Below are 129,452 nucleotides of genomic sequence, written 5' to 3'. Positions count from 1 at the left end.
ATTTACTATAGAAAAACACTGTTTCGTAGTTTTTACTTGCTGAAGTTACTTCTGAATATCAAAGTTTATCTCAAAGTGAGGCAATTTCCTATTTCGTTTCAGAATGGAGGGCTATTTCATGTTTGACTTCAAATGTACAGGTATTGACAAAACTCCCTGCGCATGGTTCTGTTCAATGATTAATGGAATTGATCCCTTCATAGGTGGATTTTAGCCACTTGCAGGCAGCAAAACAAGCTTTATTATCACAATAAGACATGTTATCACCTCACCATTTGTGTGAATGTGACTCTAATAAGCTGCTTTCAGACCTGCACAAAATGAATGTCCAGTGAATGTCTGGAGATTCTCCGGAGGGGCTGTATGTGTGAACGCAGATATTCGAGAAAGAGCCACTGGACTTTCTCTGGACAATTTGCAGTCTTCACATTGATAGACCAGGGCCCAAGGCTACATTCAATGTGGTTGATGGGGTTAGGTGGATTGAATAATATTATTTCTGACTTTGAGTTGTTGAGTTGTACATAGTTTTGTGCCATCCAACAGTTGACATCATTTAGACAGCTAGGCTTTCAGGGTCATCAGATCTCAGCGGAAGGTATATCTGTGTGTCATCTGCATAGCAGTGGAAGGAGACATTGTGGCGTCGGATGAATTGGCCAAGAGAAAGCATATGAATGGAAAATAAAATTGGACCTAAAATCTTACCTTGTGGTACACCACAGGTAACATGAGTTTTGGAGGATGTGTATTTACCTGTGGTGAGCGAGAAGGCTCTTTCTCAAAGTTGGGAATTAAACCAACTAAGTGCAGTGTCCTTGATGCCAACCCAGATTCTAAGATGATCAATTAGAATGGTATGATCCACTGTATCAAAGGCTGCGCTTGGGTCTAGAAAGATTAAATTTGCGCTTTCAATTTTTCTTTGTCAGCTGCTATAAGGAGGTCATTGGTTATTTTGAAGAGGGCAGTTTCTGTGCTGTGCAATGCTCAAGAACATGATTGAAATTTCTCAAAGATGTTATTATGACACATAAAAGCTAAAAGTTGGGTTGAAACCACTTTTTCTAAAACTTTTGATAAAAATGGTCTAAATCTGATAGAATCTATTACCTTAAACAACCTTCTGGGATTAGATTGATTTGTTAAAATCAATTGGAAAAGAAGGATGTTTTGCTTCTTTAACTGCCTTTTGGTAAGTTAAAAAGAAGAAAGGGTTTACATCACACATTGAGAATACTTTTGAAAGGAAAGATCCTTGGATGCTTTTAGAAAGATATGACTTTTTTTGTAGTCCAGGTAAATAATTTACTTTTACCTTGAACCCAACATTCCAGTGTCATGTTCAACGACACAGGCCTACAGGAGGAGCCAGGGATCAAGCCACCAACAATACAACTAAAAGCTGGACCACTCTATCCAGCTCAGTGGCAGTGAATCTTTTTGTGCTACAGTGAGAGTGGATAGAGAGAGAAGCTGTGCCAAGCAGTTGAAGCTATAATACAGCATTAAGTGAAGCATTGTATTTCATTTCACAGTGAGGGTAGAAAGAGGCTACTGCTCTTTAAATCCCATCACTGCTGAAGCCAAAACCTGGTGTTTAACCACTGACGTTTTATAGCTCTCAAAAACAAGACAGATGAAACTGCACCGTACTGTAGTTGCACCAGAAAATATTATGTAATATCTTGTATTTAGGCCAGTGAAATGAAATGCCATCACAGGCTGCAACTTGTAAACATGGCAAGATATTTAAATGAACACCAACGTCTGGGAAAGCCTTGGGATCCCTGAGGAGGAGCTGGAAAACATTTCTATGGATGGATGTTTTTAACCAAGACATTTTACTTTTCAAAAGGCTTATTTCATGTCGTTACCTATCTTAGATAAATGAAACAAATATTTGTTAAGTAACTCAATGAGCAAACATGTTCCTCAAGGATAAATATTCAGGAAAGAACTAATTGTACGCGCTAGTAATGCATTCTTCATCACAGCATCAAAAACAGCACACACGATCACATTACCATATCGAGTGGGTCTGAACTCAAAAGATATAGATATGTTCTTTTCAGCCGACTGGGCACTTCTCCCTCTCCATTCATTCTTAACTACAGCGCTTGAAGTCCAGTTTTACTCTTTAATGAACTCAGATGCCGACGAGGAAGAGGAGGAGTAGGGGTTGGGCTGGCGCTCTTCCTCCAGGCATTATCACACATCTTTTACATTTCACTGCCGCTTTTTAACAGAGCATAAATCTGAGCCCGAGGCGGTGCAGGAGTGTCACATCCAGGTGAAAATGGAGGCTGTGGCATGTTTCATTCTCTCTGCAGTCTGCGTCGCTGTCCTCAAAAGACACCGTTTTTTCCGGTGCTGGTTCCATCTGTGCTGCGGCCTCCGTGCATGTGTGGTCTCCGAACGCTTCGGTGTCACTCTCAACACCGTAGAGTGCGAAAAATTAAAATGGGGGGATTACACAAGTGAGTTGCTGTTCACGATGTGAAAACTGCTGCTGGTTGTTGCATTGTTGAGCCCAAACTGCAGCACTGCAATCGCCTTCTGTTACACCGACCTTCATGAATGTCATTTTCCCCCCCTCAACCATTTCCTTGAGAGGCTTATGGTGGAAGCTTTGATGTGAGGTGGAGGATACTGTGTCACTTGGCTGAGTGTGCTCTGTAGCAGCTTTAGAATAATACCACAAGGTAGCATTGTAATAATCACCACACCTCCCCTCCTGTGCTTCACACCTGAGGGCAGCGGTGAAATGAAGACCATCTGGCATCCAGGAGCTTTTCTGGCTGAACATTTTTGTAAAGGTTTCTGCAGAAGTATTGGTAGGAGAGTGTGTGGGGGGGGGGTGTTGATAAATATGTTATACATAAAACATGAAGGCAATGTTCCTGCCTACTGTGCGGGTTGAAAAGGCGGTACATCAATTCCAGGACTCTATACTCATTTGTCAATTTAAAGGTGCTGCTGCTTATACCCTCACATTTGCACTGCCGCTGCGAGGAGCTGTATAAAGTGTGTGAACATTTTTCAGTCCTCAGACACAAAAAAACATATTGTCAAGCACCAGCAGAATTTACAGCTCGATTATGTGACTGTAATTTGATGCAGGTCAGTTGTTGTTTACTTGCACCTGCCAATAAGTCTTTGTAATGTGCGGGAGCTTTGTTGTAGAAGCATAATACTGATAAAACTTTATATTCACTTACTTTCAAGGAAATCTATGTACCTGCAGTCTTGATCACTTTAGATTTAAAGGACTTGAGAAGTAGATTACAACCGTATAAACACACAAACTCTATAATATAACACAAACCCTCTGTGTTACTGCTGCCTGATTAAGGATGCAAATGAATGGAAAATCAACAGCTCATGTGTGGCTCCATCTATCCATTATATACACCGCTTTTTCCTCTTTTACACCAAAATTAATGTCCCACAGAAAAAATGCAATGTCAGCATCCAGACTGAAGAAAGAAGAGGTAATTATCGCAGTCATCAAGGTGACTTAAGTTGCCGATTGGAGCTGTAGCCGATAAAACCCTGTGTCTACTGCAGAGTCATTCGTTGCAGACAAAAACCTGATATTAGTGGGGGGTTTTAACCATTGGAAATGGGGCTTTATACTTTGAGGGTCACAGGGGATGTGAAACCAATCCCAGCCGACACTGGGCGAAAGGCAGAGCACACACTGGAGAGGTCACCAACATATCACAGGGCCAACATACAGAGACAACCTTTCACACTCACATTCCCACCTATGGAGTCTACAATTTCACCTAACCCCGATCTGAAAGACACGGGGAGAACATGTAAACTCCACACAAAGAGACCCTGGCCAACCCAATGCATATGAACTGTCAATAAAAAAAGTTTTTTAGGCCACAGTTTGTATTGGTGGTAAAGTCTTTTCTATTTACCACAGCCAACTTGCAGCAGGATGCACCAGGACTTCAGGCAGTGACCAAAGTAAATCACAAACACAAAGACACTAGAGAACTGAACAGTGTGTGTGTCAGCTTTAGTGAGCAACTGACGATCATCCTGCAATGCAACTTCCACATGTAGAAAGAAATATAGAAATATATCAGTGTCTCACAATGGCTGGTTCATAGAAAGGTGGCACACACCTGTGGAAAGGAGCAAAACAAGGGAAGGGGGGAAAACCCTGGGGGGCACAGAGGAGCTGGGACAAAAACGTCACAGCAAAGTGATAACAAGCATATTTACTTGACTTCAGATATCATTGCCACAGAAATTCAATTACACTCTGTCAAAACAAAAAAACGCATTATAAACTCCACAGACCTGTTTTCACTATAAAATTGTTGCTCTTAGCCTTTAACAGATACAACCACAGCTCACCTCGACTACAGCCATTAGCAACCACTCACCACATTCTTCAACACATACAGCCTGTTGTACTTTTCTAAAACCTGCCCACACATACACTCAAATAACAGGCTTGGGGCCTTGAGCATCTCAGAGCAGCTCTAGCCACTCACTAGAAAAACAAATACACAACAATAAGCCAAGTTGCAGAATTTAGTGAATGGAAGACAAAGGGAAGCACTGCAGAGGGATGTGGTGCACGCCTACTATACGCTTCCGCCGAGTGGGTGAGTGAGAAGGTTTGAGAGTATTCAAAAAAGAAGAAAACATGAAGCACAAAGGATTTCATTATGCTGTACAGTATTTGTGTTCCAGTGGTTTCAGTGAATCTGAGAACTAGAATTCACAGACAACATCGAGGTCAGGGAGTGCTCGTTCATGGGTTTCCAAACATTTTGGTTTGTGACCTTAAAATTAATCAATGTCAATTCATGACCATAATATGTATGAGAGGTGAGAAGTTCAGAAACTGCTCCATTAACAAACTGTTTCACTGAGTTGAAGACATAAACTCTTCAGTACTTCTATAAACAGCCATGCTAGCAGTTTTGTGAGGTTGTATTTAGGTACAGCAGTGATTTGAGCTAAGTGCTAATGCCAGCATGCTACTGTCACGACCTTAGTTTAGTGTATTATCATGCTAACATTTGCTAATTACCACGACACACTTGGATGGATACATTAACATTTTGAAATTACAATGGTGCTAAATAGAAAATTAAGCAGACGCCAAAATGGCAGCAATTCATCCTGAAAACAATATGAATGTCTAAAACAATTTTATGGCAAAGCATTTTACTCAATGACATTTTACCCAACAAATCATTGTCAGTATATGTCGACCTAGCCTGCGTATAGGTGATGAAAGGACATACGTTTGTCAAACAATAGTGAAATGTGAAAACTAACCACATCAAATGTAAACAATGTAACAAACACATGAACCTGGGTTTGGACCCTGCACTGGACTTTAAGGGGTTAACTTGTATGCATTTGTTTGTTTGTTTTGTTTCTGGGTCGTCATGTTTTCACTCACTGAGCATCAACACTACATTATATCACAGTACATGAGGTATTTTTGTGCGCTCATGTGTGTCATACCTGCTTTGCGTGCACATTTGGCCTTTGGCTGCTGCTGGACCGGACACAGCAGAAGAGTCCCAGCTGAAGCACTGAACCACCTATTTTACAGAAGCTGTGTGTGTGTGTGTGTGTGTGTGTGTGTGTGTGTGTGTGTGTGTGTGTGTGTGTGTGTGTGTGTGTGTGTGTGTGTGTGTGCGTGTGTGTGTGTGTGCGCGCTCTGTGCACGTGTGCTTGTGCACATGAGAGAGATGACATGCAAGCACAATCTTAGATTCTCACTGCAGCCGTGAAAAAGGCTGCGTGAGTAATCGTTGCTGCTCAGCTCGTCTCAGACTCCCTCCGGGTGACGCGAGCTCAGAGGTGGCACATGCACTTCAACAACAGTGCAGACACATTCAGGCAACGACGACATTCTTCACACCACAAGCATGAATGTACACAAACACAAAGAGACACGAGAAGAGGCATCAGTCTCTGATGGTGTCGTGAGCTGCTCATTTGTGCTCTGTGATATCTGTGTTGTGCGATTGGGAAATTACTCGAGACACATCAGAAAACAAGACAGTATCAAATGAGATATGAAAGACATTTTATGTACAAGTAAGGAATATGATGCAATCAAATATGGTGGCAGTAAACAACTGACTCACTGTGGGTTGTGATAAACAGTAGATTGCAACTGGATTTGAACTGACTTTTTAAACTTTTCTATAATGTGATGACTTGAAGTGAAGTGTTCCAGGCAGAGGCAGGCTGAGTAACTGGTGTGTGTGTGTGTGTGTGTGTGTGTGTGTGTGTGTGTGTGTGTGTGTGTGTGTGTGTGTGTGTGTGTGTGTGTGTGTGTGTGTGTGTGTAGGCTGAATGGACCAACAACAGCAAGCTTGGACAAAGGTTGGTGACTCACCAACACTCAGACAAAGCAGGGGGGGGAAATAAAGTGATATAGAGAAGGCATGGGACTGGATTAGTGGTGGAGAGGAGAGGAGAGGAGAGGAGAGGAGGGGATGTTTGGAGGGATGGATGGATGGATGTCTGCAGGGAGGCCAAAGACCCTAAGGGATAGAAGAAATGTGTGAGTAAATACTAGAAGGAGGCGGAGGAGGCAAAGAGGAGACGTCTGCTTCTCCCTGAAGACTCCTCTATGGGGAGTGAAGGACGGATGAAGAAGTAAATAAATAAGAGATGGAGAGAGACCAAAGGGGGGGGGCTAAGCAGCACCCAAGGGGACTTTGAGGAAAGCAGCAAGGAGGAAGAGAGGAGACAGCTTGGGAGGAACTCTGGAGACTAAAGGCATATACACACACATACACACACATAGATACACACATGCACACTCTCTCTCCCGGTTGTTTCTCTATTTACTCGAGCAAATATGGCCTCCTGCCCGAAAGCACTTGTGTGTGTGAGAGTGTATTTTATTTACCTTTTTAGGACCTTGTTGAGACCAAAGTCCTCATGAAAACAAAAGCCTGGTCCTGATGAGACAAACCCTGTGAGGTCCTGGTTAAGGGTGTGAATAGGTTACAGGTTCACAATGAATAGAAGTCAGTGCAATATCTTAACAAGGATAGCTGTGCACAATATTTTTCAGGGGGCAATATTATTCTACTGTGACAGTCCAGAAAACCTCCACTTGCCCCATACGATTACATTGTACTGCCTTTGTATCACTCAGGATCGGTAGGGAGGGATGTCCAAAAGTGTCCTCACAAAGATATAAATTCAAGTATCTGTGTGTATGTGTTACAGTGATGATAACAGTGTTTTTTTATTCAAACAGAAATCAGGGACTGCAGAGGCTACGGGCCTTGAGCTTCTGACGGCTTGCATTATGTCAGGCTCCTTTCCAAATGATTGCAGCCAGAAGTAGAAAAGTATACCGCTTAACTGTTTCCGTTGGGAATAACCAGATGATTAAACAGACTGACTTCCTTTTCCTTCTGTGGTGTGAGGTCTGAACACCCTCTGAAAAGCCCCCTGTGGATTTTTTTCTTTTTAACCTCTGGTGAGTGGATTTCTGTGGCAGTCGTGCAAACCAACAGTTAGTGGTTATGGTAAAGATGAAGAACAAGAAAAAAAAAAATCAGAAGCCAAAAATTGAATAAAACACTACAAAACCAGTTTTACGAATGTTTTATGAAGTGTTTAATGAATTCAACATGATTGTAGGTATATGGTAGAAATACAGCACTCTCAACTCCTGTAAAAGGCTTCTTAACAAATGTGTTTCTTATAACATTAAATAACATTAAACAGAGTTGGAGGGAGACAGGTCAAGGCCTCAGAGGAGGACCAAGTCTTCACTGGTAGAGGTTCACGGCTAAGATGTTGATTGAAGTATGTTCTCACAACTCTGTGAATGGCAGAGATGTATTTTTATGTTGTTGCACCTCATTAAAAACCTGTAACCATGTGGCACCAGTACCCAACTTAAAATGTCAGTTTCTAATAGTTTTTTAAAAATAGTGAAAGATAATTTAATAATAAATTAAAGTGCACATTAAAACCCTTGTAAATGACAGTATGTTTCATTGAAGCAGGTTACACCCAAGTTACAGGACTACACACGGTAAAGTAAAGTGAGTTAAGTACTTAATCCCCACACCCAGAGGTGTAATCATGAATATTATATAGGTACAGTACAATAATCAGTTTAAAGACATAGGATGTGGATTCAGAAAACTACTGTGAACAATATATTTTTATTCTATTTTCATCTTTTCTGTTTCTATTTTTGTGTCCTACACAGTGTCCAGCCCTCATGGGTTTACAAGACACAACAAGTAATGTTGCAGTTGTCAAACCAACATTACATTTTAATTCATTACAAAATGAATGATTATTAGACGTCAGTCTTAAACAAATAAAACTAAAAAATATTATATTTTACGTATAAATAATTTGCCTTTTCTCCTAAACTTGGCAAATAAAACCTGCCACGATAAATGTTCCATTCCTGAAGCACAGCTAAAAAATGTCTTAATCAATGAGTTAGAAGTCATCAACAACAACAAAAAGAAATAAAGGACATTTTACTGAAAAGAAAATCACATGTGTCCTTGAAGACAGGATAGTAAAACGAGAAGTGAATCTCTGGAGTGAATTAAACCTGCTGGTCACTGGGGCTAAAGTGTTCCTGAGAGCAGCTGTGTACATAGGGATCTTTTCATATATTTGAATTATCCTTCACATCCATCCATCCATCCATCATCTATACCGCTTATCACTTTACGGGTCGCGGGAGGCTGGAGCCAATCCCAGCTGACATTGGGCGAGAGGCGGGGTACAGGCTGGGCAGGTCACCAGCGTATCACAAGGTCAACAAGCAGAGACAAACAACCATCACACTCACATTCACACCTATGGTCAGTGTCTGCATGTCGTAGACAGTGGGTGGAAGTCAAGCTAATGCCACACAGTAAAACCCTGCCTGGGATTCGCACCACAGGCGACAGCGCTAACCACTGCACCACTTTGCCGCCCTGCAATTACAAAAGGTTCTATATTCTTTATGAGACAATAAATGTCTTTTTTTTTGTATATCGATATATCAACAAAAAGTGTTTCTTTATAGGCGAGAAACATTTTGCTCCTAATCTCTTGAATATCACAAACTAACACAGCAACTTGTTTGCATTGATTACAATAAGAAACTACACTCTCAAGCTGCATACATCACAATAGCTCTTATCATTTACATGACTTGAGCACTGTGTACGAAGCTGTGCAAATGAGGCTGTTGGGAAAGAAAATGCAGGAGTCGGTTTTTAAACGGTGTGAGCACAAATTTCCCAAACTCAAGTCAGCAATAAATAATACTCCATGCAGTATATTTGCCTAACCCAGTTTCTCCTCCTTTAGATTTTCTGTCCATCACGTCACAGCTTCAGACCAGCCTGAAGGGATAGAAAATAAAAATGCCCAACCCTTCAAGGATGAAATTTGACCTGCCCACACTTTGCCAACATGCACACACACACAGACAAAAAACGGTGAAATAAAATCGACTGTGAGCTCTGTTTCTGGGTCAATGTCTGTCCTATTACAGTGAGAGGTTGCACTTAACATCCCATAGGCGTTGGTATTGAGGGTCAGTGCTGCCCAAAACAGAATGTGGAACATCTCCCTGCATACATCGCTGCGTCACATGAATAATCCCGGCAGCTCCCTGCCAATGTCAGGGACACACGGGGCATATAAACACCCACAGCAACTGCTGGGAGAGGAACCAAGAGATGCACGAGGACACACTTGTGACAGATCTCTGGTGAAACACAGACATACAATTAGACTGTTGAATTTTTCAGTGAGTCTGTGGAGCAGACGGTGGGACGCTGAGCTGAGCTCGACAGATCCAGAGTCATGCAGGCAGCTTCAATAAAACGATAAATAATTGATTGTTGCCTGGCAATAAGAAAGTAGCAGCAAATATATTTAAGTGTGCAGCATCTCTCTAAGGTTGGGGTTAAGGTTTTGCTTTTAGGCTGTCCACCATGAATGGAAGTCAATGCATAGTCCAAATAAGGACAGCTCTCTCTGTGTGTGTGTCTGTGTGTGTGTGTGTGCGCGCGCTGCTAACAGTATGACTCTGACTGCAGCAGCATATGAATTCATTAATTAAGTCAAGGCTTCAGGACTAAACCAAACCCTCTGGATGTGAGTATATTCCCTTGGTAGGTTCTCTAATTAAATCACAGCAATTATTTCATAAAGTTAAATTAATGTTTAATTTTAAAGGGGTGCATGTATGTAAGAGAAAAAGTGAGGAAAAGTACTGGAGTGTGGGAGCTATAAAGTGTGTTCTCACACAGAAAAGAGAGAATATTACCAGTGAAGGGCAGTTCAGTTGTGCATGATGGCAACATAAATGAGATACAAGAGCGCACGAACGTGGCCATAACTCAAGGATGATACACAACAGCTGAGATCATACATCAAATAAAAGCTTTTAGTCTCCAACGAGCTGAGGCAGCAAATAAAAGATGCAAGTGAAATTCAGTCATGGATTTGTGCCTCAATAAAGCTGAGGCTGGCAGAAATGCGGCTGCACCCGAGGAAGAGGAAGACACATAGTGAGCTGTAGAAACATGAAGACAGTGGAAGCAACAGAATAAACAGCCATAGTACAGAGAACATTGAATTACACTTAATTATACAATGTCACTTTCATGTCAAAAACTATTTGTCCACTGCTGCAACGGACCGACAGCTCCAGGTCATAATCATCCTTGTGTCTCTCTCTCATACACTCATACACTCATACACACACACACACACACACACACACACACACACACACACACACACACACACACACACACACACACACACACACACACACACACACACACACACACACACACACACACAAAACATGCCAGAGCCACAGCTGGGGCATTTATTTTTATTAAAAATGGCTCTGATTATTGCACAGCATAACATCGCTGAGCAAATATGACTCTTTATCTGCACAGGAAACTGGATTATGCTGCCTCATGTGGACACGTCCCGTCAACAATGCACAGCTGGGTATTTATGAGCTACATGAAATCAAGGAGGATGTGAAATCAGAGGATAGACAAAGATTCCTTGGATCCAACGAGCACAATTATGAGAGGGGAGGATGGCATGGTGATTATACACACAGAGTGATAAGCACCATGAAAAACGAACAGAAGGCTTCTGAGGTTTAGGGGAGGAAAACACCAATCATATATATATACAGTATATGATTGGTGTTTTCCTCCCCACATTCTTGTTATACAAGAGTTAAAGTAAGTCACAATGTTTCCTTTCTAATATGAGTTTGAAAAAACTTTGTTTTCCTGCACAAAGAATGAGGTCAAAGTTATTAACTTCCAACTTCTCTGCCTCCTGCTTTAACAACACGGGTCACCTTCTGGTGATCCAATCAGATCTAAACATACCACGTCCACATATTCAGTTTTATTCACAAATATTGTGTCTACAGAGGATAAAGACACTTTATCTGTCATTTCAAATAAGTTCTTCAAATTAAAGGCAAAAATACATTAATGAGGGGGTGGGGTCAGTGGCACTGGCCCGAGCTAAAATCTGATTGGCCCCTTAAAGTGTCCCTGTCCTGTCAGTTGTAAAAATAGTCACTTAATGACAAATATTAAAGAAGTTCTCATTTTCTAAGCCTTTTTGAAGACCACAATGTTCTTGAACAAGGAAATGATGTGGCTTTGCTCAAAGCTATAGAGATAACAGAAAACTAGGAATGAATCAAGAATTATGCATGATGTTGCACATATAATTGGCCCCTCTGTGTAAATTGTGGCCCCTTTATGGCCCCTGGTGTGGAAAAATCCTAGATCCACCATTTTGTCCATACCTTGATGGGATGAACTCTATTGGCAGACATCATTTGTTTGTGTCTTACAAAACACTGTAAAACCAGACGTCTGTTTTATTATGTGTCATAATCAGATTAGGTACAAAAACGTGGTTAGGTTTGGCCCTAAAATAACTTAACCTGCTTTCTTATTTGGTTCCGATTCGGGAATCGATGGGGGATTCCAGATTTTGCTGAAGGACACCTTCACAAGGACATATGGACATGCTGAGCACATGAGCACAAGAGGAGTCATGTTGTTCATTTGGGTGCGAGCATGAGTTCCCACATTCATCTCTTGTTTTCCGGCCTGTGTGCTACTGGGGCAGCTAATGAGCAAAGTGAAGCCCAGCCAAGAGCTCAATCTGCTGCCCACAACATCACGGCAGAGCAAGTCTGGGCACAAAGCCAGGACTCAGACAGTGGCTGTCTGTGTAGGTGGGCTTTCTGTTAAACCCTTTAAGACCAAGTATGTGAATAGACACAGGAAACATTTGGGGCCTGGTCGAAAGCACGTGGGGAAAGTCCATGTAGGGCGTGTCCAAATCCACAATGGCTATTTTGACAGCAAGATTAAAGCTAACTGAGCCAGTAGCATGGTTTGGATTGGTTGTACTTTGTTTTCTAATTAATGATGAGTGTGTTTTGGGTGTAACATTCAATTAACCAATCAGAGTGCCATCTGCCATTCTCTTTAAACGCCTGATGTGCTTGCACCCTTGTGTAATTGCCAGTTAGTTAGAATGCTTCACTACAGAGAAAAACATTTAACTCTGCACACAAGCATGCACATGCATATTATCTTGATAATGCACAGTTAAAATGATTGCACCATTGACTTCAGATCATGACTGTATATAAAGATGGACGACATGACAGCTCTCCAAAAGTGAAGCTAAAACATTGCAGCTGCCCCCTGGTAGCTGGCTGAAACATAAATCCTGACAATGGGTCATTGACCAAACCAGCAATCCAGATGGTTTCTCTCATTTAATATAGTTCTTATCACACTGGTGTATGTCTAATGGTTCACATTCCCAATAGAGTTGGTTTTAATTAATTATCTCTTATTTTCTGGGACATTTCTGGGCAAGAACCTTTGGGCAGTGGGTGTGGTGACCCTCAACCAATGACAACACGCCGGGTCTGAGGGTGGGACATAAAAACTTTGCAACCAGCTTAAATCTGTGTCAGTCTCTATCCTCTGCTATCTGTCTGTGATATTGGCATTGACTCTGTTTGTCTAATGAAGGGGGTACAAGCACACACATTCACACACGCATACGCCACAGTGAACAGGAAGAAGCACTTCTTGTCGGGTTGTGTGGAAATGTTGGCATGCGTTTCAGTGCTCTAGAAAGTACCTGCAGAGAATCTACAGTAAATATTGTTGTGTTTCTTTGATTCATCTCTTTGTTCTGCTGCTTCTCTTAATTCTCTCAGGCTCCCTCGACCACCTCTCGTCTCTCGCTCTCTGAGCTTTGAACGGTGTGTTAAGAAACAGCAGCGTGACAAATCCTGCCCAGTGAAGTGTGTGTGTTTGGAGTGTCCTGAGACAATCTGTTTTTAACGCAGATAAAACTGATTATCTTTTAGTTCATCTTTGGATTTAGATGTTGGCACCCTTTCAGTGTGTGTGTGTGTGTGTGTGTCACTGTGTGTCCTCTGACAGAGTCATTGGTTCAGGTCTATAGATTCAATGAATGATGCACTCTTACAACATCTGCCTTTCCACAGTGAAATTAAGTTCAACCGCGCCAGTAAAACTAACTGCAGGAAATGTAAAAGTTGAACTAAGGGAATATATGGATGAATTTTAGCCAAATATTATAATCTCCTCCTGGAGGCAATCCTTAGATACATCTACACGGCTTTACCCACAGTGTACAAAGAAGAAGTTTTTTCAAGGAGAGAGGGTATATTTACTCAGCAGCTCAGGAGCTTTTTTGCTCCCATCTAGTCAGACTGTAATGACAGAAGTGTCTGTAGCTGTCACCCACAGAGACACGCCGGCCTTGATTAATCCACCACTTCTCTCCCCTGTTCTCCTGATCCAATCTCAAGTCCAGTCTGTCTTTTTTCCCTTCAATCCTAACAAATGGAGTGTCCAATCTGCAGAGACAGAGAGGGAGAGAGGCTGGGGAACTCGCAGATACAAAAACAGAAACTAAACAATGTCAGGGTCGGCTATTGATGAATCCCTGAAGGCAGCTGGCAAAGCTATGACTGCAGAGAGATGGGGGGAATGAGTGATATCAGGAGGAAGAGAGAGAAAAAAGTAAACTCACTTCACTGTGTAAAGCTGATCGGCTCTAAAAGCGAGCGTGGCTGAGGAACAGGGTGGAAAATGTGATCACAGTTTCAATTTGAAGCTGTCAGGAGTAAATAAGGAGTATGTGGCGGCGAGGCAGAGGGCAGGATTACTGAGCCCCGCTCCGCTGCAGCTAATTTCCACCTTTACTGGAGGAAAACCCAGAGTGAAAGACTTTAAACTGCTTAATGCCAGCAAGAGGAAGGATAAGCCACCAAAAATATATACGTTCGGGACGTGAAACTCCGCCATGAAAACTGGTGGGCTGTACATGGATTATTATGAGGAGAATCCTGCATCTTCTTCCAGCTTGTGCATCTGTGTTTCCTCTTTCAGAGAATCAGCCGCAGATGTGATGTGATGTCACCCTGCGCAACTTCTCAGCCAAGACAAAAATAACTTGAGCCTGGATGAAAAATATGCTGCCTGTGGAATGTGTCAGCAGGGATTATGGGAGCTTGGTCATAGTGATATTGAGCAGTAAGTTAGCAAAGGGAGGGGGGAGAGAAAAAAAGGGGAAGTTTGGGTATGAGAGGCTGTATTTTTGTCACAAAATGTTCCTATTAGCATTTTGTGGTCTCATATTTAAATGGGTGTGGTCGAGCGTGACACGTAAATGCACACACAAAATCGGATGTAGAGCTCACATGCAGCTGGAGGCAACAAAAGCTTCTAGACCGTCCTCTGAGCTTTCTATCACTTCCATTTAGGCCTGTGGAGAAAAGCACCATATGTCAAAATAAAACATAACAGAAAGGGAGGGTCGCTCAATAGAGTGTATACCTCCGCCAGGGCCCAACAGTCCCCTGATGAAACCACATTTAAATTCACTAGATCCTAATTTGTATTTTTAAATGCACCAAATCGCGCACAATCATAAAAATCCGTCCTAAACAATGGCGTGATTTTTGTAACCAAAAAAAATCATAACCAAAATATCCCTTTTGAAGGCACACATGAGATTGGTTCTTTCCCCTTTGAAGGCACACATGAGATTGGTTCTTTCTGTTACCGACTATAGTTTCACTTCTCTATATGGTGATGAATGGGCAAACATGGGAACCACATTAAAAAAGATCAGAATCTTTGAACTTTTGATTCAAAAGTTGAATATTCGCCAATATCTTTTGCTGATCTCTTTAAAATGTGACCCTTTAGATAATTTTTTGATTTTTTCATCAAGATCCATGAATTATTATTATTATATGAATCTGGTCATATTTGCTTAACATATACAATGGCAAGAAATACTTTCTTTTTCCTGTTTATTAGTAAGCATGTTTTTAAAGTAGATCCAACTTCAGAACGATATTCCTGCCAGAGCAAAACATTCTGTCTGAGCTCCTGGTTAAAGTTAGGGTTAGGCATACATTTGACATGGTGAGGGTTAGGGTTAAGGTTTTAGTTAGACTGTCCACAATGAATTGAATTCAATGCAAAGTCCTAACAAGGCTAGCTGAAACCTGTGTGTGTGTTGTCTATATTTTCTGTGGCATCAGATCAGTGAGTTCACACAATAGCCTCCCACATCATATGCAGATCCCAGCAGAGCAGAGGATAGTGGGTGGATTAGAAAGCTCTCTGGTTATGTGTCTCTTTACTGTGGTTTCCAGCCCATTTTAGCAGCTCACACAAGAGGAATCCAAAATTGCAGCGGATGATACAAGTGAATGTGCCACGTTAGATACAATAAAAACCAATTAGATGGACACAAAAGGACACATCTCCCATGCTCGGGCTTTGCCAAAGTGGGAAAAGAAATGTTATCAGTGAGAGTACATTTCAGAAATTGGATTTTTAAAATTTACTTTGAGGGATCATGTTCTTCCATTGGCCTCTGCTATTTTACTCCTGGCTCACACAATGTAATCCTGCATCTCATATATATATATATGACATGTACATGTACTTACATGGCATTACTTATATGCAGCATGTCTTATGCAGCAGGATAAATATTCCTATGCATATCGTTGGAGTTCGAGAGGCTTCTCATTTGCATGACGTTACAGCACCGATATTCAACCGCAGGGTGAGAATCTGTGATTGGCTGTTTTTTTTTTTCTTGCTGACCACTGCTCGGTTTTTTGCTTTAAGCTTGTTAGTGCTCAGGCCAGGAGAGCCGATTAGGATGGGTGGCCAGCTGAGTTAAGCCGAGCGTCTATAATGCTCACAGTTCACATAAACATGGCTACAAATGTCAGGAAGTGAGAGGGGGAGGTAGAGGGTGCTCAGGGAGAGGAGCGAGGGATTACAGAGTGGAAAAGAGATGGGAGGAGATCCACGCCTGTAAACAAAAAGTAAAGCAATCACCACAGGTAAAATGGAAACAGGGAGGCTGCAACAAACTAAACTCAGCGTGGTGAGTCACCTGGAGCCGCTCTGGTATCAGATTATTTCCAGCTACTATCAACGACACTACACAAAAGACTGCTGATATCCCCTGATACATTTCAGAGAGATGGGAGAAAAGAAACAAACGTGTTCCCATTGTCCTCCCACTCACTCACTCACTCTGTCACCCCATTGTTCTCATCTCTCGCTTATTTTTAGACGAGTCGAATGGCCTCTGCTTTGTTGCCTCCAGGAGGTGCTCCGTGCCCCGACAGCTCCTCAGTCCTGCTCCCCTGCCTCTGGCTACTCTCTCCGTGCTGTTTCTGTTATGTAAGGAGGCTGGAGCCAAGCAGCTCATCCACAGTTGCCAGGTTCTCTTCCTGCTGCTAATGCTGAAAAGCTGCTCTGACGCAACTCTCCATCACTCTCTCTCTCTGTGGGACGGTATTTTAAAGCACACACTTGCTACCTTACAGGTCTCTGCTCACCCTGCATGCTTTCCTCTTTTGTCCGTTTCTCATTTCCATCACAAAATATTCAAATTCAAATAATAAACACTTAGGCAAGACTGCCACCCTTTTCTAAAGCTCCATCAGTGTGGGTGCACACAGCCAATGAAGGGGCCAAATGGGCTATTGCCCTTCATGGCCTTCCACAGTCAAATCAATCACATCACTGAAAAACCTTTTGAAAGATCTGTGGTATAAACTCATTGTGGCCAATAACCAAAAGCTAGACACCCAAGGATTCTCTACAGAAATATGTCGGTGAAATCAGCACATCTCACCTCAGGTCTTTTGAGTTGTCCCAACCTAGAAGCACTGTGAGGTGTTAACCCCCCCTGTTTAATTTCCTGCTCACTCACCAATCACACGTGTCATCTACACCAGCAGGAGCCCGAGGAGTTACATTAATATGGTGCTTAAAATTGATAGCAAACGAACACACACACACACACCTTTCTGTCCACATATCACCATCTATTCTTTCAAGAAAAAAAATTGTCCTGTGTCACTGTTTGCAGCTTCAAGGGAAATGAATTTATGAAACAAGTTGAGTCACTGACTCGCACAACAAACTACGTAGCATATGCCTTTTGTATGTGTGTGTGTGTGAGTGTGTGTTTGCGTGCTCATTTTGTTACCTCTATAGGACTTTTTCGAGCACAAACACTGACCTTGTCATGACCAGTATACCTCATGGGGACCAAAGGCTGGTCTGAATGAGACAAATCATCATCTCTTAGGTCCTATTAAGGTTAGTGGTAACATGTGAATTGTGGTTAGCTTAAGGTAAGAGATAGGCATGAATTCGTCATGGTTGAAGTAGCTTCACCTCCAGCTTTCTGCCTTACCATGTCCACTTTTTGGAATTTTGTTTTTGAACCCTGTTCAAAAAATGTTAATTTTGAAAACATGCCACAAACTGGGAAGGGGGCTGAGAGGCGAGGGAGCGAGGCTGAATGTGAGAGTGACAGTATCACTGTTGAGACATTTTCAGGCCATAAAAAATTCAACGTGACACAGAATTGCAAGGCACCTCTGCCTCAGAGGGCTTTTCTGAAGTGGAGGACTTTTCCCCTCCAAAATCCGCTACAGAGGGCTACAGTGTGGTGGATTGACCCCAGGTCAGTTATTTCCAAAGCCGGCGCCGAGGATATGCAAGTGGGAGAGAGGGATGGGGCAGAAAGGTAATGAAATGTTGGTTAGAAAGTTAATGACAGCGAATGTTTGAATAAATTGTAAAGCTATGTAATTACCATAACACAAAATGTTGAATAATCCAGATAACGTTCTTTACCCAGGTGTGTGCGGGCAATGCAGTCGCCTGTCTACCTTGTAGGGAGCTGGCAAAGGTAACACCACACTAGAGGAATAAGATCAAACTATAGTTTGTATATAAACACCATTTCCCCAGTCAGACAATTAATCCATCCACATTTGATCAGAGGGCATTAACTTTAATAATCATCGCAAACATTCCCAAACTCCACGTTAGTGTTGGCCTTACAAGATCCAAGACTGATTGAAGCATTAAGTGACGTTTTGAGTCACGTTCAATCCATGAAATGGCACAATTTTTATAAATGTGGTAGAAAATGTGATGTTCAAACCACCATTAATTGTTTCATTATGACAAAGTCGTATGGTTTAGTTTCAATCAATCAATCAAATTGTATTTGTAAAGCCCATATTCACAAATCACAATTTGTCTCATAGGGCTTTAACGAGTTGTGACAATCCTCTGCTCTTAACCCTCAACAAGAGGGAGGAAAAACTACTATACGAATACTATACAGCTCAAAAATACATTTAAGTGTGCAGCATCTCCTTAATGTTAGGGTGTGTGTGTGTGTGTGTGTGTGTGTGTGTGTGTGTGTGTGTGTGTGTGTGTGTGTGTGTTTGTGTGAACAAGAAGTGCAGTAATTCGGTTTGAAAAGAAGACAAATATCATTAGTGCCAGTGGGCACATCAAACACGCAGTTTTCAGGATTTGACTCTCTCACTGTGTGTGTGTGTGCGTGCGTGCGCCTTGGCGAGGTCTCCCTGTGACTAAGAGGAAGCTTAACATTCACTCTGCATATTATCTCCACTGTCCCTCAGCTGTTCTGGCACATTCTCAAAAAGTGCAGGACGACACGGAGCTTCAGGGAAAAATATAATGACAAACAAAACAACAGCAGACAGCGAACCACAGGGAACTACATCCCAAAACAACCCTGACATCGAGGAGACACGCAGCTCAAAAAAATGTGTAATTTCTGCAGGATGCATCTAACCACAAAAAAAGAAATGCTGTTCTTATAAACAAGGAAATCTGAGGCTCCAGCTAAATCCTCTGCGGTGGATGTTGAGCCTCCCCCAGCAGAAGTCTTTACCATCACAGCCGGTCCCCGCTTTTATTCATCCGTGTTATATTCCACAAACAGCATCATCAGTACTAACTCCACTCATATAACAAAAATGTTTGACCACAACAACAAGAACATGAGTTAATTGGGCAGATGGTCATTGGAGCACATTATTCTCTTTGCTGCCTCTTTTCAGTGGAAACAGGGAAGTGGGGGATTTGGGAGAATCGCTGGATGGTCGTGGCCTAAAAACGCTCCGGTGTGATGAGGAGTAAAATATGTAAGTAAGTGTGACCTTTAAAAACGATGCTGTAATATCAAAATAAAAAGGCCAGTCTCCACACGATACTATCAGTCATACTAACGGATGTTTCTGTTGAAATGCAGAGGCATGAGACGTGGTTACATGTTGTCTTTCACACCTGGGATAGAGGCATGTTTTCCAGCTGGTAAACACAGCGGAGCGTTTGGCAGCTAAAGAGCCAGATGTTTCCCTGAGGAGCTGGCACGGACCAAACACAAGGTTAGAAGAGTGATGAGGAACACTGCTCCACATCAATGAGGAGGTTGCTCAGTAAATGCTGCATGTGTAAATAAGCAGCTGTTTGCCTTATCAGCTAAAAGGTGAAAAAGATTGTGTTTACAGCTGTTTTTTTACTCGGGTTAGTTTTAAAATGAGTGTTTTCCCATTCGACTTTTAGTTAGAATTAATAATAATGATTTATTAAATGCAGATATTGATCTTTTAATAATTTCCTTCTTACAGTCTAATGTGACCAGCGTTCTCACATTAAGATATTTTACCAATGTGAGAGACTAAAACCACTGCTGCTCCACTGAAGGCACCACCGAGCCTAAAGGCAGATGTGTGCTCGCACTTCAGATTTAAAAATCATGAAGACTGTGAACAGCTGCAGGGAAGCAAACCCGTGTGTAACATGGAGCCAAAATACTATGTAAATACCACAAATCTCTGAAACCAGGCAACAAGACATCACTCACAAAACAATCCACAATAGAGAGAATTTGTGGTGAGGTTACCATCCGATTCTTCCTGTGCACAAAGAATAAGTCACAATTGCAAGGATAAGGATGCCACATTTAAAATCTAAAGTTGTTGTATAATACACTGAAGATCTGTATATGAGGCAACTTATATTGGATTTGTTAATGCTCATGTTGTTTGTTTAATGTTTTATCTATTCAGGTTTATTAACTAGAGTGTGTCATCTCTGCACCAAACCCTCTGCACTAAAGAAATCACTTGTGAAAACTTGAATTAGTATTTTTATTTTATTATTTTTATTATTGTTTTGGGGTCAAGTCTTATTTTAAAATTGAATACTTTAATAATAAATCCACTATAAATGGTTCCTTGGACAATTTACAGCATTTGTCAAATCAATCAAATTTTATTTAATAAAAAATAAACTTGACTTGTGACCCGATTAATCAAAATCATTTCAATTTGAGAAAACAGTGGTGATACCCAGCCCCATAGTTCCTACTGTAGTAGAAGTGTCAATAAAAGTCCTCACAGTAAGTGACAGGGTTCACACTCAAAACCTAATACTGGCTTCTTTAAGGTTAACTATAGGCTGAGGTTAGCAAGCATGATAAGTACAGATGACTTAGATGAGGATAGAGTTTCTAATGCTGGCAGCCATGATGAGCGCTCGTCAGGTTCTCTTAATGCTGAGGAAGCTTTACTGGACCACGTTTTATGCCATCCCATAATTCCCCCGCAGCAGCAACATTTAAAGTGATCCACATCAATAGCATCTGCGTCGCATGAGTCTATTGTAAGTGCAATCGGATTTTCTTTGCACTACAGCTGTCTTTTGAATTCTTTGACTTCATAATGTTTTCTGTCAACATCAAAAAAAAAAGTTGAAAGGACATGTTTTGACTTTTCGAGTCTCATACCTTCTCTGCTTAAGAAGATTCTAGTTGCATCAGCGCACCTCCAGTCTTAGCACCAAACCAACACGTCCAAGCCTGTGGGGGTGGGGATTGAACAAAATACTATTATCAGCAAAAGTCCTGGTCACACAGTGGAAAAGACGACCCTCAGAGTTTTAAAATAATATTTCAAATTGACAGTCTCCTACCTTAGTTACTGTAAAAACCAAACAGTGATTTTGCTACTTTAGTACTCACAGCCCCACACAAGTGTTTCCAATCATTCTGGACTGATTGAATCTGTGTCCGATGTGAGTTCAGATATTATAAAGAGTCACACTAAGACATGACAGTTAATCTGTACAATACCAGGACCAAGAAACTAGCCTAATGGTTCACTTTGTAGGATTTAGTGGCATCTAGTGGTGAGGGTGCATATCGCCTCACACTCTGCTTCCAAGCATGTAGATGAACCTACGGTGGCTTTAAGGTCAAATAAAAATAAAAATACAAAAGTCTTACTCTCAAGACAGCGTTTGTCCATTCTGGGCTACTGTAGAAAGATATAAAGGGCTGATTCTTAGCTAATGAAAACACAATGATTTTTAGTTTGAGGTGATTATACACTAATGAAAACATGATGAGGACAATCATATTACATTTCTGCTGGTTTATCTCCTTCATCCTACACAATCGACCTTTCATTAAATAGAATGCAGAAATTTTAAATGTCAACATCTATCCCTGTGCTTTCTTCTGCTTTGCTGACAAATGTCTGTAAATAAAAATTCGCAGGTGTGTGAGGAGAAATGTCAACCGAGCTCAGTCTGCCACACACACACTGTCCTGAGAAGAGACAACACCAGTGACAACACTGTGCAGTAGCCGTAAAATTGAACAAATGTCTAACATTTTAAATGTGCACATTCTGCGATCATTACTACGTGTTTGTTGTTGGATTATTCTCTCACTTATTGTCGCCTTCTTTTTACAGTCAAATGTGTGTTCATTCTTTTTTTTTTTACAATTTGACTGCATAATTAAATTTAAAATATTTGTTAACATTCCCAATAAGAACTTTTAGTTTGATACTTTGACAACTAACTTTAAATGTATATCTAGTCTAAAATACACTGCAGAAGCAGTATATATACTTAGTAAACTGTATCTACAGCTAAAATATAGCTGTAACCAGATTTTACTGTTTGCATTTATTAAAGCATTTATTTTATAATTTTTTACCAGTAAAAATGTTTCCCATAAAAACATGTTTTTTATGATGACAAATATGTTGTAACTGAGAAAAACAGTTGTATTTATACATTGCCTCCACTCATGGCTGCTTACAATAGGAAACAGTTGTTAAAAAAATAGATTAATAAACACGTGTCTGCTTAAAACTAAACTAACTAACTGTCAACTATTTACTATGTGTTTATATAGTACTCCTGAGAAAGTATGTATGTGTGTATTTTTACACTGTAGTAATACAACATAAGCTGTTGTGCCAGTAAGTCTGTCAGAAGGTATTAAGAGTTTAAACCTGTCAACCAAATATTTGTTCCTCAAAGTATCACTGCACACAGCTTGTAATTTAATGCAGCGTGTTCTAAATGCAGCACATTTGAATGGCAGCTAATAGCCACTAATTTTAATAAACCCACAAATCCTGCTGTTTGTTTTTAACGCGGTAGTGTCATGAATCAAGCTATAAGTGACTGTTGAAGAGTCTGTGTGCAGTATATGTGAACAGGTGGGGGCTGAGATGGCAGCGTCAGAGGAAGCAGACGCCTTCACTTGAGGAATAAGTCCCTCTTGCTCGTTTCTTGGAAAAAATAAAAACCCCATCTGTACACGGTCGACTGGCACCACGGTGCTGAGTTCACTGAGGGTCACACTGTGGACCATGGATGCACTGTGACAACTGTGAGGGCCCACTCACTTCACTGACCCAAACATAAAGTGAAATGTTGTTTTTTTGACCAGATCCTTTCAGAGCAGCAGTTTAATGTCAAACCAACAATTTCTGCTGTGAACAAAAACAATATCTCAATACAAACGGTTTACAGAACAGATTCGCCCACAATCTCTTCTCTTCTCTTCTCAGCAAACTGAGCAGTTGAAGTGATAATTCGGATTAAAACCTGCTGGGGAATTGAAATCTAGAAGTGAGGAGCATGTACGCAGACACGACCTCTGCTGCAGCTCAAGATAACACGAGGTGGAACGTCTCAGTGTTTTTATTCCACTGCTGTAGCTACTGTCAGTACAGTTTTGATGTGCTGATACTGGGATTTTATTTCAAGCTACAAGATTTAAACTCTCAGACTTTGACACTTTTTCTCACTCAAATTTTAAGTGCATGATATTGCACTACATCATATATTTAGACCGTTGAACCACCTGTCGCAGTGCATTAATATTGGTACTTATATTTCCATTTTAATAATAACATTTTTATGTTATTGACTTCACAACTTTTTCACCTCAGTCTATAGCAACTCCATTTGTGAAACGATTAATTTCATATAAATCACAAAGATATAGTCAATAAACAATTATTCCCATTGTTATTCACTGTTATATAATCAGTCATGTGCTAAAAAATACATCACGGAAATAATTTATTGAGATTTTGTTAAAACTGTAGAAATGAAATCCTCTATTTTACTAAAAAAGCTCCTCCTCTCTGAAGTGATAGGTTCAACACAAATATTAAATATTAAGAACTATACATTGGCAGCAATTGGCAGATGTTCTCACCTAAAGCAGCATATAGTTCTGCAAAGTATTCATGATTAAGATCAAGTGAACATGAGTCTTGGCTTTATATGAGCTAACTGGACTAATTAACTTCGTATAGGTCTGTATTACTAATTTCTATTCATTTTTCTATGTTGTTCATATTTAAGTTCTCAATGACACAGCAAGTGTCAGAACGATCTTCCAAACCTCCACTAGAGGGCAACAATGAGCTAAAAGTTTAAATAGTGGCATCAGTTTACAAACAAACGTTTTGCTAAAAAACTTTAGATTTAGAACACCAATTATCTCGATAATAAAATAAAAGTGTTTCCCTCTCCTGATTCTTACAGCAACAATCATGCCTCTGAACACTGAGTAAACAACGTTTTGGTGTCACCCACACATTTGACATTTGACCTGTCAAACTATCACAATAAGACGAACCTGCTGTTAACAAGACGAGACAGAAAACCTCCAGCAGGTGTAAATGAATTGAACTAATATGTCAAAAAGAGAGAGAGAGAAACCACATTTAAATTCATTAGGGATATATATTCAATATGTAAGCTTGTATCCAACCGAACATGACAAATAGATAATAGTCTTCAAAACAGGCTTTGTTTCATTTAATCCGGATTATTCTGACCCCGCCTGTCAAAACTAGTCTCACATTGGTCTTTGTGTTTTGAAAAATGCAGAAAATAAATTAGAATGACGCTCGGTAAAGTTTATACCTCCACCGTTATGACATTTTAATTCACCAAATCCATATTTCTATTTGGATCTGCAGGAAATTTCACACACTCATATATACCAGTCCCCTAAACATGTGTGATTTTGATATCAAGATGCATGAATTATTCTCGGAGAATTGAATGAAAATGTGTAAAAAAGTAAATAAAATTGTCCTTTTGTCCGGATGAGCACCAAATTTAATGGATTTGTCCCTTGCCTATGTCTCATTCTTCCACCAAGCCTTTTGGAAATCTGTTCTGTTGAGTTTGTGTAATCTTGCTTACATACAAAAACATATGGCCAGAAACTCCAATTAGGATAGTGATAAGATTTACAATCTGATATCCTGACCTGAAATAACACATGCTCAGCACTCTCACTGTCTCTCTCTCTGTCTGAATGTTGTATCTCTCGGCTCTTAGGCCTCAGAATATCCTAAATGTGTGAACTGCTGACCAGCCTCGGCAGGGGCTGACCTGCACGCGGTTTATTGGTCGTCTCAGCTGTGAGTCGGAGGTGTTGCTGACCTGCGGCCGGACAAGGACAAACTCAATCACAGAGAGCGGCAAATCCTTTACATCCTGCTGGATGGATCAAGGAGCACAGCGAGATGTAAAATACACTCATCCAGGTGAGGAGCTGAGGTGACGCTGGCCTGCGGCTCAGGGAGGAACTATGAAGATGTGATACCTCAGGACATCATGCAAACTATCTGAGGAGGATATACACCAAGATTAAGGAAATGAAAAACGTTTCTGTTAAGTTTCTAAAGCTTGATGTATGTTGAAGCAGTGCCCCGAGGAAGCAGCTGCTCATCCACCAACAGTTGGTCCTCTTTTCACTCAAGAGGGCTGAGATCAACACTGATTACACAAAATCTGTCTTCCTTTTAGTTTCTCTTTCCTGTGAACGTTTTTCACACCTCTTTTTCTGCTCTACTTCTCTGAAGATGATAGATGCTCTTGAAATCTGTGGGGACAGCTGGTCATTAGACCGGGGGTAAAAGTGAAAATGCAGCTGCATGGCTCTGTGGTGAGAGGCTGCAGCAGAGGGGCGGAGAAGAAGGTAACGGCAGAGAGGTGAGAGGAGGCAGGGGAGTGGGTTGGAGCACTTTTGTCGGCTGACATTGGAGAGTCACATTGTAATGCAGCAGATAATAGCCTGCAGGTCGGACTGTGGTGCCTGGGGAGCAGCCGGCACCTGCTGCCATTCATTCAAGGTGACAATAAGACGATGTCACCAAGTCCTATAGTTGTGGCTCTGCAGAGAGTTGAGCCTCTGGCAGGAAGTCTCTGTGTGTGTGTGTGTGTGTGTGTGTGCGTGGTGTTACAATCTGTTCTGCATCAGCACTAAACCTGCTCCTGTGAATTAGGTAAAAAAAACTATAAAAAACTGGCATTTACCTCCACCAAGGCCTAACAGTCCCCTTTATGAAACCACATTTAAATTCACTACGTTCAGATTTGTATTTGGATCTGCACCAAATTGCACAATATCAGTACTTAATATCAGTCACTGTTTTATCTGAGTTTTAATATTATACTATTATACTATATACTATTAATAGAAATGTTTCATATATTTGAATGAACATGTGTGCTGCTGTGGAAACAAAAAGACAAAAACAGTCTGTCTTTTCAAAATTGTGAAATGTCTCGACTTTGTAGGTGTGTTTTGATGATCAATATTAAGATTCATGAATTATTCCCAAGAAACAAAGGAAAATGGTGAAAATCGTATATATACAATATATTATATATTACAATGTTAAAGAAAACGTTCCTGGATCTGCACCATAATGTAATGAGTAATTCCGTTTCGTGGTAATCTGTGCTGTAGTTTTTGAGTAACCGTGCTTACATACAAACAAACAAATGGAAAGGGGGAAAAACATAACCTCCTATATATAAAACCACCTGTTGGCTGCAACACAACCACCCTGCATCTTCACTGATCAGCTCAACAAACCACTCTGCATGCAGCTCACCACTACACCCACAGCATGAGGCAGGCTGCTTTTGTTCTACATCACGCCTGGGACTGTTCATGAAATTTATAAACCCATTCCAGACACTGCGTTTTCACCTTTCAGCTGAAAGTCAAAGACAGAGCTCCTGGTTTAAAAGCAGTCTCCAGCTGCTTCCCAACACCAGAGATAGAGGTCGATGCTCTCTATCGCCGCCTCCATTGAGAAATCTACCCTTTAAATCATCAGACAGCCACGAGAACCCCAGAGACCACCAAGTTCTGTTCTGTATCCAGCTCTCACTGCTGCTGCCCCTTCCACAAACACACACACACACACACACAGAAACCATCAAGCATTAAATTCATAGCAGTGTGCTCCGCTGGTTCAGTGAGGTGTCAGCTGGACCTGCACCCAAACATCAGGTGAAAAACATCTGAGAGGGAAAGAAAAAAGGAAGTCACAAAGTTCAGTCGAACTTCCTTCAGTGTTTTCAGGAATTAATTGAAGGCAGCGGGATGTTGGTGCAAAGAACTGAAACACTTCCCATTTACTGTAGAATGGATTTTGAAGTAAACATTGTCATTATCACTGCATCAAACATACAGAATGGACAAATGAACAGACTATAAAACAAAATGAAATAACGCTCACAAGTTCAAGTGTATGTTGAAAACATGAGGTGTTGGATTTGCCTGTTTAGGCTCAGGTTGAGATGTTTTATATAAATTAAATATATGTTTTTATTCCATAGAGATAAATAAAAAGCCAATTACTCCAGGCTGAGTTCTCCTTACAAAAGCTGCCTTTAAACATCTTGACTAACATCCATTAACTGCATATATCTTTATATACTGTCCGAGACTGGGAAATGCTGATGGATGTAGGCCAGCAGCTTATTGTCTCATCACAAATCACCACCACAGAGCAGACCTGGTCCTCTGGTGCAACATCCTGCGTGTAATCTACTTCGTAGCACTGACAGTAGCCTGGGACGATGCTGATGAAGTGAAAGAGGAATGGGCTGCAGTGATGGAGAAAGACCAACAAGACTGGAGAGCAATAGACAATTGGAACATTTACCATCAGGTTGCTCATGCTTCTCATCTACTGTGTGGGAGAGTGGGTGCTGGTTGTGAAACAGGGACGAGTGCAGGTTCACTTATATTCAAGAGGATGACTGGGCTCTTCACTATCCTGCCACCTACTTTCAAACAGCTCTGGCTGGGCAGTGAACAGAGAAGTCAGTGAGTGCAGATGCAACTCATGGACATTAAACAAAAGCAGCAGTTTCACACCAATGTAACCCGAGCTCTGTGAAAATCATTTCCTGCTCGGATGAGGTGAAGGTCACATGATTAAAGTCAAAAATAGCTCCAGTTTATCCACGGTCACACTACATCCCCATTATATATGAAGAGTTTCATGTATATACACACACACACACACACACATCAGGGATATTAAAAACTTAGTGGCAAAAAAAAAAAAAAGTGATGCACATGTTTAAATTTGTACAGTGCCCTTGAGTGTCATGACAGGCTTCATAAATAAAATGAATTATGCATTAACATTTTTTCAAAACATGCTCATGAAACAATTTTGTACCCTTTTGATTAAATTGAGGTTTTAATTATTCAGCTTTGCCAGTTCGGAGACTTTTGATAAGAAACTCTTAAAGTCATTAACACTAATGTAGTTGTAATCAGGTTATGGATTATTAGGACACAAGCTTTGTCTAGAGCTCAGCACTTCAAGTATTGATCAAGTGCCCTGGATACTTCAGCTTTTTATTCATATTAGCAAATCTGCACCATTAAATCTTATGCTGCTTAATAAGGGGCTTCGTCATCTTTACTCTAAAGCATCCTTTTATTTATTTTCTACTCCTGGAAGTAAACCAGCCAATCACAGTAAGTATAAAAGTGGTGATCACCAAATAAAGCCTGAACCCTGCTACTTTTATACGCCTAGTTTAAAACTACTGAACATAGCAGCCACATTTAGAGAAACTTGAAGTAAAGTACCACGAGCATTTTAACACATTTCCCCTTCTGAACAAACACGTTGTTACTGCCATCTAGTGGGAGAACACAGCAATGTCATGGACAAATTTTTATTGTTATTAATAAATGTACAAAAACGATGAAAACAGTAAACATGATGCATTAAACAGGAGGACAAGCGACTGGAGTGGATGGATCAATATCCTGTAAACACAAAATCGTGTTAGTGCACAATCTGATCACTGTCAGATTAATATTTCAAACATAACCTTACCACGTTCACGTCTTCAATGACAACGCCTTTCCCCGAAATCTCAATGTCGCTTTCTGTATTGTTGTGTGAGCAGTACTCTTCACTCTCCGTCTCAACAGTGCTAGGCTGAGAAATGGTCGGTGTCAATACACGTTTGAAGAACAGACAATTTACTTTATACAACCCTAGTGCACAATGGTCAGAACCTGAAGGTGTTGAGTTCAACACAAGCCATTAATGACACTAAAACATTTTAGTTCTTGCAATACTTCAAGGCACTGTAGTCTCCATTACTTCAGATAAGGATAATTTTCTTTGCGTTCTTTAAACATGTCCAAATTTCAGTCCACAGCAGGTTAAGGACACAGCCATGTGTGAATGCAGGCGGATGTCACACTGCAGATTCGTTTTATTCGCCTCCTAACACACAAATTTGAAGTCAACTTATTAATTTGCGTGACCTTGCCCTTAAAGTAGGAGATGTTTTGGGCTATTGCACCAACCTCATAGTCTGGATCCTCCTCTGGGTCTTCGTCACTGGCGAGCTCCTGATTTAGCGCCTCCACCCAGGTCGGATGCTCTTCTTCCTCATCCTCGTCCAACTCATCCTGCTTTCTCTTGCTGCCCTTTCCACAAGGTTTAGTAGGAGAGACTCTGATTTCTGTTGGGAGAAAAAGATTTTGAAATGCTAGTCCCCACATGCTCGTGTATAGAAACATCTTTCATGACCATCTACAGGTTCAAGTGCAACTTAAGACTTTGACAGCAAAAGAAATCTGAAGTTGAGGTTTCCAAACCTCACTTCTTGAAGTTTGTTAGATAAGGAATAGATTACAATACTTTGAAAGATGTGGGACACGGGAGGACAGAACATGTTAAATTTGGTGCAGATCCAGAAACGTTTTCCCACTTTCTTTAACAATCTTAGTTTACCAGGCAATAAGTCACGTATATTGATTGAAAAATATGCATATTTAGGAGACTAATCTACAAGTGTGAAAGTTAGTGCAGAAATAAAGATGAGAAAAACTGACATTGGGAGCATTTTTTAATCTTACATAAGGATCAGGCGTAGACTAGAGGAAAACCACTTCTCAGAAGCTAAAGCAAAGAATAGTCTAAATCTAATTAATCTTCAATTGATATGAGGAGAAACAGGCAAGACAAAGAGCATTTGAGTTATGTTCCTCAAAGGACTTCCATTCTAGTTGAGTTTTTACAATCAAGTTGTCTAGTAAAAAGGAAATAAACTGAAAAGGACTTTCCAAGCTGGGATGAGGGTAACCTCATACATTTGTAATACCTTTAACTTTTAATCTGAGACACAGACGAACGGCTTCCAAGTTAAATCGAACCATGGCACTGATCACATTTCAAAAACGTTTGTATACCACGTTTCAGCAGGACTCAGGGCGAGAGGTGGCCATGACCTACAGCCCCCTGCTGCAGAGTGTGACCTAAACAACCTCACCTGGAGAGAGGGAGCGACCGATGCTGCTGGACACCGGGTAGCCCAGGGCGCCCTGCACCCAGCGGGGCAGGATGGACAGCAGCAGCCGGGTGACCCGGTGCAGGCGCTTGCGGCCGGCGAGGCTCTGGCGCGCAGGACTGGGGACCTCGGAGCTGACGACGGCCACTTCCTGTGGCTGCCGGAAGCCCAGGACCCACCAAACCCCGCGGTACGCACGCATCTGTAAACCAGAGCTAAAAGTTAGGTTTTGTTTAAATGTGACAAACAAGAATGTGTCATGGTAACATTAGCTATCGGACGTACCATGACGCCAAAGGGCCAGAAGAGGCCGCGCAGAATGGAGCGGAGCGCACCGTCTCTGCGCACGACTCTGTCCTGCAGGTGAGGAGAGGACACCGGTCACGACACAGACACACACACACTCCATGGTGACTTCAGATGACCGGAGCGCCTTGGACACATTGAACCCATGTTTACCTCAGAGTGTTGGGCCTGGGCCTGGGCCTGCTCCTGCTCCACGGTGTCTCTCTGGACTTCACTCGTCATCCTGCTGCGGGTCTGAAGCCTGGTGGCGCTGCCGAGTTGCACCGAGGACCAGATGGAGGATTGCACTGAGCGAAGCCTGAGGGGGAGGGTCATGTACCCCGAGGTCACTGCTGGGGAGCCAATCGGTGTGAGCACATACACCTGGTTCAATCGGCAAGGACCAATGAGCGACTCCCATCAATTAACCGGGAACTGGCCGAGGAGGGTGATCACGTGACCAGTGTGGGCTCAGTGTGCGTCAGTGCTTAATTGTTACGAATGAAATGTGTTGTATTCATGTGTTTAGATTGTTGACACATTCACGAGAAATATGTTGCATAATAACGAAGAGCAAAGAAAATGGATCAGGTGTGAATCAAAATAGGCCTGAGTGGTTGTTCAGACGAGGGGAATGTTCAAATGCCGTTTACCATGGTAATGATACACTTTAATTATAAAGCACAATTCAACACAAAGTGCTTTAAATAAAAGCAACAAAATCAAATTTTGACAAAACAAAATCTGAAAATAAAATGGAATATAAACGGCAGGTGAAGCCCTATCAGGCTTAAACTTTGGCAGTATTACATTACATTACAGTATGAGAAAAAACAAAACAACCATGAGGTAAAAAAAAAAAACGGAAGCGAAATGAAAATGCTCAATAGTTGCGTTCATACTGCACATAAAAAAACAGCCTGAAACTATTTAACAATGAGAAGTCACACGATTAGTTCCCTAAAATGAGTTTCCATGTTATGGTTTGTCTTAAAATATCCTCTGTCTGCATGGAGAGGTGCCAGAGGCTGTGAGAGGCAGGGAGCTGCTGCTGCTGCTGCTGCTCTGTCTGCTCTTTAGCATGAGAAGAGGTTTAATAATGAGGCCCAGTCTTTATGCTGCAGTACTTGACAAGCTCCCTAGAAGGAAACCTCTTCCGGCTCTGGCCTTCGTCACATTTACGTATCTGTTGATGTATTTGTTGGAGGACAAGATGTGGGAAGAAAAGAGATGTATAAAAGCTGCCGTTCATCAACCCTCTTCCTTATCTACTCTCCAAACCTGTGTGTAAAGACAGCGGAAGACTAGTCAGACATGGATAAGGACACAGTCACTCGGACGTTCAGCATTGGAGCTATCAGTGGAAACAAATCTTTGGATGATCTGTCCACAGAACGCAGGCACAGCTGCGCAGGGATCCGTGCACTCCTGTGGGCTACCAGCAGTGCAAAGTCCTTCGGTTGTTCCCTGGGATCAGACTCTCAGACGAGCCGGGAGAACATTTTTCCAAATATCCTCACACCTGGCAGCATCCCGCAGTTCACTATACCGAGTCTGTCTGTGCAGAGCAACTTGAGATCTGTGAACAAGGAGGAAGAGGGCGAGTCAGGAGAAGGTTTGGGAAGTTCTGGGACAGAGCAGGAGACATGTGAATCTGTCTCTGCCTCCTCCTCTGGCCTCTCATCAACCATGTCTTCTTCAGGTTCCAGTTCAGCTCTGTCAGTACGCAAAGCTGAGCGCAGCATCTCAGACCCTTTCATGCAGAGAAGGTCTCTCCTCCTCAGGGAGGGCTCCTATCCATTGCCCGAGGCCCAGCACTGCCTGGACCCGGCCAGCAGACCCGCCCTCTCATTGCCACACCTGGCCAAGGTCACCACACCGTACGGCTTCATCACCTTGAGCCAGAGCCCTCAGATGGCGAACGAGGAGGCGCTTCTGTGCCAAGCTGGGCTACGCCGCTTAACCAGGGATGAGGAGGCTGCAGGATGTGTGGGGAAAGCTCCAGAGAAAAAGAAAGTGGACATGAAAGTCAACTCCTCTCACATTTCTGGAGCTAAAAAGAGACTTTCCAAAGACTCAACTGACTCAAGGACAAAAGGACAATCAGTAAACGCAGAGATCAAATCTTCTCCTGCCTCTTCCACCAACACAACAGCTTCTGCAGCCAGACACCCGGACGGCAAACTGAAACGCCGCTTCTACAACGTGATAAAGAAACACTTCACCACCTGCCATTGAAAACATATGGGACTGCAGAAGTGTTTTAGCAGAACTCAACTTGGTTTACATTATGCATCTACTTCTCTATAAAAATGCACTGGTTGACATTTAAATGTCCCTATGACTTTGCTGTAAAGACACATGCAAAATGTATCAGTTGTGACATCAAAAAATAAAACAACATAAACAGACTGCCACATTGTGTGTTTATGACGTTTGAGTCTATCATATTTTATTCCACACTTCCCTTTTCTTTTCAGACCAACAAACTCCTGTGTTGAGGATCATGGAGAGTGAGTTCCTTACATCAGCCATGTGTTGAAGGTTAATGAATTCCTCCTCCGCTTTCATCAAACTAAAATGTCAGCCCCTCTCAGGGAGGCCTATTTACGCTTCCTGTTGAATGTGTTTATAGTTTCTGCAGCATGAATTGTTTTGGTGCGTCCTCCACACAGAGAACCCAAGTCGTCCTCCTTGCTCCTTAGTTAGCATATGAAGCGGGTTCAGTGGAGAGGCCCTTAATGATGGTTGCCTAATTTATATTTGTAGCCTGTGTGCCCTGAGCTCTCCCACGCACTGAAATTTAGTGAGTAAATATCATTATGACTCAGAGCGCTCCGACTCTAAGTGGAGGACGAGGCAAATGCAAGAATGAGCCCCTGCACACAAGAATAGATTAAGGCGATCTAAATGTATAATATCCCTCCATGTTGTTTGTTTATGTGCATGACGTCACTGGTTTTACATGAACACTTCAAGGCGCATAAGGCTTTCAGCTTTTCATTAAGTTCACTCACAGTGCAGCAGCGTCCTTCAAGAAAAAAGCCTGATCACTCGACAATGATTTATCCCAGATTTGAGCTGCATCATGTTATACTGTTGCATTTACCCACTGATATGAATGGGGTGGACAAAATAGTAGAAACACTTGTCAGTGTAACACAAGCAAATTCAACAGCACCACAAATTACACCCAAAGTGACGATACAGTTTAGTCAATGACACTCGATAACAGTTTCAACATAAAACAAAGATTGAATGATGCCCTTGTTTCTGTGATCCTGGTTTTTCAGTCACCACCCGAAGTTAATGATCATAGTTGAGGGTCCTAAGTTTCACTTTACTTTTTCTTGTGGTCATCTTTTTATCATTTTCGTCTCCTTTACCATAGAAAAAGAAAAGCCGAAGACATTTAAAACTAAAGTCACCACAATGAAAAAACCATGTGCACAATTTTAACATCCAACACTCACCCTCGGTTTTCACATTCTTTCACGATTTCATCATAGTTTTCAATGAGATGGTGACTGATGGTGTAAATGTAACACATACCTGATCATTAAAGGAAAAGAGACAATGGCCCTTTAACACAGGGGACGAGTGAGTCACTGTGGGGGGGGAGCACTTCACCAGCAAACAGCACGACAGCACAAATAATAACAACGATCACATATTAGAATATCATATCATACGTGTTTGTGTGTCACAAACATGACAGATTCAGGATTTTCCAGAATTGATCAGCAGTTCATTCTTTTGTAGCTTATCTACACTGTTGGTCTACATCACTGCGAGCTACCCACTCAATGAAATCACGACTGTTTGCTGTCCTGGCTGCTAAATGGTGGAACGAGCTCCCCATCGACATCAGGACAGCAGAAAGTCTACACACCGTCCGCCGCAAACTAAAAACACATTTCTTCTGATTATACCTTGAAAAACAATTTTTTTTAAATGAAAATAATTTTAAAAAGTAGCGATTTATATGGCACTTACCTATAGCACTTTGTAGTTTGGCTCTCCTGAAGAAAATTGTACTTTCTTGATTCTTGTTGTTCTGGGTTTGTACCCTCATGGTTGAATGCACTTATTGTAAGTCGCTTTGGATAAAAGCATCAGCTAAATGAAATGTAATGTAAATGGCACTGATTAGTTTATTGATGATAAATATTAATATCCCTCCCTATTGTTAGGCCCACTTATACTAACATGACCCCTTGTATAACCTTTTGTAACACAACAGCCAATGGCAGCTTCAGGTGGTTTGCTGTAGCTCAATAGCCGTGAAACACATGATCAGAATCTTGTACAAACCCTTTATGATTCATGATCCTGGAGTTCCTCTGAACTGGCCTCTAATGATGCAACCATGAGACAGAGGTCTGGAGTTCTGTAGGATGTTCTTAGTCATGTAAGGTTGTATACAACCAAACATGAGTCACAGCTACTTGCTTTCATAACAGCATTTGTTTCATAAAATCCTAATTATCCTGACCATGTGCAAATTCAGGAAGAGAACATCAACCAGAATGGCACTTCCTACATTTAAATTCACTATATTCCAAATGTTTTTTGGGATCTGCACCATATTGCACACACTACACACAAATATCATTCCCCTAAACATGTCACCTTTTATTTAATCAAGACCCATGAATTATTCGGTTCGGTTCTTCATAAATCGTACTTATAAACAAACAAGAAAATGTTATAAAAAAGATGTTATTAGAAATTTTATTCTAGTCCTAAACTAGACTAGTAAACGTCAGGTTTAGTCAGGATATTGTTTTGAAACCTCTTCAAATGGTTTAAGGGAAGCACAATTACCTCAACCAAGGAGGTGATATTTTTACCCCTGTCTGCAAGATTGCACACAAACTACTGGAAGGATTTCCTCAATACGTGGTGGAGGGTTGTGGTATAGTTCTGAGAAAAACTTAAAACTTTCGGTGTGGATCCGGATGAGGGGGCGGATGCAGGATTCTTTTTCACTTTCTTTAACATTGTGAGAGAGGAAGTTTTTCAACGTATCCTAGAGAATCCTTTGTGGGCTGATGAAAAGAAATCAGACATATTTAAGGAACTGATGAGTATGTGAAACTTGGTGCAGCTAGAAAAGGGGCTTTTGGGCTGCGGCGGAGATATGTGCTCTACTAAGTTACACCTTTGTTTTCCAGGGTCAAGATCGACTAAATGAATCTCTGCTGGAAAGCACAACAGTGTGACCCATTGCCTTATTTCAAATTTGACCCAGGGAGACCACAGATGCCATAAATTTGAATAAAACACCAACAATTCAATGAAGGTAGTGGTCGTTCATTTTATTTACAAAGAGTTTATGGAACAATCCATGATATTTTTATGGCAAACCTTATTTCTGATGGTAAATAATTTGGAAACATTTGTTCAAATTTGACAGCTAAGAACTATTCTTTGCATGTTTATATAGGTCATGCTATATTTACTATATTTCACTCAAGGAAGTTATTTGTCCAAAACATCTTAGTTGAGCAATACCGTAGATATGGACAAAATAAAACTCAACCTCTGTGTTTTTCTGCTTGAATGTTTCACCTTTCCACTACAGTCAGTGAAAGCTAAAGCTACTGGGTTGAAGCAGTGAGCCCCGGAGAAGCTGCTGCAAATGTAAAGGCTCAAACTGCATCATCAAGGATAGAGAAGTTCATCTTGAGGTTTCCCAGGGCGAAAAGCACATCGACAGCGACAGAGAGAGAGAGAGAGAGAGAGAGAGGGTTAAAAGATTGCAACATGAAGTGTCTCTGCTGCTCTGCCCTGTTCTGTCAAGTTGAGGTTAGCTACACACAAGTTTTGCCCTGAGAACAGACACTTCAGTTTTCCGGTGCCAACCTCAAGCTCAGACCCCAAAAAAAAGATTAGAGCCAAATAAAATTAGCAGAGCAGCAGAGCAGACTTGTTTAAATAAGTTGAGTTAAAAACATGCAACGACACGGAGGGAGAGGGAGTAACCGAGATAGACAGGAAGTCTGAGTGAGAAGTGAGTTAGCCACCTGTGAGCTTCACATGAACAGTGCTCAGTGACAGAGGACGTGGAGGTTGAAGCTGTTGTAACTCTGTAGGGTCCAGATGGCGTATAGTTCAGGGGGCAGAGCGGAGGAGCTGCCACCAGCTCTGCCGGTCAAACAGCACAGGTAGGACCAATATTGTGTTTGCATTGGCTTTACATTGTGGTTAATCCTGATCACATATTCCTATTTAAAATGTCTGGGATACAGGTTGATTTCAGCTCATTTGATGAAGTGGATGCACCACACACAGAACATTCTTTGTTATTCTTGATGCAGATACAAAGTTTTTGACATGCGAACAGTTGCATTCTGCTTATGCAAAGGGTTTATATTCATGATAGAAGTTTAAAGTTTTTTTTTTTTATTCTGTGCTGTTCCTTCCACAGGAGTCGTAGTCGCTCCAGCGCGGACTCTTTCCTCCTCAGCCCCGTGGGACTCCAGCATCAGAACTACGCCTACGACGACGTCTTCTCTGAGCCCACGGATTGTCATGCAGATCAGTGCCCCATACACCAGCGCTACGGTACGATACAGTGGAGTTTAAGTGCGCAAAAATAATCATATGTAGTAAATGCAACTGTAAAACCTAATCAGGTAGGGTCAGATAACTTAGTGCATCCCCTGCTGTTGTTTGGTTCTCAAGGTCTGGGAAGAATCTACTTATACAACCAAGGGTGATGGGAACAGAATGCGTGTCGCCCTTGTGTGTGGTTTCGCCCTCTCAGTTCATCATACAGGCTGCATGTGAGAACTGAAAGAGAGGAAGTACCCATCTGGAAACTCTGACTTTCAATAAAATGCATGTGATACTGAGAGGTTGCCATGATTTGCACCGTATATGTGTAACTCCACTGTCTATGCAGACCCTTGTTTATAATGATAGTTTAAAAACTTAATCCCTTATTTAAAGAAGGTTGCAAAAATACATGGGAATAAAACAACACAGAACAAAACAAGAATAAGAAATATAACATTAAGGAAAGGAAAATATTTAAAACAAAAAACATCCGTCAATAAAAGGCGTTCCTACAAGTGCTGACAAGTCTAATCTCTAACTCCAGCGGTGTCGGTGTCCTAATGTCAAAAGCCTGGTCACCTTGAATTAGCAGCCTTGACTTACTATCAAGTCTTGGTTGGAAGATCTCAGATTATGAATTGGAGCATCAGGAGTTAGTAGCTCCATAATGTAACCGAGGGCCAGACTGGGCTGAGCATTAAAAGTTATTTTAAAAATGTTAAAATCAATCCAACGTTGAACTGTCAGCCAATGAAGAGAGGGGAGAATTGGCGTGATCCACTCGGTGTTGAAATGCGAGCAGCAGAATTCTGCAAGAGCTGAAGCCGAGACACTGATGATTGACTGGTACCTGTAAACATCAGGTGTGAATAAGCAACATTGTGTTGGTTAACAGACCTCTGCAAAAGCCGACATGTAGTGTATGAAAAAATAACAGCAGTTAAGTAAATCATTCAAACTTATACATATATCACACACACGAACAGTAATAAAGGAAAATTCATTTTCATCTTATGAAATATATTGACTGATAAATCTTCTCTGCAGATAAACCAGGTAGGATGAACACAAAGTTTTCTACCTTCACTCTGCACCATAGGCTGTTTATAGAAAGCCCTGCACACAAACAATGACAATGACAATAACAAACAGTGACTGAACTGTTTGTCCAAACAGGCAGGTTTAGAACGGGCACTGCACTAGTTCTCCAAATACTGTGTCCGAAATGCCATCTCTGTTGCTCACTGTTCACGTCTGAAATCTCTCTCTCTCTCTTCTCAGATCCCTTTCGACACGAGGAGAGATTTTTCTCAGACGTCAACCCCCCGCCTGTTCCAAGGAAGAAGTTAAATCGCACCCTCTCCCTCCCTGGAACCAACGCGACCCCGCTGTGTCCCTGGTCTCCCTTGTCTCCCCTGCAAAGACACCCTCAAAACTTTGACAACCCCTTGTACATGCTGGCTCCCGCACCTCACCACTACTTCCATCAGGAGATAGAAGAGGTCACTAAAGTCAGAAGGAGCGTGGTTCCTTTGCTCTCCTTCTCCCAGCTGTCCTTTGACACCCCGGACGAACATCTGCCAAACCTCTTCAGCAGCCTGGACGACCAGAGGGTTGTTTCTCAGGGGATCCTGCATCGCCATCTACTCTTTCTGAGAAGCATGGCGCAGAGTGTAGAGGCCGGGATCCTGCAGCGAGGAGAGGCCGCAGAGAAGGACGCCAGCTCATACCAGCCTCAGGATTTCCTGCTTACTGAGGACAGCCGGCCAAAGCAGATAGGAGAGTGTGTTTACTACAGACTGCACAGCCCCAGGTTCCCAGGGAGGGTGCTCGGTTTAAAGGTATCAGCTATTTGTTTCACTTTCATATACTCTGCAAAATTTCTTTTTCTGTGTTGAGTTTTTGCACGTACTCTGAAATTATGTCTTGCAGTTATGATAGTCTTGGATTTGTATAAGTGGTTTGCATGTTGCTCACAGCAACCTGATCTTTATCACCACTGGCAAATGACTTGCGGTGCTAGAACACTTCCTCTAACTGTCATCAATAGTCTCAACTGCAACAGCTCATATCTCTTTTCTATATCACACACTAAATATTTATGCAGTGCAAGAATTTCCTGGTTATAACTTTGGTTTCATGAGTTTTCTCTCCTTCTCCGCAGGTGCACAAACACGCACATGAAGCACCCACCCAACACCAACTGTCACATGTCAACGTGCAGAGTGTGGTCGCTCATTTCACACCCAGCAGCATCCTGAAGAACGACTCCAGCACCTTACAACCTCAAGATCCCTCCACTCCTTCTATATCAGAATTCACTGCTGCTGAAACACCAGGTGGAGGCAGCACTGAGTATTCCACAGATCCCTTAATGACTAATGTGAGCTCAGTTCAGTCTTTCCTGCAGAGAGGACACGCAGTGAGCGTTGAGAGGGACCTGCCACACGTCACTCTGGAGGACTTCGTCCAGGAGACCCGCTGCCTGCAGAGCGCAGAGAGTTTGCTTTATGACAGACAGGTGTGTGTCCTGTTGCTGCAGATAATAACAGGTGCACAGCATCTCTACAACATCGGGGCCATGGCAGCAGAGCTCAGACCCCAGGAGATCTTTCTGGTGTGGCCCTGCGGGGCGAGGGACGAGAGAGAAAACAAGCTTGATGATTCTTCTGAAGCGAAGAGAAGTTTGAAGACCAGCAGGTTGAAAGAAGAGAGGGAGTGGGAAACCCCGGAGAAAAAGGGCAAGATCCAGATGTTATGGAGGAGACAAGGTTCCCCTCGTGTGGTGTTAAACCCGCAGTCTGGGTCTCACCCCCTTTCCTCCATAAACTCACAGATTGGTGCCCTGTTGCAGTTCTGCTTGTCCTCACAAGAGAGCTCAGCATCAAGCCTTTCCACGTCCTCATACAGACGGGCTCTTCTTCACCTGTCCTCTCTGCTCCAGAATGGGAGCAGCGGGCCTCAGATAGCCGACATGGTGGCCCTGCTTCAGGTGCTCCTCTGGGGGCCCCATGTCGCACTCCTCAATCCCAGCGGCCCCACCACAGCAGCAACTGTACACAACTGGCTGACGATCAAACGGGCGCTGCTGGTGATGAAGCTGGCGGAGAGAGGGCTGATCCAGGATCAGTCCGCGCAGGACTGGGAGGAGTGCATGTGTCTGCAGTACCTGTCATTCACAGACCCTGAGACAGTTGTGAGTGTGACCAGTCAGCTGGGGCTTACTTTGACAATGGACTGACATGTACAGGCAGTCCATGTTGAAATGAGATGGTTCCTTGAATCTCTCCTGGGTATTATTATTATTATTATTATTATAATAGAGTTAAAGGAAAAGCCAATTCCTTCCATGCTCCTTTCAGTATCGATCTTCATGTGAAAAGTGTTTCACTTTGAATGTTTACCTCCACCAAGGAGGTTATGTTTTCATTCTGTTTGTTTTTCTGTCTGTCAGCAAGATTTCTCAAGAAGTAAATGGGCGTGATCAAGAGATAGGGTATTAGCTTCAATGGAGGTATGAACACCCCTTTTTTAGCTTGGGCTGTAATATGAATAATTAAATACCCTGAAGAAGTATTTTCTTTCTCTGCTTTCAGTCAGTTCAGTTTCGGTTATTTCACAAGATAATTGTGCATTTCTCTTTTTTGTATGTGCTGTTTGCACAGACTGGAAATTAAGGACTCTTGAAAAATAAAACCTTAAGATGATTTAATTTTGATTGTGACTGTTAAACACTGCCAGAGGATATATACATGTACAGGCATTTTTAAATCAAAGCTTAACACGTACTTCTGTGATACTGCATTCCCTGATTTGACCTAACTCTAGTGTCATGTTTACACATTTAGTGATTTGATACTTTTATTTCCTGTTTTTATACTTTTACTTGTGTTTTTCATTTGTGGAGCACTTTCTCTTGAGAAGTGCTTTACCAATATAGAGATTGTATTGTCCCAAACCCCTCAAAAGAATTGTTATGGCAGTTTTATAAATAATACTTAAGGGCTTTGATAAACTTGCCTTTTGAAAGTCTTGCTATACGGTTCTTTTGTTTGTCCACACTTTTGTTCCATAACTCAATAAGATGATTACAGCAATGTGACATTTTAGAACCTTAGTAAGCTTCAAAAGAGAAGATCGTCACACAAACTACCAGCATCGGAAAATCCTTTACCAACAGCAGAATGGATCAGTTGTTAAATATGATGATTGGTGAAAGGCGTTAACCCTTCTTCCTTTAGATGTGGTCGAACACGGTGTGATGTTGTCATTTCAAAACACAGAGCTCTCACATGTTTCACGTCTGCATGACCTCACGGGACCACAGATGCCACTGTCTACGTGAGCACTTTTATTTAGTACAGTTACAACATGCAGATTCCTATCAAGTGAAGTAAAATCACAAATGAAAATCATGCACACATTTAAAAAAAAATCAATACAAACTGGAGAATCAACTGATACTTACTATGAAGACATATCTACTTACATGAGTAAGATGAATTTATCATAAATATTACACTGTGAAGACAATCAGGGTTTATTCTGAGGAGGGGGGTGGGGTGCTGAAGGGGAATGAGAACTACACATCACAAAGGGTCATACAGTGGTGAGGACACAATGCCCTGATATTATGTGGGCGCTTGCTTTACATTCCTGGTATATTAACATCTTACCCTAGTGCAAAATCATTGAAACACAGCACGTGGGAGGTATAGGTCAAACGAACACAAAAGGAGCAGGAAACCTCAACCATACTGAACTTGAATAATATTTTCATCTCCCAAAAAATGATAGATTTGTGGGTATGGACCAAAAGAAGTACAACAAACGTTTGTAACTGCTCAGCGTTTTCTAGTCATCATCGGAGGAGTCTCGTTCGATGCTGTAAGCCATGAAGAAAGCGTCAGGGCGGGGGGGGACGAGGGGATGACCCGGTCTCACAATCTCAAAGCCCAGGAAACTGAATGTACGTAGGAGGGAGGCTGAGGAGGGACCAGACGGAAACACGTGTAAATCTCTAAGATGATGTGATTCCATTTAAATACATAAAACATGTGTGGTGACTCATTTATAATTTAATCAGATATTCCTGTCAAAACTATATTAGTATGTTTCTTAAATAGTGAGAATAATGAGTAAACGCAGACCAAATAAAAGTCGTACCTCTATCATCACGGCTCTTGTGAAAGCAGATGAAGACGTAATCAACCTGCAGCTGCTCTTCTGCAAATTCCAGCAGGAGGGCGAAACTGTGAAAAGTCAGAGCAAACAAAAGTGTTAATATTTTATAGATAAAATCTATTCAAGAAAATAAATATTCACGATGGTCAAAGTACATTTCTATGAACAATGTCTGAGACTTCATAACAGAGAATCTTTTTTACCTTTTATTTTCACATCAATCAGACACAAAGAAAAAGATAGATTGTCCTTTTGACCGTAAAAATTTAATGTTTTGCTGACTGACCTGTCTTTGCTGCCCTCGGGCAAAGCTCCAGGGGGGATTTCAACGTAAAGGTTCCCTCCTTTCAGCGCCGCCCTCCAGACACAGAGCTTCCCTTCCGAGCGACGTGGCTCGAAGAGCAAGAAGCGCACTCTGCCGTTGGCAGGGGGGGGCTCTTCCAGAACCAGTAACCGAGCATCCTAAAGGAGAGCGGAGGGAAAAGTGCGTTCAATTATGATAAGAATGTGATGTTGTGCCTTTAATTTCACACAGGTTATTTGACAGTAAATACAACTGTGAAAAAATGACTGAACATGTAAAGTGTGTCAGTATAAAAAAGCAGGTGTAACAAGTTCATCACCACTGACAGTTTGTGCCCTGAAATAGAAAACGAGCTCTAGCTCAGGGGCACAAAACACAACGGCTGGTTTTGCAGTAAACACACTCAGCACACTACGTTTCTCCATCCAAAGATCCTGACCTCATCTGCAATATCCTGATTATTATCACACATGTTTTATTTAGCAACAAATTATTTGTGTAGCCTTTGAGATACATTCAAATATTACAAAAACAAAGCCACAGCATCTTAACAAAACAATGACATCGTGAGGTTCACTGAGGGTAAAGAGAGACACGATTCCAAAGAGCTGAATTGCAAACAACCACCTTTGTGTTTGCATCTCTGCTGCTAGATAGACTTGTCTAACTGCCCTGTAAGCACGAGGCAGGCCCACCCTCCCTACCCCAAAATATAAACATCCTGTGTGCAAGAAGAGACATCAACATGAGGTTAAACTTACGGAATAGAATAGCTTAGCTGAAAGATTGCGATCCCGCTGGTCATTCCCTCGCCCACCTGGGATCTTCAGGGGTGGGAGAGGGGCATCAGGAGCACCACAGAGGCCCTGGACACGGGTTACTGCAACAGTGAGAGCACCTCCTGGGACTGGAGATACTGGGGGGAGAAACAAATGCAGATGGAGCCATTTAAAGAGGAATATTCACTGGAGGTTCTACTTACAAACCCAAACTAAACTCTAAATATGAACATCAGGCTTGGAACAAATTCAGTGTTGAATGATTCAACTAAGACATGGTAAAACATTTGCTAAACCTGGGTGAGTTTTTCAACACATAATAGAAAGCTGGGGGCATAGTTCAATCAGTAACTGTCCCTGAGTCGGACACAGATATTTATATGAGTTTATTGATAAGGAACATTTGACCTCTGCACATTTAATTAACAAGCATGATGCAAGAATGGTTGTGCTACCACAGCAGTGAAGGATTCTCTTCCACATCATCCTTGTCACGTTCCCTGATTCATTGTTCATATAGAAGAGTCACACATCACTTCTTAAGATGAACAGAGCTGTGTGCCTCGGTTTCTCAGATCAATATTTTAATCCAGTCACGTGATTCTGAGGGGAAGACGACCAGATTAACAGGCTCTGTTTGTCTAGCCTACTTTCATCCAACACTAACCGCATTGCTCCAGTTTACAACAGACAGGGACAAACACCATTTCACCCAGAGAGATCAGCTATTAATCCAAATGCTCGACAGAATTGTCTTAGCTTGCCTGTGCAGTCCGTGTGTGTAGCTGCATTTGCAGTGTCGAGAGGGGGCCTATTTTCAGAGTCCTGGTCTGGAACAAACCCATTAGCTGCTGCAGCTGCACTGTTGCAGCAACGCAAGAATGCTCTCACACACACAGATGCTCCCTTACGCAAATGCCACTGTTGTGCTATATGTGGAGCAGATGTGTGAAACCCAAATGAGAACTGTGGTCAATGGCTCAGTCTAACCAAGTCAATCTGTGGTATCTAACCTACTACCTGATCATGCAAACTAATGGAGATTGCGCACACAGCTTCTGCCTAAATCCCATTATCAGATCATGTAAAACAGCCAGTTAGCATCTGAACACAAAACCTCCAATGCCTCTTTTTTTCCTAACATGTAAACTAAAGCACAGGGGGTTCAAATCGATTTGCACCATTCAGCAACCTTTGAAATCCTCATGTTCACTGCAGGCGGCAACACACACACTCGCAGCCCCTGTCGCTCTGGTAAAGACAGCTGCTCTGGTCACATGAGGAACGATTCTCTGGAGCCTCTGCTTGCGTAAGAGCACCGTTGCCATGCATTAATATCACAAAAAGGAACGCTCATCTCTAGGAGGTTGTCGTGTAAGTATTGTTACAGGGAAGTGTCGGTGTGTCAGACGGACGACACGCTGCTGTACCAGCCTCACGTCAAAATATATAACAGGATCAGTAGCTGCGAGCCACTGGGTTAAAAAAGGCACCTGCCTGTGTCGAAGAAAAGCTACTGGTGAAAGAGAGAACTACATATTTTATAATCTTCAACGACCTGGATCACTGGATTATTACATAACAGCTTCGATGCTGTTCACATAAATGCTAAAAGTCGCGAGGGAAACAGGGAAAAAAAAGGCTGGGAGTAATAGATAATGTATTATTTGAGTGATTGTGTAGAATAAGGAGTAGATTCTGAGTGTGTTTATATGTCATCTCTGGACTCAAGCATCCCCATTATACCACCCCCTCCTTCGCAGTGCAGTGGAAATTTCCTATGAGTCTTTCACAGTGATATAGAACCAGAAGAAGCCTCGGGCAAAATCCTGTCATGACACGACCAAGGTGCAAAAACACACCTTGATCCATCGCTCACTTGTTTCAATCCGTCAGACACATTTCCAGGATTCAAACTCCAGTCAATTGGCAAACACAGTAGGAAGTGAACGAGTACAACACGTCCCCGGTGCACTGGCTGACTTATAACCCAACAATAGTTAACACAACACTGGGTCTGAATAAAGCCCACAGCAGAGGTTGTGTTATGATGATGGTTGATGACTGATCCGTTCAAAAACAAAGGTTCCATGTGATCTCTAACGGGAGGTTACTGGATGTCTCGCTGTTTGTTCACCTCTGAATCAAAATGGGGAAAAAACAAGCGATGAAACCCCTATTGGTCAATTCAGCCATTATTCCACTAGGTTCGTCAGCTACAGGCACATTTTACATAACCCTTATATAAATATATTGACTGGCCCGTGTATTCTTACAAGATCACAGTAAAGGTCAAAGTAGAAAACGTGATCACACTCTGGATGTAATATTTCCACTTCAACCCCTGATATATGTAAACACTTGTTATACTGGTAATGTAGCGTTAGCTGGAACAATTAGCAATTCATCTAGGTTGACATTAGCGTGAAAGCAAAGCAAACACACGATAAATAACTCGTTTAAACACAGAGTTACTCAGTCTTAATACGCGTTGTGCTATTAAAAATGACATGGACTAGATTAAATGTCGTTATCGTTAACTATCTCGACAGTTTGACGTTAGCTGACCAGCAAACTCCTCTGGGTTTTACTACTACATTTCTGCGGCGTTAGCATTAGCTTCGCTAGCTAGAGCTGGATATCAGCAGCAGCGCTAACTATGAGTTTGTCTACTTGCTGGATACCAGTTTTCACTAAATGCTGTACAGACGAGATAAAGCTCACTCGTGTATGGTCCTTTTGGAAAACCTGTGTCCAAAAGCTAGTGAACACAAGAATCTGACCATGTGGTTTAAAACACAAACTGGGGGGAAATAGCTCTGTTATGTAAACAAAAAAATATGGGGCACAGAGATCGCCGCTCCAGGAAATACACCGCATCTCTAAACTAGGCCGCGGTTTTTAAACTTAGCTTAGCTTAGCTAGCGCCCAATCCACACCGACAGCGACATCACATACCTCTCGCTTTCAGTTTTATTACTGGACTGCTCGATGACAGGCATCTCGGTTAAGTTTCTCTCTTTTTCTCTAACAAAACAATGACTATTCAAAATCGTCTGAAGGTTAGATTTAACCATCCGGCCAGCGTCCGCACCAGCTGCTCGCTCTGCCCTCTCCTCGTCTCCTACTGCGGGCGAGCGGGTCCGCAGGCTGCGGTATTCGTCATGGGAGGGACGCGTCCGTCCTGACGCGCTGCTGTCACAGGAGCCGCAGCGTCACGAGCCAGCACAGGTACAAAGGACTGAGACGGATATCGACACGGTGTACTTTTGTGCACCTTTTAGAAAACTGTGCGTGTGATAGAGATCCAAGAGATCTTTACATGCACATGCCTAAAGCACACGAATAAGACTATAACGTATTTATACACAATATATATATATATATACACACATGCAAATAACAGTAAAACAGTAAAAGCTTGGACAGAAAAATACACTGAAATTAGGATCAAAAATATAAAAACTGCACTACCCCTCTTATTATTACTGATGTAAGCAGCTGTTCTAGCTGCTGGACGTGGTGCTTCTCATCATATTTTATCACCACTTTTATCAGATAGTCATAATATTTTGTCTGCAAATCATTGTAAATTAGTAACTTGAGCTTCAAGGACAGTCATTCTATTCTAAAATCTGGTGCAGTACCTGGAAGATACCTGAAATATGTGTGTATGTACTGTACTTGGTTACTTTCCACCACAAGTACAACTAGAAGGGGACTCAGTAGAGCACGTACCTCCACTAATGCCCAACACTCCCCTCATGAAAGCACATTTAAATTCACTGGATCTGGATCTTCATTTAGATGTGCACCACACGCACTCATAAATGTCAGTCCCCTCAACATGCCAGATTTTCCCATCAAGATCCATAAAATATTACCAAGGAAATCATAAACTCCTTGCCGGAGGTAAATATACTCTACTAAGTTACTTTCCACCATAAAAAAAAAAACACAACAAGCGAATATGAAAAATATCTGTGAGTTAAAATGCAGTCTTTACCTTCAACTGCTAACAAGTGTAAATACTTTCTTTTACTTTCTAACCGGGCAAGTTTAATAGTAAATTAGTCACAGGTTTAATTTCCTCCTGGCATCTGATATTTCTTGGCGTCAGATACTGTACTAAGACTTCAGTATCAACAGAATCAGCACAAACTACCAATGTCATTTTCCTTTTTTCAACAACCCTCATCTGTGCCTGTCAATCAAGGAGCGAGGGAACATGGTGCAGGGTGTGTATAACACTGACTCCGGTGCCTGCAGCTCAGAAATCACCATCAACACGACCGGGACTTCATTTCAGGAGTGAGACACAACTGAACGGTCCAATCAGGTACGTTTGTTTCTCACTCTGTAGATGTTTATAAATAATTAAACCCTCAAATGTTGTTTGCCTCGTTCAACTGGCTGCAGGTGCCTATTTTAAGCTGCCATATGCGAGTCAATGACACAGAGTACAGCTAGAAAGACTGTGCACGTTGCATTGCAAGTGCATGAACAAAAAAAGCTGTGATTTTGAATTATCCCTAAGCAGTTCTCCCTCTTCATTTACAGTTTTATTTTGGATGCAATTTCTAAACCTTAACCTAAAGGAGTGAGTTGGATCATTTGAAAACATCACAAGTAAGAAATGAGTCCACTTCAAACAACAAACTGAACTTTACAGCAACTCGTGTGCACGGATCTGACTTGTTTGGGTTTTTTATAAAGTGTCTTATGAGCGGATTCTGTCCATCGAAAATCTGAGCGATGTTCCAAATCCATGGAAGGGACTCACTATGAACCGTTGCTTGGTGTTGGCCCTGGTCGTACTGCTGGTGACCTCAGGGGTGAGTGAAGTGCACGGTGAGTACTGTTATCAACAACATACTGCATGCATGGTAATCAATGTACTGCATTGCCTTCCTTTCCTTAAGTGTTTTATTTGAGCATTTTCAATTCCATACGTTTAGACTGATAGCTTCTGTGTATCCTAAATTCATTCTCTTCCATTTGGTCCTCAGTGTCTTCTGTTTTGTTTTGGGTTGTAGATGCTTTGGACTCTTTTGTTGAGGACACAGGGATTAGGTCTTTCATTGAAAGTCTGCAGGATGGTTCAATAACTCAGGTACTGTCCACTGTTATTATCCACGATCTCTCAAAGTCACACTTGTTCTGTTCAGACTCATAGCAATCATTGGATTGAGGTGTTTGAGGAGCTTTATTTTACTCATCCAGAGCAGTAAACACAGAATATGCCCTCATTTGTGTTTCTATAAGCAGTTTGAAGATAATATATATATATATATATATATATATTAAATAATAGTATTAGTAGAATTCTGAAATATGAAATAATTTGGCTCATCAGCTCAGTAGATATGTATGTAGCAAAAAGCAAAAATGGTTTAAAAACTATTCACTCACTAATGCTAATGTCCATATTAACTTATGTGATTTTTTTTATTGGTATAAACAAAGAACAGCCAGTACTTTACTGCCAATTTGAACTTTTAAATGCTTGAATGAATACTTTTACTCGGCTGATAAAAGTGCAGGCCGATTGTACCATGTGAGCATCAGGCTGAACAGTGTGAAACATGAAATACTGTCTTTACCTGAGCAGAGCTGCCAGTGCGCTGTATGATGATTGTATGATGACTTTAACAGCGTATTCCCGGTGACTCTTTCTATGGAAATGAAAGTTGGCCTGTGGAGCAGTTACAGGATGTGTCTGTGTTCAGTTAAATGTCTGACGGATTTCACAAATTAAACCTGAAAAGTCGAGTAGGACAAACCACATAATCATTCACACTTAGCGCGGATTTCCCATTAAGTACAACAACACTACGGCATAAAAGTTAAACCTGTAAAATCGGACCCTTGTAGGCACAACATAATAAATAAGTGGATTTATAAAGACATTTTATGTGGTTGTATATTACATCACATGTCATTTAGCTGATGCTTTTATCCAAAGCGACTTCCTATTAGTGCATTCAACCTCTATGAGGGGCCATTCGGGGTTTAGCATCTTGCCCAAGGACACTTCACTATTTGCTTGGATTCGAGCTGCCAACCTTCTGGTTGGAGCCACAGCCATCTACCCCTCAGCCACAGCAGCCCCCTTATATGTGTGTTATCTGCTGCTGTCTTCCTCCAGATCAACATATGGGACAGTGTCATGTGGTGGTGGGGATCAGAAGAAGTGGGAGTGATAAGAAGAAGAAAGAAGCCGATCGGCAACAAAGCGATCCTGAAACCCAAAACGAAAGAATAAAGGATGTAGAGCTGCTGAAAGAAGAGAACACAGTCTTGTACTTTGAATTTAATAATAAAAAACTATTACATTTAAATATCTTTGTATGTTAGAGAATAAAAGATTTTATTCAGAAATATTTATCATGTTAAATCAATATTTCAAAACCCTTTTTGAATAATATTGGACATATTTTCAAAGATGATGGCAATCTTAATTAAAAAACTAAATGTGCATTTTAATTTGATAAAAAAAAAAGTATTTTTATTATCCAGAGAACATCTCAGATAGATGTACAAACAGTGATGATAATACTGATACTTGAATTATAACATCAAATATCTGTTAACATGTATATTTTTGTTTTCAATACATTTGTGAATGAGTGGAACATTTTGTTGTGTGCATTTACTCCAACCTATGAAAAAGACCTCCCCGAATAAATATGTGTGTATTAATACTGTGCGCATGACAAAACACTTGCTTCATCTAACAAGCTACAGTGACGATGAAACAAGTGAAATCTCTCTGGTGTCTTGAACACAGCTTCAGCGGCATCCACACTCCCTCGCCACGACATCTGGTTTAACGGAGAGATAAGTACCGTGTTCATTCAAGTCCACCACCTCCAGGGCCTCGTAGGCCACGGGCACGCAGCACGGGGCGCGCTCGTCCACGTTCCCGCTCTCGATGTGGGAGTTGAGCAGGACGGCGTGGTTGTTGGTGTTTAACATGGGGAACGCGCACGAGCCTCGGCAGTTGTTGATGACGGCCGTGTTGGGCCCCACAAGATGCTTTTCGAGGGAGACGGTGAGACTCCTCAGGCCGCAGACGTTGCCCCTCGCCGGGTTAGTGGAGCCGGCTCTGGTGGTCCGCAGTCCTATCTGCAGCTCGTAGGAACGGGCCACCGTCTGCAGGGCCTTCAGGAGAAGAAAGGCGCGGTACTGGTTCTCTCCTGGTACATGCAGAGGAGAAAACTGTCAAATGAGTGCGTCTAACAGGATTGGGAGGAGAGGCCTGACTGGAAGTTGGGGAAACACTGCTAAAGACAATAAGACACTACATCACCTGCTCCTGGTTCTGTCTTTGGTAAAGCACTGAGTTCTTTGAGCCTCCCCAGCCTCTCTTTGGCCCTGCTACCCACCTCCTTTCCCCCTATCACCTCCATTATCTGCATCCCAAACTGCTCCACCCTCTGCCTGAGCTCCTCCAACAGAGAAGGAGACAGAGCCAACTGTCCATGATGCACCTGAAGCATGGAGCCCCATCGAGAGAAGGAGAAGACGGTGGTGGACGAGGAGTTGATCAGCCCCGCCAGCAGGGTCTCACTGGAGGACAAGCCCAGCGACAGGTAGGGCATGGACTGTAGCGAGTCCAGCTGGAGCTGAGGGGACTCAGGGTGGTTCTGAGGCAGGACCTCACACAGGAAGCGCCTCAGCTCACACAGGAAGGAGAAGGTCTGTGACGAGGACGGGGTCGATCCTGAAACACGACTACATCGAAGCAAACAAAAACAAAAGTTCATGAGGCACCGCTCTGACGTCACTGTGGTTAAAAACTTTGGCAGGGAACACGAAAGCTAAAACAACCTTGTCTCAGTTCCCCCAGAGAAAAGCAGAAGTGGAGTTACGTTGATACTACTTCCTGATTTCTCACCAATGAGGATGTCTTTCAGGTTCTGCTCTGCAAGAGTGAGTGAGTAAATGTGAGCAGAGTTCACGTGAAATGAGAAAACTAAAAAACACAAGAAACTGGCATCTTACTCAGATCAGGGGATTTGGCCTCGACGGAAATCCTCCATTTCTGACCAGAGCTGGCGTCTGATGCGTTTCCTGTCAACAGGGTGTACTGTGTTTCTGCTGAAATGCAAACAGACTGGAAACCAAAACAGAAACATTTGGGGTTGGAAATGTTTGCAAGCGCTGCTCATCAACAACACCATCTGCAATATTCTGCACTGCAGAATTACTACTACACCTAAAACCATCAACACAGAACAGAGTGTGTACTTTGTGCAATATTCCCAGCAGACCTTTTCTTACCTGCGTGTGAGGCTGCAAAGACGGACTAGAGAAAGTCACTTCCAGGTCTTCACCTTTAGGCGGACTTTGAAACGCCAGGAGCAGCACGTGGCTCAGCCTGAGCAGAGGCGACTGAGGGAGGTCAAAGGTCAACTCCAGGGCTCCTCTGTCATCTTCCTCAGTCACGAGCACTGATGGAGAAAACAATGCATGACCTGAGATTTTAAAAAACAACAACAACATTTCAACTAAAATGACGACCTCTCACCTCCAGTTGGATGCAAAACCTCCAATCCTCTTCTCTGGTTTCTGCTCGTTTCCTGGGCGAGCTCCAGTAAGACTGATCCCGACGGACTGTCAGGTACTGCGCAGACTCCAAACAGAGTAAAACTGCTGCTTGCGAGTTCACCGTCGTCCCCCACACTTTCACGCAGCGCTGCGAATGTGTCATCCACATAGCACGGTGCATGGTGAGGGGTGGGATCAGAAACTGTGGAGGCCAATGAGGTTTGGGGGAAAAAGAACAATTTACATGAGACACTGAAAAAAAGCTTCAAAAGACAAGAATATGAACTCCTTGCAAACAGCTTCATTGATAAGCTTGCAGCACCATAAGATGAGCTGTAAATGCATTTCACAAACAACGCATGAATAAAGTCACAGTTTGAGCTGCGTGGGTTCTGACCTGTCAGTGCCGCACAGGTCCAGCAGAGCACCAGGGCTCCGCAGCAGAAGACGTTCACCACTGGCATTCTTCACTGTCTGTTGGTGTGTCCGTGCTGTCAGTCCTTTTTTCAACTCTTTCTTCTGAATGGGTCCAGCTCCGGAGGATGGGAGGTGTGCACTCCCCCCTTTTTTTTTTCACAAACTGGGGAACACGCCGGCCAAAATAGGAACATCGTGTGTCCTTGGTGATTTTAGACATGTGGGTTGTGTTTGAGATGGGGTTTTTTTTCACCTTCAGGAAGCAGGTTAAGCTCTTACACACTTCATTTTGTTTAATGAGGAGGAGGAGGAGGTGTGTGAGGACACACATCAAGGAGGGTTTGCAGATTATAGAAATTACTTCCTGTACCTTTCTGATGAGCCGTGAAACAGCCCCCCCAGGCTTGAAAAGGAGGAGTATGAAATTAATGCTTTATCGGTGCAGAGCAAATATTCTCAGACACAGGTGAGTTTTCAGTGCTGTGAACTGAGCAGTGATCCTGAGGTGAGAGCAAAAACAAAACATAACCTAATGTATTTACATTGCATTTCAAATACAGTTTGAAAAGACCCTTGGATCAATGTCTCCTGTTTTAGGAAATACATTTTGGGAAATACACATTATATACACGTTATTCACTTTATTGTCAAGATTACTGATACTTATATCATTTACTTTACAGCTACTGCTTGCTCTATACCGGCCTATCCATCCATCGGTTAGTTTGGTAAAGTAGTTTCATATTTAATGGACAGATATAAGAGTGGTATTAATATTCTCATCTATGCCTCAGTAAGAGAGGAAAGAAGCTCCCTGTTCCTTTGGTAGAAAATCTCCCAGTCAGTCACCAGTGATATGACAGTTGAACCAATGTATTTCTCATGGTGTGTGTGTGTGTGTGTGAGTGTGTTTCGATGTCACTGTTGACTTGTTATTGGTCGTCTGACGGTGGTTTTATAAAACAATCGGATCCTTCTTGTCGGAGAGGAACTAGAGTGAAGTCAAAGAAAACGTGAGCTGATGATAGAGCCGCGTGTAACAGTATCACTCCGAGCAGGACACGGTGGTGGTGTACAACGGCATCTGTTGTTTTTGCAGACGGAGAGGAATGGAGGAATGGACACATGTGATGCGATAGGTTTTCAAAGAGCCGGTACTCCCATCAGCGGTCTCACAGCTGCAGCCTTGTTTTGCAGTCTTTCAAGGTCTCGGGGCTGATTTGTGGTCACGTATCTCAAGAGATAAAGTCAAGGTTCAGTGTTGCTCGTTACAAATCTTCGGCGAGGAATGACAAGAATCAGTCATTAATCTCTCATGTTTTCAACGGATCGTTTCTCTGCAGCTATAACCCATCATCATGAGGACATCTACACTGTGGGACAGTGTACATGTCCTCATGATGAACATGCTTTTGAATACCTGCTTTGATTCCCACAGCTCGACCGATTATAACGGCTGATGTGAGCCATTCACAGACATACCGATATTAGTGATGTTTGCCATGAACACTTATTTTACGGACTAAACGAAGCATTTATCTTTATAATATTTTTTTTACTCCCTTATACAAGTTTCTGTATCCACCCCCCCAAAAAATCCACAAGGGTCGGACTCGGAGAACGAAGAAGTCATGCACACACGGTGCTGGGCTATCTGGACCCCATCTGTCTCTCCACTGCTGCGTCCAGGTGAGAAGTTTCACTCTCCAGACTCTTTGGGAGGTTTTCTCTGAGACATTACAGACGTGTTGTCATAAAAAAAACAAGTACAGTGTTCTGTGACTTGTGGTGCTGGGAGGTATTTGTGGGTATTTGTGAAGGAGAAATGCAGCAGAACTACACCAGAAACTAATCAAGATGTTTATTACCTTTGTATGTTCCAGATCAGCAGGCGTATGCAAAATTAGTTTTAAACTTTAAACATTTTCAGTCTTTTCAAAAGTTTCCCTTGATTTCTCAGAGAATTATTCATGGATCTTAATTAACAAAAAAAAAGGCAATTTAAAGAACTGATTTTAATGTTTCATGAGTTATGTGCCATTTGGTGCAGATCCAAATAAAAATCAGGATCAAGTGAATTTAAATGTGGTTTTACAAAGCAACTGTTGGGCCTTGGTGGAGGTATATGCTGAGTGTCTGAGTTCCAATTAAGTTTGATGTCGATAATCAAAACACACCAGCGACGAAGAGACATTACATTGTTTTTGTCTATTTGTCTTTGGTCTATTGCCATTGTTTAACGCTATTGTGATGCTATTACTGCTAAGTGAACGCATCATACATGAGGGAAAACGGAATCACATAAATAAAAGCCACAGCACAACTAAATGAATTCAAATATTATAAGAAACATTTTTATTAATAATCATAAAACGCAGAAAAAAACCCATTAATTCCATTTGTTTCATTATAACATCTTAGGATAAAAGCACCAACACCGAACAGTAACAAGTTTTCAATGAAAACCCGGGGCCTTTTGGGAAATAGGTTTGCCGTTATTGCACCTCAAACCTGCCCTGGCTTCACCAATCAGAGATCACAATACACAGACTGCGGTTCACGCTCGGCTCTTTTAACATCAGTTCAACCCAACAGAGGACGGTGAACCTCCTTGTTTAGAGACATATCAGACAGAGGCTTTTGTGAGATGAGGAAGAGGCTGAAAGTCGTGGCCGTGTCACAGCTTCTCCAGATCAGAACGACTTGTGTAAAGCTAATTAAAGCTGCGTTTCCCCGGAGAGGCTGCATGTATGCGACAGTGAGAATAGATCTGAGGAGACCTGACTAAATTGTTACCTTGACATGCACTTAATGAGGAGCTTGTCCTGGTCCTGAGTTTGGGGGGGGGGAATACTGAGGGACTTCATCGCGGCACGAGATGGTGTGGTGCGATTAAGTCGTGGCGTGCAGTAGTTTAAATCTTTTGCATCGTTACAAGCATCCTGGGAAGTTCCTGAGTTTCAGACCTTTGGCAGGATTTAGAGTAAACGGCCTCGACTCTACAGCTCTCACAGGTTATCGAGAATTCATGTACCAGGATGGAGATGAAGCTGGAGAACTGCATCGAAGCTTTAAGGTCCAATCATGCTCATGCACCAAAGGACTTTGATCACAGCACCTCACCCCTTTCAGTGATTATACAAGAGGCGGGTTCAAATCTGTGTAAAATAAGTGTTCCCATGAACTATTCTCACCGTCACACACATCACAAACCCCCCCTCCATGTGAGAGAAACTTCTCTAGGTTAGACTGTATTATCCAGAAACCCGCCAGGCGAGCTCGTGTTGACTATCGTTACCCATGAAACCCTGCAGCACAACAGGGGAAGAGCAATGTTTTCGTATGAATAGCTGCAATTTCCTTGTTTTAAGTGAAGGAGAGCACCGTGCTGTCTGTCCAACAAGTAGTATTAAAAACTGACAGGAATCTGAAGACACAGTTAGAAGCAGAACATGTAATTGTAATCGTATCAAACATCAAGAATAAGAAAAATCATAACGTCAGACAATAATTACAAAGGAGCTCTCAGTGCTGGTAACAAACGGACTCTATTGTCTCTAGTTATGTTCTAAAACGTCTCTCTGAAAACACGCTCATGTTCGCACAGTGAGTGCACAGGACAGGAGTTTACTATAAAGCTTTGATTATTATTAGTCTAATTTTCCCTTAGATATGCACCATCAAGTGGGAACATAAAACCACACACACTGAGCTTAAGTGTATCCCACTATCAGAAAAATAAGCTTTGCTGCTCACACACACACGCTAACACAAGTGTTTTACATCAGCATGTCTCACAGTATGCTTACTCTACATGGGAGGGCCTTGTCAGTAAGACATTCACTTTAAGCACCAGTAAAGATTTCATTGTCGTTTGGAAACAGAAGCACCATTTTTCCTGCAGAATCTGGGTTGGTGTGTATATATACATATATATATATATATATATGTATATATATACATATATATATATATATATATATAAAAAAGGAAATAAAAAGAAACCGACATGAAAACTTCTGCTAAAAATCGAGATAACAGTTCTAGAGCTTGAATCTAGTTATGTTCAAGTCACAGCACCTTTGTGTGTTGAATACACAGTTTGTGAGTTTCTAGTTCTGTGGCGTGTGTTTTTAAGACGCCGTCTATTAAGGTCCTGCGGTGGCAAAGCTTCGCTCTCCCCGGCTTCAAGCCTCCTGTTTAACAGGTTGAATTTAAGGGGTTGCAATGCCAGCACCAAAATACCCCTTTTGACTTATATATATATATATTTACTCATTTATACATATAGACTGTATATAGAGACTTATCTTATATAGCTTTCTGTTTTATGCTGGAGACATACAAGGGGAAAAAAAAACATATGTACAAAATCAGTGTGTCTTGTTAACCTACAGATATGTGACTTACTATTGAGAAAGCGGCCGGACACATGTTAAAACAGCTGTGTGAGAAACATGAACAGAGGCCCCTGTTTACACAGTATCCATCTTAAGATGGAGTCTACACTTGTACACGAGGCGTTCAAAGACAAAAGCATATTAAATATGAGAAAAGGAAATGCCTAAAAAAAAGGCTTTTATAAACGTCCCTGTGTACAGCACCAAGTGTTCGAATTGTTTTTATGTTTTCACTAATAGAAAATAAATAAAATCAGGCACAGTCCAAATTTAGCACCATGGTTTTCAGACTGAGTCAAGTACACACACTATTGCATTCTACACTGTCGACACAATTCAGGATTAAAAGAAAAAATAAAAATAAAGAGAAAAACAAATACCAAGGCAAAAGAAGACTGATGGCATAAATATAATCATCTAAATTATACACAACTATACAGTTGGAGCATGAATCACATTCACAGTACAAACATTGTTTACAAAAATAACAAATTACACAATAAAAAACAAACAAAAAGGTGTGAAAAGAGTCCAGTAGTTTGTCGTGGTTATGTGTTTTCCCAGTGTGTGAGGATTTGCATGCATGAGTGTGTATCTGTGTTGTAAAATGTATAAACCCACATTTTGCTTAAACCTGCGACAGCAGAGATAAATATGAATAAGTTTAGCATAAGAAAAGTTAAAAATTCCTGCTGTGGCTCCACAGATTAGTGTGACTTATCAAACTGACCGGAGGAGGAAATATTCACAAATACAATAAGTTCAATTGTCTGTGGTTTTACTGTTTTTCTTTTACACCTGGATTCAGTTTTACTTAACAGTGCAGCCACGCCCCCCTGACCTGGGATTCCATAAGTGTGGCTAACAATACACAAAAAACACAGAGCACCATCTCATTAAATCAAATTCCATTGGTCTTATTAAAATAAACATTAAAATGTACTGTGCTAATGAGTCCGACTCAGTGTTCTTGTCACCCCTGGAAATGATTCACCAAATTTTCAAAGTGAGTTTGACGTCAGATCATTTTATGTGAAAGGTTAATTTACACAGATTTTCTCTCAAACTCTTCATGTGTCCGTTAGAGAATGTGACATGCACCTGATTATTGTCACCAGAGAAACTTTCATTGATATGTTAAATATCTCATATTAGAAGATAAAACACTGAAACAGTTTCCATTACTCACAATGTGAATTAAATGGTTTGGCTGAAGTTAGTAGCAAAGAAAAGAGATATTAGTTCTTGGTTTTGTGGGTCAAAAATGGCAGACCTTAAAGTGAATAAGATAAAAATAGAGCAAATCATTCACATAACCGGAGTTTATGGGGTGTCAATAATCCAGCCAGAGTGTTTTTGCTACACTAGTAACTATCTTACTATCCAGTGTGAAGTTAGACCAAAATATAAAGTTCCTCAGTTCGTCAAATATGCTTCAACAAACACCGAATTTTACTGAAGGAAGAAAACAAGCAATAGAGCACGCATGCAGAGAGGGAAGGCTGCATGACATGTGAGCAGAGTTCAGTGAACTGGCCTGTGTGTGTTTGTTTTAATGTGTGCACACACACAAATTGAAATTTGGACAGAGGATGACACCAGATGAGATTCAGCTCTAGAAAGTTGGACTGTGTGCTTTTATCGGTTGTTAAATGTTACATAAAATCAATCAGAACTGATTATTTTGCCGAACACTAGTTGCTATAGTCGTGACTTAGACAAATAAATGACAACCTATCATAATGTTGAGGGCGTTAATGTTAAACCACAGAATCATTCAGGTCAGTCAGTGCTGGGCAGCAGCCAGTGCTGGGCAGCAGCCAGTACTGAGCTCAAACCAGCATAATCCACTAACAACACTCCTAACATTTACATGACCAGTACCAATGAATTCTGCTCAAGCTAACCATAGTGGTGGTGCTGGTTAGTGTGTGTGTATGTATGTGTGTGAGAATGTGTATCAGAGATCCCACTACAGAGGCCGGTCTTGCAGGCGGTTGGGTAGTGCAGACATTTTGAAGCACCAGTGAGTGAGGAGAGTGCCTTGGTCCGCACCTAGACATTTGCATAGTTTATTTTTTGTTGAGGTAGTTTTCATCAGTTACCTGGTGGAGCAAAGTAGAAAAACACATGAGTGATCACTGGCTAATAGATTCAACACAACAAATAAACAAATGAGTCAAAACAGAACCAAATCATGACACTGTCAAAATCCTAATGTATCATCCAGCACACACAGTCTAAAACAGTCTTAGAAAAATTTGATGTGAAATTAATTCAATTTGTTCTAGAGTTGCCGCGGTAGTCGGTTGTACACTTTCTTCTTTTTTTTTTTTATAGACATAAGACTTTGGCTCATTTCGTTTTATCAGTGGTGGCTCTAATTATCAATATTGAGTCTGATACTGGAGTTAGACAGAGTCTTATCACATGATGAGGAGAGTTTATCGTCAAGGATGATCAGCCTTTTGAGTTAAAAGATAATTAAAACGAGAAAGCGATGCAGAGCTCAAACTTTACAATGACAGCTTCAAAACTTCTAAAAGACCTTTTATGTTATTATGGAAACTGATCCAACACAAGTTTATTATCCACTGGGTGAATTTCTCCAACTTGGCATCCCTAATTTGTTTATAATAATAAATCGGGTTAATATAACTTATTCACTTTAATTTGAACAAACATATTTCATTTGAGTTTTACCAACTTTTTTGGGGGATCGTTCAACACATTTTTTAAACCTTAGATCTGTCTTACCTTGTTCAATCAGAACAACAGCTTGTAGGATCACAGGAAAAACAGGTTTCCTGTCTCTCACTCCCTACCAGTCTCTCTCTTTCTCTCATTCTCTGCCTCTCTCCACCTTCTGATTGCCCCTTTCCCGCCCCCCCTCTGCATTCTCCCACCTCCCCCCCCTCCCCAAAACCCTATCTAGGTCGGGAGCCGGGGAGCTGGGAGGCGATGTAGTTTCCATGCATGCCCTGAGTCCTCCACATGCTCCCGCCACCACCTGAGCTTGTGGCCGGTGGTGGAGGGGGCAGCCGAGGGGAGTAGTGCACTGTGAATGGACGAGACGAGGAGGAGGTGGACAGGGAGGAAGAGGAGAGGGAGGCAGTAGCGGCAGCAGAGACAGAAGCAGAGGTGGAGGAGGAGATGGAGAGAGAGAGGGATGACTGTCCTCTCTGGTGATGGAGAGAAGAATGGGAGAGACGGGAGGAGTAGAGGGGGTCTGACCGGGACGATGGTGGGGCGTCAGAGTGCGTGGGTGCTGAGGAGGAGGGGACGCTGTGCAGGGGCGGTGGAGGGGGCAGGGACAGCGTGGGAGGAGAGGGGCTGTGCAGCACTGACTGAGTGCGGCTGTGCTGAGCCTGTGAGAGCGGGAGAGGTGAAGACACGGAGGTCAGGCGTGTGGAGGGCGGCTGGGGGGAGGTGCGCTGCTGGGTTTGGGAGGAGGTAGAGGAAGAGGAGGAGAGACTGAGCAGAGAGCCGAGGCCTCCAGAAGCAGGCAGCGCTGCCCCAAACTGATGGGAGGACACTGTTGGAACCACGTGGTGAAATATACCTGCAAATCGTACAGTAGAAAATGGAGGGGGGAAGGCAGGGCGAGAGAGTGGAGAGTGGGGAGTGGGGGGCAGATAATAGTAGCAAAGAGAGCGAGAAGGAGTGGGGACAAAGAGAGAAGCAAGGACTGAGCCAGGTTGTGCATAGCGCCAAGCCAGTCTTTAGACAAGCACACACAAAGCAAACTGAGTCAGTCCACTGTGGCTGTGGTCGGACAAAACCAAATCCACAGGGCCAATTCAGGATCTTATCAAACTTAATCACAACAGTGTTGATTTTTCTGGGTAGATTTTAACTTACAGGTGAACTGACTCTGACGTACAACTCCTACAGATACACCCATAGAAAATGACAAAGGAGTAAAGTATGACTTGGGTAAAACATGTTATGATTCATGGCCAATTAAAGATTTCTACTGTCGTTAAGAATTCAATTGGACAAAGTGCAACATTTTCCAAGGGTGTTTCCAACTGCAGCACTCAAGCAGCCAGTCCATGACAAAGCGAAGCAGCACAGACTCAGTCAAACTGTCAGACTGAGTCCGACAGAATGACAGCAGCAGTAGGCCTCCACTTACCAGGTCAGTTACCTCAGACCCCTGGTTAAGACTAAGCCCTCACTCTAACTGGTCAACAATACAGAGACAAAACTATACGTGATAATTGAATCAGCGATGCTCACCTCCAGCCGCTCCCCCTGCCAGCCCTGCACTGGAGAAGCTTCCCATGGCAGAGTGTCCGTTGACGAGCCGCGGGGTCCCAGACACCGTGGACCCGCCTGTCTGGGCCCCGAACAAGGATTGTAACACTGATGCCCCTCCAAGCGGGAACTGGGACCCCAGGTACTGTCCCACAGACGACCCCGTGGTTGAGGAAACTGCTACAGGGCTGCCGCCCACCTTCCCACTCAGAATTCCCCCTCCACTGGTAGCAGCTGCAGAGATGAAGAGGTTCTGACTGGCCAGGCTGCTGCTCGTCTTCAGATCCCAGTCACGGGGGGTCTTCTGCTTCTGGTGGGTCTGGCGCTGTTCAGAGCTGCCGCCTCCCTGAGCTCCGCTGCCTCCACTTCGGCTCCCTGCCTCCTGACTGAGGAAGGGATTGGGGGTCATGTAGCTGGACGACTCTCCGTCACTCCCTTTTCTCACTTGCTGATGTTGTTGTTTGTGGTCAGAATCTGAGTCTGTCCCCCGGCTGGAACCCCCCATGCCGAAAGGGGAGCCCCCCTGTCTAAGGTCAGAGTTGGGTTGCTTTAGGTCAGATATAGGTGAAAAAGTAGATTTCCATTTGCTGGTAGAGGACAAGGAGGATGAAGAGGAGCCTTCACTACCTGTGCTGTTTCCACTGCTGCTACCAGATTTTCTGCCTGGTGGTGGAAGATAAAAAGAACAGTTGACATCAAGAAGCTTTTATTTTAACGTGAATTCAAACATTTTCTTCAGCGTACCTCTTTCATTATCCCCTAATCTACTTGGTCCATCCCTGTTCTCCAAGGATATAGTTGCAATTTTTCTTTCAATTCTGGAGGAAAAAGACAAACTCAGTAACAGGAGGCTTCAAAATGTGTGTGAACATAATAAAAACTGCAAGAGTTGATGCAATCAAATGACACAAAGTCATGTTTTTTTATTAAAACATCAAATTAGATGATTGATTTGCAATAAAAGTAAGGGGACATGTTGCAGTTGGCATCTGGATATGACACAACTAACAAGACTTCGGAAAAGAGAAAAATATCCTGCAGCTATAGAGGAAACCTCACAACAAGGCCAGCTCAGCAGGTGTACTGTACTAATTATAATGACTATTACCGAGAACTAGAGCTGTCAGCAGGGTATCCTGAGTCATCGTCATCCGAGCTGGGGGGTGAGGAGTAACGACTTGTGCCATTGAGCTCCAAGGGCCGCTCTCTCTTCAAGATGGGAGGCTGGTCCAGGTCAGGCCCACTGGGGCTACGGCTTGATTGTTCTGGTGAAGAGATGGCAGAGATCTCCAGAGGCTGGTTGATGTTGTTGACCTGTTGGGATGAGGACATGATGATCACACCTAAATGACACTCATGGATGATATTGGGTTGAGAATAATCACCTGCCTGTAAAGTCAAATTATTGCAGCACATGGCCTTATGTTAGTGACTATGACTGATAGTATTATTGTCATCATTATGCAACGTTATAGAATCATAATATATTACAAATCGGCACTTTAACAATCAAAATAGTTTCATATTGCTCCCTGCTGGTTTCCATCTCAAATGCTTGTGGTGACTCACCATGGTGTTAATGTTGAGTGGTGATCCTGAGGAGTGGGTGTTGGAGCTGAGCCCAGGGAACGACCTCCTCTTTGGGGATCCGCTGGCCGTGACAGGCCCCGCAGAGCTGCGTTTTCGTCTCCCACGCTTGCGTCCCTCCTGAGAGCCGAGGCTGTGAGAGGAATGTGATGACAGCATATGTGTGGGGGTGTGTGTGTACTGTGTGCCAGGCGACTGGTGATGGTGGTTTCCATGGTTACTGTGGTATCCCTGCTTGGCTGAGTTGCCAGTGTGATGGTGGAGGCGTGATCCTCCGGCCACGCTGCCTCCACTGCCTGACGAAGTGGAAGACGTGGATGAGGAGGACGAGGAGAAGAAGATTCTCCTCCGCAGTTCACTATCCTGGGGCTCAGTGTCAGATTCACCTCCCTGGCGGTCTTGTCCATCTTCTGGAAGAATCCTTGGTGGTCCGTCTGCATATTGGAGCACCCCTCCAGTACTGAGTGGGGGGCTTTGGATGGGACCTCCTCGACCTATGGGTCCTGTCAGAGGAGCATTGCTGTGTGGAAGAGGTGATGAAGAAGCACCATTATGGTCCTCAGGGTGGGGACCTCCATTCATCAGCCCTGAGCTGGATGAATATCCTAAAGAAAGGGATAAAGATACACAGGAGGAGAAGAAAGGCAGTTATCAAATGCAGAACACAACAGAAGGAATTAATAATATCTTAGTCATTATTGTTAGGTGTGAATGTATGAAAACATTGAGTAGTTAAGAGGTAATCCTTACCATTAGTCTGGCCTGACTGAGAGACGGGACTGGGAGTACTTCTCTGAAATTATGGACCCAAAAAATATATTATGACATGAAATCATAAATAAAAACAATGTAAAATGTGAGTAAATAGCTGTTCGTACAAACCACGTGTGTACATAAACCTTATTTCATATCATTACACCTACAGCAGGGCACCAATGTTAGTGGCCTAAACTAAGGTACGAGAGGGCGTCCTATCAAAAACTTTGTCCTACAACAAAAAATTGAACAGGAACACTTTCAGTAATGTTCAAGTACATTGGTTAATAGAGATAACAAAAAACTGGTGACTGTGCCAAAGTGAAACTGTCGTGAGGGTACTCACCAGTCTCTCAGCTCGGCTGGGTAGCACCACGCTGGCCAGTGGAATGCTGACAGGTAGTTTACTTGGGTGGACAGTGCTCAGGGGGATGCTAATTGGAAGGCTTGTGATGCTGTTATCAACCTGAACAGATGGACTCCTCTCTTTACAACCCTTTAAAAAGAGACCAAAGGGAAAATGTGCTGACGGTGAGAGAACTGAAGATCACAAGGGAGTTAGGAAGTTGAACGGACAGTAAAAGAGAGATCAATGTTTACCCTGTCTGAACTTTTCTGTGCATCCAATGCATTGGGAGAGGGGCAGTTCTGTTTGGCTCCAAGTGGTGAGTTAACACCAACAAATTCCCTGGAAAAAATAAAAACAAATGGCAAAGTTTTACTTCCACTAGTTAGCAATTTGTTTCTTTAGGGAGAAACTTGAAGACCTTTGAAAACTGGGAGATTCTCGCGCCTACCAACCTGTGCATGGTCAGCCCCGGACCTCTTAGGTGCATTGAGGCAGTGGGGTCCTGGTTAAGGTGCCTCCGCAAGGCAATCTTGGCAGGGGAGAAGCGTGTGTAGTCAGGAAGAGTGTGGAAGGAGCTTTGCTGCCTCTGCCGAGCGTCAGGGGCAGCGGGTAGTACGATCTCGTGGTCGGGAGAGATGGGCAGGTAGCGCGAAAGAAGCTCTCCCTTTGTGCTGGCGCGGTCGAAACATGGTGAGCTGGTGCCATTAATGGAAAGCTCTTGGCTGACACCATTGAGGGCTGGGGCAGAGGACAGGCCGAGCTTTGAGGAGTCCAAGTCTGTGGAAGAGCGCGATTCCAGGCTCTTCCTGTATGGGGAGCCATCACAGGGGCTGTACGACTTGAGCTGAAGCAGCTCCTGCTGCCGCTGACTTTTCTCCAGCTCCACAATGCTGATCTACAAACACACACCAGGGGGAGCCATTACACAGGAAAACAGGTATCCAGTGATGATGTTGACATGTCTAGGAAAAAAAGTGATTCAATAAATCTTCAATTCATTCATCTCTCAGGTGATAAGTTTAATGCCCATAAATATCTCTGAAGAGACAGAGCGACAGATGAAGGAGGGAGGGGACAAAAGAGAAAACAGCAAATGTGGAGCATAACAGTAGAAGAAAAGAGAAATTCAGGCATTTGGAAAGAGATCTGGCAGAATCAGGAGGTAGACTTTGTACCTGCAGCTCCAAACAGTGTCTCTGTTTCTCAGATATTTGTCTGCGCAGTGCTTGCTTCTCCTTCAACAGACTCTCTAAACACAAAGAGCCCCAATCCAGCTTCAGCTCCTCACATCGAGACTTCAACTGAAAAAACAAACAAATCTACAGTTATTTATTTGCTTTTCAAGAATACTCAAGTGAAAGTAATCATATTAATACTGCCGGCCATTATCGTAAAAACTAGAGCAGGAATGGTATCAGGTGTGAATTACTGGATATGCTGCTGGAACAACGAGGTTTGGGTTACAACACTAAAAGGCTCTGAGGTCTCACCAGTAGCAGGCTGTGGTCTCTCAGTAAGGCCATGTCTCTCTCAAGCTGTTTGGTCTGCTCTTTCAGCTGACGGTTGTGAGCCGATATCTCCTTCTGGGCCTGCAGCAGGTCTTCCGCAGTCAGGGCTTTCACTCCCAGCTGCTCATACACACACAGCACAGATACACACATAAGCTTTTTTTCCCCAGACATGACCTGCAGATAAAGTCCAGAGAATTTGGTAGACTTCACCCGCAATTTGCTTTTCACATAAGCACAACACAGCGGGAGGTTTTCTGCACAGACACGTTCACAACAGCAACAACTTTGCTGATGCTTTAGTTATCAGCCTGCTAAGTGTATTCAGGGTATGATCACTGTAACCAAAGTAATGTCATTATTATGTTATGCTAGAGTTTGAGCATTAGTGCTTCTGTGTATCATTGGATTGAATTGCTTTATAATAAAAGAACATTAGAAGGATGGATCAAGGACTTGACAGGAGATAGAAAAAAAGTGCAAATTTCTGGATGTCGGTATAAGATAGTTTATAGGAATGTTGTGTTTAAAAGGACAACACAGTCGTAGTTCCTACCTCATCTAGTTTAGTCTGAAAGAGACCTTTGATCCTGTCCTTGTGAGAGTGACAGACAGAGTGGAGTTGCTCCGCCTGTCCCGACAGATCCCTGTGTTTTTGCTGCAGAGACATAAACAAGAATACAGTTAAGTGGATGGACCAAAACAGAGCAATCAGCTATTTAAATTACTTTTGCAGATATATAAAATGTACTTGAATACATGAAACCTAGAATATATTTTATCAAAATTGCAGCAGTAGCCAATCAGTAGCGTATGTAATGACATATCTTAATACCTTCTCCTGTTCTAAAAGCTGCTGCAGGTTGGAGCGGTACTGAGGAGTCTTCATGTAGGCCATAAACTGGATGTACTGAACTTTGATGTTATCTGCGAAAAGGATTCAAGACACATGGGGAGAAACGAGAAAACACAAATACATTATTAGTTAGACAGAAAGCCACATCTACACTGATATGTTTTTGATTTAAAATGCATAATGTTGGCTACATTTACAGCTGACATCCACTCTACTATTTATGAATACTCTGGGATTGTATTTCAGTCAGGTGGGACAGAAACAGAGACCTTTGGAGAAGATGAAGCAGACACCCACGATTTCGTCCTGAATGGGTCTTATCAGTCAATCCTTATCTTTCCCTGATACATAACACTACTATTATATGATCCTTTTCAGGAACAAAACAAATGGCATCAGCCTTGACTACCAACAGTGAATGCAACATGGATAATGAATGACAAACACTGCTGACCTGGCTGTCTTTGCTAGCAGCTGTTGTGCAGCTAAATAGCATTTTAAAAATGCTGCAACTGCCAACATGTGCAGGAGGCATTAGGATGGATTATTGTTACAATCCCCATAGGAACGTGCATGCTAAGTGTACATGAATGACTATTTCTGATTCCGAGCTAAAATATTTATCTAAATCGGGAAATTTTTATTTTAAAAATGGCTTAGTGTGTACATATCCTTAAAGTATTTTTGATTCAGTCAAGGTAACGAGTTTTATCTCACTAGGCTTTGTAACTCTCCTTCTGACCTCATTTGTAAACGAGTAGACTGTTGTGTTAACTTATCATAAACAGATCACCTTTTCCAAGTCGTTTTAACTGTTCAATGTTAATCAAATGGATTTCACAAACTGCATTTCGTTGACAGAGTTGTTCAAGGTCTGGTGCATCTTCGTAGGCTTACCTAGCAGTTGTTGCAGACCAGGCGGAGTCTGGCTCAGCAGCAGTTGACTAGAGGGATAGTGCTGGACCTTGGGAGGTAGCTGGTAGAAGGGACTCTGAGGTGGCCGGTATGCATCTGCACACACAGTAAGCATGTTGAAGTTAAAGTCAAATGAGATACACAGTGATGTAGTTAAGAGGACATTTGTCTCTTCTGTGATACGCAGCTTAAGATTTCCATGAATGGTCTTATGGTTCCGTTCGGAAGGAAGGAAACTGATATCTCATTATGTGTGCGTGAATATGTGTGTGAGCTCTGACCCTGAGGGGGTGCCGCAGAAAGGGTCTTGGCGTGCAGCAAGTCCAGCGCGCTCTGATTCTTCTTGTTTTTCTTCTCGGCAGCCGGGGCAGCTTTCTTGGGTCGGCCGCGCTTCTTGTTGTTCAACTTTCGACCTTTGGACAAGATCCGGGTTCTCCTGGGTTTGGCGGAGGGCTTGACCACTGTCACCAGGCTGGGACGCTCTTCCTCCCCACAGGAGTCCTGTTGCTGTAAAACATATAAACACACACATATTCACACAAAGAGGACAGGAACCTCTCCTTGCAGAGTTAAACAGACTGAGGTGTAAAATGACACATAATATAGCAAAATTGAAAACATGTTGTGTAAATCATGTCCTACCTTGTTTTGTTCTTTCGGTTTTGTGGGCGTGGTACTATTGCTTTTATTGTCCTTCGTGTCTTTCTGCTGACGTCGCCGAGCAACCTCTTGCTCCTCCTGATACGAGATGAACCATTTTAGTTTATTTTAATACATACATTGAGGGACACTGTGTTTATACTGAGGAGGAAGAGCAGGACTTACCCTGAGTTTAGGATTTTTGAGACTATGAAAATAGTTTTCAAGCTGAAAAAGATGAGAAGAAAATTAGATATTTGGGTTAGGGTTAGTTAAGTCTATTAACATTATTATAGAAAGCTTTTAGCTATTATTTTTAGTGAGTTTTTGGGTTGGTAGACATGCCAGATACCCAAATTAACGTGTAGAAGCACCAACGAAGTGGAATTTTCATGATATGTCCCCGTTAACACTTATACACACTGATAATTTTTTTGTCTGGAACCTGATTTCAAATGTCGCTGTAACTACAATAATCACAAAGGAAAAAAATATTATATTATTTTACTTAATATCTCTTCACTTGAAATCTCTCATTAAATTAAAAATAAATGTGTAAAGTCAAACTCATTCAGGACTATTTTTAAACTAAAGGATGCAAATGACCTGTAACGTGATTTAGAATTTCATCAATTTTAGTAACTTCAGTGATTTCTCTTATTCATGCTTCAGCTTTTTCACACAACACAAGAGACTCAAAAGTGACATTTGATCATTTACCCTCCTAATATATATTTAGTGCATATTAAGAAACAAAACACATTCAAAGCTGCATTTAAATGGTGATGACAATTTCAGCCTTGTGTTTAAAGGCTGCGCTGATGTGTTGCTTTAGGTACTGGTGACACATGAAATACAAAAAGTTATCACAATGCAAACCATTTTCTCCTTTACTTCGACAATAAAAAACTGTGGAAATAAAGATCAACAGTGTAAAGATGATTCTTGTTACAAACAGATACACTACAAATGAGTGCTTATGTGTATTTGAACTGCTACCACAGGGTCTTGCCACATAACACTGCATTGTGGCATTCAAGTTGTGACGTGGTTGAACTTTCCTTGGGATAACTATGCATTTTGTGGCCCCCCTGTTGCACTGCCAGAATGGCCTCATTGAAGTGAATGAGTGGGCTGCATATTCTGATAGTACAGTCTGTGCAAGTCTGCATGTGGCCTAACTCTGTTCGGCTTGACCAAATGCCATTCTCTGAGGGACAAAAAACTACAGCCACATCCCTACTGTGACACTGTTACTGCTTCAGTTGCATTTCAAGAAGTTCCACCACCAACATTATAAAGAGCGAGTACAGATTGTACAGCTGTCTATGTCAAGTGGTAACACAAAACACATCAACACATGCAGATTGTTACCAGCACCTATTAGGCAGCCTTGCAGCTGTCTCACTGGGATTCCCACTGGTTACCGGGTATTACTTTAACCTACTGCCAGAGTGACACACACTTCAGTATTATCTATTGGGCTTGTTTCACCTTGCATAACCCTGTGTGTTCTCTCCTCAGATTGATAACTCCTGAGACTGACTCATTAAGATAATAACAGCTGCTGTTACGGAAGCCTGCCTCTTGAGCTGAGGTTACTGTTGGTGTCTAATCTAGTGTGTATTGGCACATTGTAGTGTTTTATTAGTCACAAGATTTCCTCTGCTAGTAGTTCTAGTCTCTGCATTTGTGTCCACCTCTAATCACCAGTTACACGAGCAGTGATGAAGAAAAGTTTTAGGACTTACTATGGTGCGGTCTATGGTATGCAAGTAGTAGGAAACTGGTTTTCCAGTCCAGGACACAGAGCCCCTCAGTGGAGAAAGCTCCACCACACGCATTATTGTGCCAATATCTGCAATACAGACAGAAATGCATACACATTATATACTAAACAAAAGAAGCTTTAAACAATAAAATCTGATTTTTCACCGATTGTAATACTTACCACTCAAGTTTCGACTGTTTATTCTAAAATTTAAAGGTGCAAAAGGTTTGGAGGAAACTATTTTTCCACCTGCGAATAAAAAACAGACAAAATAAAGATTTATTTCCTTTGTAGTAAATTTTAGACACTGTGCAGTCAAACATTGTTTCTTCTTAAAAAGAAAAGGGACAATTTCCCCCCCCCCCCGAACTTTGAACTTAATATACTGCTGCTGTTTTGAAGCTCACCTAAACAACCCATGGCTATAATCCACAAGGAGTATCCACAATCATAATTCAGTGTTTAGCTGCAAAATACTAACCTTCCTTCATGTTTGCAAAGCGCTCCTTCAGCTGGTGATCTACCTCTGGACCAAAGGCAAAGTTATTCACAAAAATAATACTGCAAGACAGACAAGAGGGATATATTAAAGACCTACAAAACATTTGTTCACCAAGCAAATAGTACATTTTGAGAGAGGAAAAGGTTTAGCAACATAGCCAAGGGACAGAAAAGTTAATTACATTTCATCTAAACATTTCTAATGGAAGTGCTGCACAGGATGATCTTTATCTGGGTGACCCGAGTTAAACTTGTTCATTCAACATGGCGCTAGAGACTTTATACCAAACATCACAACCAAAATATTCGAAATACTTTTTGCCAGTGAACAAACTGACAGCTTAAAACGTTTTCGAAAGGTAACAAGGACTACATTTCCTAATTCCCTGTATCAGTTTAAACTTAGTTAAATGTTTAATGGTGTCAAATGTATGGAGATTGTGTCTTTCAGACCGTTCCTGTGACAAAGTTTGGATTACCACCTTGTGTTGGCAATTCTGTCTTTCCATTCCTCAGAGAGAAAATCCCCTCTCTCGAGCTGGAAAAAAAGACTTAGGGTAAAGATGCTGAATACCTTCGTAACTACTATGAAATATTTGGTGAGTATAAGTGTGTTAACACTTCACTCAGTCAACTTACTGTGTATTCCCCATGTTTCTTCCCATACCATTTCATCCACTTTTTAAATTCTTTATCCATGGACTGAAAGAAAGAATTTAACATATGATAATACAAGTACAAATTCAAATTAAACGCTCTGTGTGTGTACTAGAGGTGGTTCCAAGAGAGAAGGATGATGTACTTATCTAGAGATTTTTAGTGTATTTTACAATCATAAGTAATGCTGAGATTTTAAGTTGTATTTGCAGCCGTATAGTTTAACTGAAGTGAGACTACTTGCACATAAAGACACATTTAGACTAAGAATAGTTCCTTGTACTATTTTGCAGGTTGTTCTTAGACATGTTTATTGCACAGTGGCATGGGTGTGTTGCTAAAAGAAATTAAAAGAAAAAAGAAAACGGAATCCTAAGGTTGAAACCAGTATGAAGGCTGATCAGACAAAGACATCCCACATTGGAAAGACTTTTTGTCAAACCATGCTGTTAAATTGCCAAATCTTTCTGCAGATCTAACTGCACTGCGTCAACACATCATTTTACCGACTAAGGAATGTATTTTTGACAGAGTGGTGTTTTTAGAATGAATTCAGCTATAGTCTCATGTTTCTCTGCTCCCTTTCTGCAATACCATCTGGTCCTGTGAGTTTTAAAAGTAGTTACCTCTGCATAGGTGGCTGGAATGTCTGCTTTCTCCACCCCATAGTAGTGTTTACAGTTAGTTGCTGCTGCAACCTGCAGCACTACCTGTCCAACTCCTGCAAACAGGAAACAATTTCAAAGTAATAGATTCATATCTTATACTAAAGTTATACAACCAGGCTGTCAACACCAACACCCTGACCAAGTCTTGCAACTCTACCCATCTTGTCTTTTTAAAGAATCAACACCTTATGGTGTCTTTTTTTATCCACTGCACTAAACCTTCTAATTCTTCCGGAAACCTGGACGTCCCAAAATAACAGCGGACTAACCACTGCCGAGGTCAACAAAGGTGTCATCTTCCATCATTTCCATCTCGTCAATGATCTGAGCCACCAGGTCAAAAGACGTCTCTCCGTACACCTCAGGGGAGAAAGGCTCATAGTTGTTCAGCTTCTCCGGGTCGGTCACTGAGTGGTTGTACACCTGCTGTAAGATGTGTCTTAGCAGTCCGTTGGATGGACGCTTGTTCAGCTTCATGGGCTGGGTGGTCCCCTTCCACTATAAGAAGGGATTCACATTCATTACTATACTTATTCACAAACAAAAACATACAAAGCAAGTCATAGAGGCATTTCGCTTATGCGTTATCAACTTACAATGGTCATTCAAACATATGTCTAAATCAGCATTCATTTCAACCACTATTGCAGAAGTTAAAAGGAAAAACTTTACACTAGATGCTCTCTGAAAAAAACTGAACATAAATTAACAAAATTCAATGAATGTTTTGTCTGGACACAAGTATTCAATATACCAGAGATCATCTGCTCTGATGAAAATCTTGATTAACAACTAAATCTCAAAACACCTAAATTCATTTACCTACTGTACAGGATGGCATGTGTCATAAATTCAAGTCACACATTCAATGTAGACAGATACAGTATTTTCCACTTTTAGTGTTTTAAGTTTCATAGCAGCAACACAACACTGAAAACCCTTCACACAAATAGACTCACTAGCTGATGAATGCTGTCGATGGCCCTGTTGTACTTGTCGCACAGTCTCTGCATACTCTCGAAGCTGTGACACAAGACACAAAATTAAGGCAATCATTTTGTATAAGATCAAATCTAACTTGCCAATACAACATATATTTCAGGCGTGATTTTGCCATAATATAAAGTGCAGTATAGTCATTGTTTTTTGGACAAGTCCTTTCATTATTATCTAAAAAAAAAAAAGAATCAGCGTGAGCTAAAGATTGTCACGTGACCCGCGGCTCACCATTTTGTGTCGTAGTCAATGAGAACATAATTTTCCATTGCCAGTTTGAGGTCTGGGATCTCCTCACACACCCACCTACAGAAAGTACACACATAAGACCATACTTTCATTATGTACCTGACACTGTCACTTACAGTACATGTGAATGTGGACACATACAGTACATGAGTCAGAGACTGGAAATACTAACCGTATGGTCTCGATGATTTCATGAGCAGCATCATGGTGTTTATCCTGAAAACAGAAAAGAGGGACACCATTCCCATCAAATTCAAAAGAACGATAAATTATGGTCATTGCCAGAAGCTGAAATTGTATCATCACCTCTAAAAAACAAAACAAAAAGTGGACTGGATTATAGCCTTCATGTTCAGTGTTTATTTAGACTGCACTGGTTTAAAGGTTCAGTGTGTAAGATTTAGGTGAAAGGGATCTATTGGCAGAAATTGAATATAAAATAATCCTAGTGATGCTTTCACTGGTGTGTTTCATCTAATTTGTATGAATTGTTGTTGTCTTTACCCTAGAATGGACACTTTATATCTAAAAAAACAAACATGTGGAGCAGGTCCTCTCTATGGAGGCTGCCATGTTTTTTACAGTAGCCCAAACTGGACAAACGAAACCTTTTGAGTTTTTATGACAACTGAAGGCTACCACAGGTTCTCTTTCATGTTTGGAAGGGGAGGGTGAGGTGTTCATCTGCAACATGCAACTTCACCACTAGATGTCACTAAATTCTACACATTGAACCTTTAAAATGTACTTAATAAAGTAGCAGGTGGGTGTAGAAAGCATAAAACAGTCTGTTCAAATGTCTTCCTTTGAATTATCAAAAGAAATCTACAGGCCAATACAGAAAACCCAATACCAGCAATAAACTTTAACAAGCTTCTAGTGGCTGAGTATTAATTGCACAGTAGACATGTTAACATAGACACCAATTTTCAGATATTAACCAGATTAAAAGTAATAATCAACTTAAGACATGGAGTATTCCGATCTTAGTCGCATTATGTAGACATGTATAGGTCTTAAATAGCATTAAAGTCCTACATGAGTTTTTACAGCATATATGTAATTTCAAACATATGTCAGTAAGCAACTGCGTGACGCCGTGATTAGACAATGCTCTCTACATGTAAATGAGAATAAGAATGGAATATTCTTGAGGAGACATTCTGACCATTGTTCAAACAGAACTGCCTCAGCTCAGTCAATTCCACAAGTCATTCTCTATTTACTTCAGTGTTTACAGTCACCTAGCTTCTACCAAGTGTCACCTGGCAGATTGCCACTGTGACATGATCCTGTAAAATACCTTGCTAAACCTGGGAATTTATTTCCCAGGTTTTCGATGTTGTTGAGTCCTTCAGGCCCAGAGGCAGCAAAGCAACCATTAATCATGATTCTCCCTCCACCCAATCTCTTCTCTGGAATGATGTTTTCACGCTGGTATGCGGTTGCCTGTTTACAACATGTGTAGTTCGGAGTGTTTCTCCAAAACAATTCAACCTTAGTTTCATCAGCCTGAAAAACATTCTCTGGAGCGTTGTGGAATTTCTTTGGCAAACTTAAGGCATGCATGTGACGTTTTTAGGAGAGAAGCAGCTTCCTCAGTAATGTCCTTCCATGGACACGTTACTTAATGAAACCACGAACCATGATTTACCATTATTTAACCATGAGATATTAACCAGCTGCAATCATTAAGCCTTAGCTGATACTCTGGGCTTCATTTTTACATTTCTGATCATTCTGTTTTGTTTTCAGTCATCTTAGCTGGATACCTACTAGAGAGAGTAGCCACATAAATAAATCATCTCCATTTATAGTTTGTGGACTGATGAATATTGAAACACTTTGAAATCCCTTCCAAACACAATTCCATCTTCATACAAATAAACAATTCTTGATCTGAAGTCTTTTGCCCCCACTCTTTTGCAAGACACTGACTAGACTCCTGACTTCAGTTTTCCTCGTTAGCCGACTTCAACTAACGGACTAATTTATCAAGCAACAGTTTTGTTATAAATTTTCATAAAACACTGATCACCAATGAGGACCCAAAGGAAGTGCTGCTATTCCAACTGAGACATGCAAAACATATAGAACTTTGAATAACAAACTAGATACCATAACAGCCAGGATTAGAGATGTACAGCAGTCAAATAAAAGTTATTTGCTGTATCTCGCAATGTTTAAGAAAGTGAAACAAACAAACCAGCCAGGGTGAAAACACAACCTCCTTGGCAGAGGTTTTTACTGAAAGGCAGCATGTCTAGTGTTTAAAGACACCTTGCTTTTTTTGATTTAATCCTTAATTTCTTTTAATGGGGCAAAATAAATATATTTATCCATTTCCTATTTCAATGGTTTTTTTATTATGCCACTAATGACTTAAAGATGATCACAACAAAGTAAAGAAACAACATTTTACTTCAAATAAAAAATGGGATGGTCCCGGGCTGGTGAAGAAAAAATATATACAAGCACACTGAAATGACTTAATCGAAGCTTCATGTTACAACAGTGCAATGCCCACAAATAGCCGTTCATCCTCTCACTGGATCAACATCTGACAGGCGTAATATCCACTGCACACACACACAACTCTGAGAACCACCAGTGTCACTGGACTCTATTTTGACTGCTCAGAAACTCTGTCAGTGATTACAACACACTATTACACAAGCATGTATGTTCAGTGTTGTCAGTAGCCAAGTATCAAAGCAGTAGTATGTAGACACAACATTCGGATAAGCCTTAATTTAATGGCCTTGTCAAAAATAGTCAGCATGGTGTAAAAGTGACTTTATGAGACACGAAATCGAGAAAATGTCCTGACAACTTGGTCCAGACATTTTCCAGAGTTTTTATTTCACTGATGAAGAAAGCAACAGGAGATTGTTGGGGTTAGATGCATTCAGAATAACAGGATAATCTCTGGAGTGTTCAGGTGAGGACTGGCATATGGGGAAAGCATGCAGGAGGCAGGACATGATGTATAAATTCCTTCGCAGATATCACATGTTTTTGTTTGAAGCAAATTGACACCGGTGTCAGGCCTTATTACCAATTAAGCTATCAAATGTTGTCTTTCCAAGTTGCTATCTACATCAGTGTCTTTTGCAAGGGGGCTGGCAGGAAAAACTCTGGAGAATACGCGCAGCAACTGATCAGACATCTGACATTTCAGGAAATTATCTGGAGTTCAGTGCATGTCTGAAAGCAGCTTTAGTTACTTCTTAACTATAAAGTCAGTTTACAAACACAGGTGGAATCTAAAGGATAGAAAAACACTGTACAAAAACTGTATTTTAATGAGGGCTTGGACAAAGGGGGTTATAGGCTTTCTTCCTTTTGCCATTAATGCAAACTTGAGCTCAAGCACTGTTAAATAATGTTTTTTCTTTGTAAAAATGGCCTTGGACACAAATTATAGAGTGACTCATAATCCAAATCTGTTTCTGCAGTAGTTTTCAATGCAGACACCATGTATCTGAGGTTAAACCTTTGTCCTTGTAAATCTAAATTAAACTTAATTTCACCTGGAATAGCTCAAACCTTCCTTCAGGAAATGGCTTCAGTAAATTCAAGACTCAATAATACCAATTTAAACCCTTTCTGAGGAAACCAATTTAAGTTACACTGGTTTAAAAGACACTAAAGTCTAGATAAAATCTTTATAAAATGTAATAATATACATTTTATTGATCACATATAGGGAATCTATAGTTACTAATGTTAGCTGGAATGTGCAGTTCTGTGGCAGTAAGAGGGCTCAAGTTACACCCAGAGTAAAGCCAGCCTGAGCCTGTTGCCGGAGCTGACCCACTGACCCACTTTCAGTCTCCTTCCTCAGTGCACTGCCAAGGAGAGCCTCTGGTGGAGGGGAAGAAATGGGGAAATGAAGGGGAGGAGGAGAAATCAGAGGGTAAAAGAAAACAGGGTAAAAGGAAAGAAAGTGAAAGTGAGAAGAGCTGGAAACTGTGGAGAGTGGTGGTGGGGGGGGCCTGGCATTTGTCAGCTGTTTGAGGCCTGGCACAGCAGCCCCAGCTAACGGCTCAGAGCTCACAGCCTCGCAGCTTCCCGCTCAACACTGCCCGCCACTACTCTGCAAACTTCCGCCAAAGCTCAAACATGAATGCGCACACATGCTCAAAGATGTATGACAACACAGGAAATCTTGTACTATTTCTGTCAGCACAGAGTTCCGGTTCTAACTTCATTATCAAGCTAAAAGCTAGCAGTGCTGCTAATAAACGGAAGGAGCTACAAATCTTCTTGAACAAACAGTAGGCACGACAGATTTAAAACACTGTCATACTAGAGAGGGAAGGTGTTGGAGGTGTGTGAGTGTATTGAAGAGAGTGAGAGCGAGCGAATGAGATGTTGAAGAGGGGGGGGTCACCTGCTCGCACAAAGACGGCACACAGCAACACCAGCACAGGGCTGTTGCTAAAAATAAACACGATTTGAAAGAGAGCGTCACACAAAAAGAACACGAGACTCTCTCCCTGCTACGAGTACGACTGATGCACTTGTGACTCCTCCCATGGAAACCACATTCAGTCCCTCCTTACATCAGTGCTCTGTGTCATGGTGTCGGGGTTTTTACACCACGCACTGCTCCACTACGTACTGTATACCTCATCAGCCCTCGAGAACAAATGACTAAGGCAGGCGTGCCACTCCCACACTTTTACAACTCCTACCACGAAATACAGCTAAGTCAGTGCATCAGTATATGAAACAAGATACTTGGGCTTGTTTTTTTTCTGACTTTTAAGCAAAGATATGTGGGAAATTCTTTTGTGTACATCATCAGATGGTAACAAACATATTGCTCCACGGGGGATGTGTCTTGACAGATGAGCACAGCAGGTCACATGTTGATGACACTGAGAGACTAACACAGCTGACCTGCATTGGCAGGCTGCCTGGCTCCAACTTAGAAACACTGTACAATAAAATCACTTCAGTAACCACAGTGACAAGACAGCAATTATTATGGTACATTTTATTTTTTTCCATTTCAGTGCTGCAACAACAGCCTACTAAATGTTATACCTCTGTTAAGCCTCTGATTTTACTACAGTAATTGCAGCCTTGTAAATAATAATGTGAAGTCCACAGGTAAGGATCAAACCCAAACACACTCAGCCGTACTTATCTAGCAGTGGTGTGTGTTTGAAATGCTATGTAGGGCTGGTTAATGCCCACACCCACAACCAAATGGACAAAGAGCTGCACCACACCAGACGTGCGCTTCATATGGAAGCATTTACAGATGCACAGATGTGGTCATTTAGTGAGACGGGGTGAGACGGGGAGAAACAGACGAAACACAAAACCAAAGAAAAAGAAAGAAAGCCTATTTAAATGGGCTGGGTTCTGACAGCCTGCCTTATTCTCCAACAGCCGGTACAATATCCATGTTGTGTGTGTCAAAACACAGACAGCACATTGTCCATGCTCTGTGGGTGAGATAAGCAATCTTAATGCTCTGTGGGAGAGAAGTATGAATCTACACGGAGTGGGATCTGTTGCTGCCAGGAGGCGGTTCAACGAGGCTAAAAACTGATCATGAAACGTGACTGGAAAAACACATTGAAAGGGATAGTTCATCCAAAAATGAAAATTCAGTCATTATCTACTCACCCCTATACCGATGGGGGGGGGAAGTGATTGAGTCCACAAAACACTTCTGGAGTCTCAGGGGTAAACTTTGTTAGAGCAGAATCCAATACAATTGAAGTCAATGGTGAGTCCTCCTTCTTCAGATGTAATAAAACAACAGAAAAACCATAACATGCCTCCATACTGCTCCTGTGGCGTCATCCAAGTGTCCGGAAGCCACAACATTCAATTTCGAGGGGAAACGGCGTAATTTACACCAAGTTTTTAGCCTAAATGTCCGCTGATATCTACCGACGAGGTGCATTCAGGGAGCCTCAGAAATGCTAACGTCCTCCAGCTTAGCCACTTCTGGTGGACGTTTAGGCTTGAAACATGGTGGAAATGACCTAGTTTTGAGTCGATAGGAATGTTGGGGCTTCGGGACACTTGGATGACACCACACAAGCAGTACGGAGGCATGCTATGTATTTTCTGTTGTTTTATTACATCTGAAGATAGGTCACTAATCAGCTACACTGTTTACCCCTGAAACTCCAAAAGTGTTTTGTGGACTCAAACACTTCAGATAACAGATCATTTCTGGGTGAACTATCCCTTAAAGGCCACTTTCTGGCAAGTGTTTGTGAATTCTTTTATTATAGCATTGTTGAAAAGGAGCAGTCACTTCCACCCTCCTCCCTGTAGAGCTGACCATATGGACATGAGAGGAGGGACGAAGAGAGAGGAAGTCTTTCCCCTTTGAAAACAGGAGGAGAGCTGGGCATAAATAAGCTCCATATTGCAGAACTCGACATGCAAGCCCATCAGCTGTTTCTAATTCAGCACATGGCTCAGTATAATAGACATCATGCAGGTCAAAAGTATATTAAATTCCACACATACTTGTTCTTATGTTTATCCTCACTCAACCATAACATAAGGAAATAGGCGAGGCTACAAATATCACACTCTGGCGTGATGTACCGGGAGGGTGAACTCTGTGAGCCAAAGCGGAGGGGAACTTCTAACTCTGACTCAATGACTTGAAACCATTTCAGTTCACGCTGGAATAATGGGATTTACACACTAGATAATGGAAATGAACTAACTACACCACCAGATAAGGTCACGTGGGTGGAGAGGAGATGTACGAAAGACCTCACAGACATTCTGAGAAATTCTGCTCTTTTTTTTTTCTTTCAGTCTGTGCTGCCTGTCTCACCGCAATTACTATAAGTGAGAAGCTCTGTTTAGACTAAAAAGCACCACAGTGCCTGCAACCGCTTCCTTTTCCGCTGATCTCCAATGAGTCAACTGCAACCAGACACTGAGGAGCTGACAGCCTGCTGCATGGAAACACAACTAGGAGGAGAAAATAAGTCCCTAATTAGACCAGTGTGACTATAACTGGCTCGTGCACAGACCGGTCAGGGGCTCGGTGGATGTTTGAGAGTTCAAACTACCAAACATACCCAGCTGGTCTCAGTCGTAGGGATGTCAAGAGATAAGAAAACAACTAAAAGGCACTCGAGGAAAACAATACTGCCTTACACGCGTGCAGCACTGACTTCACAGGACACCCCCCCACACACAGTACATATTTCTATATGCATTTGTTTTGTTTGATTGTTTACTAGCATCACGTGGTGGATCCAAGGCATAGAAAACAGGCATAACACAGCATTGTACAACTTGTGTGTCCTTACACCATGTGTTACAGATGAGACATTAAGGTTTAGAACTGAGACACATGATGGAACAAGTAATGTAAGGACACGGTGACTGGGTGTGGAACGTGGTGTGTTTATGTACACACCATGTTGTAACTGACTGTCAACGTCTGGCTCAGTTATACTTGTGGCTACTTCTGCTCTGACACGATAAGTCACACACTGTATGTTTTCTATTTCCGGGACTTATCGGTCTGGAAAACCAGCTCAATATGTTCTCGGTCAGTGTAACAGGCTGGAACACGGCGGCTGTCAGCGCCTGGACCAGTATGACCTGATTCCCCGGACGAGCGTGCCGTGGCTCCCTCTGCTAGCCACTATTAGCAAAGAGCTAGCTAACAAAGACCAAAACAGAGAGTAAATGTGGGTGTGTGACGGGTGGGTTCTGGAGGGGTAACACTTACATATACTGGTAAGGGCCACGGGTACCCTGCGGGTTCTGCTCCGACCGGCGATTTGAGCTTGAGCTCCAGCTTTTCTCCCATTCTACACTTCACGGCGGCTTGGCTGTGATGGATAGCTAGCTAGCTAGGCACTGCTCTCGGTTAGCCAGCTGGTCGGTTAGCGAGCGAGCTACAACGTGAACATTTCGTGGCACCGAGACGTTGAAACGCGTGGAATAAAAAAACCGACGTCGACGCTGGTCCCTTGGTGAAAACGCAGACAAAGCGGCCGAGTGTAGAAACGTGTCCGACTCGGTTTAACGGCGTGAATAAAATTCTTTCTCATGTCCACTGGCAATAACACCTCGTCCGTATCGCCGCCATCTTGCCCGGCATGAATAAATATGGCAGGGGGCCACTGGCAGCGGAGGAGACGCAGACGTCACCAAGGGGACCGTGATGTCAGCGAGCGTGAGCACGAGCGAGCACACGTCCCACGATGCGTGACAGCGTAACCACAGCTCGGTGTAGAACTTACACACACACACATACAAACACAATATCAGTGCGACGGGGGAGTCCTGGTAAAATGAGCAGCGATGAAGTGAAACCGTTTCATATATAAACACAAGCAGGGACAAATTACACACACACACACACACATAGATATATACATATATATATATATATATATATATACATATATACATATATATACAAATATATAGAATATAAACGCTTCTACGGGGGATTCCTGGTAAAATGAGCAGCAATGAAATGAAAAAGTTTCATATATAAACACAAGCAGTGACAAATTACTCACTCAGAATCAGAATCAGAATTCTTTTATTGGCCAAGTATATTTTCACATACAGGAAATTGACTTGGTGTGGTTGGTGCATCGGACATAAAAACAACAATATATATATATATATAAGTAGAAAACAATATATATAAGTAAAAAACAATATACTCACACACAAACATACAAAAACACATTTAAAACAAAAAACATAAATAGAAACTGAATAAGAATCAGTGGCTAAAATGAATTATGGAAAATAAAAGCCTGTGTTGAATGCAATGGATTGATGAAAAAGGATAAAAAGAGAGTAACGATACACAGTCACTTATTATCACAGTCATTTGAATGTCTCTTCTAACACCTCTCTCGCTTTCTCAATCAGAAGAGGGTTTTTTTTCTACATGACGAAATCTATAGCAGCAATTTGACACCTCAGTATAAGTTGCTGTACCTCAGGTGTTCCAGTTCAGTAGGCACTAACCTCCTGCTACACCTGGACGTGATGCACGCACACTTGTGAGACAAGAGGGCACGTCTGCTGTGAGGGAGGTGCAATGTTGCAGTGTGTGTATTTCCCCCCTATCAGCAAAGGTTGACTCCCTGGACTTTGGTATCAGTTAATAACACATGCTTAATTTAGTAGACATTTCTCTTGTAATCTTTTATCAGAGGAAGACACAGTTATGAATACTGAATTCAGCATGAACTTATCAAACTTATGACAATATGTAGCTGACCTTTGATATATAAACGCAACAACACTTATAAAACCCACACTTACTCACACAAAGAGAGAAAGAGGGATAACAAACGTGTGAGATGTTGTCAGACCTGAACGTGGATCAATAGTCCAGGACTGATCAAAGTCCTAAATTAAGAAATCTGTGTCACAGTAGCATTTTCAAACTAACGTTGTTTGTCCCACTGTCTTAAATCAGACCGTTTAAATGGACAACACTCTTAGTATAATATGAAAAATAATTCATGTTCACGAATAAATTAATTTAACAATTGTTCTACGCATAAAAGTAAATAAACAAAGGAGCTTGAGAGACATTAAATTCACTGATATTCACAACAATCTGTTACATTACTGCTCAGCTCTGTATGAAACATCAGTCTTTTGTACAATTAATGCACTGCATAGTTTATAGAAAATGCATTTGTAGGATAGTTTCTCACACTGCACGTGTTGTGCCGAACATGGCTATCATTCAGAACGGTGCAGTTAAAGATAATTAAAGCATGTTGAACTGCAGCACTGTGAATGATGACTTGTATTGTATTCTGCTGTTGTGGGTGTGGATAGGTTAGCATGTGGTCGAGCTCCAATGTAATTATGATATTTAATTTGCATGTCTATCTTGGCTGCCCTGCAATGTAATTATATGTTTGATGCAAAACAATTGTACGCAACAACAGACAAGTGGAACCTTCTAATATCCTGCTGCTTTTAGACAATGTCTCTGAGCGTGGCTATTGTTCGATTGCATATGTAACGACAGGAAATTGAATGTGAGGATGAGTGGAAAAGAGAAACGTCCTCAGCTCATTCATGCAAAAGTTGGCTGATTCAGCGAAGGGATGCACAACAGAGACAGTATTGTCTGGAGCAAGAATGTGACCGGACATCATATTTTGAGAAGGTCCGCAACAATAGATGGCAGGAAAAAATTCCATACAAATTTTGTTTAACTGCATGAATCACACAAAATAGAGTAAAAATTCAACTGCTGCAGAATCTTGACTTGTATTTATTAAATGAATCTCAAATAATTCTTAAGTATAACACATGTAACCCACTCAAAGAAGCCAGAACAACTCATTTTAAAAAAAGAATACGTCGTCAGCCTCTAACTCGACTTCTTTGCTGCTGCTGCCGCAGATTGTTGGGTTAAAAAGAGACAATGATGTGGTGACAAGATCAGCAGTGAGGGGGACAATCCTCCTCCTGTTGGAAGTGACGCTGAAGGTCACAGGGGTCAATACTACGCTGAGCTGTCGCTGAAGAATCATCCACTGAGATGCTGAGACACAAGCTCCACAACAAGGGAGGACAGGACACGTGACGGGTCGCAAATATTAACATGTGGGGATCCGGATGATAAACGAAGAACAATTTTAGTCAGTGGAGGAATGTAGATTGTAAATGTGAAGTGGACGGCTCATTGTTCTGAGATATTAAAAGCTGAGCTTGGAGAAATTAAGATAAAATAAATGTCATTCTGGGATCTAAAAACACAAAACAAACTTGGTTGTTGCACAGTGCTGCTTTTGCTCACCCCATCCTGTGGAATTGCCCGATGAACACCCAGAGGCCTCAACTGGCTCTTCAACCAGTGGTGGAATGTAACGAAGCACATTTACTTTGTTACTGTACTTAAGTACATTTTTCACGTATCAGTACCTAACTAGATTTGTTTTCAGGTACTTTTCACTTTAAATACATTTCACATATCAGCAAATATCAATATTTTTGACTCCACTACACTTTTACAGTGGACTGTGTTTTATTTTCACATTGTTCTTTATATTTCTAAAAATAATAAATAATGACAGGGTAATTGATCCTATCAGAGCAGGCAGGTAACATTAGACCCCGCCTCCTGCAGCAGCATGAGTGGTGAGAAACAGCTGATTCAGAAGAGGCCACTGCGGAGATTCAGCCATTGATTTATATGACAATGCAAATGTTCTTAGTGGCATTCTTTATTAATATGACAGAGTCTGCACTATTCTTGTATTAAACAAATAAACAGTAGGAACAGTTATGCATTTGGGAATAGGCTACACTCTGCAAGTACTTTTAATACTTTAAGTACCTGGTGCCTAGTAGGTATAGGTGCCTTTACTTGAGAATGTTTGTCTATCTGTATTTGTAGTTTGACTTATGTAAATTGTTTGAGGACTTCCTCATTTTGTCTTAATTCAAATATTTGATCACATTTCTTTAAATTGCGAGCGTGTAAAGTTTTTTTTCATGTGACCTTGTTTGTTTTGTTGTTTTATGAATAAAGTTGTAAATATTTTCCTCTCAGCAACATGGACAGTATGAGGCCAGTATTGCAGTTGTATGCAGAGATGTGAGGAGACAGCAGTGGGTATGAACTTCAGAATGAACTATTGTACTTTAATCTATTATGAAACAGCCTCATGTCTAATACACCAACAAGGCTGGTCAAATAATTGATTGACCCTTGTTTCACCCATGGCCTACATGTTCACATTAAAGCAGTGACCTGGTGTGTTAGCAGAGAATCTAAACCCAAGTAAACCACTCTCCTCTTTCACTGCTGAAACCCAGACAATTTAAATCTTGAAATCTGACTAAAGAGGCTACATACATAGAAAGACACAGGGGGAGGACGGCTCCAGTTTCTCTGCCGAGTGCGTAAACATGTCAGTGTTTACGGTGCTGTATGTTGAGTAGAGAGAGGTGGCAGCTCGCCATAATGAACCCTCTGACCGGGCCCCCCTCCAGCTCCCTGAGCAGCGCTGAGGCCAGCTTCGGGACGGGAGCCAGTGGCAGCACAGGGAGGCTCAGGCACATCTCAGTCCAGCCAACTGGAACACAGTCACTATGTAGATCTCTGGGATCCTTCAGTGTGTGTCACATTACACCAAGCCCTGTCCTCTCCGTTGCCTTGTCGGAGCATCTTCTGCTCACGCTGCCATGCCAGGGGCTTTTTTTAGGATCCACATTGCACTGCACATATTTGGCAATAAACACATTTGTGGGCTTGAAGAGGATGCACATTAGAAACACAACATATGTAGATGTGTTGTCAGACTGACCAAATACACAGGTTTACAATGAGAAACAATGCAAACTGGGGAAACGGGAGGGATTCAAATGTTTCTTTTTCAATTTGTTGTTATTTTGAACAAAAACAAGGTGTGAGGATTGAACCGTGGGAACCTGCTGCCACCTACAGGACATCTACGTCCCTACAGCCCTCAGTAATACCGACAGGTCCATTGAACAGGAATGGAAAACATTAAAAACGCTATCAAACACACAAGTGTCATTTATATTTCTAAGAAACGACGGCTGCAGTTCTTCTAAAAAGAGATAAAAACAGATGTTTCATGCATTTGCAAAATGCAAAATTTTAGAAATGATGTATATATCCATTACAAAAAAAGCCAAATACTACCTCTGTGTGTTACATTCAGGGCATCACTACCCCTGTACAATCCAGGAATTACTCTCAATAACAGAAAACAACAGTTTCAGATTTTCATAAATAAGGATTTTAAAGAATTTTATTGAAACAAAGATCAATTTCAGTCCCAGTCCCTTATGGTTTTCAAAAAGCGTGCTTTGGGTTTTAGCGCCAACATTTCACGACTCTTCTCCCTCTTTGCTTATACAGCAGCATGTATATACTCAGAGAAAAGGGAAAAAAAACCCTATACAACAGGTCATTTTGGCACAACTCATACAGCGGGTACTCCTGTGCTGGCATTTCGTTACTTTCACAACAGTTAGGTCTCCATCGGAGCAAAAGATGAACTCATTCACAATGGATTTTGACCGTAAAGGAGGCGTAATACAGTAATCATGTCAGAGTGTTTCTAAAAAACAAGATACAGTAAGAATCAATGAAAAGTGTCTTTCTTGTTAAAGGGTTGCAGTACTGGGCTAGTGTTGATCCTAGTGACAAAAACACTGCCGTCTCCTCCTGTTCAGACGTCATCAGTTCTCAGATTCAGTCTCGACCAGCGCAGCATTGTCAAGGTGAGCACTGGCTTTGACGCATCGTTTGAAATCAGAAATAAATATAATCTGAAACTTGACATTAAAAACACTTGAGCCCAGTCATGCAAATCCTATCTGAAGTAAAAGGAGCCTCCTTGGACTTCACACAAGAAAAACACTGAGAAACTTTCCACGGGATGATATGGACAAAAGAAATGAGAACAGGAACCAGAGAATACTGTGACATGTTCCTTGGCCAACATGTGGTAGAGCGCCACGTTGGATCAGACTCAGTAAACACTTTGGTATACATGCTGGTCAGATCCATGTCTCATGATTACATTAACTCAGTTGGACTCGCCTTTGCTTGAATTCTGACCCCCAAGTAAAGACACAAAGACTGTTCATTGTAACACATTCATAAAGCATGCACTCCGATGGACAAAGAGAAAAGTGTCATTTTGGACAAACCCCCCCCCCAGGTAACAGCGAGATCAGGAGAAAAAAGTGCAGATTTTTCATGTTCACATAAAAAGATTGATATAAGAAATGCAGCAGTTGACTGAACTCAACTTCTGATGCAGCATTTCTTCATTTGTCTTCGGCTCCGTCTCGATGCAACACTTCTCTGAGAGAGGAGAGCTGATCCAGGAGATAAGATTATCGCTTCGTCCTCCACTGAATAATCTGACATCACATTTGAAAAGGCAAAAAGTGGTCGCACGTGAGCGTTGCTTCTCTGAGCAGGAGGGCCGCTCAGAAGATGATCAAGGATGGCTTCATCTTAACAGTCGTCGTGAATGGACTACAGTATGTTTTGATGAGGAGACAAAAAACCGATCCGATAAGACAATGCAAACACTATTGTTTTAAAATAACTTAAATTGCCAATAATAGTAACTAAAGAGATTTCAGATCTGTGGATCAAATCAACATTTTTTTAACACTATGAAGATGTAAGAAAAAGCCTGCAAATCTGAATCCCCCATCTGCATCATCTTACAATTACAGGATCTTCCATAGCGTGTTGAAGAGTAGAGCTGGCCACGAACTCTTCAGACAACTGTTAGTAAATCTACTGCTACAAAAAGCCATCACAAACGATACTGGAAAGACACCCACTTTAGATCTTAGAATATGGTGAGAACATAATAAAGGACCACTGCTGTGAACAAGCATCCCGTCATGAGTGAGGAGACTGTGTCCGCGGAAAATCTACAGCTTCGGTCTGACTGGAAACTTTCACACGTCCCCATTGTTAAGACATCTGCACATGATTTTAGAAAAGAAGAGCCAAGCGCACAAACCTGCCACTGACCCGTGTGCATTTGGAGGCATCGTTTTGATTTAATCAAGAAGTAATATCTGCGTCTCTTTAAAAGAGAAAAGAATGATGAATGCCAACAGGTTGACAATTAGGTGGGCAAGGCAGCTTCTGAATAAAAAAAAAAAAAAAAAAACTGTCTGACATTCAGGATGTGAGGACAAAAAAAAAGAAAAATAAGAGAGAGGGATTTTAAGTAAGTACTGGTATTGAGGAGTGTAGAACAGATTCATTCCCCAGCAGTTAAGTGTCCAAAATAAATAAAAAGGAAGACAGAAAAATAAAGGGAACATCACAACATTTGTTTCAGGATAAGGGGTAAACTGAAGCATCATTAACTTAAATCTTTCTTTACACGAAAACGAAAATTAGTTGCTTTTGGCGTACAATCAGCAGTATTCATCTCAGTGTCGCCCTTCCCTTCCCTCCAGTTTCAAAAGAAGGAACAAATATTTCCCCCAGAAACTGTCCATGTTTTTGACTCGTTCAGACCTCTGTGCACAGTAAGCAGGGTGGGCTGTTGAGAACAAACACAGCCACACAACTTGTCATTCTTTCTGAACTCATTGTAACTACACAGATGGACCTGGCCACACCAGACGCAGCCCCGTTTTCAAAAAGAAGGGGAAAAAAACAAATGAAAGGAAAGAGAGAAAAAGAGATCACATGTCCTGCTAAGTCCTCTCTAGAGCCTTTGGCCCCGATGAGGGAAATACTCCCTTCATGGCATCTTTCATAATACATTTTTTTTGCACAAGCGGAATCCAAAGTTTTCCTTTATCTGCTTGGTTTCCAGAGATAACAGGGAAACAGTGTCTAATAACTACTTTTAAAGTTGCTGTTGATCGTACTCTGCAATATGTCTCTTTATATGTGCCAGTTTGTTGTGTAGATATTCACAGCGGTTCTTGTCTTGGCTATAGTTTGGATTAGTCTGCAGGGAAAATAAAAGCACAGAGTCAGATAAATACCATAATATACATATCAGATATACTCAGATACTTGTACCACAGAAATCAGTTAAAGGAGGAAAGTTCACCTTTTTTATTTTATGATATTCTTGAAGTATCTGATTGTGGATTGTCTGCAAAGAGAGGGAATAAATTAGTGCCTTTTTTAAATAACCCAAGATACTTTCTGACAACAGCACGTGTGTTGTTCAGGAAACTCACCTTGTACTTGTCTGTGCCTTGCTGCAGTTGCTTGAGCTCATTGTCGAGCACCGTGAACTGCCGGGTGATGCCCTCTATCCGAGCATGCAGGCCCCGGTACTCACTGTACTCGGCGTTGAAATCGTTTTTATACCTCTGACGCTGCTCTGGAGAGCCAATTACTGTGTACTTTCTGAGAGAGGAATGAGGGGAAAAGTTAGTGAAATACCCAAACCACTAAGGACAAAGTGCAAACATTAAAGGTCCTATATCGTAGAGAGTGAGATTTCTAAATAACATTCAGAGACTTTGTGATGTCACAATCTAACAGTCACCGCTTTCAGCCATGTCACCAGCACTGGTCATGATCAGCACCAGGGCCGATCATCCAAACTTGGGATTTGGCTTCTCTGAGCATTTACCTGAAATCAGCTATAGTTTCATTCAATCTCTATGTCGTGAATGTTTTGTTTGACCTCTCGTTAAATTACTTTTAATATCGTTTTACTTTTTTCCGAAAAAAATCTTTTTAGAAACGGGTCCATCTTTAAGTTGCCATTTCTCCAAACCGAGACACAATGAAAGGTTACAACACTAATCAATTAATATGTTTTCACAAGAAGTTTTCAAGTTGAAACAATTCCATTTAGTTTAGTAAATTAAAAGTAAGATTTTTCAGATATATGAGCGTTTATTCATAATGGACATCAGAAACACCGACACTCTCACAAAGTCATACTAAACATGAAAATATGGGAAACATGTCTGGGTGCTCAGTTTCGACAGAGTTTTGAATTTTGATGTAAACTTGTAATCAGGCACCGCTAGTTTTAAAGAACCTTACAGCAACTGCACGAACTGTATGCGATAGGAAAATTACCTTAACTAGCATCATCACTTTTGATCTACAGAGACCTACAACTGCAAAACCTATACTCACAATAAGTAGTCTGCCACCTCAGGTGATGTTGAAGGAATACTGGTAGTGTTGCACATCCCGTTCAGACCTGAAACAAGATCAAACAGAACAATTAACGTTATTAATGGTATTTGTGTTGTCTCAGCTGTAGTGCGACTGGAGAGGAAACACCACAAAAGGTCATTCACTATTATCAGTTATTGTTGCTAAAAATTAATCTCTTAAACATGTTATCTGCTAAAGATGATATCTGCCAGTTGGAGTTTATTTGAGGTAACTGAATGCATAACGCTGAACAGCAGGGGTCTCCGTTTAATCAGTGAGTCACAGACGGGTCACATGATGGATCACCGACACACAGTGATGACTAAGTACTGTCTGTCCGCATGTGAAGAGCTCCTGTTATTCAGAAATCTCTTACCTGAAGCGAGTTGTGAAACAGATTCTGAGTAAATAAAGATGTTTCAGGCAGAGAAAAAAAGAGGACGTCTGTGCGTCTGTTGCTCTCACCTGTGCTTTTCTGTGGAATACTGTTGCTTTTGAGGTTTCCTGGGCTCATCTCACAGGCTCGATTAGGCTCAGGCACACGTTGCTCACGACTCTTCCTCTCCTTCTCCTTCCCTTGCTCCTTATCCCTGACCCTCTCTTTGCTCTTCTCCTTCTCTTTATGCTTTTTCGACTTCTTCTTGGATTTGCTGTTGAAAGATGTGAGGCTCTTGTCCCGAAGTCCTTCCAGGACTGAGTGTCCGGGAGATGATGTGCTGAAGCTGGGCACAGTGAGCGCCGTTGACATGTTAGCAGCGACCAAAGGAGGCCATTCTGACACCGCCGTTTCTTGAGAGTCACAATCTCTCCCATTGTGGCTGGAGTCATTGCTGACGTCCGACAGCGCTTCGAAGGGACGAGGGATGTCCAGCACAGGGAGCTGCTGGGAGCTGGATGTCACGCCACCTTCTGCCATGGAAACCACCTCTGCCTGCGCTCCTCCAGCCTCTCCTCTCCCATTGGAGGAGCTGATCTTGCCATTAACAGGGGCTGTCGTAGCTTTGCTAGCGAGGTGGGATATCCTGGGCTTTTTGTTGGCTAGAGGGTCAGTGAAGTCAGCAGCGGGCCGTTTCTGGCAGGAAAAAAGCAATTTTAGAGGCAGAACCTGAATTAGGGTTCAATATGAATTCAGTTCACCTTAGATTGAGCTGGGGGGGAAACTGCGAACCAGGTCAGAACAAATGAAAATGGTCTCAACTGAGGAGTGAGTGTACACACAGGAGGATTCTAGTATGAGCATAGAAAGTGGGGTCAAACAGTCTGAGGGTGGAAAAGTGGTCTAAGACTTTTGAAAACCATTGCAGATGGAGAAAGCATCACAAAGAAACAGAGTATAATAGGACGAGTATTCTCAGAAGTACTGTGATGTCTTCACAATACCAGGGATAACATTACAGGAAGGGCTCTTTTTGACCCAGCATGCGCTACTGTTTTTGGGAGTTGCCGACCCAATCACTGTGTGACCCAACAGAAGACTGGTATTCTCAAACTACAGCAGGAACCTGCAACACAGTGATTGCAACAAGCTAAGCAGTTATTACAATATTCATCTTCATTTTGGGCCAACAGCCAGATTACTTAACACTGTTTTTCTTTAGAGATCACATTTTTGGGAGGTCGCAGTTATGAAAACTTGTTATGAAAAGATTTTCACTTATGCGTTTAAGTGGAAAACAACTGGAAATGAAATGCTAGCATGGACTGGTTATTGTGGTTTAATCCACCTTAGTGCGGACATGGTTTTACTCCCTTTGCCTTGCAGCACTACCTGATCCATCCCCAATCTGTCCGATGTTTCGGTACAGCTTTATTTGTTTTCACCTCAGAATCTAAAAATGTTCTCAGGGTATAGTGTTTGCTCGTGTGTTTGTGTGCTGTGTTTACTGAGGGAGTGAGTGGAAAGCAAGGGGCATTCAGTAGGTGTCTGCCGGAGAAGAACCTGAGAGGAAGGAGCTATTAATAAAATAGTTCCCTCGACCTAATGGAAGAGTAAACAATGAACAAACTGGTCTGGATAGACTGAAAAAGAGCAGCAGGATAAGGAATGTGAAAATATGAATTAGGTGAAGAGTGAAAAAGAGTGCAACTATCCTGAATTGTAAAGTGGATGAAATTTCAGTGTTGGTTTAGAAACAGTGCTGTGGTACCAATTCAGAATAAATCTAATGAAACTGAAATTCACCTAAAAAGGGAAACAAATCAGTTTAAGGGAGAAAGTACTAAGAAAAACCCGCCATGGGAAAAACCAGAAAACCCCAGACAGCAGGGAGAACCCAGACAGCAGGGTGTAGTGTCTGGTAAAAATAGCTCTGTACATATTTTTTGTGAAAAGATGTGTATTGGACTATTAAAGATGTGTATATTTCCGATAATATAATTTCTACTGGATCAGCTGGAACAACTGAAGGCAAAGTAGCTCCGGTCCAATATTAGCTATGAAGAGTCGATTTGCACTCTGTTGAAGAAACATCAAGCAGTTCCCAAGTCTCAAAACTGAAAAGTCATTATGAAAATAGCCATGATTAAACTGTCTGACAACAGTAAAAAATAAGGGGAAATAGGCACCCATGTTGTGGAATGTCCTACCTTTATATTTAAGGTTTAGCGTTTCTGTGGAATCATTCAAAAACCACTTATGAACATACCTGTTTAAATTTAGATTTGCATGCACCAGGTCTGTCTCTCTGTGCACTTTACAGGACTCTGTATTCTTTTATTTAGTTTGTGTGTTTAGTTTGAGTTTTTTCATTTCAAATTCTATGGCCCCATCAAGCACTTTGTGACTCTTGCCTGGGAAAAGATCACATAGATACACAAATAAACTTAATTTACACATATTAAACACTAGTCTATAGACTTATTTCATTTTAACTTATCTTCTGTGTCTTTCTTTTCTGCTGATATTGTCTCTATCATTGTCCTTCTCATCTTTTTTCCATGCTTGTGTTGCGTACCTTTGCCATGATTGTAAAGCTCTTTGGCTCAACTCCTGTAGTTTTTTTGCTATGTAAAGAAATCTGACTTAACTATATACACATAGATATATATATATATATTTGTTTTATTTCGATGTCATTTCAATGCATTTGGCTCATCTCTTTCTGGGATTATTAAACCTCCCTAATTTACAAAACACACATCATATTCCAGTATTATGTGAACAGAACTTGTGGAAAAAAAGAAGAAAAAAATGACATAACTGGAAAGAATAGAAAACTCACCTGGGAGGGCGAGCTGCCGGCCGGCTCTTTGGGCGGGCTCTCTGGTGGAGGGGCAGAGCTGTTCTGTTTCCTAACAGAGTGAACACACAGGCAAACAAATATAAGAAAAAGCTTGATATGAAAATAATCTTTGCATACTTGGCGTGGCAGGGACCCAACTTTAAAGATTGGATATTTAGATCTGATCGTTCTTCCATTTCAAATGTTGCAAGCTTGTTCTTTCTAGTTTTACTTTCCGTGATTTAAGCTCGTAGCATAAGAAGCTTAAAATGCTCTGCTCCAAGAAGTGACACTCAGGCGAAAGATCCAAACTATGTAGCTGTCATTTTTGCAGAGCTAATTCTACAGATGCATGAGGGCATTAAAAACAAGTTACAACAGTCTCTTTGTGAGGCTGAGACGGTTGCTATGACAACTGAGTGAAGGAGGAGCTACTTGACAGAGCCGCATTTTATAACAACACTTCACACGCATGGACGGCGCAATTAAATCATTATTTAAATCCGTGCAAATTTTTCAGCAGTTTAAAAGTCTACAGTGTTTGTCATAGAACATTTAACATATAATTCAGCCATCTTTCTTTCTCCAAAGAAGAAAATGTATAATCTCACAGTTCACCTCATGTTTCCTTGAAGGCTGAACAGTTTTAGCAGCTAGTTCAAGACAAGTGACAAAGTGGTATGACTCCACAGTGACAGATATATGGGCCTGCAGCTCACGTTGGGTATTTGTAAAACCTGTACTTATGGTTTTTTAAAGGGGACGTACTAGAACGTACTCCATTTGATTGTTTTCAACTCCATGAGACTCTTTACTAACTGTAGTATTCAGGCCTGTATTTGGACTTGTCCAGTTGTGATCACATCAGCCAGGAACTATTCCCGTGCCAGATGAGAACAGAGCCTCGGATGTATTATGATGCATGAAACTGATCTCATTATGTGTCAGTTAAATTGGTCACATGGCAGCAGTGTCAAAACAAAGGGTCGCGCCATTATACAGCAATCCAACCAGGATAAGCAGTGTTTAACTTACAGCCAAGACAAAGTTAACTCTCAGTTTAACAGTCAACATATTGATCCAGTCTCTTTCTTTAAAGGATCAGTGTGTAGAATTTAGTGACATCGAGTGGTGAATTTGCATGTTGTAGCTGAATTACCTTCACCTAAGTGGTCTTAAAAACTCAAAAGGTGATAGTTTGTCCAGTTTGGACTGCTGTAAAAAACATGGCGGCCTCTGTAGCGTGGATCCGGTCCCGATGTAAATATAAAGCATTTAAGTATAAAGGGCCCATTCTAGGGTCAAGAAAATAACAATTCGTACAATTTAGATGAAACACACTCGTGAAAACATCACTAAGATTATTTTATATAACATTTCTGCCAATAGATCCCTTTCAACTAAATCTTACACACTGAACATTGAATTCATTCCGTGACTAACATGACATTTGATTCTGAATGTAAAAGAGCAGTTTGCACATGCACAGACCCTGCTGCCACGGCTGATGTCATTATCAGTAGGGGGCAGTTGGATACAACATGTCTTGTCAATGCCCCACCCTATAGTTCCAACAGGGTGCATGTGTGTGTGTTTGTGCGTGTGTCTGTGGTGGGGACAGTCAGATAGACAGGTGGTGGGAGCTAGGAGTGAGACAGCGGGCCAAGCGGTACAGCTAAACCTTGGACCGGTGCCACCTCACACATAGATCAGCATGTGCTAGAACAGTGTTGCATCACGTGCGCTCCAATCATGTTGCTGCGCTGCTGCGTGACTGAGTGTATTAGCTCAAAACTCTGGAGGAGCTGGGGAAGGGGGGAGGCGGTATTAGGTGGGAGGCTATGATTGTTAGTCAGCTGATAAACTCCCAAACAAAGCTCAAAGTACAGTAAAAACACAGACACACATGCCTGTACAAACAAAATACAAGCACGTATGTACACAACAGAAAAGACACAGAGTGGCCAGAAAAACAGGGATCCATATACACGAATGCAATACAACTTTTAATGTTGTATGTGATACTTATATGACAGAGTATTGGGGCCAAGATGACGGGAAAAAAATAATAGCTTTACAAGATTTAAGAAAAAAAAGCTACTTTTTAAAAAAGGGAATAAACAAGGAGAACCAGAGCTCGCCAGAGTTCTGCTCCTTCTGAATCCAATATCTTGAACCAATCTCATTGTAAAACTATGAAACCCCTTTGAATAACACACAGAAGTAACAATCAATATACAGTCGACCGCTACCAAACATTTCCTCCTTCACTACAGAGGCAATAGACACAATCTTGTCCTGATGCTTATGATAATATGGTGCTGATGAGTCAAAATATTAAGTATTACATTATTTGTGAAACTTATACTAAAGTATAACTTAACTCCATGCTCCACATGCCTCATTTTAACGCTGGTTGATCTTCTTAGATTCCCCATCTAAAAAACTTATGCGGCCTAAAATTATGACTATTTTCACATAATATTACGACTTTATTCTCCTCTATTCTGATTCACACATAATATTATTCAGACATAAAACTATGTGAGCATCAGTCGCAACAAAAGTGAAATTTCAGGTAAAGCAGCACAAGTTCTTTCGGTTATTCAATTTGAATGACCCAGCTGCCCTTAGCGTGCACCATAGGTACATTTGAGCTTATCATTGAGTGTAGGAGCCATTCCTGAGTCCACTATGCAAACACAGTTTAAGCTCAGAGCATTGCTGCCTGGTCTATATATAGCTAGCTGGGAGCTTGCTATTCCTTAGTGTCCCAGATCCTGAGAAACCCAATTTTTCTACTAGGAAGAGGGCCAGCAACTTGTGCTGTCAACAATTACAACACTTTGACAAAATTAAGTGGGTGTTACCCAAATTTTGCGCATCCATACTTCGGTACATAAATCATGACAGTAGGGAGAATAAGGGTTTCACATATCTCATATACCATAATCTCATAATTGAAAGATAAGGCAGAATTGTAAAGGCAGATTTCTCAACAATGTCTGGCAGCTGTATATTCACCCTGTGGCCTTAACACACCGCGGTCAACACAAACGAGGAAACACAGTTTGCAGTGTCACACTTACTCTACAACACACTGAGTTATAGCATAGGAATGGTCTACCCAGTGAAAGTAAATATAATGAAAGAAGCAGATATACTAAAAACATCCGTCACTTTACAAATCAGCTACTGTTGCTCTGAAGCTAAGGGACCTAATGCTTCTGGTATGAAACTTCTCCTAAAAAAGACTTTTCATAAACATTGCAAAACAACATCCTAACACTGACACTTAAAATCATCAGTAAAAATGAGAACTGTTAATTTCAACATTAGGCTGATAAAATAATCTTCACATCTAAACAGCAGAAAATCCTCATATAACATATATAGCAGCGAGGTGACGTGTGGGTTTTTAAAGTGAGAGTGATCCACATGCCTGACGTACCTAAACAAGATTCTCTTGAGTAGCTGCTGATCTCCTTCCGTGTAGCCCGCCCAGTCCTTCTGAATTTCCTTAAACAAAAAGTCCTTCAATGTGAAGGTGCTGTCTTTCCCATTCAGGTTTGCCACCTAGGTAAATACAGAGAAGCGATGGGTGAGTTTACTACTGTTTGACTGAAGGTGTGCGTGTGCGCTATAGTTAAGAGTGTGTGTGTTTGTGTGGTGAGACCTGTTGCAGGAAGCTGTCTAGGGAGTCTTTGTCTATAAGTGAGAGGCCATCTTTCTGCAACCTTAGGATCAGCTCAGGCTTCTTGTAAGGCTTGAGGCCCAGCAAGTGTATGAGACGCTCTCGGAGTGGCCGGTTCTGAATCGCCCCTTTCTTCAGAGCACTGCTGGAGATGATGACGGGCCGGGATGTTCTCCGCGATGGGGCAATGTCTGAGAGGCCAGGTGCCGGTTTCCGTATCTGAACCTTTTTGCCTGAAAGGAGTTACAGGGGAGAAGTTAGAGCATGACAGGTTGGCACATGGCTGATATCACTGTAATGACATTGAAATTAATTTTCTATTGGAAATCTACATGTTTCATTTGTCTAACCAACAATATTTAGAGGTGCACTTGTATGCACTTGTTAGTCGTTGAATGTACAAAATTGGACAATAAACCCTATTTGGAAATAATGATAAGAAATAACGTTGTGGCAAAGTGGAAGAAAACAAGGAGCAAAAGAGAAAGACATTCTGGCTGAATGGTTTTGAGAGGACATAAATCCTTCTCAAGTAAAAACAAGTTAGTACAGTTCACTCTACAGTTGAGTAATGAGTTGTGCTGAGAATTTCTGCTAATGGGAAACCTAATTGCTGGAGGAATTGTGTGAAATAAACTACAATCTACCAATGAAACAAACGCTTTGGCTGAAAAAGGACTCAAGTGACCTTTTGGTAGAGAGTCTAGTAATGGAGCAAACTTCTCCTTGGCCACTATTGCTATGTTACATGCAGACGTTTCAACATTCCTCTTCCTATCATCACATACTCTTCAGTTTCTTCAAAATTATTCCTCTTTAAATGTGTAAATATTAAATACTGAATGTGTTGTTTGACTCACTGCCAAACAGTGAATAGGCTTACAGTGGACGTCTTTCTTTGCAGGCAATGAGGCAGGGTCACTGTGGTTTTTTAACACTCAACACGATACGTTTTATAGTGCAGCTCACGGAACAAAACAAAAAGGTCAGGAAGTTGATGTGTTATGCCTGGAGACAGAAAGATGATCAGTGTGTATGTGGAGCCTCGTGTGTTTTCAATAAAGGGTCTTGTTACATATATGAGGCGTGCTGGCACTGGGCTGAGCCTCTGCCATTCAGCCATGGAACCAAACCACCTGTGTGGTCGGATGCAGCAGGGACTTGAGCCATTTATGTGTTTGCAGGGCACAGGAATTACTCCACTTAAAGTCATGCACTGAACTCCGGACATTTACAAGTGAGAACGCAAATATCCAAGATCCAGACATTTTCTGAAAATGTTCATGCCAGGCCCATCGTAAAATGTCTGTATAATGTCAGAGAGTGAGCCTATGTGAGAATACAGCGGGAAAATAAGAAAAATGCACTGCAAAACTGAACAAACAAAAAGAAAACAAATATCTCGGGATGAAAAAGATGAAAGAAGACAAAGATGTCGACTTAGAGAGACGAGGAGATTCAAGAGCTTTCGGTGATACGAATTGATGCCGATGTCGAAGTGCCATAAACAAAAACATGTAATTTCCACAGTGGAATTCATACATTATGTCCGGCCTCCTTCATGCTCTACCCAGGTGCCAATCCAGACACTGTTGCAGACACTTTCCTGTTGCTGTGAATGCATCTGACCTGGACAATACACCTGCTGTGACATGTTCCGGAGTTCACGTCTGAGAATGGCTCACATGTCGACTCCCAACACCTTTACGGTGTTGAAATAGAAATATCTTTTCCATCACCAAAAAGTAGACTTGATGAATACTGGTGGTCCGTGACTGAGAGAACGACTGATATTATCACGTGTCGGTATCATGTCTCCTCACCTACGTATCGCCCCCCAGGCTTGATGACGATGGCACTCCTACTGCGAGTCTCCTCCTCAACCTGAGCCATGTTCTCCCTGGCCTTCTGGTAGGAGTCGTCTGTGGCACATACTGTAATCTTGTCCTGGATGCATCCCAAACAATCCAGCTGAATGCTCCCTTCACTGCCAAAACACAAAGAGGAGAAGTTGAGAGAGGGAAACGGGGATTGAGTGACTAGAAGCTTGAAGGAGAGAATAGAAAGGTTAGAAGGGAATTGCTTTTCATTAAGAAGGTGCTGAATGATTTAGATAGCCAGTTATTGAAGTAGACAGGAAACAAACCAATATCATGTTATATTTTAGAGGACACTACTTCAAAATACTGAATATAAATGCACCAATACAGGTTCATTCTCAGTTTTAACCTTAAATCTCTCAATACTGTGCATTCATACGAGTTCAATTAAACACCCTGTTGGCACTAGTATTTTTAAAATTTCCATCCGACTGCGAGTTCCCACAGTGAGACTTACTGCCGCATCAAAACTCCATTCTTTCCTGACTTTTTCCGCTTTGATTCTCCACCACTTTGATTAGGTTTTGGCAGAAAATGAGATGGTACAGTTGCAGTCGGTGGAAGCTGAGCTCTTTCATTTGGGTTTTAGATTGGACCTCAAGGTTGATTAGGATCCAGTCAGGGATGCGGCTGAACTCCACCTGACCCACTTGTTAAAAATATTTTCAGAGCGACAGGGTCAGAAGCAGTCAGAGGAGCAGAGGAATCTCGCAGCCCTTCTTTTCTCTTTCTACTTCCTTCTGCTTCAAAACACATTTCTGGTTCTCTGATTCACACAGTATTTTTATACATTTGTTAGTCTACAGAAAATGTGCGGAATGAGTTTAAAAGGGCCTGATGCATGAAAGGGAATCACATTATGAGGTTTTGTGTCTTTGCTGCTTCTACCACAGAAACACTTGTAGTAAGACTGAGTGCCACAAATATTTAAGTTAAAATTAAAGCCAGGACCTAAAAATAAAAGCAATATTTCTATTTTCAACTACTTGATGCTAATTTTCACACTTGCTTTATTAAATATAACAATTTAATGCATATTTTATATTAAGGCTTCTGGTTGGAGCCAAAGTGCTCATGTGTTCATCAGTGGTGCCTGTTAGGCAGAGAGGCTTGGTGATTCACCTCAGGTCCTGATTATGTTAAACACATGGTCTGGTGTCAAAGAAGATTTAAGTTTGATTTTACAGTTTCTGAATGTGTTTCTGAGTAAGAGGAATTAGTTGCACATTAAGAGTGAAAGTGAGTGAGATACAGTGTTTGCTCTCACCTGGTTATGTACTGCTGGATGCAGTCAAAGCTTCCCTGGGGGTTATCTCTGCCCACATTCGACAGGTAGAAAGTAAACGTATGCAGTTCACTGGTATTTTCTGACCGTGGTATTGAAATTTTCTGTTGAAAACAAAAAAGAAAGAAATTCCCAAATGAAAACATGATTTTTTTTTTTTACACACACACTTTAATTTTCAGCCAGCACAAAGAAAGGAGCAAATCTATTCTAGATTAAACATGTTTTTCTGTCTGATGCATTCAGTGCTTTATACAAACATCAGCACTGCACACCTTACAAACGAGGCCATGCCGAGGCAAAGCAGTGAGTTAGCCTGAGGCATTTTCTTCCTGGCATTAAAAACAGTGAAAACCTCACAAATTGCAGCCAAAAGCCACTGCGTTCTCCTCTTACAGCTCAAATCTACCAAGAGAGCCTATGAGCTGCACTGTTTTCCAAACGTGTGATTGCAGGAGCCACACGTAAATTACTGTAGCAGAAGAGCTATGATAGGTATTTCTGCAGTCTGTGGCCTACCAAGCGGCTATGCACATCCTATTCCACCCCCATAATTACCTTCCTCCCACACTACAGGTGTTGCTTTTGGAAGACTCTGGATGAAGTGGAGTTAATCACAGTCAACTAGCTGCTGACTTACACAAACCATTTAAGTGACACCTGGGAGGAAGATGCTGACTTTGCGTTTTTAAATACATTTGACACTATAAAGTTCAGCATATGCTGAAAATGGTGAACATTCAATTGCAGAGTAAAGAGGCATGTGTAATCTTCTTAGAGAGAAAGCACTGGGCGACTCTGAAACTTGCCATGCCACTTTTCAATCTTATGCCACCTTAAAATAGTTTTGACACCCAATTAGGGTTCACACTCGATTTGCAATGGATAATGCAGCCTTAGCACCCTCGCTTGGAAATTCACATCTTCCTTACAAGCTCAAACTAAAGCCACGCATGGGAATGTTGGCACGGGTAGCTTAACGTTTGCCATGTAGCTGCACTACATGTTAGTTTTTGTTGTTTGTCAATTCATGTCAATGGACAGCTAGAATGACACCTTCTTTTGAAGTTGCTATTTAGCAACAATAACATCAAAATTATAGCTACTCCTTTTTTAAAGTGTGCATGCAGCAGTGGCACTGGTCCCTTGACATTGGCACTGGTCATCAAGATGGACGACATGAAAGCTGCCAAAATGTGAAGCCAAAGTTTGTCATCAAGATTGGTTAAGCGAGTGTTGGTGGGACCACAGCTCCATCCCTGATCACTTCTGCACAGGCAGCATTCATATAATTATTTTAGTATACAATTATTTGTGTTGATAAATATATTATTTAAATTTTTAAAAAAAATTACTACATCAGTTTGTGTATCAGTACTTTTTGAACATTTTCAGCACATTTTAACAATAACACTGATAACAGTGATAATTTTGGTCACCATCATTGTGATACAGAATTTACACACCATGTCATCTCTACAAACAGCCTAGAAGCTCTGTTTGCCTGAACATGAATTCAAGTGGTGTCACAGCCAAGGACGGTGCATGACACTTAGCCAGGAAAAGAAAGCCGACTTTACCAAAGACCCTGGTTCAGGTGCTTCTGACCAGTGAGAAGCTCAATGAGAGCGACCTAACCTACATCACTGCTCCGGTGACTCACTGACTTCTACATCGATGCACGGACTGACACGCGGTCAGAGTGTACAGGCAGCTGTCCTTTTATTTGCCTTCCTGGAAAACCTTTTACCACATGTTCACCACTTTAAGTCCAACACACTGATTCGGAGTAAAGTCAAACAGAATGGAACAGTGACCACTTTTGGCCACTTTTAGAAGGCTCTGGTTCTGGAAGTAAATTTCCAGTTTCCTTTTCTCCCCCATTGTCGTTTCAGAAAATTCTTTTAAAAAGAGTTTTAAGCCGACCAGCTACAAGATGAAATGGGACCATAAAACATTTGATTCGTAGCAAAAAATATGTGTGTGTGTATATATATATATATATATACACACACACACACACACACACACACACACACACACACACACACACACACACACACACACACACACACACACACACACACACACACACACACACACACACACACACACACACACACACACACACACACACACACACACAGGAAAAGGGTAGAAAGGCAAAAGTAAAATTGTGTACATCATGTTTTAAGATTGAAGAAACTACATATCCCATAAACCAGCAAAAAAACCTTTCCAACAATCTCCAGCGAGCTTCCTCTTGCATTAAACCTTTCCGCCCCTTTGGACTCTTTTCCTCATCACTAAGAAACCGCAGCATGGTCGAAAAAGGGAAATCATAGTTGCTCTGTGGAAACTTAATATTACGCTGAACCATCTAATCTTAACCAACATGATTTTCACAGCGGTGGTACACATTTCCATGGTAACGGTGAGCTATTACACAAGAGTATTGTGGGTAGTGTAGTACTCCTTGACATCATGAATAAAACATCATTCTTAGGATGCAGTTGATAGCTTACGGGCTAAGCCTTCTACAGGAGCACATAACATCGTTTCACAATCTCGTAGCTTGTGCTAACTCTACCTTGGACGGTAACAATGTTACGGCTGATAATGAAAATCTCTATACACATAATTAATGGGATTTCTACTTCCAGAACAACACTATTGAGCTTTATTAATACGTGTTCTCTGACCATGCTCTGGACTGTTTCGACTGTTGTGCTGGGTTAGAATGGCCAGTTTCCAAGCCACCTCCACATATCCATATTCATTATTGTCCACCTCAGTATAACAAAACATGCACTACCTCTGCTACAACCTACCTGCTAAAGATAAAATAATAATGAATCAGAGATCAAGCTGCCAGTGTTGCCACTGCTATCATCAGAGGAGTCGATTTAAATATCCCGGTCACGACAACATCACCAACATATTCCCTTGCCTCTCTGCTATAAAATGTGGTTTCGGCAAAGAGAAAAATGATTTTTTAATCATTTAGCTCCCTGCAGTTAAGTGTTGAATGAGGGTGTTAAAAGCTGTTAAGTGAATAGCTATGCCCACTCTCAACCACATTATAAACATTATAAAATAGATGTTTTTGTGGGAAGAGGAGCGACAGTGATAGAAGCTCTACGGAGCTGGAAGGCATCTACATGTGCAGCTGCCAGCTGGGACAATTTGAAACATACTGATGTCAAGTTTATGTTAAGATAGAGAGGAACAAAGAAGACGTGTTGAGTACATGAATCCAAAGATGATTAAGAGGCAGAGGAACTGAACTGAAAGGCAAGGCAAGGCTCAGCGGTGTGACTCAGCTGACTCACATTGTAGAAGGTAAAAAGAGTGAGAAGTGAAAGAGGCCAAAAAAAGCCACCAACTGGCTCAGGCGCAAACTTGAAAGTGTTTTAACCACAGCATGCATAGGATAATTTACTCATCCAGTGATGAGAACGGCTTCTAAAGAAAATGCGTAATCATGAAGATGAAAGCCGACACACCCTGTTGGTTGTTACTGAGTGGAGCTTCCCTCTAGTCTGACTTTGAATTTAGACAACACAACTGTGTCTTTGTGTGGATGTTGGTGACGAGCTATTGAATAAAAAAGTAATGCATGTTGTATGAATGATGTGAGGCGTGATGTGCACACGTGAGATTTTCATGTTAGAAATTTTGAAATGTTTGTTTGAGATATATAACATGATCCCAGTCTAAAATAAAGTAGAATTATCAGGACAATGTGTTCATGTGTGTGCGTCATTTTAACAATCTCCTAAAAACAAAGATATTCAGTTCAAATAGGCACATCTGCTCATGTATAAGCAAATTGCAATCTACCATTTGTTGACAGAACAAATGGTAGATTGAACAGGGACTAGCTCAGAATATTAAAAAAACACAAAATCACAAAATCAAAATAACTGGATTCAGGACATCAAGCACATGTTTTCTGAACTGATCTGACAGGAAAAACAATAGGGTCCTCGCACTGTCAGTGCTCAGGCCCTAACTACAATGAGTGCCATACCACTGCTAAGTCCCAACAGTTCCCAAAACCACATTTAAATTCACCAGATCTTAATTCTTTCTGCACCAAATTGCACAAACTCATAAATATCAGTCACATAAACATTCTCTCCTGACACATACCACATGCTTCCAACAAGTTTCATGGTAATCCGTCCAGAAGTTTTTGCGTAATCCTGCTAACCAACAGAGACAAACAAACGCAGACCAACACATAACCCTCTGTTGGACATAATAATCTAGCTTTAGATACCGTAAACATTCTTTTGTAATCCCAACTACTGTCTCCTCATAGAAAGAATAACAATAACAAACACCAATGTTAAGAATCAGTTTAAGGTGTAAATTAAGTTCCTTTCGCTGGAAGCTTCAAGAACTTCACCCTGCTTTGCTAAAACCTAGACAAAACAGAGCAATGGAACTAATACTTCTGTGCACACATTAAAGAGCATTGAGAGATTTCTTAAAGACGAGGTGAAGGGCAGGGAGTGAGAATGAAACACCGTCTCTAAGTAATAATCCCCCTTATGCAGCTTCTTCTTGGGGTGGAAGTGGATCGTAAAACCACCCCCTCTGTGTTTTGCAGGCAGCTAGCCTCATCTTCTCATTCTACACGGCATCAAGCAAACAATGGCTCTTTTCAGGCTGGGGGTCGCTGAAGAGGACTGACCCCCACACACTTCATCCAGACTTCTGTACAAGGCCAGGGAGGAAGCGGAGGAGGAAATAGATATGAAAAGGGAAAATCAGAGAGACAGAGATAAGACCCTGACACGCCATGAGAACTACAAAGATTTAGTGCCGACTGATTAAATGCTTTTTTCACACTGCAAAGCCAACAATCAGCTGACCCTTGACATGTATGGGTGAGCAGCTCCGACATGTAAATAACTCATCCTGCTGTCCAAAAAAACATAATGTGGCAGGACAGCACAACATCCATTCATCCATTATCTATCTACCTTTTGAGGGTAGCGGGGGGATCTGGAACCAATCCCAGTGGACAGGGGGCAAGAGGCAGGGCGCAACATTTACAGGTCGCCAGCGTGTAACAGGGCCAACATTCAGAGATCAGTTTACACAGAGACCATTCACACTCACACCTAAGGTCGTATTAGAGTATACCTAACCCCAATCTTGGACTGTGGGAAGACGCCAGAGTAGCCGGAGAAATACCACGCAAACATAAGGAGAAGATGCTAACTCTACAAAGAAAGACCCCTGACGAACTGAGATTCGATTTCCATTGTCTAATAATATAGTTGGAAAATTGAGATAATATCTGATAGGAAACAGAACCTGGGACAAAAAAAAGTTTAGTTTCAGCTCGTTTTGTCAGAAGTCGTCAGTAGAAGGAAATAAAACTGAGGCAAAAAATACCAAAGAAACTAAACCAATGTGATTCACGCTCAGCCAACATCTGCATATGGCACAGGTCGATTGCTGTCAGTGGCGTCAGATACACTGTAAAATATGCAGTTGATGTTTAGACACATACCCTCTACAGAGTGTCAACTTGGGTTTTCAGAAGCGGAGAACAAACAGCATGTAGAGTGACAGACGGAGAGGGTGTGTGAGAGTGGGAGAGAACAACATGTATAGACCAACTCTGTTCATTCATTGCCACAGGCCAATTGTGCAGCGTTAATAAAGGAAAGAAGCATGTGTCTCCCACACTCAACAACACACAAACTGCACATAACAACAGAATGCTTAAAGTCATATCAACAGCCAGAATGGTATTAGCAAGAGAAATAATACCAGAGCGTGGATACAGGCCATTAGGTTTTTCTGTATCAGACACCTTTTATAAAGCCACGTGTGGTTTTATTGGGCCACTTAAATTCTGAATCCGAACCTGAATGGAAAAATACCTCACAAATTTCATCTGCTTTTTCTCTTTGAATGTTTGACTCTCTAAAGGCGCTTTGGTGTGTGTGTGTCAGAGCTCACAGAGGGCTCTACCAGATGAATGAATATGAATGAATGAATGAATATGGGATGTCATTGGGACAGCCAGGCCATCTGCTCTGTAATTTAGCCACTTTCTCATTTCTGACTAGCATTCTGATCTCAGCAGCAACTGTTTTTCCTCTGGAGTGGGCCTGCGGCATTAATAAAATGAATTACTTTTCTTCTGGCAGCCTAGAATCATCAGATAACAAACATCAGTTCTACCCATTGAATCGTGCAGCTGACAAACATGACTACACATGAACCACGTGCATGTATACATATGCATGTGTTCTCACATTTCAATGTACGGTAAAAAGACTGGTTATGTAGAACTGATCCTCTTGCTGCAATATTCATACAAGAAACATGATTATCAAAAGGGCTTTGCTATTTACACATCAACTTCCAGAGCAGATTTGATGTTCACAGATACTGGTTGAATGCAGGACACTGCACCAGTTCCAATTTTACACGAATATATTGACGGCAGGATAGTAGCATTACGCACATCAGAACTCCTGAAGGAGATTGTCATAGATGTAGTTGGAATATTAATTACATTCCACTGTTATGGAATTGTTTTAACACAAAATAGAAGGCCAGCTTAAATAATACACTTTTTGTTGTAAAAGGTGCTTGTGGACCATTGCTTTTGATGAAATATATATTGCAATAATTTTAAATGTTGTTAATTTGCCATACGTGACAGGTAATGATTTGTGAATATGGGATATACAAATAATTTGATTGATAGATTAATAATTGATTAATTTTATTGCCCAGTCCTACTTCATGCTCAACAACCTGTGTGTTTGTATTAAACAGAACTATGGAGAGAATGAGATGCTAGGAGATGTCGTACTACTGCATAAAATGGTTCTTCAGTTGTCTGAAAGAAGTGTTTGCTTGTTACTGTGTAGTGCGATGCCTCAGACACGAAAGAGCGATATGTTCTTTTAGGTAGGGCTGCAGCTGTATACCTGCCCCAGAAAGTAACACACTTAACCACATTTCCTACAAGTAGTATTATTATTGTTCAATCATCACTACAATAACCCTTACAAGGAAGTAAAACAAAAGTGTTTTTTGGTTGACCGTGCGAGTACACCCTCCTAATGTCACTGCTGACATCTGTTGCAACTCTAAAGCTTTATGGGGAAGAGCTTCAGGATAAACAACACAATGACCCTCCTTTGCTTTGCAAATGAAGAAATGTGCACACATTCAACCCACATTTCTCAGTATTGTGCCAACCTACGCTGGAGCTTTATATATCACATCTGATGACCTATGATAACCTGTGTGTCACTGTGTGCATCTTTGTGTTGGGTCACCCAGACACACCCACACATGCAGACATTGTAAGAGTGTGTGTGTGTGTGTGTGTGTAAAAGGAAGTAAATATAACAGTGGGTTGTGACAGTCATGTCCACAAACAGCCAATACAACGTTTAGACATGAGGCAAACCTCAAATGAACCAGGCCACTGGATTTGTTTCCAAACTGAAACTCTTATGAGAGCAAATATGAGCATGTCTGACTGGGCAGGCTCATACATGCAAACCCAGTGTTTTGCACAAGCACTAAGCAGCTCCTTATACAGAAAATACTTGTGAGCACGAGGACGATTACTGTCTGCATGTGGAGAGTTAATTACTCATATAGGGCATACTGGAATCCATGTGACAATTCTGTCATTATGATTAAGAAGCAGCTTACTTTCGATGATATAAGAACATTTCAATCAAATTCATTGTACTTGCTAGCCACTATTGCAGCTTAGAGGCAAGGCAGGCAGTGACAAGTAGGGGTAACTTTAACTACAAATAACAGCAGAGACGTCTCTTCTGTTTTGATCCTGTTCATCTATTCTCTGAATACTTTCCTTGCATTACGACTAGCGCTTCATATTGGTGATAGTAAAAGGAATTTGGTTGAAACTTGACCAGATAGTGTCCACGAAGACAACCACGATGCGATAGGTCACCAACATGTAATCAGCAACAGAGAGCCGGCTACATTCCCGTTTCGAAATTAGAAAAGCCTCAGTCCACAATATTACAGTCATAACAGGTAAATTAAGAAAGACTACAGACACAAAGAGACTTATCCTTTAACATCAAAGTTCATCATCAGCCAAGCTTCCTACTATGGACAGGACCATGATATTTTTCTATACCTTGTGGCCAGTAGCAGGAGAAGCTGAGAAACATTGGCATGCACAGGTCTCAGTGACAGCACAAGACAAATGCTTTAATAAATTCAGAACATATTGTATATAGCTGTGTCATTTTGGAAGAAAAAACAATAACTAGCTTTCAACCAGTGTTACCCTATGAAAAATGTTAACATATATTTTTATTCACGTAAACAATACTGAGGGTGCATGTAATTGGGGGAGACTGTGAGGGAGAGAAAGATGTCTTACCCCTTGATTTCCATTAAATCTGATCAATGGTCGTGATGACAGCACCTATAAAACACAGATAATAACAGCAGTGTTAAATCATTTTCAAGGTAAGCACATTAGAAGATTTCATTAAGACAAATTTTCAGATAACATCTTGTAGGTTCAAGTCCCTCGAGTAATGAACTTCTTATACCAGAAGCTTCAACCATTCAATGAGGAAAAAAAGCTAAGAAACTATTAATTTAACATTATATTAGATTTAAGATATGTTTGTGTAATGGAATGTCAATTAATAAACATAAACATGATACCGATATGTCTGTGAAAGGCTCATATTGGGCGATTTTATAAACTGATAAATCTGTCGAGCTCTAATTTCAAATATTTAGTTTCAGTATTTGAAATTGAGTGACTCAAACAATCAGCAGTATTTTAGTTCCCGAAGAGAAAACTCCTTCAGAAAGTAATTGAAAGAGGAAAACTATGTCGAGGTAATCAGGAAGTTAACAGTGCTCCAGTTCTGGTGTAATAGAGCAGCAGAGTAACAATTTGCATCGATAATTGTCGTGTTTAAGTGGCAGCGATAAGTTAACATTCATGGACATCAAAAAAACAAGAACAATTCATTTCTAACGTGCTGCTGCTTTAAAGGATCAAATGGAATCAAGTGAGAGACTGAGACTAAAAAGGTTCAAAGCAGGACGAGCCTATTAAAAGACACAACATGCTCTGTATTCCTGCCTGAACCCTGACCCTGAGACACGCAGCATGCACACAGAGACTGGTGAGCTTCTGTGTGGCTTCATTTACACACTTCACATCACAGCATTCACTTTACTCACTTACAGTCCCAATCAGTGTTTGGTGTCAAGTTGGCATTAAAATATGAGCTTAGTATTCTTCATCACATTATCCCCAATAGTATTGTGGATCATGCAGACACAATCAATACAAAAAATATCAGTAGATTTTTACGGAGGTCATGATATCTGCATTTGTTTTTTTGTTAGTTAGTCCATGCCAGCAGTCCCACTCTTACTAAAGTGAGGATGCCTGTTGGTCTGGGCCATATGGAAACATTTTTAATCACGATATTTGTATATATATATATATATATATATCACGATATAAATCAAATCACTCTGTCATTTCTACTTTAGATGGTAAAAAAGATTAGTGGTATTTCCTGTCTTTGCAGGAACATGCTTTCGATCAAATTTGCCCAGCCCTAAAGTGGAGCATACACAGTTAGTGCGTACAGTTTGGGACATCTGCATGAGGGTCTGTGCCTACCCTTGCGGACATGGGTGGATGACATTTACATGACGAGGACCACAGTGGACTGGCAGACATGGTAACTATGAATTCGCCTTACTGTGATTGCACGGCCTTGGCGGAGGTATACATTCTACTGAGTAGTGATATTTATTTGATATATATGGATATGACATGTAACAAATGGTTAAAACAACTGGACGTTGTCATTATGTGTTATGTGCTTTAACCATTAGGCCACAAAATGTGTGCCATGGCCAATGACATATTGTTAAGTGAATCAGTACCACAGTTATAAAGCCAGTACATGATATAAAATGATTCTCTTACTGTAATCATTGTAATGCAGCTTATTTATTTTCATAGCAGCCAGCCATTTATAATGATATCCATATAGGATATGTCGGGAAATGAAGTGATTGGGGTCACTGGGTTATAAAAAGCCACGGTGACATTATGCCAATGCATCGCTCCCTTTAGTTACTGCTGTTCTGTGAAAAATTGATTTGAGCAAATGGATTGTGCTCACGTCACACATGCGGAAGGCTGTGTAAATATTACCCAGACTTTACTTCCAGAACTTTGGCGCCTTCAAATAATTTTGCTAATCCTTGGTGTTGCTAAACTTGTTTCACCAGCTGCATGGGTACAACAACTTGCCAGCCAAGCCTTCACCAAGTCTGGTGTAATAATTGATTGCCTTTATAGCCAAACAACTAAGCAGAAAAGGCCGGATTCTTCCTAAGTAGTAGCATGTTCAATAGCTTCTGACAAACCCACTCAGGATCATGAGGTTGTGTTTTTATTGATGATGTAGGAAAGAAGCAAACCACTGTTATGAATATTTTGTGAGCAACCAAAGACGGTTTCAGTTTGTACTGAGCTCTGAACAGTCAAAAGCTCCCGAGGAACGTCAGACCTTTCATGGAGCCACACTCCCTAGCTTCCCCCTGCAATGTTTAACACAGCACCAGTTTTAGCACTTCCAACCACCCTGTACCCCTCCCCCATCACAGTGCTGCGAGCATAGTGCTACCCTCAGCCTGTTCATTTGAATGGGCTGCTGACATGTCACTATTTTCTGGGACCTGAGCCCAGAATGTTCCACAGAGCTAACCTTAGGGACAGAGTACGGGTCCTGAGCGTGGATCGATGACAAGGCCATGGATGTTCTCACACGCTGCCAAACAGTGACAGAATGGGGATCAACTGGACAGACGCAGCTAATGATAAAACTGAACTGATGAAAATGTTGTTCCTACGACACAAAAGCTTGTCTTCTTGTTGTACTTTGTCCAGCATTATACACAAACACTGACCTGAAGTTCTCCAACGATATTTTGTGTCCAAATGTTTTAACTGCTGCACAACTTAATAGTGATCACAATTTAACATGATCCGGAAGTCTTTTTGATCAGCATATACATTTAATGATCCAAAATCGGTCATACAAATAAAGTTTAAAAACCTCCCTGGTCGACTTGGTCAAGTTCAAATCTGTGCAACAGTTTAATTGGGTATAAAATTGACAAGTTAAGCTACAAACCATCTTGAAACCTTACAGAGAACATCCGGAACACATAGAGAACTGTTCATCTTATCGCCGTCACACTTGTCATGTGTGTTGTTAAGGGCCTAGGGAAGGACGGTGTCGAATTTGGTGTGATTTGGACATGTGATACGTTCAATATTGATAAACTGAACTAACAGGTGACCATAGCAGCAGCGGCGGTTGGCTTTCTTCAATGTAAGTGATGTCACAATGACAGCGTGTTCATGGCAACGACAACCGATTCTTCTGTTCAGGGTTCTGCATACTGAGTCGAGCTACACCGAACTTTGAATAAACAGGTGAACAGCTCTTTGTGCAGCAGCTATGGCGAGGCTTCAGTGTCCTGTGGACTGAGTCCTGCAGCCGCCCTTTACTTGCCACGGCTCAGTTACTGCAGGTCACCTTTACAGTTTCAGAAAGAAAGCTGCAACCCGCACCACCACAGCCCATTCCAAACAGGCATGTTTAGAACGAGCACTGCAAAAGCAATTACAAGATGCTATATTATGACAGTTTATGTCAGTGAGTTTGAATTTAACATATTAGGATTTTATCGGTGCAAGAACCTAGCTGTTAGTCGTAGAAAATGACCAGCCTCTTGATACAGGCTCAATAGATCAAGTTAAATTATTTCCCCACACAGTGTAACTCTACTCTTTCGCTCATGTTGCAATGCCAATGGGTTTCTTTGTTTTGTAGTAAATGCATACAGGAATAGCCATATCCAAATCCCTATGGGTATTGGCCGTGGCACCCAAATTGTCATGTGTTAGGTTACATACGTAGCTGTCATAATGATGGGATGTTCCACCTGTCTAGTATTTCAGTGGTGGAAAGAGCACAGTGTGCTACGCACTGTGCAAGTGTGAGATGGTACTGAGTGTACCCACTCTCAATATTAAGTGTGCATGCATCATTACGGAGTGTGCCCAGTGTGTGAAACGTGGTGTAATAGTCTAGTCTTTAAAATAGCTATGACAGAGGAGTGTCAAGCGAGTATTTGAAGTGACACAGTTTGCACCTAGGCTTAAGTGGACCTACTTGTTGGTATATTTACTTTAACTGGTTCTTCATTGCTCGAAAGAAACCCTTTGAGGTTTATAGTGTTTTCCATCTCATGACTGCTGAGCTACCTTTGATCTTATGCTTGAAATGGCAGAACAAGTTTCTTTTGTTTTGCACCACTTGTTGGTTGTGAGGAGAGGATCAGGACATTTATATTGTTTTCACACAGGAACTGCGAAAAATGTCAGGAAAATTGGGTGCAGACATTTTGCCTTACACATATGAAGAGCGCATGAAGACAGCATGGGATTGTCTTGGGGGTCAGACGCGATCACAACAGAAACATTTCTTTGCGAGGGGTGACGTCTGGGTGGGGCATATAGGAGGCAGGACATTACATATATATTGCACTGCAGAAACCATGTGTGTTTGTTTATAGCACATTGAAGTTGATGGGAAGCTACTGAGTCAGCAGTGATATTTATACTTGCTGAAACATTCAAAAATATTTGCATTCTTCCAGTTTAATGTCCATAGGGTGTTAGAAACTTCAACAACACACCCACTCTCTTTTCCAGAGATCAACCATTATTTGTCCAGTTACTCCATTTGGTCTTCTTGGGTTAACCTTAGGTCATGATGGTTTATTTTATGAGGCTTATGTATAGCAAAACTGTGCAGTGAGACATCAATTGAAAATCCCACTATTATGCTTGCCCAGTTCCCTCACAAAATAACTGCCAACCACTGTATGGTGTTGTTGGCTACAGTAACATTTCTGTTAAGTGACACCTGATGTCTGTGAAGGACTACATCTTTGTTGTTTTAACAGATTCATCCAAAATGCAACATGAGACCACTGTTTTCACAATTATCTGTGTTTGCAAGCCAAAGAGTGTGGACAAAACATTATGGTTTCACTTGGATGTGTCACGACTGAATGTTGTCATCAGCTCCAGTACAATTAAAAAAAGCACAAAATGTGATATTTAGCAGAAAACTGAAGTGAGTTTCACTTTTTTCCATCATATAAAAAGAATCTCATTACAGTCCAAAAGCTATCTTCCTCTGGTCAGACAAACATTGCCACCATTTGTTACCTGGATTTAACAGATGTTATGTTCCCTATTACAGTTGTTGTTATTACAGCTTGGCTCAAAAGCAAAGTGTTGATAAAAAATGTCTTGTTTATATACTTTTAATGTAAGAGAGCAGCATATAATCCAAGCAAAGAAGTCCAGTTTCATTACTGGCACTTCCAGTGGCTTTCGGTGAAGACTCCCACAATCACAGTGACTCTGCCTCATGACTCGTGCTGCTTGAATATTCAATTGCTACAGGACTTAAAATAAATAATGTAGCCAACAGTAGTTTCAACCATCTGTCATTTTGTAGGAACACAACATATAGTCGCATAGATGGTTGAAATTCATGACAAACAAAAGTAGCTCAATGGTCATGGGATTCTGTCAAGTTTTATAAATTGATGAAGCAGCCATTCAGCCATCATGTCTGGGCTTTGATTCATAGTCAATATTCAGTGATATTTTTTAACTGATGAATGCTCAGGTATAAAAACAGCTATATGTACAAGCTCCAGTAAATACTGTACACTTGTACCTGATTTCAGGGATAATATTGCTCAATACTGGTCAACTAGCACGGGCACAAAAAGTATGTTTGTAGACCAAAGATCAAACCATGACCTATGCTTTGACCGATTTCTTGAAAAAGAAACTGCAGGTCAAGGAGTCTGCTCCGCGTGCAGTGACACAAGCTTGACACGGTCACATGTGTCAACGCTGCCACAGGACGGAGGAACACTATGACATTTGGAGTCATATTTGGCCTTAGTGGTTATGGTCATCCCTTGCAGCGTCCTGTGACCTGCTGAAACTGGGGAGTCAGCATTCCTTAAATAACCATCGCACTGGCACAGCCTGACCAGCTTCAAGCAACATAATCCCCGCCCAGTCTCCATTACTTCCCATACCATTCCCATACGGGCAGAGGCAGGGGGTAGCCAGGAGCCAGGCACTGTAAGCTGACCTCCTTAATGAACCCTATAGCCTGCCACCGCAAGTATTTGACTAAGTATTGATCCATATCTACATGTAAACCTCTGGCATTCAACTTAAACTCTCAAATTAAAACCTGGATGCTTTCAAATAAGATTTTCAAGAGGGTGTCAATGTTTCATCCATAAACACAGATAAATGTCAGTAATCAAATATATACTACCCGCCGAACTGATAACACACCAAAGTCAGATGTACACCCGTCTACAAACCCTTTAGCCGAAGAGTACTCTCAAGTTCTGCCTGTATCATTGATTACAAACCCAAAACACTTGATGGCGCTAAGGTGCACAGTTTATGTCCCTACCATCCGCTGGTGGCCACTAACACCTGCTAACATCTACTGGTAGTTGGTAACCTAAATTGTGCAGAAGACCTTCAAACGTACAAGGGATATTTAACATCTTGTCCTATATTCTCAATGCCATTTGAAACAAAAACTACCAAATCAGATGTATTCAATGTAACAAAGACATTAACGCTTGTTCCGACTTCCAGGTAAGAAAACTCTCTTAGGTCATTCTTAAACCACACAATTTAAATATTTCACACTTTCAGCAGCTGTAAAATGACAGATCTCGACAGGCGTGACATGTTTATTGTTTCCTTGTTTTGTTGGCCCTGGCATTATGTAACATATAACTACACTAGCAAGAATTAGCCATTGGTTTACTTCAAGAGCTTGTTATTAAAAATAACTGGATTAAAACCGGCATCATTAAATGCATCCCAATGTTCATTGACACTGATCATTTCTTCCAGAGCTTTAAATGTTAATGTGAAACATAATTAACAGCTCACAAAGAGATGATGCATGTCCTAAAGAATTTATGCAGGTTATAACAACAATTACAACCACTACCTCACCACAAGACAAAAGATGTGACATGGGCTAACTAAAAGTTTTAACAATCACATGGGACTACTTGTATTTTCAGAACAAATGACAGGTCCAATTCTGTGTCGCAACAACAGACATCCAGAGACAAAATTATAAACTTATATCTGCACTCCCCATAACCTTCAGCTTGATGACGTTAAAGTAGCTTTACTTATTTCCTTGCTTATGTCACAGCCTGTTAAAAAAAAAAGACAAAAAACATGAGTCTCTGGGCTGATAGTCCCACTGCAGTAGCTCCAGTTCACTTTGTCCTCAGACGACCAACGGAGGAACCGGCTGACAGTCACGTCTCATACAGGAAGCTCAACTATTGCTAGTGGCTGACTGCTGTTCCACTACAGGAACACAGTAAGAATGACTCAGTTATAATAAGATTCTTGGAACTAGTTAACATGGCAGAAACAGATTTGCAGCTGAGCCAACATTTGTCATTCGGTCATGTTACATTGGAACAAGTCTGTGAACATTTTGTTCCTTACTCTCCAAAGTATCATAGTAGTGACTTCACAATAAGTCTGTTGACAAATAGAGCCTAACAGTTCTTGCTGTGTACATATTTTGTGAGCTTGAGTCCACAATTGATCAAAGCTGCTGTGCTACATCACACTGGCCTGGAACAGCGTCGATGAACGGAAGTGGTCAAGGGGAACGACCATATTTGTCCAAGCAAAACTGGGGTCATAAACATGAAGCCTGATTACTTCTGTGACCACACCACAACTTTTTCTTCGGAAGGCTTGTGTCATTCTGTAGCTCTCTTCCGCTTCCTTTATCGAGTTCCCAGCTCACCCCTACATTTGGGTGCCAGCCAGTGTTTGAGTTATGAGGAAGCCTCAGCTTCTCTAGAAGTTACCAGAGCCAGAATGAAAACAATATATGCTCAAGTTTGGGGTGGTGGGGTGTCTGTGTTAATAATTGAGCCCTTAATTTGATTGATAAATTACATCCCAACCACTAAATTAGATCATCAACTTAGTTGCTTATCCAAGTTGGTCTGAACTTGGAAAATGGCAGAACGTCACACATAACTTGAACCTCTCTGGTGAAGCAGTTTGGCATTTAGTTTAGAAGAGGGAAGATTTTTCAGATATAGCATGAGCAAATGACAAAACTGTCACAAAAGCTCAAAGCTTGTACAGATCTCACACCGACAAGCAACAGATAGCCACTTTTTGAGTGAAAGCACAACAATAATATCTTTTGTCAATCTATTTTTGCACAAATGTGCTCCATGTCACTGGTGTTTTTCATTTAACCATTGTGTCAATTTTAACCTTTAACTTTAGACGGCTCTGAGCACTCGTGAGTGGGGCTGACTAAGGAGACTCCCGAGTGTGTGCTCCCATAATGTAATGTATACGCACATGCAATTAATTTAGACACGTGGCACACCTCCACATGCTAACTGGGTCAGGTGGGTGGTATGATGTCTGCTCATCATCTGTCAGTGTGTGAAGCTAATGTGACTGGGTCACAACGAAAGCTGTTAACTGTTGTGATCATGGTGTTTATGCCTGTGTGTTCCTGGTGTGTGTCTGATAAAAAAATATAACCTGTATTGTTATTATATCAAAAAAACAGCACCATGAGATTTGATAACAGATCTCCCAAAGTTTTAACCACAGTAACACCCCCTCGCCACAAAAGGGACAAAATGTGATTCTAACAGTTGTGCCAGCTAAGGTCGATCTACTGCTCTTAACACACGTAAAAACAAGCACTTGCCTCTATTCCATCCTGATTCATCCATTTGATAACCCAACATCTAAGATCTTATCAAATAGTGAGTAAGGGCTTTAACCTGAATAAAGAGGGGAAATGATGCAGAGTGCAAAACAACTAGACCAGGTAGCGAGCCTGCATCTCTTTAATACAAACGTTCTTAAAAAGGTGCATCTTGATCCTTTAGCATGATCTCACAACTTGCCTCTTTGGTCCTACGTGTATGAGCCGACAAGCAACATTTCTTGTCGTTAATGCAGTAATCATTACATTAGCATATGTTGAAAATGAGATTTCATAAGGATGTGCATTTAATGCTCCTTTGTGGAAAGAAAACAATGGTGCTACGGGTGGGGCAGCGATCTACCCCTCAAGGAAAGCCCAAGTGCCAATATTTAACTCTGTACAGGCCGAGATGCTTGAGCTGTTTGCGTGTGTTGTCCTGCCTCCTCGTGAAAAGAAGACCCTGCGCTGAATTACAATGAATCTAAATGATAACACATTGGTATAAACCCTTCTGTTGCTATATGATTTTAAAATGTTTTGCCAAAATTGTTGTAGAGAACCTATCCTGAATTATAAACAATGCTAGTTGGATGTAGCAGCACAAACCTCTTGGGTTGTATGCTCTGTGTTTTAGTAAAAAAAATAAATAATAACAATCACCTTTTTCTTTTTATAAATTAAACATGTGCAACAATTCAGCATGACGCCATAATGTGCCATCGCCAAAATGTCAGATCGCTCTACATCTCTAAAGGACAAAGGCCCTTTGTAAATGTAAAAAACATTCAGTTATTTGCCAACTAACTGTAGCTAGAATGACAAAAGCTTAACGAGTCGAGGGGTCGCCCAATATTGACAATTTCGGCCCGTGTGACGTAGCTCCACAGTTACCTATCACACTTTTATTGTTCAGGTTTATTGGTTGCAGTTGGGCTGTGCACAGCCACTGGAGCTGGGGGATAAGGCCCTTTCCTCCTGCACGGCTTGCCAGGTTTTCCCTGTCAAATATTTATAGAAGCTGAAATGTTAGATGGCCATCACCAGACCTACAGCTCTCTACACAACAAGCCAGGCCAACGCCACCAGGAGCAGCAACAGCCCAGAGATCAGAGCTGGACATGTAGTGAGTTAATTAGTTGGATCTCCAGATAAATAAGTTTGGAGCAGTTGTAAAGCTGTGAGGTGAACGTGAGCCTCCAGTGGCAGTGAGGGGGTTGGGAGACAGGATTCGGATGAATAATACTGGGTACTTTTCCAAATTATTCACCACGTTGTCATCAGGCTTTGCTTGAATTAAAGACTGGACCGTAGACATGTACCTTTAGTGAGGTGGTGGGTATGGCTCAGGCATTTAAAGTTACCCTCTATGTGAGGCTACGTTAGCTAGCAAGGTCTGCCTGCTTTTTTGACAGCTTTAAACTTTCTGGAAACATCCGTCCTCCCAACACAAGTTACTCCATGTTTCCTGTTGGAATTATCACGGACGTTCACACGAGTCAAGTGAGGAGTTAGAACTGTTGTAACAACGAAAACAAACGCAGCAACACAGTGAAATAACGAGTGGAGCTCGGGCTCTTGTTAAATGACCGAGTCGGTGCGGAGCGAGCGAGTCTGGGTGTAGCTCCGTGAAACAGCCGCCTAACATCCAACAAGTCACCCGGCCAGATCCAGTAGCTGGCGGATCCAGTAGACGGTCCACCACGCCATCGCTACCCCAGCCTCCAGCAGCCTGCTGCGGGCTGTGTGCGGCGGCGTGACGGCAGCCGCATCGGGCAGGGAGGCAGCCTGAGAGCCGGGGGGGGGGACTGACTGACCTCGCTCTGCCTGTCACCGAGTCCTCCGCCCGGACAGACCTGTACACGCAGAACCGGGACGCCGCGGTGCCGGGGACAGCCCGCTTACCTTGCCGCTCTGGTAGCCCTCGAAGGCCTTCAGCGCGCTGTCAGTGAGTTTAACGTGGAAGACGGAGACATTGCTGCCGTTGCTCACTCTTCCACAGGACAGTCCGTAGCACTGCTCCTCCTTCAGCGCCGCCATCTTGCTGCCGTTCCCACCACGCGCACGGACGCGCTCTGTTGTAAACCGAGAAGTCCCGTCGCTCCTCAATGAATATTCATTAGGAAGCAGCCCAGCGCCAATGATGTGGCCCCGCACACACACACACACACACACGCGCGCACACACACAAACACACACACACACACACACACGCGCGCGTTAGACACACTTTTAAAATCAATACTTAGAGAATATACTCTCTATATCAACACAGTCAAATGGTTTATTTCAGCGCGACAGGTCATCGACTTTTTTTTGAAAATAATTTTACTTCACATTTTAGACAACACGTGAGTCAATGTGTTTCTGGTGCCATTATATCCCCATCGTGTTCTGTGAAGATTGTGCTGTAGTTATTAGTGGAGGACACAACATACGCGTCTCGAGTCATTTGGAAACATAACGTTGCTCATCAGTAATGCGGAGGAAGGAGGAAACAGGTCATCTCGTTACGTCAGCGATACGTCAATGTCTGGAAAAAAACCCACAGTTCGGGAACATCCATCAACCTCGGGAATGTCCGAGTGTAAGCAAATACAACTGTGTAACTGTAAACACTGATCAGCCGAGACATGTCAAGGACTGGTTTTATCTTCATGTCTTCAAAAACAAATATGAATATGCAGGGATTATAATAGAGAATGTGTGTGACTCATACAGACATTACCACTGGGTGCCGATATAGATTAAAGCTCCTTGTAGGGCAATACAACTATATCAATAATTATCACAATGTAGTTTTCATCAATAGCAGTATAACAAAAGTCAAATAACTATCTGCGCATATTTTATATTCCAAAACAATTGGGACAAATTACAACTTTGATTGCACATTTAGAAAACAGTCTTGTACATAGTATTTCTAATTTGATCTGATTTATACTGGCTTCTGTTTGTATACAGATTTGTCCATGTGTCAATTTTCAATTTCCTCTACAGAGGATCAAATAAGTTATATATTATACCAATATAGTGCTTATGCATTTTGCAAAGGTGTGAAGAGGTGTAATAATAATTGATCAACCTCATATTTGTACAATGTTTTGCTGTTTGTTGAGTGTTTGTTATTCTCTGCTAATAAAGAAATTATAAAGTATCATAGTAGTGACTTCACAATAAGTCTGTTGACAAATAGAGCCTAACAGTTCTTGCTGCGTACATATTTTGTGAGCTTGAGTCCACAATTGATCAAAGCTGCTGTGCTACGTCACACTGGCCTGGAACAGCGTCGACGAACGTAAGTGGTCAAGGGGAACGACCATATTTGTCCAAGCAAAGCTGGGGTCATAAACATGAAGTCGGATTACTTCTGTGACCACACCACAACTTTTTCTTCGTTAGGCTTGTGTAGAAATCACAAATTATAAAATGACACAAAAAGAAAACCACAGTTTGAGAACAGAAACATTTTTTTATTGAGATAAATATAAAATTAACAAATGCAGGGAATGCAAGGGATTTTATCATGATCACTTAGTTTTATGCAACATTTGGCTCTGTAGAACTGACTGTACACTGAAGAAGCCACAGCTTTGGTTGAAATCACATTTACTAAATGTATGAAAGCAAATAGCAAAAACAGTCTAATAAATAAACAATCAAAGGATTATAATTTAAGGAAAAAAAACGCACAGGCAGAAGAATGTAAGAGCATAAAGAGGGAAAAAAAACAAACACCCAACATGGAACTTGAGGGGTCATCCTTCAGCATTTGGTCTTACTCAGCAACAATTTAATATGGAATTGGATAATAAAAATAAACTATCCTTCAGTATCAATAACAGTCATGATACAGATAAACTTCACATACCATTTTCTGCCTGGGTTTTAAAGGTTAAAGCTGCAAACATGAAATGACTCATTTCGGAATGCTGAACATTCAGTACAGTATATCTCCACTAGCTGACACTTTAAAGTACTTATACATGAGGGACTGAGAGTATAAAAGCATTGGATTCTAATCAGATAGGTGTTGATGACTCAGTTCCATGGAGCTCTATCAGGCCACTTAACGCTTTGAGTGGTCATCAAGACTAGAAAAACGCCATATAAATACAGACCATTTACCATTTAGCTGTGTTGAGGTCAAGTCTAACAACACACTCCAGAGCCAAAATACCCACCACGCAAACTCAACAAAGACCGAAAACTTAAAGTAAGGTAGTGTATTCTTGTTGACAGTTGTAAAGGTGTCTCTGTTTCTCTTGTCACTGTATGAATAGTCTTTTAAGAGATGTGACAAACAAGCAAAGTATCTTCCAGTGTGTGAACCTCAAACAGACCATCTTCATTACACCAAATTGACATAAAACTTTGTACCACAATTAAAACAACTTGAAATGTGTTCCCCCTTGAATGTTAAGTGTTAACTGCACTATCTGATGCTTTAAAACTATAGCATAACTTTACTGGGAAAATATTGTATAAATAGCTTCTATGTGGAATCTACAGTAAACTATATTTCAATTTCCAACATCAACTACCAAAGACAACAACAATGGCAGCAACAGAAAAAAAAAAAACAGTGTCTGGCAATGTGACTGATATGCATGAACATCCGTACGATTGGAAAGAACATTTCCCATATGCAAACATTGATGTTTAATTATTCATCACGTTAAACTTCTCAAACATAGCAGAGAAACGAGTGACAGTGAAGAGGTGACTGACCCGACTGGCTTTTCCACCCACTTTGAGCAAAGCTAAGAAGGAACTGCCAGATGTGCTTCTGTGGTTCTCACATTGCAGGGGTCAGACGTTCACTACAGGCTTGGTTCAATTTCTAGCAGCTATGACAACGGATAGCGCTACACCCCCGATGGCTACCGCAGTGGCACCAAATAGCCATTTCCAGCTGAGACCCTAGTGAAATAAAGGACAGAAAGAATAGAGAGTGCATATTAAGTACTTCGAATAATGAAATATTGAACCATGACACAGTGAAAAGTGCAAGTAAGTGCTGGCTGTCAGCCGGATAATCAGCCAACTACTTTCCTATTGTTTTAAGTTGCATCACTGCCACTTTTTATTAGCTTTAACCGAATGAGGGATTTCCGTCATCAGACGTCCAGATCTTATATTTTCAGAGAAACAAGCAGAGGAAATAGCCCCTCCTGACGTTTGAATGTTGAAGAAATGCTGATTTTATCCATTAACTGCTCTTTTCTGTGTTTCACTTTTCATTTAATTCAATCACAGGGTCTGTTTGTTTTGGAGAGGAAAATTCAGCTACCGGTAAAAACCTTCTGAATGATGAACACTGAAGGAATCCTAGATGAGCTAACGTTAGCAGCAGCATGGTAAACAGCACGCAGCCCTTTAAGACGTCCTGAGTACGCGCAAGAGAAACACTGACTTAACGAGAAACAGCGTTATTCAGTTTTTTTTCTAAAATATAATAAAACTGAAATTACTTATTTAACAATAGAGAACACCCCCCAAAAGACCACACACACAAACACAGCTACCATTTTCACCACAAAGTGTAATTTGAGGATTACATCCCTAGTATCATGTGATGATGGCCACAGATTCAAACGCTACATTTTTTCCCACACTTTAAAATGTTTTTTCTCAAGGAATGACTGAGTGTCTCACCCATGAAGACTTGGCCCGGTGTTTCTGTGTGCCACTGTTGCTACTAGTGGGGTTACCCAGCATCTTCTTATACATGGCCTGCTCCGCTCCTCTCTGCTCGGAGTTCTTCTTCACCAGCTTGGAGAGCTCTGCGTGGATTGTCTAGACAGGAGAGACAAATGATGAGTAATACTTCCAATACACAAATACCCACTCCCCCCCGAACAACCCAAACACCCCAACATGAAGAAAATAACATCCTGCAACTGTAAAACCACCAAAGACTGATTAACTTCCAAATAGAAATGTGAGAATGACAATATCCTTTCATTAGACACGCAAGGTCACCAAGTGATCAGAGCTTAAAAAAAACTATGGATGAAGCTTTGATTAAATGCCGACATCAAAACAATGTTTGTGTTTGTTGTTCTTTTGTCGTCTTACAGGAAATCACAGGTTTGCGTGACAAAAATCAAGCTGCCATTTAGCCCACGACTCCACACATTATTCCAGGATATGGGTTCGGTTACTGTTATAACAAGTTTCTCAGATCTGAGTCACTTCATTGCCCTTAAGTTTTCAAGTGACTAAGCAAAAAACTGCTTTCAGAGAAAACTAAAATATTTCTGCTTCAAAAAGACTGACGGAGCACCATTACATACAATTCACAATAATGTTGAACCAAAAGTCGTTTCATATTTGAGGGAGAGATTCGGTGACGAGTGGAGAGTCGGTGTGAAAGTCTGTACAAGTCTGTACCCTGAGGATTTGTCCGTTCCTATCTACTGCTAAGAGTAACAGATACATTTACAGCACAGCGCTCGAGCAGGGAACCCTTGGCGAGTTGGAACATACATTATGCAATCAGCTACCCACCATAATGACCAAAATGACACCACACTGACTTGTGTCCTCAGGGCTGGAATAAAGTAGGATAAACAAACATTTAAACATCCCGTCCTAACAGCCTCTGTGATGAGGCGGTCTGAGGCTGTCTATACTGGAACTGTCAACTCTGCACGCCATATCAAACAGTCAAGAAACAACAGATAAAATAAGTCTCCCATCAGAGTGGAAGATAGTGGGCGAACAGCTGACACCAATGTAAAAAGGCAGACAGCACGTCTGTCAGTGATTGGAGAAGAGAGATAGTGTGTCATCTTGTCATGCCAAGACTCCTGTGACAGATTAAGACCGCCTCTTTGATTATAAAGGGAGCGTTTTTGTATCGTCACTGAAGCACACCCACGGTTCTTGCTGTTAGAACATGCAGTTCCACTTGGAGTCTTTTAATTATTTTTAGCACTAAGAGACATGCTCATGTTAACTTTAAAACAACAAACCTGGAACCTAGAAATGTGTTGAGAAAGTTGTAAACATAGGCCTTCTTCAGACCTGGTGGTAAGCCTATCAGCTCTGAGTACCCCAGTTCACATCTGGTATTAGAATGTGTCTCAAGTGACAACGTGTGAGAAGATCACTCCTCCCCGTATTATATGCAAATACATATGTATGTTCTGTCTGTTTGTAAAGACCAAATTATGTTGTTGACAGAAAGGCCTGTTGTCAATACATGCGTGTGTGTGTGTGAATTTTACTACTGTAAAAATCTAGAAAATAAAAAGGTGGAGGTCAGTGTTGTTTTGTGGCGATGGTTACAAATAACTCAATGAATGATCAACACTGAGAGTGTATAAAAACATTCAGATCATTACTTTAATTGTAGTCGGTCAAAGGATGTCAGCTAAGTAGGTGGTCTTTGCAATCACACTATAAAAAAGAACTTTCACACATGCGTCACAGATTACTGTAAACAACAGTGTCAATATACATCCTTGTAAAGGTATGCAAAAGATTCCCAACTACACACGGGCCAACAATTCAGCTATCGAAAGAAGATGAAGTATTCAAAATCATAATAGTGCATTATATATATATTTGTACTGCGTGTGTTGGATGAAATGTGGTGGGCAAGCCATGTGCAGGTTGACAGATTGGTGTGGGACTGAAGTGGAGGATTCTGGGCATGAACGCCATGCTGCTGCAGCTTACAGCTAATCTAAGAGGCCCACGCACTCAGCTGAGTTTTGTCGAATTCTGCCAAAGAACTGCATATACCCAACTCCATAAGCAGGAGAACAGGCACAGAGGCTCAGCATTAGTTATGGCTGAGCTACAGGGCAAACCTATTTACAGCAACAACATGAAAACAGATCCTCTGAAATGATGAATCAGCACTCCACCTGACCTTGCAATACAAACTAAGTGGTGAGATATTTTACCTCACGGCACCATCTACTGGTCGTAATAATGAACTGCAACTTCTCTACAATAAGACCTGTTTTACCAAAACTTGATGGGAAGAGGCAGAAAAGTACCTTGTTGCTTGGTTCCAACTTCAGTGCCTTCCTCAAAGTTTGAATGGCTTCTGTGTATTCACCTTGCAAGGCCAATACCTTGAGGGAAAACACACGTCAATAAAACGATCTACCAGAGACTAACAGGAGAAAGAGTAAAAAAACACCAGGAACGTGTACCTTGCCCATGCGGAAAAGTGCTTTTATGTTCTCTGGCTGATGGGCCAGAGCTGAGACACAAGATTTAAGTGCTGCGTCATAGTGGTCCAGTTTCAGCTGAGAGGCAGCCATGTTGTTTAAACACTTAACTTTCACATCCATCAACTCGTCCTCCTCCTCAGGAGTAATGTCAACTGCAGCAGAAGCATCCACAACAAAATTAGATCAAAACAGGTTTTAAAAAAGGACCACAGACAAACAAGCTTGTGAGTATAAAACCAGTGTAACCAGAGTATAAAAATCTGTGCATTATTAAAATGATTGAAAATTTGTTGAATCATTAGGATTTTCCCTGCCTACCATTTCCCACTGGTGAGGTACTAAAGCAATAATCACAATGCCAAGTATTTAAAAAGACATGTACTGTAATTAACTTATCAGTGACTCATGATTCTTTGACCTGCATCTCACCTTTGGAACTAGACTCTGTTATCTGCAGGGCAATACTATACGAGTTGACAGCAAAGGCGTAGTCCCCACGCTGATAATGAACATTGCCCCTCTCTCTCTTAAGGCTGGCAAGGGCAATCTTTTCTATAGGGGGCAGCAGCTCCACGTCTGGAACATCCGTAGATTCCAGCAGTTCCACTTCTAGGGACAGCTCAGCATTGGGAGGGACCTTGGATTCAAGACTGGCAAGCCAAATAAACACAGTAGATTTCAGAGATGTCAGTGACTGGATAACACACAAGGAAGTCAAGAACAGAGCTTGTAAGTAAAGCTATGTTACTTTAGCCAAATTCAACGAAGCAAATGTTCATATTTTATTATTTAAAAGCAAACTCAATTTTGAAACTACAGCTTTTGTGTATATTAAACCCTTAAAGGGGACATCGTATGCCCATTTTACCACAAGTTGATATGGTTCCTTGGGGTATTAATGAAATGTCTGTAACATACTTTGGTCAAAATACCACAAGGATCATATAAAACAGCACCCTTTTTACCCTGTATAAAACAGCCCTCCACAGAGTGACCTGTTTTGAGTGCCTGTTCCTTTAAATGCTAATGAGCCAGCTCCCCCCCCCCCCCATGATTTTAAACAATATAAATTACATATTTTATATGATATAAATAATCAAATATGCATCCCATACTTTGTATTCCCTTCTGTTGTCCTGGAGTTTTAATTTTCCCAATCACATAATTAAATGTCCCCCTCTGCCCATCCACTACAAGCACACAAGCAGACAGAGAGGGGTGGGGGCTATGAAGACCATCATTTACCCCGAACCCCGACATTCAACGGGTACAACAACAAGCGGAGAAAGCAGAATCGCGGGCTGACCTTATATATACAGTCTATGGGGCTGACCAGCGGAGAAATGCGCGTCCCGTGTGAACAGCCAGGCGGCTGCGTGCCGGAGAACGGCGCTCGCTGCCTCACAGCCTCGCTAGCCCGGTGTAAACCCGCGAATCGAGTGGGGGCTCTGTGTGTTTGACCAGTGTTACAGTAGTGCTGAACACTGCGGAAGTCTTCCACACTGCTGGCTGTGTGGCGTTGACACAAATTCCAGCTCACACATGGGAGAGCGAGCGGTCGCGCCCGAGCAACTGCTGCAGCCTCCCAGTCCCAACGATCCAGACAAATGCCACATGTGAGTGAATCGCGGGCTGAGCAGCGCGGAGAAATGCGCGGCCCGTGTGAACAGCCAGGCGGCTGCGCGCTTGGGAACGGCGCTGCGCTGCCTCGCTAGTCGCTGCGTCCGGTGTAAACCCGGCGTAACGAGTGTGGGGGGGCGGGGGGGATGGGCCAAGGCCATGTAGGGAGACATCCAGTGTATTGTTACGACACAATACACAGGAAGCTCATTCGAGTCACTCAAGCATGACGTTTCTGACTTAGAGGAACCATAACAAAACGCGCGAGTGTTTTTTTTCCAGAGTTTTTGGGTTGGTAGACATGCCAGATACCCAAATTAACGTGTAGAAGCACTAACAAAGTGGAATTTGCATGCTATGTCCCCTTTAAGGCCAAAATTACATTAAAACACACTGCTAACCTCCCACGGGGGCCATATGCATATTTTGCATCTGTCTGGATGAGCGCCTTCTCTCCCATTTCCATGAGCTGCACAGTGAGATCCAGAGCCTGAAAAAAGAAAAAACAATATGTACTTTATGCATAACCTAGATAAAAAGGTAAAACAACTCTTACATACTTTCCTATACTATTTGCAGCTAAAAGAGAGAATAATTGAGAGAAAAATTAAGTCGTTTTTACCTGGAAAACATCACCGTCTCCCAAAGTGAAAGCTACGTCAGACTGCTCCTCTACCAGTGTCCCATCCTTCAGGGAGGTCTTCAGATTAATCTTCACATTCTGTCCTTTCTGTGGCCGACTGTTTCGCCCTTGCCCAGCCTCCAGGACTTTTTTCTTTAACTGGTCATTACCTAGGGAGAGATATTGATCAGTGAAGTTTCCCAGGTCCTCTGGTACGGGTCAGTTAGATCTTCTTAAGTGTCAGACAAGAACCTTTGGTGAGGCAGCTTTTAAGCTTTTATACTTTAAGCCTCTGGAAGAATTTCTACCTGAAGACATGACAACAACTGGAAGTGTTGAAATCCTATCTCTACAGCCTGGCTTTTGTGTAAGTATGGTTTTAACACATTATTCTATTGAATATATGTTTGAAATTTCATTACATTGTATATGACTGTTAACATCTTTTGTACATTTTTTTATCCAATTATGGGTTTTAATTTCTTCTATTTACTATAGCTTTTCATAGTTTATTTGTTTTGATAACTTAAAAAAAATGTATTTTATGGAATCTCTTTATCAACATTTTTATTTGATTTGTCCATTCTTTGGCTCATCAGTCAATTATTTGACTGACTGATTGATTGATTGATCTCAATCATAACATCTACAGCACTAGTGACTGTCCAGTGACTGTAGAACAACCATATGTCAGTAGCCTGACTCAAGTGCATCATAAAACCTTTGTTACAGATGTGGAAAATGTGTGAATCTGATCCAGCTAAAATTCCATCATCAATATTGACTTCACAACTTCTGCGACACCTTGCACAAGAGTGTATAGAGGGGCATTTTACTGAGGTGTTTTTATAACATACCTAAAACGTCCAGCCACTCGTCGACTTGGCCTGGGGGATCCGGTTCTGTGTCTTCATTTCTCTTGTCAGACACATCTGTGCTTTTCCCCTTGCCTCCTCCAGCATCTTCCAGAGGAGGGGGGTCGTCGTCAATGTCTTCCTCGTCCAACACTTCAAAGTCCTCCCCGCTGTCCAGCAACGAGGTTCGTCCGTTCTTCTTCGCTGCTGGTGAACTGTCATGGTTCTCAGGGGCGTCCATCGTCTCCTCTTTGTCAGCCATTAGCACAACTCTGAGAACCAAGGTGAGCAACTTTGAATATAGAGCAAAACCGGAAGACAACAATAACCATTAACGTTAAGTATCTCACTCCTGCTATATTATATCACTGAGCTTATTACCAAGCTAACACAGTATCTAAGTCATCCAAAAACCACACAGAGCTGAGTCGACTACAATCCTCATTGATCACAGTTTAAAACATGATTAAAACTACAACTCGCCTGCTCGGTGTTTCTGCTGCGACAGTACAATGTGATCAACAGTAAGAAACACCCAGCTAACCTCGCGCTTCCAGAAGTTTCTGTCAAGTTAAAGTGCTGCCACCTCCTCAGGCGGCTAACTGGCTGCTAACAGGCGTTAGCATTAGCTGTGTATCCAGCTAGCTAATGTTAGAGACCGCAAAGTGCGTGTTCCGTGTTTATTTGAGCAGTGAACGACTGCGCAAAGCCACGTCAGACAGAGTTAGTCAGCCGCACGCGGTAAAGCCCATCATGCGGAGAGTAAACTGAAGGTTACCTTCAAACACGAGTTGTTATGCGGAGGCTTGTTTTGGTCCCGAGCGGTCTCCCCCAACAGCTTACAGAGGTGAAGTCAGTTTGATGTTGGCGCAAACACGGGACCGTCGAGGACTGTGTATTTTAATGATACCGACGTCAAACTGACTTCGTTGGCGCGGTGTCGACCTCGTCACAATAAACTACTTCCGGTTAACCTTGAGCTCCTGTTCCTCTGTGTGACCTTTTCACCTGATGGATTCATATTGTAAACAACCACACATTCACTCCACAGTCAGGAAACGTTAGTGAAAATATGAACTCTATCCAAACAGGCTTGGTAGACAATCCTAGTTTATTTGGAAAAATTATAATATATATTATTGAGAGGTTGTATATTATACACTATTGAAACGTAAAGTATTATTATTAATATTATTGTTTTATTATTAAGTTGTAACATTGTTCTCTAGTGTAATGCAAGCATAAAATTGCTTTTATTTTTTCTCCATTAATTCATTGAAAGGTGCTATATAAATAAAGTTTGTTATTTTTATCATTAGTATTCCTCCCGGGTGAAGATTTATGATTACGAATTAATGTTTATTATTCCTAAAATAATTTAAAACCACCTACATGTAGAATAGTAGTCATACAAAGAGCCGTTGATCTCTGTTAAATAATAAAAAATGTTTTTTTTAATACTATGACACTGATGATTTCGCTCCTGAATGTAAACAACAGGACTTTATCATGAACAGATTAGATCTATGCAGATGTGAAAATCCATTAGCAAATTCCTCATTGGTGACAGAATTGTGCAATGTGGGTTAAACCCAAACTAGAGCTAGATACAAGTCTCAGCCAGCCTATATCAAAGATTAATAATTTATAATTTAATAATTTGTGCACAGATAGGTCCAATGCTTAGAATAGAGGAGATAGAAGTTTCTAGAAACACTGGAACAAATGCCTGTATGTGTCTTAACAATAATCTAATTATTTTGGATTTGCGGGCTGCTATGATTGTATTTATGTTTGTTTGTGTATTTTTTACTTTATATAGATATGGACCTTTGTGCAATGCACTCAA

At 41.6% G+C, this 129,452-nt stretch overlaps 7 protein-coding genes across 13 annotated transcripts; 1 reads left to right on the top strand and 6 right to left on the bottom strand.

Annotated features, from left to right (window-relative positions):
• Positions 1–28,791: 28,791 nt before the first annotated feature.
• On the bottom strand, positions 28,792–31,073 carry org (oogenesis-related gene). The gene is made up of 6 exons (XM_047343088.1): positions 30,897–31,073; positions 30,723–30,794; positions 30,420–30,639; positions 29,452–29,609; positions 28,970–29,074; positions 28,792–28,899 (listed from the first exon to the last, which is right to left on the bottom strand). The coding sequence occupies exons 1-6, from the start codon at positions 31,056–31,058 to the stop codon at positions 28,858–28,860; spliced, it is 759 nt and encodes a 252-aa protein (XP_047199044.1). The 5' UTR covers positions 31,059–31,073; the 3' UTR covers positions 28,792–28,857.
• Positions 31,074–36,545: 5,472 nt separating this feature from the next.
• Positions 36,546–41,318, top strand: peak3 (PEAK family member 3). Its single transcript, XM_047343021.1, has 4 exons — positions 36,546–36,892; positions 37,156–37,292; positions 38,568–39,127; positions 39,451–41,318. The coding sequence occupies exons 1-4, from the start codon at positions 36,828–36,830 to the stop codon at positions 40,525–40,527; spliced, it is 1,839 nt and encodes a 612-aa protein (XP_047198977.1). The 5' UTR covers positions 36,546–36,827; the 3' UTR covers positions 40,528–41,318.
• Positions 41,319–41,581: 263 nt separating this feature from the next.
• oaz1a (ornithine decarboxylase antizyme 1a) lies at positions 41,582–46,785 on the bottom strand. The gene is given in 6 exon segments (XM_047343022.1): positions 41,582–42,271; positions 42,453–42,538; positions 42,757–42,932; positions 43,536–43,622; positions 43,624–43,690; positions 46,512–46,785. Coding segments are annotated over 6 exon segments (666 nt in total). The 5' UTR covers positions 46,631–46,785; the 3' UTR covers positions 41,582–42,140.
• A 3,068-nt stretch (positions 46,786–49,853) lies between these two features.
• Positions 49,854–52,617, bottom strand: amh (anti-Mullerian hormone). Of its 2 annotated transcripts, XM_047343161.1 has the most exons (7): positions 52,504–52,617; positions 52,087–52,308; positions 51,840–52,009; positions 51,561–51,672; positions 51,387–51,480; positions 50,866–51,290; positions 49,854–50,752 (listed from the first exon to the last, which is right to left on the bottom strand). In XM_047343161.1, exons 1-7 carry the CDS (start codon positions 52,568–52,570, stop codon positions 50,346–50,348), a joined length of 1,497 nt encoding a protein of 498 aa, XP_047199117.1. In that variant the 5' UTR covers positions 52,571–52,617; the 3' UTR covers positions 49,854–50,345. The 2 variants fall into 2 exon arrangements, with proteins under 2 accessions (XP_047199117.1, XP_047199116.1); XM_047343160.1 differs by lacking the exon at positions 52,504–52,617 and having other exon boundaries at positions 52,087–52,426.
• Positions 52,618–54,851: 2,234 nt separating this feature from the next.
• dot1l (DOT1-like histone H3K79 methyltransferase) lies at positions 54,852–80,764 on the bottom strand. 4 transcript variants are annotated; one of them, XR_007034835.1, is made up of 29 exons: positions 80,374–80,764; positions 72,808–72,851; positions 72,618–72,692; positions 72,350–72,413; positions 71,660–71,888; positions 71,349–71,443; positions 70,705–70,767; positions 70,548–70,603; positions 70,046–70,125; positions 69,745–69,813; positions 69,545–69,651; positions 67,980–68,021; positions 67,797–67,892; positions 67,436–67,661; positions 67,137–67,250; positions 66,219–66,310; positions 65,940–66,041; positions 65,366–65,503; positions 65,051–65,176; positions 64,328–64,770; positions 64,127–64,214; positions 63,873–64,022; positions 63,521–63,563; positions 62,753–63,375; positions 62,292–62,497; positions 61,928–62,001; positions 61,166–61,846; positions 59,681–60,485; positions 54,852–59,028 (listed from the first exon to the last, which is right to left on the bottom strand). XR_007034835.1 is itself a non-coding variant. In XM_047343157.1 (28 exons), exons 1-28 carry the CDS (start codon positions 80,452–80,454, stop codon positions 59,851–59,853), a joined length of 4,842 nt encoding a protein of 1,613 aa, XP_047199113.1. In that variant the 5' UTR covers positions 80,455–80,764; the 3' UTR covers positions 54,852–59,850. The 4 variants fall into 4 exon arrangements, 3 of the variants coding, with proteins under 3 accessions (XP_047199113.1, XP_047199115.1, XP_047199114.1); XM_047343157.1 differs by having other exon boundaries at positions 54,852–60,485; XM_047343159.1 differs by lacking the exon at positions 59,681–60,485 and having other exon boundaries at positions 80,374–80,763.
• Positions 80,765–85,405: 4,641 nt separating this feature from the next.
• On the bottom strand, positions 85,406–118,398 carry ell (elongation factor RNA polymerase II). Its single transcript, XM_047343128.1, has 12 exons — positions 118,218–118,398; positions 107,795–107,839; positions 99,361–99,482; positions 98,037–98,200; positions 96,196–96,446; positions 95,971–96,095; positions 92,520–92,589; positions 89,764–90,370; positions 89,275–89,341; positions 88,356–88,527; positions 88,223–88,267; positions 85,406–88,117 (listed from the first exon to the last, which is right to left on the bottom strand). The coding sequence occupies exons 1-12, from the start codon at positions 118,350–118,352 to the stop codon at positions 88,013–88,015; spliced, it is 1,908 nt and encodes a 635-aa protein (XP_047199084.1). The 5' UTR covers positions 118,353–118,398; the 3' UTR covers positions 85,406–88,012.
• Positions 118,399–119,764: 1,366 nt separating this feature from the next.
• fkbp8 (FKBP prolyl isomerase 8) lies at positions 119,765–128,541 on the bottom strand. Of its 3 annotated transcripts, none has more exons than XM_047343130.1 (9): positions 128,382–128,541; positions 127,607–127,895; positions 126,750–126,919; positions 126,529–126,617; positions 124,937–125,157; positions 124,487–124,659; positions 124,328–124,405; positions 121,971–122,111; positions 119,765–121,235 (listed from the first exon to the last, which is right to left on the bottom strand). In XM_047343130.1, the coding sequence occupies exons 2-9, from the start codon at positions 127,863–127,865 to the stop codon at positions 121,149–121,151; spliced, it is 1,218 nt and encodes a 405-aa protein (XP_047199086.1). In that variant the 5' UTR covers positions 127,866–127,895; positions 128,382–128,541; the 3' UTR covers positions 119,765–121,148. The 3 variants fall into 3 exon arrangements, with proteins under 3 accessions (XP_047199086.1, XP_047199085.1, XP_047199087.1); XM_047343129.1 differs by having other exon boundaries at positions 127,607–127,875; positions 128,382–128,538; XM_047343131.1 differs by lacking the exon at positions 128,382–128,541 and adding an exon at positions 128,087–128,347 and having other exon boundaries at positions 127,607–127,875.
• Positions 128,542–129,452: the final 911 nt, after the last annotated feature.

Source organism: Hippoglossus stenolepis, chromosome 14 (assembly GCF_022539355.2).
Source record: "Hippoglossus stenolepis isolate QCI-W04-F060 chromosome 14, HSTE1.2, whole genome shotgun sequence".
Lineage (NCBI taxonomy): Eukaryota > Metazoa > Chordata > Actinopteri > Pleuronectiformes > Pleuronectidae > Hippoglossus > Hippoglossus stenolepis.
This window is presented reverse-complemented; position numbering and strand designations above follow the sequence as displayed.

Excerpts from the sequence above, each read along its gene's own strand:
- org (XM_047343088.1), bottom strand. The coding sequence starts at position 31,058 with ATGACCCTCCCCCTCAGGCTTCGCTCAGTGCAATCCTCCATCTGGTCC. Across the intron at positions 30,640-30,722 it reads TCTGGCCCTTTGGCGTCATG|ATGCGTGCGTACCGCGGGGT; the intron begins GTACGTCCGATA and ends TCTGGTTTACAG. Across the intron at positions 29,075-29,451 it reads AGGAGGATCCAGACTATGAG|CCTAGCACTGTTGAGACGGA; the intron begins GTTGGTGCAATA and ends ACCATTTCTCAG.
- peak3 (XM_047343021.1), top strand. The coding sequence starts at position 36,828 with ATGGCGTATAGTTCAGGGGGCAGAGCGGAGGAGCTGCCACCAGCTCTG. Across the intron at positions 36,893-37,155 it reads CTGCCGGTCAAACAGCACAG|GAGTCGTAGTCGCTCCAGCG; the intron begins GTAGGACCAATA and ends TTCCTTCCACAG. Across the intron at positions 39,128-39,450 it reads GGAGGGTGCTCGGTTTAAAG|GTGCACAAACACGCACATGA; the intron begins GTATCAGCTATT and ends CCTTCTCCGCAG.
- amh (XM_047343160.1), bottom strand. The coding sequence starts at position 52,411 with ATGAAGCTGTTTGCAAGGAGTTCATATTCTTGTCTTTTGAAGCTTTTT. Across the intron at positions 52,010-52,086 it reads GGTTTTGCATCCAACTGGAG|TGCTCGTGACTGAGGAAGAT; the intron begins GTGAGAGGTCGT and ends TTTCTCCATCAG. Across the intron at positions 51,673-51,839 it reads CTTTGCAGCCTCACACGCAG|TCTGTTTGCATTTCAGCAGA; the intron begins GTAAGAAAAGGT and ends TTTGGTTTCCAG.
- dot1l (XM_047343157.1), bottom strand. The coding sequence starts at position 80,454 with ATGGGAGAAAAGCTGGAGCTCAAGCTCAAATCGCCGGTCGGAGCAGAA. Across the intron at positions 72,852-80,373 it reads CGTGGCCCTTACCAGTATAT|GATAAACACCATGATGCTGC; the intron begins GTAAGTGTTACC and ends TTCTGTTTTCAG. Across the intron at positions 71,444-71,659 it reads CTTTGTTGACCTCGGCAGTG|GAGTTGGACAGGTAGTGCTG; the intron begins GTTAGTCCGCTG and ends TCCTGTTTGCAG.
- ell (XM_047343128.1), bottom strand. The coding sequence starts at position 118,352 with ATGGCGGCGCTGAAGGAGGAGCAGTGCTACGGACTGTCCTGTGGAAGA. Across the intron at positions 98,201-99,360 it reads ATCCAGCAGTACATAACCAG|TGAAGGGAGCATTCAGCTGG; the intron begins GTGAGAGCAAAC and ends GTGTTTTGGCAG. Across the intron at positions 88,118-88,222 it reads AATATCATAAAATAAAAAAG|ACTAATCCAAACTATAGCCA; the intron begins GTGAACTTTCCT and ends TTTTCCCTGCAG.
- fkbp8 (XM_047343130.1), bottom strand. The coding sequence starts at position 127,865 with ATGGCTGACAAAGAGGAGACGATGGACGCCCCTGAGAACCATGACAGT. Across the intron at positions 124,660-124,936 it reads AACAGAGTCTAGTTCCAAAG|TTGACATTACTCCTGAGGAG; the intron begins GTGAGATGCAGG and ends CTTCTGCTGCAG. Across the intron at positions 122,112-124,327 it reads AGTTGGAACCAAGCAACAAG|ACAATCCACGCAGAGCTCTC; the intron begins GTACTTTTCTGC and ends TCTCCTGTCTAG.